This window comes from Cydia fagiglandana, chromosome 19, assembly GCF_963556715.1.
Source record: "Cydia fagiglandana chromosome 19, ilCydFagi1.1, whole genome shotgun sequence".
Taxonomy (NCBI): domain Eukaryota; kingdom Metazoa; phylum Arthropoda; class Insecta; order Lepidoptera; family Tortricidae; genus Cydia; species Cydia fagiglandana.
Window position 1 is genome coordinate 12,588,745 of NC_085950.1, and position 134,874 is coordinate 12,723,618.

Sequence of the window (134,874 nt, forward strand, 5' to 3'; positions counted from 1 at the left end):
TCAAATTGATATATATTTATTTTTAATCTACTGTAAGAATAAAATTACGAACGTTAAAATTAGATTTATGACAATTGGAATACACGGAAACTTTTGATGTTACTGTTCGTCGTAATAAATAAGTAGGTGTCAGCGTCATTTTAAAACTTAATCATTTCGTAAACGCTGTCGATATAACATAGGTAATAAATAGCTCCACTAACACAATAAGATAGCTGAGTAATGGCTGATATACGGGCGTTTGATGGTCATTAGCGTCGCGGCTTGTTAGCTGGTAATGATCGGAATATGGTAATGCGGCGCAATATATCGGTCGAGCTTAGTAGACTAATTTGTAGGTGCCTTGATTTATACTAATTCGGTTAACCCGAAGAAACGCAGAGACATAGACATTGGCAATTTAGCACTGAGTCGCGGTAAGGGCCCCCCCACATCTGGCGTCTTTCGAGCGTCGGCGTCTGTCGGCGTCGGTCCAGCGCTATGGAAAATGACGTCGCTGCGCAGTTGCGTCGACGCTGCGTCGACGTTGCGTCGACGTCGGCCATAGAATTGTAGACGCCGACGCTCGAAAGACGCCAGATGTGGGGGGACCCAAAAGCTCTGTTTTCCTAGGTAGCGGTGCCGTCATATAGCGACCGTCTCCATAAAAAATAATACGGCTGAATATAGATGTAGTAGTATTTTGTGTGGAGACGGCCGCTATATGACGGCACCGCTATCCTAGGAAATAGAAAATCAGAGCTTTAATGTAAAGTTTCCACGAAATTGTCTACCGTTGTCCCGTACAAATGCGAATTTTCCGAAGATTTGCAAGTAGGTATATAATTTTTTTGTCACAATGGTTGTAATCAATGTTCAGTGAAACTATCATCAACTTCAAACGTTGAAAAAATGTACCTCATATAGGTACGAAACCAAATGCGTTTCTACGGGACAGTTCATGGAATACCCCAAAGTGAAATCAGTTGTATATGCAGCGACTTTTGATGCCATTATTGTAGTCAAGGGATGTTGGGAAAACAAATCAAGGCCGGCACTATAACTATCAATTTTTAATAGGCTGTTGTATTACAAAAGACAATTTGTATATTATGGCTAAAACTGAGTAAGGACAAACCACACCTGGTGCGTCAGCGTCATGCAGGCGCGGCTCTTAACTGCACGCGCAAACACCGGTTGTAATATTTGGAATGATATGTCAACTGCCACATCACTTTTGTCACGTACTGGTAATATCATACGCATCAGAGGGCCTACTGCCAATATCGAAAATCGTTATCATCCTCACTATCTATATACTCAAGCGACAGAGAGGAATATAACGATTTTCGATGCGGTTATGCCTTCTGCTGTGCGGATTTCAACGCGATCGCACCCATTACGTTGCAATCATCATCGCCACAACACAACGGTACCGCGGCATCGTCTGGCAATCCGTCAGTGTCGGCTTTTGATGAATCGCGCCGCGGACCCAATACATCATATCTATATCACCCAATATAAAAGGACCAAAGCGTGGTCAAGCCAGAAAAAGGTAAACAATTTTGAGCTCTGTTTTATAGAATCTAACGACTATATTGTCACGCTTATCTTGTATAGTGTAAAGGTTGTTAATACATTTTGAAGGTGGGATAATGTGGCGAATTGTATCGCGATACATGAGCTTATTAGCGGATATGCGAATCAAATGACACGCGAAACATGCATAACACTGTATCAACACTAGCAACGCATAATGGAATAGGCGCGGCTGCCAAACAGGGTGCGTTATATCGACTTTTAAGTCGTTTATTTTATCAGATATCGCTCCATAAACCTATTTACCTGTATTACTATTGAAATAGTAGTTATTTTGACAGAAACAGCAATACGACGCAAATATGTCAGGTATTTTTCCAGAAATTCAGATTAAGGTTTGCTGATCGATTAAATACCTATTTTATTCTCTGAAATCTTGTTTACTTTATGAGCAAGTGTAATAAAAAAGGGTTTATCATAAGCCCGCCTTACCCCCTTATTCATAAACGCACTACAAACTTCAATTAGCTAATAATCGTTTGTCCTATCTGTCATTTTGACTTATGTTTTTGTAAGAAAGGGATAAAACATAATTTATCTAAATCAGGCCCGTAAAGTTTCTATGACCCTTAGGGGGTTAGTGTTTAGAGTGTCGCATTGAATAAAATAAACATGAGTGATCTGTTCGCACTCATATGAAGTCATATGCTACTGCGGGCTGTACGTTTGTTTGCCACCAACGTGGCGATAAAAAGTGATATACCTACAGAGATAGAGATAGTTTGCCTTCCCACGTCTATCCTAGATAAAGAAAGGGAGAGCAAAAAAGTCGACTGAGCAAGCAGGTGCATCCGATCTACGATTATTCGAACTTTTTGCACGTGCTTCGTTATTTTTAATCTGACTGGAGTCAGACTAACCCTAACGGCCTTAACCACTAACGTGGTTTTACGTTAACTTTAACGAAACGTCATAACGACTTTGACTACGCGGACGTACCACATTTGTAGTGGTTAAGAGCTAAAGAAATGCTATGAGAATTATAGCTAAAATGTTTTTTTTTTTACATGGAGACATCACAGATTGTGTATAGTTTTTGTCGCAAGTTTTAAAAGTTATCGTAGGTCGTATCGTATCGGCAACGTTTGCCTTTCTGTCACCCTAAAGCTCAATGCCAATCTCTGGCATAGTTGCTAAGTATACGATAACCTTAATTATAAGTTTGCAAGTACATAAGTAGTAACTAACTACACGTTATTATTTTCAAGTGGACTTACACCGCCAAATTACTGCGCCAAATTGACAGGCGCCAAATTCACGCCATACCCCGTGCGCCAAATTAAAACAACTCTAATGTAAAGAAAATGTATAGATTTGAATAAATCGGTAATTATGTAAAAGTTGAACCACACGGAAACTCTGTACGCGCCAAATTGTGCTAGATTAGTATGCGCCATATGCCGCGCCAAATTAAGGAGCACAATTTGGCGCAAAACCCAACAGGGTTACGTTTCCTAAGCAACAGCTTAGGAAACGTAGTGTTTTGCGCTCAAAGCGCGCTAATCCGATCGCATAAAGAATTGAAAATGTATAGATTTAAATAAAACGGTAGTTATGTAAAAGCTGAACCATGCGAAAACTCTGTACGCGCCAAATTGTGCTAGATTAGTATGCGCCATATGACGCGCCAAATTAAGTGAGCACAATTTGGCGCTAAACCCTGTTGCTTAGGAAATGGAGTGTTTTGAGCTCAAAGCGCGCTAATCCGATCGCATAAAGAATTGAAAATGTATAGATTTAAATAAAACAGTAGTTATGTAAAAGCTGAACTATACGAAAACTCTGTATGCGCCAAATTGTGCTAGATTAGTATGCGCCATATGCCGCGCCAAATTAAGGAGCACAATTTGGCGCAAAACCCTGTTGCTTAGGAAATATAGTGTTTTGCGCTCAAAGCGCGCTGATCTGATCGCATAAAGAATTGAAAATGTATAGATTTGAATAAAACGGTAGTTATGTAAAAGCTGAACCATACGAAAACTCTGTAAGCGCCAAATTGTGCTAGTGCGCAGGTTTCATCGATGTACAGCCCAAGTAAAAATAACTCTGTTTAGAGCGTACTGTACATCGCTGTATACCTGCAGCCTATGGACCAGATATATCCAGCGATCGCTAAATGCTCTGCGGGTCCAGTACAATGATGCGTTCAGGGTGCTGTTGCGGCTGCCGCGATACTGCAGCGCGTCCGGGATGTTTGCGGATGCGAGCGTGGACGGTTTCCACGCCACGCTCCGCAAGCGTTGCGCCGCGATGCTCGATAGGGTGCGCGACAGCCGCCACAGCCTCCTGGACGTCGTGGCTAACAGATGGGACAGTGGCCTTCTGAAGCACTGGTCCACTATGCACGTTAGCCTCAATAATAAATTTAATTTAATGTAATATATTTAGTTTAATGTAATATTTTTATTTGTATAAATTTTACGGGGTTGTAATTTATTGTAATTTAATTTAATTTTTATTGTAAATCTTGACAATGTTATAAGTTTTAATTTTTTATTTATTTTTTATTTTATTATTTTAAATCTAATGGAATTTAGTTACGATATGGATTCTATGGTCCGAAATAAATGAATTTTTTTTTTTATTAGTATGCGCCATATGCCGCGCCAAATTAAGTGAGCACAATTTGGCGCAAAACCTAAGGAAACGTAGTGCTCAAAGCGCGCTAATCCGATCGCATAAAGAATTGAAAATGTATAGATTTAAATAAAACAGTAGTTATGTAAAAGCTGAACTATACGAAAACTCTGTATGCGCCAAATTGTGCTAGATTAGTATGCGCCATATGCCGCGCCAAATTAAGGAGCACAATTTGGCGCAAAACCCTGTTGCTTAGGAAATATAGTGTTTTGCGCTCAAAGCGCGCTGATCTGATCGCATAAAGAATTGAAAATGTATAGATTTAAATAAAACGGTAGTTATGTAAAAGCTGAACCATACGAAAATTCTGTAAGCGCCAAATTGTGCTAGATTAGTATGCGCCATATGCCGTGCCAAATTAAAGAGTACAATTTTGCGCAAAACACTGTTGCTTAGGTAACGTGGTGTTTTGCGCTCAAAGCGCGCTAATCTGATCGCATAAAGAATTGAAAATGTATAGATTTAAATAAAACGGTAGTTATGTAAAAGCTGAACCATGCAAAAACTCTGTACGCGCCAAATTGTGCTAGATTAGTATGCGCCATATGCCGCGCCAAATTAAGTGAGAACAATTTGGCGCTAAACCCTGTTGCTTAGGAAACGTGGTGTTTTGCGCTCTAAGCGCGCTAATCCGATCGCATAAAGAATTGAAAATGTATAGATTTAAATAAAACGGTAGTTATGTAAAAGCTGAACCATACGAAAACTCTGTACGCGCCAAATTGTGCTAGATTAGTATGCACCATATGCCGCGCTAAATGAAGGAGCACAATTTGGCGCAAAACGCTGTTGCTGAGGAAACGTAGTCTTTTGCGCTCAAAGCGCGCTAACCCGATCGCATAAAGAATTGAAAATGTATAGATTTAAATAAAACGGTAGTTATGTCAAAGCTGAACCATACGAAAACTCTGTACGCGCCAAATTGTGCTAGATTAGTATGTGCCATATGCCGCGCCAAATTAATTAGGAGGACAATTTGGCGCAAAACCCTGTTGCTTAGGAAACGTAGTGTTTTGCGCTCAAAGCGCGGTAATCTGATCGCATAAAGAATTGAAAGTGTATAGATTTAAATAAAACGGTAGTTATGTAAAAGCTGAACCATGCGAAAACTCTGTACGCGCCAAATTGTGCTAGATTAGTATGCGCCATATGCCGCGCCAAATTAAGTGAGCACAATTTGGCGCTAAACCCTGTTGATTAGGAAACGTGGTGTTTTGCGCTCTAAGCGCGCTAATCCGATCGCATAAAGAATTGAAAATGTATAGATTTAAATAAAACGGTAGCTATGTAAAAGCTGAACCATACGAAAACTCTGTACGCGCCAAATTGTGCTAGATTAGTATGCGCCATATGCCGCGCCAAATTAAGGAGCACAATTTTGCGCAAAACACTGTTGCTTAGGTAACGTAGTGTTTTGCGCTCAAAGCGCGCTAATCCGATCGCATAAAGAATTGAAAATGTATAGATTTAAATAAAACGGTAGTTATGTAAAAGCTGAACCATACGAAAACTCTGTACGCGCCAAATTGTGCTAGATTAGTATGCACCATATGCCGCGCCAAATTAAGGAGCACTATTTGACGCAAAACCCTGTTGCTTAGGTAACGTAGTGTTTTGCGCTCAAAGCGCGCTAATCCGATCGCATAAAGAATTGAAAATGTATAGATTTAAATAAAACGGTAGTTATGTAAAAGCTGAACCATGCGAAAACTCTGTACGCGCCAAATTGTGCTAGATTAGTATGCACCATATGCCGCGCTAAATGAAGGAGCACAATTTGGCGCAAAACGCTGTTGCTGAGGAAACGTAGTCTTTTGCGCTCAAAGCGCGCTAACCCGATCGCATAAAGAATTGAAAATGTATAGATTTAAATAAAACGGTAGTTATGTCAAAGCTGAACCATACGAAAACTCTGTACGCGCCAAATTGTGCTAGATTAGTATGTGCCATATGCCGCGCCAAATTAATTAGGAGGACAATTTGGCGCAAAACCCTGTTGCTTAGGAAACGTAGTGTTTTGCGCTCAAAGCGCGGTAATCTGATCGCATAAAGAATTGAAAGTGTATAGATTTAAATAAAAGGGTAGTTATGTAAAAGCTGAACCATGCGAAAACTCTGTACGCGCCAAATTGTGCTAGATTAGTATGCGCCATATGCCGCGCCAAATTAAGTGAGCACAATTTGGCGCTAAACCCTGTTGCTTAGGAAACGTGGTGTTTTGCGCTCTAAGCGCGCTAATCCGATCGCATAAAGAATTGAAAATGTATAGATTTAAATAAAACGGTAGCTATGTAAAAGCTGAACCATACGAAAACTCTGTACGCGCCAAATTGTGCTAGATTAGTATGCGCCATATGCCGCGCCAAATTAAGGAGCACAATTTTGCGCAAAACACTGTTGCTTAGGTAACGTAGTGTTTTGCGCTCAAAGCGCGCTAATCCGATCGCATAAAGAATTGAAAATGTATAGATTTAAATAAAACGGTAGTTATGTAAAAGCTGAACCATACGAAAACTCTGTACGCGCCAAATTGTGCTAGATTAGTATGCACCATATGCCGCGCTAAATGAAGGAGCACAATTTGGCGCAAAACGCTGTTGCTGAGGAAACGTAGTCTTTTGCGCTCAAAGCGAGCTAACCCGATCGTATAAAGAATTGAAAATGTATAGATTTAAATAAAACGGTAGTTATGTCAAAGCTGAACCATACGAAAACTCTGTACGCGCCAAATTGTGCTAGATTAGTATGTGCCATATGCCGCGCCAAATTAATTAGGAGGACAATTTGGCGCAAAACCCTGTTGCTTAGGAAACGTAGTGTTTTGCGCTCAAAGCGCGGTAATCTGATCGCATAAAGAATTGAAAGTGTATAGATTTAAATAAAACGGTAGTTATGTAAAAGCTGAACCATGCGAAAACTCTGTACGCGCCAAATTGTGCTAGATTAGTATGCGCCATATGCCGCGCCAAATTAAGTGAGCACAATTTGGCGCTAAACCCTGTTGCTTAGGAAACGTGGTGTTTTGCGCTCTAAGCGCGCTAATCCGATCGCATAAAGAATTGAAAATGTATAGATTTAAATAAAACGGTAGCTATGTAAAAGCTGAACCATACGAAAACTCTGTACGCGCCAAATTGTGCTAGATTAGTATGCGCCATATGCCGCGCCAAATTAAGGAGCACAATTTTGCGCAAAACACTGTTGCTTAGGTAACGTAGTGTTTTGAGCTCAAAGCGCGCTAATCCGATCGCATAAAGAATTGAAAATGTATAGATTTAAATAAAACGGTAATTATGTAAAAGTTGAACCACACGAAAACTCTGTGCGCGCCAAATTGTGCTCAATTAGTATGCACCTTATGCCGCGCCAAATTAAGGAGCACAATTTGGCGCAAAACCCTGTTGCTTAGGAAACGTGGTGTTTTGCGCTCAAAGCGCGCTAATCTGATCGCATAAAGAATTGAAAATGTATAGATTTAAATAAAACGGTAATTATGTAAAAGTTGAACCACACGAAAACTCTGTACGCGCCAAATTGTGCTCAATTAGTATGCACCTTATGCCGCGCCAAATTAAGGAGCACAATTTGGTGCAAAACCCTGGTGCTTAGGAAACGTAGTGTTTTTCGCTCAAAGCGCGCTAATCTGATCGCATAAAGAATTGGAAATGTATAGATTTAAATAAAACGGTAATTATGTAAAAGTTGAACCACACAAAAACTCTGTACGCGCCAAATTGTGCTAGATTAGTATGCGCCATATGCCACGCCAAATTAAGGAGCACTATTTGGCGCAAAACCCTGTTGCTTAGGAAACGTGGTGTTTTGCGCTCAAAGCGCGCTAATCCGATCGCATAAAGAATTGAAAATGTATAGATTTAAATAAAACGGTAGTTATGTAAAAGCCGAACCATACGAAAACTCTGTACGCGCCAAATTGTGCTAGATTAGTATGCGCCATATGCCGCGCCAAATTAAGTGAGCACAATTTGGCGCAAAACCTAAGGAAACGTAGTGTTTTCCGCTCAAAGCGCGCTAATCCGATCGCATAAAGAATTGAAAATGTATAAATTTAAATAAAACGGTAGTTATGTAAAAGCCGAACCACACGAAAACTCTGTACGCGCCAAATTGTGCTAGATTAGTATGCGCCGTATGCCGCGCCAAATTAAGGAGCACTATTTGGCGCAAAACCCTGTTGCTTAGGAAACGTGGTGTTTTGCGCTCAAAGCGCGCTAATCCGATCGCATAAAGAATTGAAAACGTATAGATTTAAATAAAACGGTAGTTATGTAAAAGCTGAACCATACGAAAACTCTGTAAGCGCCAAATTGTGCTAGATTAGTATGCGCCATATGCCGTGCCAAATTAAGGAGCACTATTTGGCGCAAAACCCTGTTGCTTAGGAAACGTGGTGTTTAGCGCTCAAAGCGCGCTAATCTGATCATATAAAGAATTGAAAATGTATAGATTTAAATAAAACGGTAGTTATGTAAAAGCCGAACCACACGAAAACTCTGTACGCGCCAAATTGTGCTAGATTAGTATGCACCTTATGCCGCGCCAAATTAAGTGAGCACAATTTGGCGCTAAACCCTGTTGCTTAGGAAATGGAGTGTTTTGAGCTCAAAGCGCGCTAATCCGATCGCATAAAAAATTGAAAATGTATAGATTTAAATAAACCGGTAGTTATGTAAAAGCTGAACCATACGAAAACTCTGTACGCGCCAAATTGTGCTAGATTAGTATGAGCCATATGCCGCGCCAAATTAAGGAGCACTATTTGGCGCAAAACCCTGTTGCTTAGGAAACGTGGTGTTTTGCGCTCAAAGCGCGCTAATCCGATCGCATAAAGAATTGAAAACGTATAGATTTAAATAAAACGGTAGTTATGTAAAAGCTGAACCATACGAAAACTCTGTAAGCGCCAAATTGTGCTAGATTAGTATGCGCCATATGCCGTGCCAAATTAAGGAGCACTATTTGGCGCAAAACCCTGTTGCTTAGGAAACGTGGTGTTTAGCGCTCAAAGCGCGCTAATCTGATCATATAAAGAATTGAAAATGTATAGATTTAAATAAAACGGTAGTTATGTAAAAGCCGAACCACACGAAAACTCTGTACGCGCCAAATTGTGCTAGATTAGTATGCACCTTATGCCGCGCCAAATTAAGTGAGCACAATTTGGCGCTAAACCCTGTTGCTTAGGAATTGGAGTGTTTTGAGCTCAAAGCGCGCTAATCCGATCGCATAAAAAATTGAAAATGTATAGATTTAAATAAACCGGTAGTTATGTAAAAGCTGAACCATACGAAAACTCTGTACGCGCCAAATTGTGCTAGATTAGTATGAGCCATATGCCGCGCCAAATTAAGGAGCACAATTTGGCGCAAAACCCTGTTGCTTAGGAAACGTAGTGTTTTGCGCTCAAAGCGCGCTAATTCGATCGCATAAAGAATTGAAAATGTATAGATTTAAATAAAATGGTAGTTATGTAAAAGCCGAACCATACGAAAACTGTACGCGCCAAATTGTGCTAGATTAGTATGCGCCATATGCCGCGCCAAATTAAGGAGCACTATTTGGCGCAAAACCCTGTTGCTTAGGAAACGTGGTGTTTTGCGCTCAAAGCGCGCTAATCCGATCGCATAAAGAATTGAAAACGTATAGATTTAAATAAAACGGTAGTTATGTAAAAGCTGAACCATACGAAAACTCTGTAAGCGCCAAATTGTGCTAGATTAGTATGCGCCATATGCCGTGCCAAATTAAGGAGCACTATTTGGCGCAAAACCCTGTTGCTTAGGAAACGTGGTGTTTAGCGCTCAAAGCGCGCTAATCTGATCATATAAAGAATTGAAAATGTATAGATTTAAATAAAACGGTAGTTATGTAAAAGCCGAACCACACGAAAACTCTGTACGCGCCAAATTGTGCTAGATTAGTATGCACCTTATGCCGCGCCAAATTAAGTGAGCACAATTTGGCGCTAAACCCTGTTGCTTAGGAAATGGAGTGTTTTGAGCTCAAAGCGCGCTAATCCGATCGCATAAAAAATTGAAAATGTATAGATTTAAATAAACCGGTAGTTATGTAAAAGCTGAACCATACGAAAACTCTGTACGCGCCAAATTGTGCTAGATTAGTATGCGCCATATGCCGCGCCAAATTAAGGAGCACAATTTGGCGCAAAACCCTGTTGCTTAGGAAACGTAGTGTTTTGCGCTCAAAGCGCGCTAATTCGATCGCATAAAGAATTGAAAATGTATAGATTTAAATAAAATGGTAGTTATGTAAAAGCCGAACCATACGAAAACTGTACGCGCCAAATTGTGCTAGATTAGTATGCGCCATATGCCGCGCCAAATTAAGGAGCACAATTTGGCACAAAACCCTGTTGCTTAGGAAACGTAGTGTTTTGCGCTCAAAGCGCGCTAATCCGATCGCATAAAAAATGAAAATGTATAGATTTAAATAAAACGGTAGTTATGTAAAAGCTGAACCATGCGAAAACTCTGTACGCGCCAAATTGTGCTAGATTAGTATGCGCTATATGCCGCGCCAAATTGAGGAGCACAATTTGGCGCTAAACCCTGTTGCTTAGGAAACGTAGTGGTTTGCGCTCAAAGCGCGCTAATCCGATAGCAAAGAATGAAAACAAGTAATCATAGAATCATGTTTGATTACAATAGAGTGTAACGTAGGAAGTAAGAAAATAAGAAAAAGAAATGAAAAACAAAAAAGTATGCTTCAAAAATACTAGTAATAAGGAACAATAATGTTTTAAGTACATAACATGTTAATTGTCTTAGTTCATTAGATTGTGTAAGACGTGACATGAAAAAAAAGACAAAAAGTAAGTATACAAAAAGATAAAAGACAAAAAGAAATAAATATTGAACAATAAAATCAATAATAAAAAACAGAGGAGGGAGGAGAGAAAAAAACCACACGTTATGGCACAACGCCCTATATTTAATTAAATAACTAAAACTCGTGTCAAATATAATACATACCCTACTAGAGCAACACATCCTGACCACAGGTAAGCTTTATCTCTTACGCTATAAGTTTTAAAATGTGATAATTAAAGGTAATGTAAAGGGTTGTTCTCACCTGCCAAACACCTGGCTCGTTTTGGTGTTTAATCACCCTTTTATTAAAGGGGTTCTTACCTTCGTTATACATCATTGATAACACTAAATTGATTCATGGGGTAGTATAAAAGGGATAGGCCACGTGCGCCTGATAAAATGATGCCATATAAGTTTAATTTGATTTATTACTTTTTTTGCGAAGGGTATTTTACGGACTGTTTTGCATTTTAGCTGTATATTGTAAGGAAGTTAAACTACAGTTTGAGACATTACAATGGTAAGGATACAAATTTCATGTATAGTATTCCATAATTTCCAAAGTGATAAAACTTTTATAAAGGGAGCAGTATATTACGCCTCTGCTGGTTGTCTGAGCATGTATTAGTGAGCTATTCATATTTCTATGACCGCTAAAACAACAATCAATAAGAGTAATAACAAATTAAAAAATTCATCCTCCATCCTATAGTTCATTTTTTTAGCATTAGAAATAAGGTAAACAATCTTGATGTGTCTTTTAATTGAAAAACACATTTTAAAAATAAGTTACGGCAAATATGTAACAATTATGAATGTAATACGATCATTTATATTCTTCTGCTTTCATAAGTAATAGTTTTTGAATTTTAAAAAGCGTTTTTCAATTAAAAGACATGTCAAGATCGCTTACCTTCTTGCAAGTTCTTTCTAATGCTAAAAAAACGAACTATATGGCTTTATCAATACCATCAATACATATAACCTAGAGTTAAGACAAAGTCCATTTAAAATAAGCGGTTTTGACTTATTCAGTGTTAGTATTTTAGGTACCTACATCAAAAGGTACCTAAATCCTACATCATCATCTTTGAGAAAAACGCATTTAACCGATTTTCAAGACCGAAGTGATCACATAAGAGCTCCGCGAACAGTTTTGTGCGGAGTTAAAACAATATTATAAAAATGTGTGTGGAACCCTTGGGGCACAGAATAAATAATAGTACTAGGTACAGAAGACTCACTCCCTAACAAAACACGTCTGTTACGATCAGCACAGATATGGCCGCTAGGTGGCGACAGCGCCACGCGCGGCTTATGGCAAACCCCAAAATTGGGGCCGAACGGATGTACTTTTAGCTACCTATAGCAAAGCGACGAAATCGCGGAGTGAGCCACGCCTGCTTGGGGTACCATTTCGACTTGCACTTGGCCGGTTTTTAGGGTTCCGTACCCAAAAGGTAAAACGGGACCCTATTACTAAGACTTCGCTATCCGTCCGTCCGTCTGTCACCAGGCTGTATCTCACGAACGGTGATAGCTAGACAGTTGAAATATTCACAGATGATGTATTTCTCTTGCCGCTATAACAACAAATACTAAAAACAGAATAAAGTAAAGATTTAAAAGGGGCTCCCATACAACAAACGTGATTTTTGACCAAAATTAAGCAACGTCGGGCGTGGTCACTGGTCAGTACTTGGATGGGTAACCGTTTTTTTTGTTTGCATTTTTTTCCGTTTTTTTTTTCATTATGGTACGGAACCCTTCGTGCGCGAGTCCGACTCGCACTTGTCCGGTTTTTTAAACAGATGCAACGTTAACAAGCCCGACCGGGTCGGCATCCTGCGCCGCGGCCGCAACCGCATTGAAAAAGATTTATTCTAAATTATTCCAATTTGGATAATTGCTTGGGAAAGGTCAGGCATAATGACATTAATGGCAGAATTACGAATTAGCGATCGCTTCCGTTTCCTCGTCAATGTTAAATAGTTAAAATCAGTTAAAAAAGTTATAAAAAAGCAGTCAACTCTTATATGCAAACACTACACATGGTAAGTTTTCATTAGGGCTCCGCACTTCCGCATTGAACTATATTTTACCACAAAATGCGATTGATACGATGATCGGCAGGGCAGGTCAATTTAAATTAAAATCGGACAAGTGCGAGTCGGACTCGCGCACGAAGGGTTCCGTGCCATTACGCAAAAAAAACCGGGCAAGAGCGAGTCGGACTCGCGCACGAAGGGTCCCGTACCATAATACAAAAAAAACGGTCACCCATCCAAGTACCGACCCCGCCCGACGTTGCTTAACTTCGATCAAAAATCACGTTTGTTGTATGGGAGGCCCACTTAAATCTTTATTTTATTCTGTTTTTAGTATTTGTTGTTATAGCGGCAACAGAAATACATCATCTGTGAAAATTTCAACTGTCTAGCTATCACGGTTCATGAGATACAGCCTGGTGACAGACAGACGGACAGACGGACGGACGGACAGCGAAGTCTTAGTAATAGGGTCCCGTTTTACCCTTTGGGTACGGAACCCTAAAAAACACGCTTGATGTATGGGAGCTCCAGTCAAATATTTATTTTATTTTATTTTTAGTATTTGTTGTTATAGCGTCAACTGAAATACATCATCTGTGAAAATTTCAACTGTCTGGCTATCACAGTTCATGAGATACAGCCTAGTGATAGACAGACGGACAGCAGTCTTGGTAATGGGGTCCCGTTTTTACCCTTTAGGTACGGAACCCTTAAAAAGTTTATACCTACTTGAGAGAATTGGTAACATATAACAATGTGAGGTCATTGGATAAAGACAGGCTACAGTTGGTCAGTATCGTCAGCAAACTTATACGTTTATAGAAACATCATTATTCCGTGTTTAACCGATTCGGTGCGGATGGCACGACAGGCGTCTCATCAATGTTTTTAACGTGTGGCGTATGACACGACAGGCGTGCCATCATATTCTATGGCGTAAGGCACGTGGCACCAGTCATGAAAATTCTCGAAAATGGAAGTCGCAACAAACCGGTTAATTATGTTGTATTGAAAATGGATGCAGCCAGACATAGTTTTTTCCCTTCCCCTGCGGTAATTCGCTATGTGAAGGGAATAAGTACCTATTTATCATATTTCTTCAGAATTTACTCCAAACTAACACAATAGAAACCTTATGTATATGTATTGTATAAATAACCTGCGGCTAGACAAAGATTTCAACTTGACAACTGAACCTGTCGATTCACAAAAGGCCAAAGATCCAAAATTTGAATAAACAATTAAACAGAGACCTGTTTTTAAGCTTTGCTATATGCAAACTGTTCCTAGCTAAACATTATACTTGTTGACATTGTAAATTCTTCTGTTAACATGTATGAATTTTATGTCGCTGTATTTGAAACAAAATAGTTTTTACTCACCTCGGAACAGAGGTAGTATATGTTCTCTGCTGTATTCTTTACAGAATTATGTCCACTAATTGGTCTAAGTAGGTGAAGAGTCAGTCAGCATCTAGTAGGGTCTTAAAAAGAGACTAATATTATCCTTCAGTTTAAATTTTTTTTTTGAAAATCAATACAAGGCAAAGTAAATTAGTTTATGATACAGTCGCCATCAGATATATTGAAGCGGCCAAGGCGCTCACAAATATCTGAACACGCCTCTAATGTCAGGGCGTTAGAGTGCGTGTTCAGATATTGTGAACACATTGGCCGCTCCGATATATCTGATGGAGACTGTACCAGCTCCATGGGAGTAGCTCCCTCAGGTTAAGAACCAATGAGTTAGCACAACACAGAGGAGAGTGAATAAATAAATGACAAGAATATAACCTCCGAAAGTTCAATCCTCAATCCTCAATTATGCTGTCCCTATCTAATGTATGGCACTATCACTTTCGGCTATTTAGGGTTGTCAAAATTCAAGTAATTATCTTATCTGTGGTCGTGCACGCAAAAGGATGTCAAGTGGTGCCAAGCCTAATAATTGCTCGGAGCAATGCTGTGCCGAGCGGAGCCGAGTTTGGCCGATCTCAGGAGTTTTGCACCCCTGCTTCCAGTAAATATTTCCCTTACTACACTTAAGGTAGCATTCGGTTCTTGGCGACACACAACCACAACCACCACCGCAACTCATTATTTTGTACGGATTACTATGACACACTGATGGATGCAAGCTACCACATTGCGCGTCCTAATCCATACAAAACACATGGGTCACGGTCTCCAAGAACCTAATGCTACCTTTAAATGAGAAAGTAAAAACAAGAATATTAAATGCATTCAGTGAATAATTCAATAAAACAAAGGTTGGGAAAGGTATCTTAAGAAATTGGTAACACATGCCTTTTGCTTATTGCTGTTTTTACGCAGCAACATTTCATGAAGGCTGTGCATTTTTTTTTAATGAAGTTCATATTGAAGCAAAAATCAATGCATTTTATGGGCTTGACTGTAAAGTATTTCCTTGTCTTGAGGGTTCTTTATAAACCACTTTGACTGAAGTAATTTCAAGTCAAAAAAGTTTTAAAAATAGATTTCTTGTGCATATTCATATTCGTAATAATTCATATTACGTGCATTTTTGGGATAAATATAAAACTGTCGTATTATATGATGTGAACCATGTTGGGTGTGTGTGTGTACCATGTGAGATGGATAGCTAGGAAGAGAGAGAATATTATAAGATGTGAATTATAACAAAATATTTATTTCCTGTCATTTCTAAATATTAATATCTTGTGTGATCAGGATTTTATTATGGAATTCTAATGTACAAATCATACTTGGATCGAAAATGGGTACAATAAACAGATCAAAGATCAATGTTTAATACATAACATTTAAATTTATGATAACCTCCCACCTAACTCAGATAAACTGCGTATTCAGTAAATAGAATAGTTGTTTATGGATGAAAAAATTTCAGTAACGATATTACGAGCGTCAGAGTCGCGAGATCGGTCTTTAGCAGCCACATCGATTGAAACCACCCGGCCGGTACAGCCTTAAAAGCGGAACAACACCCTTTAGTAAGCCAGCAAACACCATATGAGGAGTTCGTGACGCTTGCAAAGAGTCATAATCACTTGTCAAACAAAGAACTAAAACATCTGTTCTTAGATAACTAAACTTTCGAGTTAAGTTTGAACAGAACATTCTAGGGTTACCAAGATTTATGCAAACCTAGCTTTCGGCTGGCGACTTATCAGCTGCTCGGCAGCCGGCAGCCCGGCGCCACCACGCCACTATAAACTTAAATCCTGATATAGTCAACTAGGTTACTGACGAAACAGTTCGACAAACATTAAAAAGATTTACAAAAGTAAGTATAAAGCTGTTGGTACTTACGTGGAACTCCCTGTATCATCCAATAATAAGCATAATATCAGCCCAAAAGGGCTGTCACTGCATAAATAATCACGAATCAACACAGAACATTATAAATGCCACAAATCCAACGCAATATTGCACACACGATTTAACAAATATAACTTATAAAAAATTGCACGAAAACATTAACTGAGCGTTAACACTATATTAGTAATATATTTATAACGCTAAAATCACATTTGTAGTGTATTATCACACTAGTTGAAAATATCACTAAACTACTTGTCCTTGCATTCACATAAATTGGCAGCCATCTTGCGTTCGTGCAAAATGGAATGGAAAATAAATGTTGCCAGTTTATAATATAATTCTCCCGATTTTTTAATTTTATGACATTTTTTTGGAAAGTTTTTAGAGTTAGACCAAGCTAAGTTGGCAGCGATTTTGATAGCACAGACTGTGCAAGCGTTATTTAAACGCCCTAATTTCATAAAAGTTTGACGTTTAAAATAACACTTGCACAGTCTGTGTTATCAAAATTGCTGCGTATGAGGCTCGGTCTAGTCCTCCATAGACAATTTAAACACAATATTAATATAGTTTGGCCCGGGATTGTTTCATTTCAAACTTTTCTATGTTTCAAACATAGACAGAGAGAGAATCATAATGTCTTTGTCTTACGAGCACCCAAAATAAAGGCCAACCTGTGCGAGCATGGTAGGGCGCCAGCAGTGGAGCGGTATGGACGAGGTGATCCAGAGCTTCCGTATGGAGCTACATATTTAAAATGCATTAACTGATCGTGCTCCAAATAAGAGTGTGCCTTATAAGGCTTATAAGATGTCTAATCCGAGGTGATCCAAATCCTCTACATTTTCTGACACCCATATTAGTCTGTAGAAATAATTACCCCCTCTCTACAGGGGTGATACAAAACTGTAGATATTTGAAAAAATAAAACTCCTGTTTTTAGAACTCAAAGGGCTCAGGGCGTAGGACCCCGACGAAGCCGGAGAAAACAACTCAACGATCCTCTGTGAGGAAAAATATTGGAGAATGGGAAAGAGGTCAATACATTGACATAGATATCTAGGGACTGGCTTTAGCCCCCATTCGCACGGCTGCTTTTTCAACGCGTGTTAAAACCGCGCGCGCGTTCTTGAATCTGCCCGCACTCTAAATTCGATTTAACGACCAAGGCTTACAGTCGAAAATACCAACAACGCTTGATAAAAAGCGTCACCGCTGTCATGTGAATACATACATGGTTATCCATTTGTGTCATTCAAACGTGCGTTGAAAAAGCTGCCGTGCGAATGGGGCCTTACGGGCAATTAAGGCATGACAGGGGCCAGTGGAGTGCAGCGGTGTGAAACCGCTACATCGCGATTGGTTGATGAATACCACATGAATACGCATCACGCGCGCGATTGGTTGACGAGTTCGCATTACGCGCGCTATTGGTTGCAACTAGTTGCGTTAGACTGCACGATTGGCTGAAATTCGTGAGTAACACCGCTGAACTAGTACCATTTTTAGTGCCCCATTATGTACCACTAGCCCGTCCTTCATAGAGGTACAATCAAAGAATATAATACTCACTAGGTACAATGCTACTTCTATGCCGTCCTTAAGATATTAAACGTCAATGGGTCGAACTGTATTGACCTCTGTAATGTGATGTCATGAGTAATAACGACTGTAGAGATAAAAACTGACAATAATACCACGTTAAAGTCTCATTGAGTTGGAGCCAAGGCCTGTTCACTTCCTAAGAAAGTTATGTCCCCAAACAATTGCGCATGTGTGCGCCTGAAGCTTCTATGTGTGCGTTGGCCACCGAGAAAAAGTTGCGAGTAATAAAAATAAAAACATTTTTCTACAGCAACATTGCTCCCAACTCTGATTTAAATTATCACGAATTTTATACATTATTAATCATAAAACGGGACTTAAAACGCTTAAAACTTAATTATACGCGATTCAGTTTTAAAATTGAATATTTGCTTCCAACTGTCTTTATCAATGTCCATAAAATATATGGAGGGTAGGTACGTCTACCCACCATAATAAAAAATATATTTGTATAAAAAATATATGTGACTGTCCAACTGCTGTGGTTAAAGTTCATAACGAAAATTTTATTTATTAAATCTTTAAAAATCTTTAAATAATAAATACAACGTAGCGGTACTACCACTTAAGACTGTAAGTCTGTACATGGATTACAGCAATGCACATAGAAAATGTGCTAAATGCGGAGCAACGGCTGTTGAAGCAGCCAGAGTGAAATTCACAGTTTTAGTGGGTTCAGAAGGAACCGAGTCATAACGCATCTGGAAAGCGTATTAATTAACCGTGAAGAAATGTATGAATACAAGTTAGAAATCTGTGTAAAATGCCGTGTGTAAAGTGTAGTGTATCTGTGTGTAAAGTGTAATAGGTAGGCATGCCTAATGTTATTTGTAGTACACTGGAAACTTTGTGAATGCGCTTTATTAATGTCAATTTTTTTATTAAGTTGTCAGGGTTTAATTTTCAGTGTATATTTCTATATGTAAAACATATTTTTAATAAATAAAATTATACAATGTTATAAACATAAATATGCCTTTTATTTAGATCAATTGATAATACCAAAAACAAGGGGTAATATTTGCATTTTTCATATATTTCGTGATATGAAGATAACAAATATGTTTATCAACAGAATTACTACCTACCAATACCCGCCAGGCTAAACCGGTTGTCAACTTTAGTTCTTGGTACACAACGCGGCGCTACTAGTATAAACGTATAAACGTTTGGGGACATTTTTTTGTATGGAGTTATCGTTCTTCTCCTAGTGAGTATTATATTCTTTGGTCGGAGCAGGCAGCTCGTCTGGCTTAATCCTCTCTAGAAATGCAGCTTGAATATTTACCCTAACATGAAGAAGTTTTGATGCGCCTGGCAATACTAATCAACGCCATAGACATTGTTTTCTACTTTTAAATGGACGATGGAAAACACTATAAGGTTAGCTGGAAGAGATCCCTTTTAGGGATAAGTTCGCCTTTGTACATAACATTTTTATTTTTGTTTTGTTTTTGTCCATTTTATGTAAACCTGTTTATGTGCAATAAAGTGACGTACATACATACATACATACTATACGGACACAATTTTTAAACTTTTGTCTCACTTTTTGCTTAATGAGAGAGTGGGACGCAATGACGTTGGACCAAGATATTGGACTGATGGAAATGGAATACCACCTTTAGTGACATATAGCCGGTGTAACAACTTTGTCAGTAGAAAAAGGCGTGAAATTCAAATTTTCTATGGGATTATTACTCTTCCTACAGTTTTTAAATTTGCCGCTTTTTTATACTGACTATAAATTGCTTTCTTCCCTGTTGTCCCTAGGACCAGGATCTGTCCCCGTCCCATGTATAGGGCTGTAGAAAGACTAGTCTATGGGTCTGTATGGCGCATGTATGGCGGCAGGGCGGCAGTCACGTGGGGCGAGGACAAATGGGAATACATTCGAATTGGAGTTGATCTCCACACCCACGACTATACCGTCATAGTTTACTATTAGGTATTAGTCATGTATTCAGTGTGGAAAGATAAGTCGGGCCCTGGAGGGAAACTACCTTAAATCCTTAAGCTGGCTCATTTTACTTAAAGGAGACATTCCTTTATTTTTAAAAAGAAACATAACTGCATTCAAAGATTTTTAATTTTTTCTTCAATTTTGCTTGTCTAAAAAAATCTTGAGTACTAAATATTAGATTTTATGGATGTTTTGTACGACAGACGAGTGTAAGACCTTATGTTTCTTGGAGAAATGTTATCATTAACATTAACTGTATCGACTAGTGTAATAAAATTGAGTGTTTATTTTTTCGAATTTTTAGTCGGTTCGAGTCCCGGGCGAGGCAAGCGAGTTTTAGAAAATCTTTGAATGCAGTTTTGTTTCTTTTTAAAAATAAAGGAATGTCTCCTTTAAGTAAAACGAGCCAGCTTAAGGATTTAAGGTAGTTTCCCTCCAGGGCCCGACTTATCTTTCCACACTGTATAGTATATCTAGTAGTAATACAATAATTTGTTATGTTTACAACTTACATGTTTGGTATACCTGTTGTAAGTTAGTCAATAAATAAATAAATGATGATAAAATTGATGAAAATTACTGCCTGAATCGAATAATCGTATACTTAACAGCATGAGGCTGAAATGTAGACCGTAGTCCTAAAATGATGAATGATTTACTTGATTCATATCGGCTAATTAGTTTTGATGTTACGGTAGTCCACGCGACACGAACATACATAGGATGACTGCTATATTGGCCTCTCCTAATGCCGGCTACACACGTAACTATGAATCGTAGCGATAAAATAGTGGCTTCGTGGTCTATGTATGGGTAATTTTTACGGGCACAGGTTAAATACCTAATATACTTGCTATTATTAAGATTAAACTCTGTTTTTCAGTTGGGTTGCACTTTTTAAGTGTTTAATTTCAATGTTAGTTAAAATCTGTAATAGGTAGGTAATGTAATGAAACCACATCATAGTTGTAACATAATTATTGTTTATTTTCATATCTTTTTATTTGTTAAATCTTACAGACCACGGGTCTTACGTTTTTAATTAACTTACATAATTAACTTTAAAGTGAGGAAAATTTTCAAGATCCAAAGTACAGTCCAATAAAGGCAAGAATTTATACAAAATGCAAAGGGTAGTTTTTTTTCCCTATACCAACAACACAAACATAGTCAAAATATAATCCCAGTCAGTGCAAAACAGAGAATAATAAAGTAATTATTGCTAACCAGTTATCACATAGTTAATTCTACAGAATTTTTGCCGATTTTCGAATATTTTTCCTTTTTTTTATCACCCTTCTAAAACGAAGGTATTACAAACTAAGGTTACATTGTTAGCTTAAGTACGTTTCCAAACTTTCCATATGGATTCCGAACATTCCAACTTAATCGTAGGTAAAAAAAATGCACTTGTAGACCATTAATTAGGTCTCGAACACCAGTCTTTACTAATTATCCAATCCCACTTTCTTCCACAAGGGACCACTTTAACCATTTTCAGGTAAAGGGTCTGTCACACTCGCTGACTAGACACACACGCAGGCACGCCAGGTATCGACAACCGTCACATTTTGAGCAAAATGTCGGTTATGCGATGCTCATTTGTCGATGAGCAGGGCGCTCCTCTGGTACTCGATAGGCAGGAAGATGTGCATGGTTTTTTCTATCTCGCCGCGGCACAGCGGGCATCGTTCGCATCTGTAACAATATGGAGGGGTTTTGTTAATTTTTGTTGGCATAAATAGTTGCCAAGAGGGCTGATATGGGTACCTACAAATGTTGCTAAATATCAGTGGCGGCGCGTCCATAAAAGCCGATTCCCACCGGCTTGCCTGTTTTTGGACATTTGAGCAGAGTTGTAAAGGAAATATTGACGACCGGTCTGGCCTAGTGGATAGTGACCCTGCCTGCGAAGCCGATGGTCCTGGGTTCGAATCCCAGTAAGGGCATTTATTTGTATGATGATACAGATATTTGTTCCTGAGTCATGGGTGTTTTCTATGTATTTAAGTATTTGTATATTATATATATCGTTGTCTGAGTACCCCACAACACAAGCCTTCTTGAGCTTACTGTGGACTTAGTCAATCTGTGTAAGAATGTCCTATAATATTTATTATTATTTATAAATATGTAGGCCAAATTAGCCCCGGCTTGCCTCTGAATATGTTTGACGCGCCGCCACTGCTAAATATCATGTGAAGTCGTCAAGTTGCGAGTAGGTATAGGTAACAAAAAATTTAACCCTACCTATGTCTAATATATCTGCTAATGTTATTTAATTAATACTTTTTTAAGATATTCAAACTTTTATTTTCCAAGCAAAAAATTTAGTTTTCGAGGCCAACTGATAGCGTTTTATCATACTATGAAATGTTATTTATGTTCATACTAGGAAATGTCATTTTAGTTTATCGAATAAAAAAATAGACTTTAGCAATAGCGGAGCGTCCGGAGATCTGGTTTCCACCCCAGGTTCCCATGAGCCGTGTCAAAAACCGGGATAGCGCGAAGAAGGTTAAAATGGACTTGTACATACCTGGGCGCGCACTCCTGGCAGCAGACCACGTGTCTGCAGGGCAGGAACAGGGTGTCCATAGCGCTGTCCATGCACACGCGGCACGCGAGGGTTGAGCCGCCGCTGCGGGAGCGGCCACGGGACTCCTGTGGGCAAGGAACGGGTTAATTTAGTGACAGTTATATAAGAGGTTGGGTATATCTCCAAATAATAACGTTCAATTTTCTGAGCAGTGATAAATGTAAACAGTACGGCGGCTACGGCGAAAACCGAAATTCACAAATTGCGGGGATCTTTCTCTTTTACTCTAACGAAGGCGTAATTAGAGTGACAGAGAAAAATCCCCGCAATTTGCGAACTTCGATTTTCGCGGTTATAGCCCTGGCTGATGACTAAATTTGAGTGTCAGTTGATTAGTTGAGGATCTAAGTATACAAGAACACATTTTTAAAACACTTATTTTTTAAGATGAACATGCAGGAGTTTCACTTCCCTCAGGGTTTTTTTACTAAGTAAAGTAAGTCGTCGTTTCGACTAAGTAGTCGTTTGGAGTCCAACCAAAATAGATGGCGTCACGTAAGTATCGTAGGCACTTTACGTTACAGTATCATACAATTATCAGTATAAAGACGTATAGGTATTTCTAGGCAAAGACTATCATCCGTGATGATTCTAACCTGACGTCGACCGGTCGTACGTTGTCTCTGCGCAACTGTTTTGTTCCAATCCTGCTTTTGTCGGCCTTCCTCGTAACTTTTTTTTAATGTAATAGTCAGCAAACGAGCCGCCCGGGAAGCGGTCATCGTCGCACATGGACATAAGCAACACCACAGGAACCACTTAAGCGTTGGCGACCCTTGAGAACCCTAAATACCCGCTTCTTGAAGAATCCCATGTCGTAGCGCAAAGGAATGCGTACAGTAGGGTAGTAGTCAGTATGTTACCTTGTTGTCTGTCCCAGATTCGCGCCTGCGCGCGCGCGGCTCGTGGTGCGCGGCGGCGTGCGCATGCGCGGCGCGGCGCGCGCCGTCGTGCACCTCGCGGCACGTGCGCCGGATGTCGAACACGTAGCGCCGGCCCAGCGTCGTCGAGTCGTTGAAGATCGACGCTATTGTGCCCTGCGACAATGGAATAATCATTTTAAGACTTGATATCACATAATTCACATCAAGAAAAACCCCACACATTGCTCCAAAGCCTCAAAATAAGGAGAGATATAGACATACCCATGAATAGATCGTGTGGACGCGGCTGAAATAAACGATCACGCACCTACGAGTAAATGCTATGTTGACAATTAGTCATATATGTTTATAACCTCTATTGATAGATGGTCTATGGTATTCCGATAACAAATTTTCGTAACATAACATAAGAAACAACAGGTTTGTGACTTTCCATTCAATTCTTCCTGTTATACTCTTAACAGTCTTAACCATCTATGAACCTTATGTATTTGTATTAAGGTAGAAATTGTAAGTAGATAGTGTAAATAATGATACAAACAGAATAATTTAGGGCGCCATTTAACGAGACATACAATCGCAAAACATCTAATGATTTTAATATTGTTTTACATATTACTACATCTACAAGAGTTAAAGACCATCTACAGTAATATCACATACTAATGTTTAACAGACGAGCTGAAACAAGGTCCATTATAAAACGAGGCCATAATACCTAAAAAATATCAGTGTTTCTTTAAAATACAGGGCAACCTGTCTTGCTGTTAATCCGAAAAGAAATAGCGCACAAAAAACAAGGGTCAAAAAATTCAATACCTACCTTTAGGTATGTATAGTTAATTTAATACAATGTATTTAACTTTTTCTTTAATTTATCACGAACAGAACAATCGTGAAAAGAAGGTGTGTCTTTTCGAATAACAATTGGGAGCAAAGTTCACTTGATTGGTTTTTAATATACGTATAATTAACATCATTATACGTTTCGGCTTGACATTTACCGTGTCCCTAATAAATTATGCGCACTAAATCCTTTTAAACTTCCAAAAATGTTATTTACGACTTATAGTTGATAAATTGAGTACTTATGTCAGTTATTAAACTTACAATTTATAGATACTTATTTATTTTTTGAGTTATAGTCGTGTCTCGATAGATGGCAGTAAATTTACAGTGACTACAACATTTACTATGACAGGACCCCTCTATACTATCTATTCTTTTTGCCTTTGGTCTATACTCTATTCTCTTTGTCACTAGGGACCCCATACTATTGTCACTGTGACAAAATACGAAATGGTACTGAAATTATATTCCTTGACCGTACTGTAACGATAATTTTCCACAATTAATTAGTAATTTATCATATCATATCGTATAATTTTATTTGCAGAGCGGTTCTAGAATGTACATATAATTATGTATACATACATATATACATGTATACTAAGCCGTTGTTGTGTCATACATACCATATTTGATCTAGATATATCGTAATGAATAGATAACATAAATATTGTGGTAACTGAGGACTAAAGATAGATATAGCGATCACGTGAATACAATTTGAGTAAACATTTTGAGCTGTGCTCATGCAAAATATACAGAACAAACTAGCAAGCAGATATGGACCATATTAACAACTGACATAGTGGTGTTTTTTGCCTGTTAATTTCACATTTCCATAGATGTCTCAACAGCGAGCTATCAGTTTCTGCAAGCGTGTAATTCTCGTATTGCGCATCGAAGTAACATCACGTTTCAAGTGACCTTACTCAATATTTTACTGTAAGTTACTCTTAATACCAATGAGTCGTAAACGCATGAATTATGGTTTCGTTCTTGGAAATTTATGTCTACTAATCCAATTCTAATCGTATCCGTGTTTTCAACGACTATCGGTTCTGTTTAAAGCTTCTCGGTATGGGGCGAAACAATTCGAGCAATGGCTATCGTTAATCGAAATAAGTTACTGAGGGTTTTTCTAAGTTAAGCTGTAACTTTGTAACTAGTTCTTCCCAGTGGCGGATTTCCCATAAGGCACAGTAGGCCCGGGCCTAGGGCGGCGAGATATTAGGGGCGGCAAATTGAGACAAAAAATTCGCCGATGATAACAAAAAATAACTCAAAATTAGGCCAGGCAACGAATTCTCAAAAAAAGGTAATATATCTTTTCGTTGCCTGATCTAAATGTATAGTCAATATGATGGGTGCTGATGCTGAGAAAGGGGCGGCTACAAGGCTTGGGGCCTAGGGCGGCAAAGACTGTAAATCCGCCACTGGTTCTTCCAAGTTTAGGTGGTAATATTGGAATCTAGAAACATCGCTGGCTTGTTCCGTGTCGTCTTTTGCGCTCCGTAAATAACTACAATAGATAAATACCAATTCCTAATGTCAGATTCATACTATTCTCTAATATCTCTGCCACTCAGTGGCTAGGTGACCGTAATGGCCACCCCACACCTGGCGTCTTTCGAGCGTCGGTGTCTACAATTCTATGGCCGCTGCTCGACGCAACGTCGACGCAACTGCGCAGCCACGTCATTTTCCATAGCGCTGAGTGGCGCTGACCAGACGCCGACGCTCGAGGGACGCTAGATGTGGGGTGGCCCTAATGGCCACACGGCAAAGCGTATCAGCCAATCGACACGGCCATCCTGATAGTCACGCGTCCTCATGCCTTCCCCAAACAAGACATTATATTCACCTTCAGATCTCTAAGGAACTTCACGCATACTAATCATCATCATTATCTCAGCCATAAGACGTCCACTGCTGAACATAGGCCTCCCCTTGGACCTCCATTCGTGCCGGTTGGAAGCGACCCGCATCCAGCGTCTTCCGGCGGCCTTAACAAGGTCGTCCGTCCATCTTGTGGGTCACCCACAAGATGGACGGGCATACTAATGCCTTCCCCAAATAAAACATTAGATAATCACCTTCAGATCCCTAATGAACTGCTCCGTGACGTCACTCCGAACGGTCTCGCAGCAGTAGAACGCGTGTCGCTCAGTGACCGCGCGGTACACCGCGCCCGCCTGCCCTGAGGTCGCCATCTTGACGTGAAGCGTGGCCTCGTGGCCCTCCCCTGTCACGTATGTCAGCTGGAAGTTCCGCCGCATAGGCTGCGCGCGGTGGATCGCTGTGTACGGGATGCTGAAAAGATGGGGGCTATGATTAGTTTTTGGGTTTCTAGCTTACCAGGACAAGGTTTGATTAGTTTAATCAAGAAGGTCATGCTTCGTCAGGTACCTCGGTATAATTATATTTAGCAATGAGAAATGCGTGCCTGAAATAGATAATATAATCGCAATCAGATAATGTTTTCAATATAACGCAAATTATTGTTAAAGGTTTTGACATTACTGAATTGTAAACGGATGTGACTATAATTATCATCATACCGGATGTAATTTTGTCCCAAATTTCAGGCCTAATGCAGCTATTGAAGATAGGTACTAAAAATTTACTTTTCACAATTGCAATAAAAGTAAAATCAAATTTAAAAGATCCAGTATCGAAAGTTTGTTCTGCTAAGCCTTGTTTGGCCTTGTGTGATATTTTGGCAAACATGTCTACATCTCTTTGTTCATTATATTTTGAGGGCCACTAGAAAGATCCTCTGTTCACTTTTTATCTTATCAAGAGCAGCTGTTTGCTTGACAACTCCACTATCGCAATAACATCACACAAAGGAAATCTGTATGTGAAGTTATTATATGTACGAGCAAATTGATTTGTTAAATTTGTTGACGCAACAAGAGACGTTCTATTTAACAATATATACTCGTACAAAAAACATATGATAAATTTATTTATTGCACTAGTGCAGTATTGGTGCGAAGTTGCACGTCTGTTACTAAGACATATGGTTCTGATTCAGCATTTTTTTAACCTAGTAAAAGTCTGAAAAACAATTTACGTCAACTTCGATATCCTTCATTAGCATTTAAAATATGGGATTGACGCAATTAAATAAGTGTCGTTACTTAGGTAGCTATAGTTATTATTATCATACCTGACTAGGATTTTCTACATACTTATCACATACCTATTATTCTCTCTTAGATAAAACAACAACTAGCATTATTAAACAGATATAGAGGTACATCCTACGGGTACTAACCGATATCCACACTCAACCTGATAACATACTTTCATAAAACAAAGATTAGGCTTATCTTAAGCTTAATTAATGTGGCTTTAGCGGGTTAACAATGTAATCTTAATCTTACCTTTGTTTTTCAACTCCAATCTCCTGTTCCCCGTTGCACGCGGGCCGGTAGACCACGATGCCGTGCGGACCCACGCCCACGCAAGTGCTAAGTCGGCAACCGCAGCCCGCGCCCGTCTGCCCTGTGGCCAGGCACCCCACCGTCCCACTCCCGTCTATCTCCTGGTCGTCGCGCGTCTTAGGCTCTTCGACTTGCTGCGCGTGATACAACAAGTGACTGTACAGGTTGTGAGCGTTGTTGAACTGCGTCACTGGCTTGCAGAAGAACAGCTCCTCTCCAAACGACTCCAGCTTCGATATCTCTTTTAGAAGCCTGTATTCCGCCTGTGACGCGCGCATGCCGGCTATCTCGCAATGGTAGTCGATGATCTTCTCTAAATGGTCGTCAGGCTTCTCGCCTTGAGGTCCGATTTTGTCGCATTCAGCGTAGATGTCAGTGGGGGGTACTTCGGCGTCGCAGTCGCCGGTCTCCGCCTGCGCTATGTAGGCTATGATTCTTCTGGCCACTTCTTGGTCGGCGACGACGAGCCTGCCTTCGGTGAGGTCGAGTTTGGCGTGGAGATAGAACTGGTGGCGGGTGGGTTCGTTGATCAAGAGGTGGGGAGGAACCCAGAATTTGACTCTGAGGTCCAGACGGCCGCCGGGGATGCGGTGCGGGTCGAGTGGGTTCCGTAGATTGAGCCAGCGACTGGGCCCCGAGGCGGGGCACACGCGCAGTCCGAAGTAGTCGGACTCGGCGCCAATCTCCAGCTTTTCGCATAACTGGAACAATTAAATCGAACGTTAGGATTAGGACTCTGCAATTGCTAGAGAATATTGTGTAAGTTTGTTTACTACCCAGACTGGGAGCCTTGATAGCTTTTGAATTTAATGTCTTACGAAATAGACGTTGTGCGAATGTATGCGAATTTGCTAAACGGAGTCGCGCCATCGTGGAGTGAAAGCAATCTGACAACTCAAACCTATTATTAGTCGACATTTTGCGTTTTCACGTCTATGGCTGACATGTTAAATTAGCACTTATAAATAGTTTCCAACTGCGAGTGTGTGTTATGTTTTACGAGCGTGATTAACAAACAACATGGCGCCTAAACGAACTGTTATTACAAAGGAAAGTTATCAGTACTGTGGCAGCTGCACCTGATATTTGTTATTCGATTGAGTAAATATCGACAGTCAAACACCTCATTTGAATGTGTCACTGTTCAAAATAAAACATGTTTCTTTATATTGTAACTGTTGACTTATTCAAGTTAAATCGACTTGATGCGCAGTTAATTCTAATTTTACGCAGCAGGAAATGTGTAGAGGCAATTAAGGTATGGTAACAACTACGTACTATGGGTAGGATGACAAATATTTACAACTACGGAACGCTGTTGTGGGGTAACTTAAGAGCTCATCTCAAGTATCAATGGGCACAGAACTCGCTCAAGGATAGACGTAAGATGAACATAGAATATTGAATTACATAGGTATCGGTATTATCTTTGCTTTATAAGCCTTGTGCAAGTAACCATTCAGAAGTTTCATTTATAAAGAACTCTAAAGCACTTAAAAAACATGTACCAACTGATAAAACCTCAATTCATAAGGTTTGACCTGTTTACTAAAACTGAGGGCATTCACCCTCGAATAATCTTGAAACCACTACACTTGTAGGTATTTACAATAAAACCATAGGCACCTATATACAATAATACACATTACGTTCGATTTTAACCTATACTTACTAGATCATTGGTTTAACAATTTAAATCTCTAAAATCATCATATTAATTAGGTCAAATTGATACTGGTATGTTAAAACCTTATGGACCCGGGTATGTCCTTAAACTACGTCCAGGACTCGGGTAAGTCCTTAAGAGTGCTATTACATTTCGGGGTTGAGCGAGTTTAGGTATTTTACGCGCTGCGGCAGGCCGTGCGAGCTCAGTATTCCGATCCCTTCTACCACACTCGCACTACAATGATGGATTAAACATTCTTGATCCTTCGCGAAGCATATTGAAATCAACCATAACAACACTAACTGGACTTAACTTATAAAGTCCTAAAACTGTTATTTGGTAAGTACGAAAATACTAAATGCAGTGCAAATGTACATAGGGGCTGTTCATAAATGACGTCATCTATTTTTGACCCCCCATCCCTCAAATCATCCAACAATCATGCTTCGGATGACTCTGTTTCCTCCTACGTCATGCTACCATCATCCGATGTCCAGACCCCCCTCCCCCCCCCTCCTCCCATTTGAAACGACGTAATTTATGAATAGCCCCATACTCGTACTTATGAACGTATATAACTCGAAAGAAATTATAGGTACTCGCTTATTTACAAGAAACAAGTTACAAGAAACTGAAGATACACAAGGTCTGATGATGGAGCTGGAAGGTGGCCACGGGTACCAGTCTATCATGTAACTAAACCACTTCGTGTTTGGGCTCGTTTGATTCATCTCAACAAGATCTTTAACATTGAAGATACACAGGGTCTGATGATGGAGCTGGAAGGTGGCCACGGGTACCAGTCTCTCATGTAACTAAACAATTTCGTGTTTGGGCTCGTTTGATTCGTCTCAACAAGATCTTTGACACAAGACAGTACTCAGAGTCTGATGATGGAGCTGGAAGTTGGCTACCGGTACCAATCAACCATGCAACTAAACCACTTCATGTTTAGGCTCGTTTGACTAGTCTCAACAAGATCTTTGACACTAGGTGATACTCAGAGTCTGATGATGGAGCTGGAAGGTGGTCACCGGTACCAATCAACCATGCAACTAAACCACTTCATGTTTAGGCTCGTTTGATTAGTCTCAACAAGATCTTTGACACTAGGTGATACTCAGAGTCTGATGATGGAGCTGGAAGGTGGTCACCGGTACCAATCAACCATGCAAATAAACGACTTCGTGTTTAGGCTCGTTTGATTCGTCTCAACAAGATCTTTGACACTAGGTGATAAACCAAACACGAAGCCCAAACACGAAGTGGTTCAGTTATGTGATAGACTGGTACCCGTCGCCACCTTCGAGCTCCATCATCAGACCCTGAGTAGTATCTTGTGTCAAAGATCTTGTTGCGACGAATCAAACGAGCCCAAACACGAAGTGGTTCAGTTACATGGTAGACTGGGACCCGTGGCCACAGTCCAGCTCCATCATCAGACCCTAAGTACTAACTTGTGTCCAAGGTCTTGTTGAGACGAATCAAACGAGCCCAAACATGAAGTGGTTCAGTTACATGATAGCAGTGTTGGCAAAAAATCAATTCGAATTGACGATTGACGATTGAGAATTGACCGATCAATTCGAATTGACGATTGACGAAACTAATTCTAAATCTACTGATTGAAGATTGACGATTACTAATCGTTAATTCGAATTGATCGGTCAATCCTCAATCGTCTTCTGTCCTCATGATACTGTTACATGATAGACTGGTACCCGTGGCCACCTTTCAGCTCCATAATCAAACCTTGTGTATCTTCAGTGTCAAAGATCTTGTTGAGACTAATCAAACGAGCCCAAACACGAAGTGGTTTAGTTGCATGGTTGTTTGGTACCGGTGACCACCTTCCGGCTCCATCATCAGACCCTGAGTACTATCTTGTGTCAAAGATCTTGTTGAGACGAATCAAACGAGCCTAAACACGAAGGGGTTTCGTTGCACGGTTGATTGGTACCGGTGACCACCTTCCGGCTCCATCATTAGACCCTGAGTACTATCTTGTTGAGACGAATAAAACGAGCCTAAACACGAAGAGGTTTAGTTGCATGGTTGATTGGTACCGGTGACCACCTTCCGGCTCCATCATCAGACCCTGAGTACTATCTTGTGTCAAAGATCTTGTTGAGACGAATTAAACGAGCCCAAACACGAAGTGGTTTAGTTGCATGGTTGTTTGGTACCGGTGACCACCTTCCGGCTCCATCATCAGACCCTGAGTACTATCTTGTGTCAAAGATCTTGTTGAGACGAATCAAACGAGCCTAAACACGAAGGGGTTTCGTTGCACGGTTGATTGGTACCGGTGACCACCTTCCGGCTCCATCATTAGACCCTGAGTACTATCTTGTTGAGACGAATAAAACGAGCCTAAACACGAAGAGGTTTAGTTGCATGGTTGATTGGTACCGGTGACCACCTTCCGGCTCCATCATCAGACCCTGAGTACTATCTTGTGTCAAAGATCTTGTTGAGACGAATTAAACGAGCCCAAACACGAAGTGGTTTAGTTGCATGGTTGATTGGTACCGGTGACCACCTTCCGGCTCCATCATCAGACCCTGAGTACTATCTTGTGTCAAAGATCTTGTTGAGACGAATCAAACGAGCCCAAACACGAAGTGGTTTAGTTGCATGGTTGATTGGTACCGGTGACCACCTTCCGGCTCCATCATCAGACCCTGAGTACTATCTTGTGTCAAAGATCTTGTTGAGACGAATAAAACGAGCCTAAACACGAAGTGGTTTAGTTGCATGGTTGATTGGTACTGGTGACCACCTTCCGGCTCCATCATCAGACCCTGAGTACTATCTTAAGTCAAAGATCTTGTTGAGCCGAATCAAACGAGCCCAAACACGAAATGGTTTAGTTGCATGGTTGATTAGTACCGGTGATCACCTTCCGGCTCCATCATCAGACCCTGAGAACTATGTTGTGTCAAAGATCTTGTTAAGACGAATAAAACGAGCCTAAACACGAAGTGGTTTAGTTGCATGGTTGATTGGTACCGTTGACCACCTTCCGGCTCCATCATCAGACCCTGAGTACTATCTTGTGTCAAAGATCTTGTTGAGACGAATCAAACGAGCCCAAACACGAAGTGGTTTAGTTGCATGGTTGACTGGTACTGGTGACCACGTTCCGGCTTCATCATCAGACCCTGAGTACTATCTTAAGTCAAAGATCTTGTTGAGCCGAATCAAACGTGCCCAAACACGAAGTGGTTTAGTTGCATGGTTGATTGGTACCGGTGACCACCTTCCGGCTCCATCATCAGACCCTGAGTACTATCTTGAGTCAAATAAATACATATAGAATGTCAGGTCGTTTCAAATATTTTTAATCTTGTCCGGTAGTTTATTAAACTGTACCATTATAAATTATAATACTATAAAAACAGTGCTAGGATCAAAGTCTCTCGTTGCGGTTTACACGCACACAGTATAGCGTTTTACACGGCGCCCGCCGCACACAATAGCTAGGGTTCTAAGTGACAAAAAAAGGTCGAACCTTTTTTTTCTTGATTAAAGCATGAAACTTGGCACAGTTGTTCCTTACATCAAAACAAGCCGATTTCGATCGGTAGCCCGCAGGAGCCTCCCCTCTGGGGCCCGAGAGGGGGGGGTCAAAGTACCGCTCCGCCCGGCTTCATTCTTAAAATTCTAACAGGCCCCGTTTAGCTAATAAGTCATATTTGGTATCAATTTCGGATAAATCAATAACGTAGAATTCATTTCTGGTATAAAAATTTAGCGATTTGTAGAAAAAAATAAAAAAAACTCTTAGTATCTAATTTTTCAAGTGTAATTTTTGTTTCTTATTTATTGTCAAAATTAAACTGCCTGGTTTTTCTACATTAAAAAAATATGATGATAAAGCCTATTTAATGCAGATTTTAAAAACATAACTTTTACATACCTTTATTTAGAGGAAATCGCATAAAAAAAACTTATATCGTCTCGCGCCGGTGAATATCTTTCTACTGACATCGGCATCGATATAGACAACATCCGAAGTACACACTCTGGAGACCGATTAAAAGTATTGTTTATTGTTGTAGATCCTATTATAGAGATAGAAAAGCGTACAAATATTATTTTATGTGTCGTTCAGTGAAAAAAGGGACCTTGGAACAAATTATCACAGAGCCTCGCGTTTGTATAGAAGCATACTCGTATTTAGTTAGTGCCAACCACTCCATGGACTCCATGGTCGCTGTTCTCAATATGGGATATTACTGCAATGTTCTGCCGCCAGAGTGCAGCACTACCGACTCTAGTAAATTCATAGACTAACTTATACATGTAGATGTAGATGTAGTGTAGGGACGCCCGGTCAGAAGCAGGCGGGCTGTCGATCGCTTGTCGCGTTCATTCAGCCCAGTTCCCTGGAGTTGGAGCTTCAGGTTACTGTCCCGGCGGCATTCCCACACTATTCTCCTCAAATCTTCTTGTTTTCCTGCAGAATAAAAGGACATCTTTGAGTTCGACGTCCTTTAGTTCGTTTTCTTTTAGTGTGTCTCTACCGCATGTATTATATCGCGGTGCCGCGTACATAGTACATTCTGCTAGTAAGTGTAAGCTAGTCTCCTCCTTACCACAATGTGGATAGGAGGCGTCTCTACTAATTTCCATTATCTTGAGGTGTCTGTTGAGAGTATTGTGACCTGTAATGATACCTGTCAATAGTCTCAGACTGCTCTTACCTAGTTTCAGAAGATACCTGGTTCTCCTGTGGTCTATACCTTTGATCATCATCTTCGACTGTCTGCATCCAGTCTCTTCTTCCCATTCTCTCTGTGCTTCCATCTCTTTTACCTTCTCTATGACTCCCTTCGTGACATCCGCTGACATAGGCAGAGCCGGTTCCGGACCTATGTATTCCGTCTCCGCCCTTATCCTCGCCAGCTCGTCAGCTTTCTCGTTTCCCGTTACTCCCTGGTGTCCTGGAACCCATGCCTCCGTGACACTTCTTTGCTTGCCTATCAAGTTGAGCTCCTCTCGATATTCTCTCACGAGAGAGGAGGTAACTGATATTTTCTTTAGTGCCTTTAGTGCTGCCTGGCTGTCTGTGTATATTACGACAGTACCCTCTTGTTTTACGCTCTTCTTGATTATGCTTGCGCAGCGCGTTATAGCACATACCTCGGCTTGGAACACGCTAGCATATCTACCCAGTGGTACTGATGCTCTCCCAGTTTGAGGATCACTATGCCCGCTCCTGCTAGTTTCATCGAGCTTCTTCTTGAGCCATCCGTGAAGCAGATGGTCGTCGGGTGTCCGACTTCCACCTTCCAGTTATCTTTGTCTCCTATGTGTATTCTATATTTCTTGTCAAATATCTCCTGCCTCTTTATAACGTCATTATTGGCCATCAACATTTCAAGTTTTGATAGTGCCTCTCTTTGTATCAGCGCGTGTCTCTTGCCTACGCAGCTTCCTCTCCATTCGTTGCATGCTTTCATTCTGTACCACTGTTCGGTGGCTCTTTTCTCTACCTCAATCCAGAGTGGCTTCAAGCCTAGCATTACCTCCATCCATTGCGTGTGTCGGGGTCATTCTCATAGCCCCCGTCATCATGAGGCACGCTAATCTCTGGACTTTGGTTAGGTCTTAGGTCTCTTTGGTTTTCTTTAATATGTGCTCTATACCACCATGTCACGGCTCCATATAGCACCCTGGGTAGTATTATCGCCTTGTAGATCCAGTGGATCATTCCTGGCTTCAGTCCCCAGTTCTTTCCTACTGCCCTTTTGCATTGGAACAGTGTTCTTATAGCTTTAGCCGTCTGCTCCTTGATGTGAGTTTTGTGCCTGAGTTTACTGTCTAAAGTAACGCCCAGATATTTCAACTCCTCCACCATGTCTAGTTCTATACCTTGTATCTTTATGGGTTTCATCTCCTTTATTCTTCTATTAGTGAATAGCACCAGCTTTGTTTTCGATGGATTGAGATCCAACCCTCTCTCTCTACACCATCTCAGTACCTGTCTGAGACCTCTTATCATTATATCTCTTATCGCAGTGACAACCATTCCTCTCTCTAACAGCACTCCATCATCAGAGTAAGCCTGCATGTACATGCCTCCTCTGTTGAGCTCTTTTACCATTGAGTTTAGAAGTGGGCACCACATCAGGGGGGACAGGCATCCCCCTTGTGGGAACCCTCTTCTTGGACTAATCGTCTTTGTTACTCCTCCCAGCTCCGCCGTAATGGATCTACCTCTTAGCATTTTCCCTATCCATTGCGCTATTGCCGGTCAGATGCCCTCACTCTTCAGACTTTCCTCTACGGCCTCGAAGGTTGCTGTGTCAAAAGCCCCCTCAACGCTCAGTCTGTCTTCTTGGGAATGGAAGCAAAAAGCAAATGACTGTTTCCAAACTGTTCTGACAACCCTACTGTGGCCAGAATATGATTGAAACTGACATATATACTTACAGTTTACTTCTTATTCATTGAGAACAGCGACCATGGAGTCCTTGGAGTGGTTGGCACTAATTAAATACGAGTATGCTTCTATACAAACGCGAGGCTCTGTGATAATTTTTTCCTAGGTCCCTTTTTTCACTGAACGACACATAATAATAATATATGTACGCTTTTCTATCTTTATAATAGGATCTACAACAATAAACAATACATTTAATCGGTCTCCAGAGTGTGTACTTCGGATGTTGTCTATAACGATGCCGATGTCGGTAAAAAGATATTCACCGGCGCGAGACGGTATAAGTTTTTTTATGCAATTTTCTTTTAATAAAGGTAAACAAAAGTTATGTTTATAAAATCTGCATTAAATAGGCTTTATTGTCATATTTTTTATATGTAGAAAAACCAGGCAGTTTAATTTTGACACCAAATAAAACATAAAAATTACACTTGAAAAATTAGATTATTTTTAATTTTTTTTAATTTTGTTCGACAAATTGCAATTTTTTAATAACAGAAATGAATTCTACGTTATTGATTTATCCGAAATTGATACCAAATATGACCTATTACCGAAACGGGGCCTGTTAGATTTTTTAGAATGAAGCCGGGCGGAGCGGTTCTTTGACCCCCCCTCCCTGGCCCCAGAGGGGGGGGGTCCTTCGGGCTACCGATCTAAATCGGCTTATTTTGATATAAGGAACTGCTGTGCCAAGTTTCATGCTTTAATCAAACAAAAAAAGGTTGTTGCACTTAACATCCTCACTACAATGATAAAAAACCTCGTCGTCGCCGTTGAAAATGTGCGGAGCCGACCGACACACGTCCTGCCTGTACAAGCTCTGCCGCGGCACTGAGCTGGCGAGCGCGCGTCATCGGTAATATAGAGTAGTTTTCAAAAAATTGCCAAAAAATTATAATAGAATTTCATAAACACTAATGTATACCAACAGTATAAGCAAACGTTGCAGATTGCTTGAGTATGAAAATGACTTCGATATTAAGTAGATTTTCGTAGAAATTGACACTTGTTTCGGAGAGAAAATTGAGTTCGTTTTACTTTGATTTTCTCTTTCTCAAAGGTATGTAGAAAAAATATCGTTTGATATGCCGAAAGTACAGGGTATTAGTAATACAAAATAGCCAGGTTTAGCAGAGTAAACTTCTCAACATTTCTAAATAAGAGCTTGCCGTTCAGTGCTTCACGGGGTTTTTCGGAAACGACCATCAGAAAAAAATTCATTACTGATTTAATAAGTCCTTTTTCTAATATTTACAACGATATTTAAAAAGATAAGAAGACGCTTTTACTGGAACAAGTACTCATTGTTTCTAATAATGAGCACAAAGTCCTGAATTTCGTCGACTAGTATCATCAATTTTGCATTATTTCGACTTTTCTTGTAAGAGCGCTCTTAAACCACGTCCAAGACCACCGGTGGACGGGCAGCAGCGTCCCTCAAATTCGGTGTACTCGACTGCGATCGCCAACCCGCCTGCCAAGCGTGGCGATTATGGCATTCACCCCCCAAAAAAGGGGGAGGCCTATGTTCAGCAGTGGACGTTTTATGGCTGAGATGATGATGATGATGATGATAAAATTCTTCTCCCAGCGTCATATTTTTCCACGGAGATAACTGGTCAACGAATTCTGGCCATTATCAAACGAAATATAATATGTAAACAATCCTTAGCATTGAACGGAATTGTAATCAATGTAACTGACATTTATGTCGACATCTCTACGTTCCGTTCATAGTCAGGGGCAAAAATTACGAAATCACATAATTCAGAGTACTCGATGACTAAAATTAAGAGCTAAAGCTAAATTTAACCTCGATTTGCAGATGCTTAAAGAGGTCAATGTGAATCGTAAAATCTTAAAATTGTAATTAGACGACCGTATTGTTTTTGAAAGGTTTGAAGATAGTAGTGGAGAAAATATGACCAAGTCAACAGTGTCAACACCAAAGACCTACATTCCATACAACTCAACTATAATTCTGCTAACTGTTTAATAATCATTAATAATCGCTGCAAGTAAAATATTTCCTTACCAAGCTATGTAATATAAGTGTCATGTTAGTAATGGAATATTTTATAAGAGAAAACCGAATTTTATTCCGTAGTTTAATGAGGTCTAAACTTAGCCTTGCTTTGCTTGTGACTTCAAGGAAAGCGTAGCGCTCAATAGACTAGAAATAATTCTTAGAAAAAATACGGAGAATAAAAAAAGTAGGTATAGTTTGACCAGGGACTGTCTCATTTCAACCATACATCTCTGTCTTACGCTAGCACCCCTCAAATCATTAACACCTCCTAGCGCCCAAAAGAAAGGGATGAGTATAATTTTTTTTGTGCTTATTTACTGACAAACTATACCATCTGAACTCAAACTGACCATACGTAAACCTTATAAAGACATAAAATAAAAACACCTACGGCTATAATATATAATAGTTAAGAGTGCAATAGTACTTAACAATTGCGGCCGTTACATACTAATAGCACGAAGCATTAAAAACGTTGCATTCCTTAAGTCACGTGGCCATAGCGTGTTTTTAACGAATTGTAATAACTAGACTTCTATTAGGACTTAGCATTGTAAACTAACACGATCTAGTGGCGTGGTGCTTTGTCGTGGTATTCTCAACTCTATGGCTACTGGTTTAAGGTTGGTATCTTGTTTGGATCACTATGTTTATGCATGTCCAAAGGTAAAGTGTGCAGGAGTGGTATAAGATTAGTAGTATGCACGCTGTTGTTACAATTATGACCTTGTAAAACGAGCAATGTAAATAATATTATGACTGTTTAATTAATATATTAACATAGAGCTACATTTCCATACAAGACATGTATACAATACATACAAGATACGTATTCATTATCACTAAACTAATTTATGTTTTACTAAGTAGTCTTTCTTAGTTCGTCCTAACTTTGGATTTAGATGTAACTTATTACTTAATTGTTAATTAAATTACGAAATATTAATATTGTTAGTACATAACTTGATTCTTCATTAGTATTTATAATAGTGATCTAATCGTTTAAGTAGGTATTGCGCAAAATTTAATCAAGTAGATTAAATCGTAGCTAAGGATAATGAGTCATTTTATGGAATAAATTGTAAAATATTAACCTTTTGACTTGGCGTCATAATTAATTCGGTTTTCAATAATGGCCGAAAAAACAACAAGGTGCCGAAGATGAATGTGATATCTACCTATCTATATGTTGAGAGTACCTAAGTATTACAATAAGATTCATAAGTAATGTAAAGAAATTCGCTCAAAACTAATCACGCAACGATTGCAAAATAAAAAGTACCTATAAAATGTTTGTTGTCTGTGGCAATTTCGACGCCATTATTAAAAAGTGAAAATCCGGCGGCCATTTTGTTTCATATTCGTAGGCTCGGCACGTGGTGCGGAGTATCCTCGCGTTCGTTGACCTGCTGAGGCTCGGGACTTGTTGCCAATTCCATCTCACGATCCAGTCCTTTTAATACAGGTACATACTCTTTATAAATATCAATATCAGGTTGCATATAAGGACTGTATCGTTTATTATAAATACAACTTTACTTTTTATTAAAAAATTACACATATAGTTTAATTAGTGCTTTAATAATAAGTAACATTTCGTCCTGGGAGATCACGTAAAGCATATGGTTTGGACAATATTTACCCAATCCTCCCGAGTAACTACAACGATTTCGGACAAATACTACAAGAAAATTTACGGTTTGCGAACAAGATAAGTATTACACAAAAAAAATCGTACTATGTAAACAGCAATTACATATGATTCGTAAAGCGAAACATCTGGGCATAGTCTAATCATTTCTTTTAGTTGGAAAAAAAGTTTTGGATCTGTGCTTGGTGGCCTTTTTGAAAATATGGCATGTTACTTACGACAACCCCGACTTTGGTATACAATATAACCATCATGGAGCGTTTCTATCGACCTGTTCTAGCCATGGTTCAACGCCATGAATGTCCGTTAGGCTTTGGATTTCGGTAGATTCTTTTAGCTGTTTCCGTCATTTCCCTGGCGTCAGAAATTGACGGGAATCCAAAATGTTGCATAAAAAGTCGTTTTCATGTAAAGATAAAATACACCACATTTATTCTGTGGATGTTCAATTGAGCAATCATGAAAAGGACACTTAGATGGCATATTTTGGCAGCATATTAACCTTTTGTTTCTTTAAATCGTACTAAGGAATCGGTTAAATAGTCTCAAATTAAGCTCGATAGGCTTGTCCGAATTACATTTGCTAGAAGGTATTAAAATCATCATAAAGTCCCTAAAATAAAATAAATGTAAAACATTCTTATATCAGATATGTCTTAAAAATACCCCCAGATTATACCTTAAGAACATAGTAATACAAAATAATACACACGTCAACAGTTAGACCAGGTTTTATCTGTATTTATAATAAACGATACAGTCCTTACTCCATTATATTTATGTAACTACAATTTAAATATTATTATCGCTATTCGGATTTGTTCTATACGAATTGTATAACTGAAGTAAACAACCTCATATAAATGTAGAACAAAACAGATAACCAGACATTGTTCGACGATGATGACTAAAACCATTTTCTTTACGAGTTTTACGACGTAATGACTCACTGATTCTCTTATAATAGCTTTCCCCATCGCATTATAACATCATGCTATAGTTACCTTGTCGCTATATTTATTGCCAACGAAGAGACTAAAAAAATAACAGAAAAAGTACTCGATGGCTAAAAGCAAAGCGTCCCAGATGTTTTCTCTCCGTCTCGCTCCTGCGCGTCGCTCTTTCTCCCACGCATCACGTCCTCGCCACGTGCTCGGGCGAGACCAGTCGACCAACAAATCGGGCTATCCACTGTTTTGTATTTGTATGCCACTCACATTGTAGCGTTCAAACAGTCTCTCTCTACAGAAGCGATGCAAAACATTGAGGCTGCCAAAAACACTCGCACATTTTCACAATTTCGTTGTGTTGTGGAGAAAAGAGACCATTGTTTATTGTATGAAAATTACAGAAAGTGGTCCCTTGCGTGACCCTCACGAATACAAAGCAGCTTGCGAAATATGCATTTGCTTTGCGTTCCACCTTGGTTTCATTTCGAATTCGATTCAATTTCAAAGGATCGAAGATGTCACAAAGCTTTTGATCAGTCACCTTTCAAAACGCGCCTAACAACTTCCTTTAGAAGTTTAGAACAAAGAGACTGCACGCCGTTATCTGGAGCCCCAGGTACTTGGGAAGGGTGAACGCACTTTGCGTTGGAGCCCTATTTTAGGACGGATGTGTCAACTTACGCTGAAATGAGAGGCACGTGCAGCTAAATGAACACAACCATTAATGCGTATCAAATGTATAAAACTAACAAGTTTAAAACTTTGAATTCCGTCTCTTGTGGTCTATGGTAGATGGAACAGGACGCCGAGAAAGAAATCCGTGACAAAATGCGGCCAGAAGCTTGTTGCAAACCAGTTATCTATATATATAAATGCAAGTGTCCTGACTGACTGACTGACTGATTCATCAACGCAGAGCCGAAACTACAAAAGCCAGAAAGTTGAAATTTGCACACCAGATTGCATTTATAAAGTGTACAAGAGATAAGAAGCGATTTTGAGAAATTCAACCCCTAAGGGGGTTAAAAAGGGGATGAAAGTTGTAGATGTAGATGTAGATGTAGTGTAGGGACGCCCGGCCGGAAGCAGGCGGGCTGTCGATCGCTTGTCGCGTTCATTCAGCCCGGTTCCCTGGAGTTGGAGCTGCAGGTTACTGTCCCGGCGGCATTCCCACACTATTCTCCTCAAATCTTCTTGTTTTCCTGCAGAACAGAAGGACATCTTTGAGTTCGACGTCCTTTAGTTCGCTTTCTTCTAGTGTGTCTCTACCGAATGTATTATATCGCGGTGCCGCGTACATAGTACATTCTGCTAGTAAGTGTAAGCTGGTCTCCTCCTTACCACAATGTGGACAGGAGGCGTCTCTACTAATTTCCATTATCTTAAGGTGTCTGTTGAGAGTATTGTGACCTGTAATGATACCTGTCAGTAGTCTCAGACTGCTCTTACCTAGTTTCAAAAGATACCTGGTTCTCCTGTGGTCTATACCTTTGATCATCATCTTCGACTGTCTGCATCCAGTCTCTTCTACCCATTCTCTCTGTGCTACCATCTCTTTTACCTTCTCTATGACTCCCTTCGTGACATCAGCTGACATAGGCAGAGCCGGTTCCGGACCTATGTATTCCGTCTCCGCCCCTATCCTCGCCAGCTCGTCTGCTTTCTCGTTTCCCGTTACTCCCTGGTGTCCTGGTACCCATGCCACCGTGACACTTCTTTGCTTGCCTATCAAGTTGAGCTCCTCTCGACATTCTCTCACGAGCGAGGAGGTAACTGATATTTTCTTTAGTGCCTTTAGTGCTGCCTGGCTGTCTGTATATATTACAACAGCTCCCTCTTGGTTCGCGCTCTTTTTGATTATGCTTGCGCAGCGTGTTATAGCACATACCTCGGCTTGGAACACGCTAGCATATCTACCCAGTGGTACTGATACCTTCTCTCCCAGTTTGGGGATCACTATGCCCGCTCCTGCTAGTTTCGTCGAGCTTCTTCTTGAGCCATCCGTGAAGCAGATGGTCGTCGGGTGTCCGACTTCCACCTTCCAGTTGTCTCTTTCTCCTATGTGTATTCTATATTTCTTGTCAAAAATCTCCTGCCTCTTTATAAGGTCATTATTAGCCATCAACATTTCAAGTTTTGATAGTGCCTCTCTTTGTATCAGCGCGTGTCTCTTGTCCACGCTGCTTCCTCTCCATTCCTTGCATGCTTTCATTCTATACCACTGTTCCGTGGCTCTTTTCTCGTGGGGATGAAAGTTAGTATGGGGTTAAAGTTTTCTTTTAAGCTAGGAATTTGAAACTTCGTAAAAAGATATATTATTAAAATACAAGAAAACTAATTTCAGCGTTTTTGAAAATTCATCCCCTGAGGTGGTGAAAAAGGGGTTGAAAGTTTGTATGGATATCAAAAAATTTTCCGAGTGGTGGACTTGAATCTTTGTATTTAGAGATATTATTAGAAGACAGAAAAAGTAATTTCAGCGTTTTGTAAAATTCATCCCCTAACAGGGTTAAAAAGGGGTTGAAAATTTTAATCCATTACAAATGCTGTACAGTTGTGGAACAAGTTGCCGGTTTCCCTTAGACAGTCACCGTCGGTAGCTTCACTCAAGAAAAATTTGCATAAGTTATGGCTCTCCAATGACTTGTGTTCTGGTTGAGTACTAAGTTTTTTTTTTTTATTAAATTGTGATAGTGTATATATATTTATATTTATGTGTGTATCTTTATTAATATGTATTATATATGTGTATAATATGTAGGTATATATTATTATATTATAGGCTATAGGTTTTAATTATTTACTTGCGTAATAATTGAACCTTAGTTTACTTTTTTGTACATAGTGTTCGTTTGTCTATCATGTTTGTTTTAATTTACTCTCAATTGCTCAAAGGTTGACTGGAAGAGATCCCTTATAGGGATAAGTTCGCCTTTGTACATTATATATATTTTTTGTTCCATTGTAATTTAACCTGTCTTATGTACAATAAAGTGTTTACATACATACATACAATGCTTTGAAACTTCTTAGAAAGGCATAATAGCCGATAAGAAAAAAAAGTGATTGCAACGTTTTTGGAAATTCAACCCCTAAGGGGGTTAAAAAGGGGATGAAAGTTCGTCTTCGGGTGCAAATTTTATTTTAAGCTAGGAACTTGAAACTTTGTAAAAACGTATCAAATTCAAAAATAAGAAAACTAATTTCAGCGTTTTAGAAAATTCATCCCCCAAGGTGGTGAAAAAGGGGTTGAAAGTTTGTATGGATATAAAAAAAAATTTCGATCGCGGGACTTGAATCTTTGTATTTGGGGATATTATTAGAAGACAATAAAAGTAATTTCAGCGTTTTGTAAATTTCATCCCCTAACAGGGTTAAAAAGGGGATGAAAGTTTGTATGGGGTTAAAGTTTTCTTTTGAGCAAGGAATTGGAAACTTTGTTAAAAGATATATTATTAAAATACAAGAAAACTAATTTCAGCGTTTTTGAAAATTCATCCCCTAAGTTGGTGAAAAAGGGGTTGAAAGTTTGTATGGATATCAAACATTTTTTCGAGTGTGGGACTTGAATCTTTGTATTTAGGGATATTATTAGAAGACAGGAAAAGTAATTTCAGCGTTTTGTAAATTTCATCCCCTAACATGGTTAAAAAGGGGTTGAAAGTTTGGATCCATTACAAATGGTTTTGAAACTTCTTAGAAAGGCATAATAGCCGATTACAAAAAAAAGTTATTGCAACGTTTTTGGAATTTCAACCCCTAAGGGGGTTAAAAAGGGGATGAAAGTTCGTCTGTGGGTGCAAATTTTATTTTAAGCAAGGAACTTGTAACTTTGTAAAAACGTTTTAAATTAAGATGCAAGAAAACTAATATCAGCGTTTTTGAAAATTCATCCCCTATGGTGGTGAAAACGGGGTTGAAAATTTGTATGGATATCATACATTTTTTCGAGCGCGGGATTTGAATCTTTGTATTTGGGGATATTATTAGATGACAATAAAAGTGATTTCAGCGATTTGTAATATTCATCCCCTAGCAGGGTTAAAATGAGGTTCAAAGTTTGAATCCATTACAAATGCTTTGAAACTTCTTAGAAAGACATATTAGCCGATTACAAAAAAAGTAATTGCAACGTTTTTGGAAATTCAAGCCCTAAGGGGGTTAAAAAGGGGATGAAAGTTCGTCTTGGGGTTTAATTTTATTTTAAGCTAGGAATAGGAACTTGAACTTTTTGCAAAAAAAAGGTATTAAATTAAAAAACATGAAAACTAATTCAAGCATTTTTTAAAATTATCCCCCAAGGTGGTGAGAAAGGGGTTGAAAGTTTGTATGGAGATCAGATATTTTGTGAGTGCCGAACTTGAATCTTTGTATAAGGGCATAGGTACCTATTATGAGAATACAAAAAAAGTAATTTCAGCAACCAACATCAAACTTAAAACTTCATACAACTTGCATATGAAAATTATAGGTACTAAAGATGTAAAATTTTGAAGATAAGATTCCACGCGGACGAAGTCGCGGGCAACAGCTAGTAGGTTATAGGACAATCAACTACGCATTACTAAGCAATGGGCAACTGAGCGTGGTTGCAAATAACCATGATGTTTCTTGGGTAATAACCAACCCATCTTTTATCTACCGTGACAGAACAGCTTTCTATTGTGACTGATCATATCCTCAAGAATTATACACGCGCAATAATAGATACAACAGCCATAAAATGTAAAGAAGACATTGGGTTTAAAATTTTAATGGGCTGTTTAAAAGTTAATATGAGGTCACTGTTTTTTAGATACAAAGAACAAAGGCTAGAGCTGCCAAGGATGTAACAAAGGCCGGAATACTTTGTGTTGCCAAGGATTTAACAATTCGATTTATTTTTAAATACACATCAATACCGCCAGCGCAAAAACTCGCCATGTTTACAAACGAATGCAAACAAGATAATATGCAATTCTTGTCTTTTTATCACCCACAAAGGCTCGCTTTTGACTGTCTTCACAACTTTTTATATTCCTACTTAGCCGTATTACATCATCAGCTATATTTGTGCCGTTGCTACCGCCGTGTCACGTGAAGGTGAAACCAAAGTGTCTGGATTATTTGAATTCGGACCAGCCCGACTAATTTGAAACGCTTAAAAAAGTCAAATCAATCATAATCTCTTGTGTAATTTAGCACGAGCAGACGTTCCAGATTGTTTAGCAAAAACAGTAGGTACTATTAATACTTCTGCAAGCCCATTTGTCAAGGTTTTTATAGTATGTTGGGTTACTACTGTTACTATTACTTTACTAATTGTGACTTCCGTATTAAGGATTAGTGATCACGCAAGCCAGTCGTGTTACTTTGAACGAACAAAGGTTGTATTTGCGTAGGATTAGACTGTTGCTATTTGCCATGTGATGTTATTCTCTTCTCGTTTGTTTGCGCGGCACATGAGAACATTTGCTTTTATGATAATCGCATAGGTCGAGTGGCGTCTTACATATGTACTCGTATACCTATTTACTGTAGCTTTGTAAATACCTGCCAAGTCGTAACGAAAATGGTGGTGCTAATTGTTAAATGTACAAGACCTAAGTCAATCTGAACAGTTAGTCGCAAGAATGTCACAAATTTCAATAATAACATCTATGATGTGTATATTTGCATATTTGGTACACCTTTGTTGTTTCACTTCAAACTTAACGTTAAGTTTATACTTTGTATCATTGCTTCTATACTAATAGTTATTGTAATTAAGTAGACACACGATTCTGGTCACGTAGTCCCTCGCGCAATCAATTCATCATTAGAATATTAAATTAAGTTCCTGTAAGTACTTCATCGATTAGTATCAGTATTAAACTCAATAGTACATCAAACTAACTCTTAAAATCTGGTAGATTTAGACGGGTTCGTATCATATCAAGCAAGAGGAATACGAGATGTAGAGGACTATACTAAACTCAGCTTTTTATCATAACATACGATGAACTCCTTTCTCAATAAGTCTTAATGAATGATACTGCATATGACTAATAGCGTTGCTTTCCATCTGAACAATCATCATCTTAAATTATCAGTATTAATTGTCTATATTAACAATCTAATTTGATAAACTGGCTATTTTAAACTGTTATCGAACTGTTATCCACAGGGGGCGGTTCAACCATGACACCAAAACACACAGGTGTACTGCGCAGTTCACACTATCAGTTGTTTTCATGCACTCGACAATCAAGGAAATTGTCACGAGAATTAGTTGTTATTGTAGCTGGGCCTATTTTGAACTTATCGCTTGTGATTATTCAAGAGCTTATGCCTAATCTGTTTTATTTATAGCGTTGTGGCGTATAATAAATAATTATTATTCTTAAACAAGAACAGCATGAACTGCTGAGTTCGTCTAGGGAAAATCGCCTGTATCCTTGATCATTTGACTAACCTAAAAAGAGTCTTACGTATCGACAAAAGTCGAAAATGCCACTCATTTCAATTCTGCCTCAATTAATTTTCCGCCAGCACAATCGCTTCAAAAAACCGAATATTGTCTGCTGCACTCGAATTTGTTCCAATGACACCAAATGACAGAATCGCAAAATCTCTTAGAACAATCTTGAAAACTGGAGTCTTGAATGTTACGGTTGTATTCGAGCAACTTTACATTTGAATAGCTGATAATGTCAACTTAAATGGCGTTATTGAGTCACTGTTGACACACGCTTAGAGCATGCAATGTCAGTCTCGGGAAAGGTTTCAAATTTCCCGGGATTGGGTCAGGACCAGTTCCGAGAATTCCCGGGAATTCGGGAAATTTCGGGAAAATTAATAAAGTTAACATTTTGATTGAAATTATTATAACCAAATGATTAGTTAATATTTCTATTAGTGTTTAAACTAAATCATTCTTAACGGTTGATATTTCGACTAAAATATACCTATCTATAATGTCAATATTCAAATTCAGACGTTTTCTAAGAATCAACTAACTAAGTAACTAATACGGCTCAGCAACCCAAAGAGGGTCTTGGCCTCCGAAACGAAAGCACGCCACTTTTCCCGATCCTGCGCCGTTTCCTGCCAATTATCGGCTTAAAGCTGACGCAGATCTGCTTCCACACTGTCTCCCCAGTGGTACTTGGGCCGACCTACCGGGGTTTACCAGTCGGTTTTCCCAGGTGCATACCTCTTGGTAGCCCGATCCTCTCCTATTCTTAATAGGTGACGAACCAGCGAAGTCTGTGGGATTTCGTTTCGCCGATGATATTGGGTCCAGCCACCAACTCCTCGATTTCGGGGTTCTCCCGTATCCTCCACGTGCCGTTGTCTCTTTTGATAGGTCCCAGGATCTTGCGAAAGATCTTTTTTTCCGCTACGAGGAGCTGACTTTCCTCTTTTTGTGTTAGTGTTCAGGCCTCGCACCCATACATAAGGATTGGTCGGATAACGGTCTTATATATCCTTAACTTAGTATTTCTGCTGAGAAGCCTGGACATCAACACTTTATGGAGGGCTGCGCTGCATCGCATGGCGTTTTAGATGCGAATATTGATCTCCTCCTATCCCCAACATGGAGACTTCCGCGCTGAACTCGTGTAATTTTGTAGCGCTTCATGTATTCAGTTTTTGACTGGTTAATCCTGTGACCTATCCTAGGGGCCTCTCTCTCCAAGACACTGGCTGCCTGTACTACTTCATCGCGGCTTTCCCCTAATAAAGCCAGGTCGTCCGCGTACCCTATCACTTTGTGCTTGCCGCTCAATTCCAGCCTTATGTCCAACGTTAACACTTTTCGGACAACATGTTCAAGGGCTAAGTTGAAGAGCATGGGTGATAAGGCATCTCCCTGCTTTAGACCGGTCATCACCTTGAATTCCTCGGTCAGCTCACCGCCTACCCTGACACGCATCCTACACTCTTTTGTTGCTGTACTACTAGTTTTCTAGGGATATTAAAATTTACAAGAATGGCATACGGAGCGTCCCTATCTATGCTGTCATAGGCCTTAGTGAAGTCCAAAAAAAAGAGTGAACGCTTTGGGCGTACTCCCACTTCTTCTTCATAATCTCTTTGAGCAAGGAAATCTGGTCCGTCGTGCTGCTGAGCATTACGTTGGACAAAACTTTCTACGCTGTAGTGAGTAAAGCGACTCCTCGATAGTTTGAGCATCTCTTTTTCGAGCCTTTTTTGTGGACTGGACAGATGACACTGACGGTAAATAACTGATCGCATCTAAACTCTGTCACTTAAACTGGATCTTAATCTGTTACAAATGTAACCAGTCGAAGAAAACGTACTCATATACCATTGCTCTGTTGAACAAAGTATTGTTTTAGGAAAAAGAATATATGTATATATATGTACAACATAATTTTGGCTTGTAGCCAATTCGCAATTAGACATAAATCGATATAACATAACATTTATAAATTTCCCGAAATTTCGATATTTTCCCGGGAATTTTGTCTCCAGTTCCGATACTGGCTGAAAGTGCCCGTTCCCGGGAATTCTCGAGAAAAATCAGTCTCGGGAATTCCCGGGAGCATGCCCTACACACGCTGCTGGAAATTATGGACTATTCACCAGAAATTTAACGATACGAGCCACACGAACTTTGGACTAAGAATGTTCTACGAAATTCTATCAAATAGCGAGCCTTAATAGGTTGTGCAAACATCATAATTTGTACCGTTTGCTTTAGGATTGACTCGTATTTTGGTTGTCAGGGATAAAAAATGTTCTAAATTAGAATACCTATAATTTGATATCATCCTGACGACAAAATGCAGCTCGTTTATGACAGACCACGTTGTCTTTTCTCGTAATAAAGTACCTACATTTTAGCTGAAGTTGGGAGCTCTGGCGATCATCCAAATTTAAATCGTGAATCGTGGGAGACATAGTTTTCTATTTTATCATCTGCGCTAGATGGTCTTTCATATTATGAGTGTATGCAGATAGTTTTATATTTTGGTTCGTAACATATAAACAACAACTGCGAAATTCTTCATTCATTAATTGTAAATAATGGTGTTAACCGTAAAAAGTTCTTTATCCACGCTGTAGCGTATTAAAGTTGTACAAATATGGCGAAAATAAACAGTTTAATTCATCGCTCGGCCTTCGCCATACTGGGCACGTAAAATATGCGCATACGCATATTAACATAACGTCGCCATCTTGATGTTTTGCTGGACTCGCGCAAATAACTTATTTGTCAAATGTTTATCAGATATTTTAGCTAGTAAGTTAAACACGGTTGCACCTTAGATTTTATATTTGATTTAGATTTATATTTTTTAGATTTTTTTTATCATTTCATGGGAGTGACTAGGTGCGGTCAGCCTTAATGACGTATGTATTAGATTTTGTCCACATAACAACAACAATTAGTAGGTAACTTGCGTATCTGTAGTAAGGTATAAAGTTAGTTCATTTAGTGTTAGGCTGAATACTTAGTTATGGGATCTCGGCAAAAAACAAGCATCTTCATCGAGTTTAGTTTAGGCTCAATTGGACATACAATCGGCAATAAAAGGGTACATAAAAATATTGCTGACGTTGCTGTATGTAATCATTCAATTACTTAAATTTATCATTTAAATCAGAGCAGGAAGTACCTTATTCCCAATTGGCCTGACCTTATTAACATTTCCGATCCGATGCGGATATTATTCATATTCTGCGAATGAAAAATGCAAAAACCTCCAATATTATGAAATTGGAGTCTTGGTTCTGCGCCAATATGAGAGTATTTTTAGAGCTGCATAGTGAAAATAGTTCTTCGTTTTTATAGAGGATTCCAGTGTAGGTCAGTTATTTAAGAAATGGCAAAAAGGTATAATTCATACGTTTGAATCAAATGCCAGATCCAAGTGAAAGGGCCTTTGAAGCTTTCCTTCGGAATATCTTGACTTTATTGTAAAGCAGAAAGCTTATGTAAATGAAGACTCAACTGGTCAACATAGCTAAGTCTACGCAACTTAATATCCCTTCAAATCTAGACTTTATATCAAAAGGTCTAAAGTTTATTTTAATCTAAGTTACTTCTGAAAAGACGCTGTTGACTGTTTTAAAGCCATTGACTTTTTGTTAGCTATTGACTCCCCAAAAGATTTTGGCAAGGACGTTCGAATACACATTGAAATAATCCTACGACTGGTCAGTGACACGATGACTACTCCATTTTGGAAGTATTCCAGGAATCACCACGAGGTGAGCGCGTGGCCATGACAACTCTTAAAAAATGATCCATTTTGGACTGTCTTTTTTTGGAGCTGTCAACATTATGAAATAGAGTAGGTTGAATATTAAATAACACGGCAACTTTATGACGTAGGTACGTATATAGGTCTATGACTTCTGTTAATCGATAGATACACTGGGAGTCTGGCATATTTCTCGTGATCCTCGATAAAATGCTAAAGCCAAGCAACAGCAATTATTAAGAAATAATCCTTCAAAAATTACTACCCAAAAAAAAAGAAATTCGTTCAAATATCAACCTTAACATCGAAGCAAGAAGATAAAAATCGCAGTATCAGTAAGTTTTCCTTCATGTTACAATGACCATAGCGTGTAAACGCACGCTCAAGGTGCGCGGGAGTTGCGTACGTGAGCAGCGCAGCGTATGCGTCTGTGACCCCTCTCTCCCTACTCCCTAGTCCCCAATATCTTTGTAAACATGGAATACTACTGGAATCATTGATCGTCTAGTAACCTTGCTCCAGATTTCGTAACTTCGATCTAATCTACCTATACATACTGATACAAAACAAAATATGTTTATGTTTAGATATATACATGTACATGTATATATATATGTATATTTTTAGGGATAAAAAGTTTTTTGGAAAAGGTGAATAGAATATTATTTCAATTGACTTTGTTTCCGAAACTACTTTTTTTATGGATAGGTTACAGTTACAGGGTCCATGTGAGTAGGTACCTATGTACTTATAATGAAGTCATTAATAATGATCAGGATAGAACATAAATAACATAATTCAAATTTCATCAATAATTATAAGTCTGATAATTTAGTATTTAAGATCTTATTCTTATCATACCTCGCTTGGATACAAGCTTACTTAGCACAAATTAAAATATCTTATCATTATCATTATCAACAAACATTAAAAGTGATAATAAGATCCGGTTCAGAGTATAATCCCCAATTTGATTAGGAGAAAATAACATGCTTAATTTCTTTGTGACGTCATAATACTTGACATGTTTGCGACAAAAGTGAGTACGTATAGTTAATATTATAAGTACACGTTTTATTTACAGGAAACAATAAAAAGATTATATTGTGACAACAAGGTGTAAAATCAATTTTTACAACTGCCGGGTATTCGACGTAAACTAAACAATGTCTTATTGTTTACAAAGTGTAAACACTTTTTAAGCTAATATTTTATGTGATAGGTAAATCATTAATGTATGTATGTAGTAGGTATTACTACATCATCATTAGCGCACGAGTAACGAACTATACTACCTAATGGAAATGAGCTCAAGATTCTTAGTAACTATACCTATAATGAGATCTTTGTATCAGTGTTGCCAACTTGGCATAAATGATGCCAGATCTGGCATATTTTTTAGCCTAATTTAGTCTAAGGCAAGTTTGCACTAACTTGGCTGCAACAATATGCGCCATCGCCTTATGTGGCTTTATATTTTCATATGAATTTTGACTTTTGTGGACGAATGGACGTCGACGGTCTATATAAAGTTGGTCAAGCAGATCTTGTCAGTAGAAAAAGGCGGCAAATTTGAAAAATGTATGTGTTTTAAGTTTTAAGTGTCAAATTTCAAGTAATATTTCAGCATTTTTTTAGCATATTTCATAAAGTTCTTTGGCATAATTTTGGCATAATCTAGACATTAGTCTAGCAATTTTTCAAAATCCCAGTTGGCAACACTGCTTTGTATACTGGACAGTTTTAATTGAGAAGTTGAGATGTAAACAAGTTATGGCTCCTCTACACGATAGGCCAGCGCTGGCCACTCCAAGGGACGCATTTATGCGTTAGAGGGAGCAAGTGATATTGCTATCTCATTCTACCGCATGGCTGCGTCCCTTGGAGTGGCCGGCGCTGGCCCATTGTGTAGAGGAGCCATTAGAAAATTATCGACAGTCAATTGAGAAATGAGAAAATATTCTGGACTAAAATGACTAATCGCCTCAAACTCCGAATTTGAAGGACTGTTGTGTGTGTATGTGTGTGTGTGTGTGTGTGTGTGTGTGTGTGTGTGTTTGACTGACTGTTGGATTGTGAACTGGAGTCGTCAACTCGTCACAGTTGTGCGCATGCAGTTGAAAATATCTTGACACAAATCCGTAAAGATGTTTGGATTTGTTCATATAAGGGAAGAAGAAGGCATGTGGAAGTATTATCAGTAGTATCAGTACCTACCGTTGCCATGTTGCCAGGGAGTTATCTTAATTGCTAAACTTATCGCTTTTTTACCACATCCATTTTACAAACAATATTAGGTATGTGTCACATTATCATTCTAGCGATGACCTGTATGGCCGGTCTTATCGTATGAAAACAACAATTTAACCAAATTTCAACCTAAAACCTATATCAATAACGTCTAAATTTCCTATAAGACACCTCTCATTCTTCCATATAAGAGTGAATGACGAAATCACAAAACCGAACGTATCCTGTAATTCTGAACTGTATACCGTAATCGAAGAACCTTATCGAAGTAAATTATCTACCGGTTACGTAAGATTGTGTACGCACGGGTCAAAGTGACAAGGTACCGTCTTGGGCTATCAGTGCCTGGTAACATTAATTACCGATAACTTGGTGTTACTCGTACGATTAATTGATGTAAGTTCATCGCGATATACTTACTATCACATTTAATATGTTTTATGCACTTATTATAGGCCTTATTGTAATAAACTTTAAAGGATTGATTTCAACACGATTTGGTGCAGTGATAGTATGCTTGTTCAGTTTATTCCGTGATTCAAATATGCATGTGGTCCCATAAATGGCGTTTTTCGTAAAAGCCCTTGATAATTGTGTCATTAAGTATCCGCGCGTCTTTTTAAAATTGCGTTTATTAAAAAGGAATAATAATTAACAATGTTATGAAGTTTTATAGTCAGACCGTAAAAAGTCTGCAGCGATTATGAAATTATGACGTATACATAACACTTACACTGCGTGGGCTATCAAATCCGCTGCAGACTTTGTTTGGTGCGACTATATTAGAAAGGGGGATTTTTACTATATTAACAATAGGACTATTATATTACTGACTTTTCTTCAAAGAAACTCCAGAAAATGCTTAGTTTATCTTTACATTGCTTCACGACGTTACTTGTATTTTATGCCCAAAAACGTCCAGAATTCATTTTGAACGCTTACAATGTAATCCAAAGGTTTTCGCAACACCTAACCATAATTTGCCGCGCTAAGTATAAACTGCATTGTAGACCTTATTCTCATAAGACAAGAGTACACAGTTAGCCGAGTTTTCAAATACATAGTTGCGCTCATAGAAGCCAGCAAAGGTAAGATAATGGTATGTGAGCCAAGGTCCTCGATCACGGAGTCTCCTCGTGCTAAAGTCGAGTAGACTGACTAATTTACACTTCCTTTTTTAAACACTAAAGGCCAAAATACGGAAGATAAGTATCTAAATTTGCCTGTTATTTTATTGAACATGCTATAAAAATGACCTAAGGTGCATTGGGGTAAGTGCGATAGGGTTTATTTTGAAAATGGCAAATATGTATCTAATAAACTAAGTAGTACCTAGTCCTACTGTAGTAACAGTAAGCAAGATGCGGTAAGAGTTGCAGTAGCGAAAGCTTCCGAAGTTCCACCAATGCACCTTACATAGTTACATACAACATTTAAGGTGTATTCGGGTAATTCCGAATGTCGTAAACTGTCGGATAATTGGATGATTTTCATCTGAATTTCGGAATTATCCGACATTCTGAATTACCCGAATACACCTTAATATACCATTCATCAACATTTTTGTGCTCAGAATCGGAACCGCCAAATCTCTTTCGCAATAAACCTCTTGTTCTAAATTTGCGGGATGAGTGCTAAATGCTCCAGATGCATCATTTAAACAGATGTAAAAACGGAACCCCTCTGTGAAGAATTGAGGCTATATAATTATAGCCACATGGTCAGCTTGAGAATTCTATATAAATCATTATGTTGTCACTAAGGTATTATTAGAGACACGGTAAAATAAAGTTTTCACCACACCAGCTCGGAAAGAATTACTTTGCACTTCAAAAACGAATAGCAAAGTTGCATTGTATCCACATGTGAGGCAAAGTAATCAAATGCAAATTTTGAGTTGTTTTCTCATGTTTGCTGGTAGAATTGACTTTTAAATGATGATTTTGGATTATAAATATTTAATAACATTCATTTGGATTTGATTTTGTTTGATATTTTACATTGAATATTTGCTTCGGGTTGGTGTGGTGAAATAAAGTTTTTATGTTTGAGGAAAAGATTCTCTAAGATCGTTTGAGGCATTGCAAAGAGATTGTTTCATTATACTCAAAATCGAAGTAGGTACAATAAGAACAACATGTTGCGGTGACAAATTGTTGTTACCTTTTCTGTTCGAAAATATAAAGTTGTAAAGAAAAAAATAATCATTCAAATGATCAAAACAAATTCATAATGGGTTGAGTAATGGCGTAACAAACACAATAACATACCGTCGAATTAATAACCTCCTGTTTTTGTATTTATGAAATCGGTTAAAAATCGGAAACTGTCAAAACGTCATGTTCATGTTATATTAACTGTCAAAGCATGACGTTTTTACAGATTCCGATGTTATTCGATGTTGCTTAAAATGTTCTACCTACATAGATTACTTCTTTTAAGTGGAGGACTATTAGGTTTGCTTTGATCGCTTTTACGAACGTATTTTTGCATATCCACATGCCTAGCGAAGGGATCACGTAACATGTGCATAAGTTTTTGTTTCGAATGAGTAATGTGAGAGAAAGTTCTGAGAAACCAGATGGATGGGTCCGTAAAGTCATTTAAGACCGAGAATCCTTATGCAACCAGAAAACTTGTGCAGGAATATCTGTTCCAGATTTTCGAATCCTTCGAGTGGAGATTTTGAGCTATCACTATCACGTTGCAAAGATAAAGATGTCTTTGCAACTAACTTTAATGATTTGACGTACTCAGATTTTGTGCAATAGATTACAATATGGCCTTTCAACCCAGAGGGGAAGCAAGACCTTTTAGCTGTAAGCTGTAATCATTACGAAACAACCTACAATTCGTCTAACTACTAACACAAAACAGTATCATTATCATTCCTGTACTCATAAAATCGTGGTTTACCTTTGTACCCACAGCGCGTCGGCATGCCAGGCAATCATAACGCCGAAGGATATTGTGACAAACAACGTCGGTACGGTTACAACAGAAGGCCGGGTGACGTGTGGCTCCAAAGTCCACCGGCCCAATTGGAAAGTTCAAATGCAAAGCAATTAACAATTCGTCTAGTTTTTGCGAACTAAATTGAATAGAAGCTTCGAGTGTGTTTCGGATACCTACTGCAAAAAACTAGTAACGATAGGATTACCTATCTAAAGATAAATCCTAAATCTAAAGATATTGGTACCTAGGTTAACCTACCAATATAGATTTAGTTTAGACTCACATAAATGCCAAGGCAAGGATCATTTACTGAATCAAGCCAATGTCCAACGACTTAGTCTAAAACTTGCTTGCATATTCCACAATTCTGTATTTTCTAGGTTGAGTCGTGTCCATCACGCAGTTTTGTGATTTTCGATGTCAATGCTATTTCGCAATACCGATTTGGGTCGATTGTGAAACTGCTAACAATTCGTTTGTTTTCTTTACCTATTCCAAGAATCTAGGGCAGTTTCAACGTGTAGGTACTAAATATACTGTAACCCTTGTCTAATAAAGTCGGTGAGACAGTCGAATTGAGTTAAATATACCGCTCGGGTTGGACTTTGGACTCTGCTAGGCGTGTTAGCATCGTGTAAGGTTAAATGCATTATTTAAGGCAATTCAAACTGTATTCATTCTACAATAGAGTTCTTTATTGCTTGCGGGCGCGGTTCGTACACTTCGCACTTTCGAAAAGTTGTACATTGTATTGTAGAACTAGAAACCCTTTTGGGGCACCAATGAAGAGAGTAAAATTAGATTCTTCCGTCTGTTTTATTCATTTATAACTTAAGTAGTAGGTTGGTACCTACTTATTGAACCACTTTGCTAGGAAGCAAACCTGTTGCGCAGGTAGCATAGATCATAGAATCTAGTGGCTATGTAGGGAATACCGGTCTGAATGAGCAGTCCAATTACTTTTAGCATTATGTAATGCGTCGTGCTTATAGTTTGCGTTAGCAGCTGAATGGACCTGCTTGCAGCAAAAATACTACTCCAAAATACCTAAGAACTTAAAAAAAGAGAGTTCTGGTATTAATTTACATACAAAACATGGACGGTTCTAAATGTTAATTGTCTTCCATATTTTTGGCACGTAGGCAGGTACTTAACAACCGTAAAAATTAAAACGCTCTCGACTTAAAATAAAGCGGCAGTTAAGCACACAAATTTAAACAAAAGAGTGAAAAAAGTTCGAACTTCAAATGTTTAGTTAAGATTAGAGAACCGTTTTCATTTCTTTCACGCAGCGGCCACGTGAACGCACAAGCCGTGTACTCCCTACGCCTACCGAGCGCAGGCGACTCGGAACGCTCAGCAGAACCAGCGTAAATGTGAGCTCGAGATCCGTTACAAATAGGATATCTCGCGTATACTGGGTCAATGGAGCGTTTGACTCGTTGAAATTCGACAGGCAATAAGAATTACACGGCCAGCTGGTGGACTTTGGACCCGACGCACAATCGCCGGTGAGAAGCAGTTACGAGAAATCAAAATGGCGTATGACTCAGATAAAAAATTACACAATTATAACCTTCTGGGTAATACCTTGGGTTATTTTCAGGCTATGGATGGTTGAGGAAGTTTGATATAGGGTTTCTGATGGACCAGGAAGTTTAAAGAACAGGCAGAACAGCACAGTTTGCAATTTTACTCGTGGTTTTCCTGTAGGTAAATGATACTTAGTACCAGGTAAGTAGGTATACTGTAATTGCTCTAAAGTTTAAGTAGGTACCTTGAGCTGGGATAACAGGAGTGCTACTTTTGTCATGTTGCTCGCATGTTTATGAGTTATAGGACTAACTTTTAAGATAAGTAGATACCTACATTACTCATTAGGTATTCCTAAGTATCCTGTCCTATGTAGGTATCTACTTACATTAAGTAAGTACATATTACCGTAAGTAAGTACTTGAACGAAATTGATAGATTACCAATTGCCTGGTGTAAATTCCAGCCTCGTATTGAAATCCGCTTTAAAAATAGGTAAGTACATTTACAATTCTACAATCAAGGAAGTCCGTTTTCTCATAAAACTTGAATTGATCAAGTAAGTAGGTAAATACCCGCCTAGTCATCGATCAAAGGACATGGTCAAAACGTTTATAGGTAGGTATTAAGATGCGCGACATGCAGTTAACGCCATGTACACTCAAGAGCAAGGAAATCTGGACAATTTCTTTGGATCAATATTGGAGAAATTTTTCTGCAGGGGCAGATGAGATTGCTACTTTTGCATAAACGAAAGCTGAATAACTAATATCTTTCTTAGAGTCAGACCAAGCTAACTTGCCCGCGATTTTGATAGCCGAGACGGTGCTAGTGTTAATTTATACGTCAAACTTGTTTGAAACTATGACGTTTACTTAGGGTTGCCAGATCGAAAGGCGCTATTATCGGGAAACAATATAAATTTTTCGGGATTTTGGGACTTAATTCGGGAAAAAAAATACATTCAAATTAAAGTAATTGTATTAAAAACAACGATATTTAACATTATTGGCCCTACGTCAACTCGCTCGCTTGACGACAGTTTGGGACTTGAAATTATTGTTTTATAACGTGAAGCTGTTTTTCGGGACAGTTTACACTTTGTCGGGAATCGGGAACACATGCTAAAAATCGGGAGAATCCCGCCAAATCCCGACCATCTGGCAACCCTACGTTTACTTAACACTTGCAGCGTCTCGGCTATCAAACCCGCTGCTAATTTAGCTTGGTCTGACTCTCCTTTTTTCCTAGATAGGTGTAAGGCAAAAATGTAGGTAAGTACCTATTCTTGACGTCGTCTGTCATTCCTGGTTATCTTTCAAGTTTCAACACTAATGGAAATGAAATGCTTGTGTTTTATAAGAATACTACAAGTAGGTCGGTGCAAAACCGAAATAGGTACCTATTTCCCTGAAAACCAACCTGAATTTTAAAGTGGCCTGTGAAATAATTTTGATTTGGCCACCGGCCAGCGAAATGAACCGTTTTGGCGCCGTAATCGGACTTCAAGGAATTTACTACCAAATATCTAGGTTGGACCAGTCAAAACAAAACAATCACGGTATTTCGGGACCTACGAGTAGAAACCAAGTCTGTCTTCAGGTTTGTCTTTTAGATATCAAGTTTTGAGGTTTCTACAGACATAATTAAGTATGAAGTAGGTATAATGTATTAATACTATAGGTATACTTTGTCGGAGGGTTCATTTCGAAAATGGCTAACCAGAAGCACTTAATTATGCTTACTGTTGATATAATAGAAAGTGTTAGTAGATTAGTAGAAATTAGCAATTTCCTAACCGGCATCCAATATTACTGAATGCACCTTAAACGTTAGTATGTACACTATACACAATAATTAGGTAGGTATTTACCTACAAGTTCTGGTTATAATTTGAATTGATGATTTATAGGATTCCAGTAAACAACTGGTTACAGATGTGAAATGAAACCACTTTATAACTAAATTAATAACGTGTCAAAAATTAGACACTAATGGTCTCATTAACAGACAGGTGTATACCATAGCCCATCCGTATGATGAAACGAAAAGCCCTAAAGTAAAAACTATTGGCATTCGATTGAAATTTTACCAACTATGTACCTATCAAATGTAAATGTTGAACGTAAAAAATGTAAAGTTTGGTACTTGCACGGCAAGAGAGCGTGATCGCAGCCGGGTCCAAAGTCCGCAAGGTAAGTCTGACGTCGACAACGTGTTTCTACAGCTAGCATTGTAATTTTAATAGAAGCACGGTCTTCATTATTAAAACCATTTGATAAAAATCCCCTTGAAACCGGTAATTTACTAATGTTGTAAACTTAAAAATAACATTGTGTGTAAGGATTTAACACAATTACCACAATTGCACAATTTTTTTTCTTTTTTTTTGAAGAATTATCGTTTGGTTAATTAAGGGTTAATTATGTAGGGCTGGCACATGTCCTTCGACCTCAAAACATCCGAAATTAAAAAAAAAACAGGCTCTGTGTTGTCAAATTTACAGCTAAAAATTAGCAAAACATTCAATGTTTTTTTGAAAAATAAGCATAAAATGCACTTACTCTTTCCAGGCACTGCTGCCCAATGGCGTTGGGTTCTGCCTTCACCTCCTGGATCACTCCGTTCGGTTGACTGATTAGCCACATTTTGGATAAAAACAAGAAATCCGTGAAAAATTAGAAAACAGAAGGCGACCGAATTAAAAACAATTAATATTATTTCACTGCTCCTTCAATGTTTATGTCACTCGCGTAAAGAATTTATTAATAAATGTCTTTCTTAATTCGCTCTGTGCAATGTTTATCGCGTATTCTTTGTGGAAGTAAAACTGTGAATACTTCCAAATGACGGCCATACTACGTTAAGTTTGCCTTCACAATGATAAAGAAAGAAGCGGTGACGTGACGCCTAGCGAGGGAGCGGTCTTGGACTTTGGCCAAACGAGCGTGCGTTTAAAACACTCATTACAAATCCATTGCTGCTTTGATTCGATAATGTAGTATTTGTATATGAATGATCCAATCATTGCAACACGAACTGTGCGATTACCACAACAAAACACAGCGTGTCAAATAGAGGAGAGTGGAATGGATTTACATTTGTGTTTCATTATTTGCGCTATGTAAGAGAGAGACAGCTACATAGAGGCCAACGGTTTCCCTACTTTACAATAAAGTACTAAGTTTTATAGGTTAATTTGAAGATCGCTAATAATAATGGTATGTTCATTGAGAAAATAAATAAACTATAATATCCACTATTCTTTACCATTATAAAATGCTGGAAATAAATACTTAATGCAATAGCCTCGTTTCTCCGTGGAATATGAAGTATTATTTACGCGCGTTAATTTGTATAGTGATAAGTGAGAATGTACCTTTTAATTATGACAATAGAGTTCATTATTGATCGCATTATTTGAATTTTTTGACAGTGGTGACCTTGAATGGTCTAGTCTATGGTTGCGCATACTTATAATAAAAGTAATTGAAACCTAAAATTAATGTATTTATTGTGAAGAGATAACCTCATATTTATCAAACTAACCAATTTCTAATTTATTTTTTTATTTCCTGCAAATAATTTAATTAACCCATGGTAATGCCATCTAGTACAAATTAAGCAAACAGTATCATGCTTAGTTCATTATACGCAAAAGAAACTATTTTAATAACATTTAATTTTGGCAAATATCGATACGACAATGAACATTTGCAAAACATGCTACAAGTTTACATTTTCAACATCATAATTTAAAGTAACTTATGAGCAATCATCGTTCAAAAAATTAAATGCAAGATAGAAACCGTTCCATTTCACGCATTCGTTACGAAGCACGAGCCGCTGACAGCGCCAATCGTGACAACATGGTGTAACTAAAGTAATCATATGACTTTCGTCACATCTCCGTTCTGCGCCTATTGATTCTCATCTTGGTCTTGATTCTAACTCGACATAGTTTTTGTGTATCGGCAGAAATGGCGAGTCAAACCCAGGGGATCCAGCAATTGTTGGCTGCTGAGAAGAGGGCGGCCGAGAAAGTCTCAGAGGCGAGAAAGCGTAAGTCAAATTACTCGTATTGTCTAATTTTACTACGTATTTGGGGTTGAGCTCTGCGTCTCCACCTTAGTATGCGTAGATACCTACCTATATCTACAGTCTTGTTACTAATTACTGGTGTTCCGTATGATAAATGTGCCTAATTGGTATCTTTACGAGGTTTTAGCGTATACGGGATCATTGTGTTAGATTTGATCACATGATTACGTTTAACATCAAGTCCATCAAGAATCTAGTAACATGACCCTGAGTAATAGTACTGCTAGATAACGATTTACTTGTCCCCAGAGTGCTCAATTAACTAAAATAGTCCAAAATACAATAGAATGTAATACCTTTTTGATCACTTTGACCCCTCTTGTTAGACATGGATCTGTAAATCCCATCTCAAGTCTCAACATCTTGATGTAAGAGTCATTATGCCATGAATACTGCTACTATTTGCTGAAGAACAATAATTAACTCATATCTTTAGCATTTTCTAGTCATGTAGGATATTTGTATGGATAGGTAATTATATCATTTCTACAACTGAGAAGTTTTTTTTTTTTTATTATGAATGGGCTTACTCATGGCCACAGACTAGCCGAGGAGTAGACGTGGCCTACGATGGATGATGATGGATGGATGGAGCGATGGATGGATTTATCTACAAAAAAGTGAAATGATAAATGCAGATTCTTATAATCGTATTTATAATCTAACTTTATTATCACTAATAATTTATAACATACATTGGAAGGTAGATAGTTTCATTTTAAAAATGTATCCCCTTATTCATAAACATTTACTAAAGTTGTCAAGCTGATAATAATCGTTTGTCCCCTTCCGACGTATCAGTATGATGGAAAGGGACAAATGATTATTATCGGCTTGTCAACTTTAGTAAATGTTTATGAATAAGGGGGTTAATCTTTATCCACTACAACTATAAATTTTATTTTACTGGGAAGAATTTAATGACTGAAAATCTTTCAGGGAGTAGGTAATAGTTTGAATTTTAAGCTTGTAACTTGTTAAAGAGACTTACTTTATGTACAATTCTGCAGATGTTTGTAAATCGACCCACTCTCCATTGAAATTTCTTAAAACAGATGACTTTTTACAAATAACAAGTTAAGGTGAATATAACCTTGCAATAAGTATACAATTAACTCGGTTACTCATTTCAGGAAATGAGTTCTTTGAACCAAATGAATGTTATGGGTACTGGTACCTACTGATTGATGTTTTGTAGATTTGACAAAGTTTGTAGGCCACGTCTACGCCTCGGCTAGTCTGTGGCCATGAGTAAGCCCATTCATAATTAAAAAAAAAAGTTTTCCATGTTATAGACAACAGATATTTTGGGAAATGCATTACGTTAATCTTATAGACTAGGAATCCTCTAGACAGAGCTTAGAGCAATTATTTCATGCAACTGATGCTGCCAAAAATACAGGGGTGCGGGGGACGAAGTGAGCGAGTCCCGTGCCGTGATTGGTCCATTCAAAGACACGGGCATCACGCAAAGACATTTTGATTCGAAAATGGAATAAAACTACCTTATATTTGTGGTAGAGGAGGTATCGCTACTATGATCAGTCTGTCTGGGGTTAATCTATTATTATTATATTATTTTTTATTATTATTTATAGTCTTTATTTCGGAGTCTACAGTAAACATTTCTTTTCCATTATATGTATTCTATCATTTGGGCCTTGGCCACTTTCTGTAGATCCGTTTGTCTCTCGACAAAGGCCTCCTCCAATCTATTCCATTCTTGTCGTTCCATTGCCACTCGATGCCACGTTACTCCAGCAACTTTTTTTATGTCATCATCCCATCTGCTCAGCGGTCTGCCTCTGTATCTTTGACTTTCTCTTGGGTACCATTGAGTGATTATTTTGCTCCATTTGTTTTTTCCTCTTATCATGTGTCCGGACCGGACATGTGGTTAATCTATATGGAGATTTATCAATATCACCATTGAGTTTGGAATCAATAATTTATTATGCCTCAAAGTACCAAGTTTTTGGGTTTTACCTCATTTGACCGTGACATTTCATATTTGTTTACAGGAAAAGCGAAACGCCTAAAGCAGGCCAAGGATGAGGCCCAGGATGAGGTGGAGAAGTACAGGCAGGAACGGGAGAGGCAGTTCAAAGAATTCGAGGCCAAGGTGAGGAACATTGCCTTATTGTATAACCTTTTATTTACTAAGGTGTATTCGGGTAATACCGAATGTCGGATAATTCCGAAATTCAGGTGAAAATCACCCTTTCCATCATAATAAAAGTCTCTTTTCGGAATTATCCGACAGTTTTCGACATTCGGAATTACCCGAGTAAACCTTACTACATGCCCTTGTTTATAATCAAACCTTGTAAGTAAATTTCGACCGGCTTTCTGGTGAAGTGATGAAGCTGACATATAGTAAATTTGTAACTTATAATTTTGAAGTGGTGCCAGTGCTGTCATGTTAATTTTATGATGGAAACCTAAGGTGGACAAAAGCATTTTCCCTTATTGTCTTTCAGCTCATGCAGTTGGTAATGAAAACTTTTGATAAAAACATACTGTCAAACATTGGAAACTGATGAAAGATCATTTTCTTATTAGATTTTCCTTTACTTCAATATGTCAATATATAAAAAAAATCTTATAAGATTTTCAATAAAGCTTGGTACTCAATATAGAATTAAGAATTAGACATTTTCTTTGCAGCTGTGACATTGAAAACATTGTATCAAAACTTAAACTAAGATGCATAGCCATTACATATGTCAGGTTTTTAATTAATTACAAGATAAAATAAAAACGATTTACCATTTTGTTTATTGTTTTAGCACATGGGTACCCGAGAGGGAGTGGCCGCCAAGATCGACGCCGAGACCCGAGTCAAGATCGACGAGATGAACAAGATGGTCAAGACCCAGCAGGATGCGGTCAGTACCCTTTAAATCTTTACATTTATTTTCTAAATCCAATTAAAAAGAATTTAAGACTATAGTGGCCTAGGCCCTACTAAGCTAAATAGCGGTATCTCAAAACGAAATGATCTTGAATAAACTTTTAAATGAAGAATTTAAGGTACATGTTTGGATTTACTTTTTATTTGAGGTGCCGCTAATTAAGTAGCGTAGCAGGGTCGCCACGTTGTCTATTTTCACCTGACGTTGATAATTCATTCATTTCATTATACATTGCTGGTCCAATAAGTAAACATTAACACCAGGTACCGTTGTTAACACGGTATCGTCTTGGGTCGTCCCATTCGTTTTTCGTCAAGTTCTTAAATTAGTCCTATTCTGCTTTCGTCACCCATTCTACATTCGTCACAATCGTCGGTGGCGGTCTATGTAGAACGCGTTACGAAAGCAGAATAGGATTTAAGAACTTGACGAAAAACTAATGGGACGACACAAGACGATACCTGACATTCCTGTAGGTTTTTCAAAACATTGACGCTAGTTTGTTTATTCACTATTACAGCAGTTCTCAAACTTTTTTGGTGACGGAACCCTTTCGGCAAGCGAAATATTTGACGGAACCCCAAATTAAAAATTTTCGTTTATCACTGTGGACCAGATATACCTATAGAAGAGCTGGTTCTTTTCTTATTATTACAAGTATATTTTCGCGGAACCCCAACAGAGGCTTTGTGGAACCCTAGGGTTCCGCGGAACACACTTTGAGAATGGCTGCACTAGTATTTCTGCTAGTTTGTTTACGAGGCTCCTGTGTAGAGGGCGTCACCGTTTTAAAAGCTTGGGTTGTTAATGTCGACTTTTGAGATATTGTTGAAGATGCCTACTGTCTGTACTGTCCGTCAATCAGCGAGTTGAAGCTATATGTCTACTACGAAAATAAGTACACCACAACGCCTAAACGCGTAACGTTTGCGCTTGCTTGAGTGCGAGGGCCCCCCCACATCTGGCGTCTTTCGAGCGTCGGCGTTTGTCGGCGTCGGTCCAGCGCTATGGAAAATGACGTCGCTGCGCAGTTACGTCGACGCTGCGTCGACGTTGCGTCGACGTCGGCCATAGAATTGTAGACGCCGACGAGATGTGGGGGGGCCCTTACAGTTCGTTTTTTTAGCATTAGAAAGAACTTGAAAGAAGGTAAGCGATCTTGACATGTCTTTTAATTGAAAAACGCTTTTTATAAATCAGTAACTATTATTTATGAAAGCAGAAGAATATAAATGATCGTATTAGACTAATTATTGTTACATATTTGCCGTAACTTATTTTTAAAATGTGTTTTTTCAATTATAAGACACATCAAGATTGTTTACCTTATTTCTAATGCTAAAAAAAACGAACTATAGTCTATGCCAAGTTTAGTTCAAGCGACTCTGTAGTCCTAATAAATAACCTAGGTTGAAATGTCTATGGATTAGATGTTCCTGTATTAGTTTATATATCTTTTACCACGACAGCAATCATACTGGGCACTATATTTTAAGCAAAGTCCAATTTTCAATGCTCCTGAAGTTCCGCATACTCATCATGAATGTTTCTATTTCCAGGTGATCAAAGATATCCTAAACCTGGTGTACGACATTAAGCCAGAGCTGCACGTCAACTACCGCGCTAAGTAATAGGCTAGCCGTTCTACGTTAAATTATCGCATAAATTATTATTACTACGCGAGCGCCTACCAGTTACCCGCCATTTTCCTAACAGCTGCCACAGATAGCCGCCATCTTAACTAATCTGACAGCTGTCACGTCAGCCGCCATCTTGAATATTAAAGCGTCAAAATGGCCGCCGCTGTATATACAACGCTTGGGTTTACGTATTTAATAATATTGAAGTTTAGTGTTTGGAATCAGCTCGATATCATTCCATGAAATATATACGGAGATCCGCTACGAACTTCCCATGTATGTTCAATGTTGTATGTTATTTAGAAATATATAATGTTAAATAAAATGGATTTTTGATTTTTGTGTAGTGGAATGGAAACTGGCCTGTACAGTATTAGAGCAAATATATTGATTTATGTTTTATTATTGTTTCATTGCATGTCGTTCATCCAGCCGTGCACGAGGTCGTCGCTGTAAAAGAAGAATATCACAATATTTGTAGGTACAGTCGCCATCAGATATATCGGAGCGGCCAAGGTGCTCTAAAATATCTGAACACGCACTCTAACGCCTTGACAATAGAGGCGCGTTCAGATATTTGTGAGCACCTCGGCAGCTCCGATATATCTGGCGACTGTACTAAAGTCAGATGTAGAGATAGCTGAGCAGGGTCAGGTGTTCAAATGATCTGCACACGCTCATTTTCTGTAACAATAATGGTGACATTAGGTCATTTTGTAAATTTGTATACCTTGCCCGCATAGCTACTTCTGCTGCTAAAGGTGGGATCAGACGGTTCATTTTCTAGTTTCATTATTCATCTTTCACTCAAAGTGACACGTCTGAACACAAAATGAACCAAAAATGAATTCATTAGTGAAAGAATCCAACAATGTTGGATATTTTCGAAATGGACGAAATGAACGTTCATTCGGATTTTGCATATTTTCTCGAATCCTGTGGGAATACTACCTACTATCTAGCTATACTGACTCTCATTGAAGTGTTTTCTTTCGCTATTAACGGACCTATTACTAATAATAGAAGTTCTACAAAATTACTTGCAAAATTTGTATCCGCAAATGATTGCAATACGATTTCGGATCTTCATCGGCTAGTTCTCTCAGCAATGTATTCGAGGCTCCAAATAAATTTCTTCTTGCGATCTAAGGTCGCAGCCACTACCGAAGACGCTTCTTTGCATCTTGTTTGTTAAAATCTTTATTAAATGATCACAAATTAAACTTATACCAAGACGCACAACTTCATTCGACGCCATAGTGAAAGAAGAAAAAAAAGAATAATCTTTCCAGCAGCCGTGTGTGAACGTGAAATGAAAGGAAAATGAAACATTCACTCGAGTGAACATTCATCCTAGTGAACCGTCTGATCTCACCTTAAAGGTACCTACTCTCAGTCGAATAATTTTATCTACACTGTTTCTAATAGGGTAATTCACCAGTAACTGGCCACCGGCCAATAACTGGCCACCCTAAACTAAAAATGAATTCTATTCACCTATAAACATGATTCATTTTAGTACCTTCCTATGGGGGTTTCAATAACTGGCCAGCCTTCAATTACTAGCCACCTAATAAAATGAATTCTGTTTATAGCTAAATAGAATTCATTTTAGTTTAGGGTGGCCAGTTACTGGCGAATTACCCTATCCACCTCTTTCCCCGAATGTTCGGAATGGCATCCAGCCAGTCGGCGGCGGCGCCCGTGCTCGCGAACACGGCGGGCTTGTCGGCCTCGTCGCAGCGCTTGGCCGAGAACGACAGGATGCCGATCAGCTCGCCGTCCATGATCGCGGGACCGCCGGCGTCGTGCTGAATTACCCTATCCACCTCTTTCCCCGAATGTTCGGAATGGCGTCCAGCCAGTCGGCGGCGGCGCCCGTGCTCGCGAACACGGCGGGCTTGTGCTTGTCGGCCTCGTCGCAGCGCTTGGCCGAGAATGACAGGATGCCGATTAGCTCGCCGTCCATGATCGCGGGACCGCCGACATCGTGCTGAATTACCCTATCACCTCTTTCCCCGAATGTTCGGAATGGTATCGAGCCAGTCGGCGGCGGCGCCCGTGCTCGCGAACACGGCGGGCTTGTCGGCCTCGTCGCAGCGCTTGGCCGAGAACGACAGGATGCCGATCAGCTCGCCGTCCATGATGGCTGGACCGCCGGCGTCATGCTGAAACAGACGTCAGGTATGGTTGTATTTCGTCGCTTTGCAACAGGTAGCTACAAGTAGGTACATTCGTTCCGCACCAATTTTGATGCCTAGCCATAAGCCGCGCGTGGCGCTGTCGCCATCTAGCGGCCATAACTGTCCTGGTCGTGAGAGACGCGTTTTGGTAGAGAGCGAGTCTTTTGTACCTAGTACTATTACTGTGATTTCTGTGGTATGGCCTCTGTTACTCAGTATTCGAGAGTCTTAATGCAAAGTATGTATATCGACGGGAGGGATAGGCTATCAAAATCGCTATAGACTTTTCTTGGCCTAACTCTAGCCATATCAACGTATCCTACGTTGATATGACGTAAGATCCTTAGTACCTATAGTCACAGTACAAGAACAGTAGTGAATCTTCATAGAAATGTGCCGCTGCCGGCTTGAATGTGTGCGTGCGCGCCGGACGCCGTGTACGCACGCGCTGCCACGCACACATTAGCATAGATACGGGGGAATACGGTGGCGGCAGTGTGGGCTGTACCGTGACGCGACTGTGATCGCGTGCATTCGAGTACGCTGCCCACCCGCTCGCATTTGTCTGCTCTCGGTAGGCCTCAGTACAGCTCGCCGCGGTCGTATTGTATTGTAGGAACAATTGCATCATAAGTCAGAAACGCACATGTGACACCCTTAATATAGGAACATCCATTGCCTACGAATACCGCTTAGCGTTACTTGTTAGTCTCCATAGGCTACAGTGGCTAAAATCGAGAAAAAAACTCTTTAAAATTTGAATTTAGCGCTACACAAGTACCAGGGTCTCATGAGTTACGAGAAGGTGTCGTTGACCAACCCGCCGTAGGGCGCGGGGCGCCGCGGCCGGGTCGAGTATCAGTATCAAGGTATAATAAAAGTGACAACCCTAAGCGCCAACGCAAGAGTAGGCAAATAACTTGCCGAGCGGCCATAAGCCCCCTCCAGACTATGCGCGTGAATCGCGGGCGAAGCCGCGAACGCGAGTGTGGAGTCTAGTTCGCTGATATGCGCAATCGACTCCAGACTCGCGTTGGCGGCTTCGCGCCGCGATTCGCGCACGAGTGTGGAGCGGGCTTTAGATTCACTACTGTTCTTAGTGTACTGTGCTATAGTACTCGAAGTTTTGTGTAATATTGTGTGATTGGTCTCATATGTTGTCTCACTCTCACATCACTAACATATTTACATAATTCACAAATGTTAGAGCTACAATTTAACCAACGATTGGACTCTACTGTAGAAGACATATGTAGTACTTGAGTTGGTAGACCCATATTAGGTATTCGCATCCACTCTGAAAATCCTATTAGTCCTAGGGTAATTTCCCTTACCTACTGTTTTGTTTCCTCATACTTACGTTACAAACATTCTTGATCTTGCTGATAAAGCCAGCGCAGAAGGTGCTAACCGAGACCAATTCCCTGTAAAACAGTGAATTTTAATTATTGGGGCATTGGTTTTTGCAAAGTGAGCCATAGTGTCACTATCATAAGGTACAAATCTGCTAAAAATTCGTTCCAATTCGCCAAGGCATTACGCTCAAGCATGTTGTAAAGTGAAAGCACTTGATTTGAAGTGGTTATAAGTTTTCAGGAAGGGCGTCACTTGTCGTCGCCTGTCGATGAAATAGTTAGTGGGTAAGTTGATATTCCCGTAGGCCTAACGTAGGGGAGCCTCGCCCTGCCCTCTTTGGCAATGCCCTTGGACACAGGTAAACGTAACATAGACAGTTAGGTATACATATGTACGCTGCTTACTTTCCGTAGACGTCGATACAATCTGCCTTATCGTAGATGGGAAGATCTACTTTCTGGAGCAGCACTGCCCCACCCTTGTCGCCCATTCCCTGAGAAAACGCGGTATATTCACCTAATTAAACCAAATCAATGGCAGTTAAATACGAATAATAGAGCATCTAAAGTGTCGCTTACGAAATGCTCTACCAGGGGATCCTTGCATTCTCATTACAATGTACCTACTTAGTACCTATTTCATAGTAGCGACACTCGTGGGAATGCTTTTACCATACCTAATTATTACAAAGGAAACTAGATATACTATTATGTCCTTTCGGAGAGTCAAAACTTTAAAATTTATCTTACCAGCACCGACCCCCATCCCAAGAACGTAATCGTCTTATCAATGGTCACATCCTTCCTCTTCGAATACTCGATCTTGGACACGTTCAGCGCAGAGAACGTGATATTCTTATGCAACCTGACGACAGCGTAGTTGAAGGCTAAAGTATCCGGCTTGTAGTTCGGATGGAAGAAGATCTCGTCGACCCGTAGGACCTCGCCGCCGGCCGTGGCGTTGCTGGAGCCGATGCGGACGGTCAGCATCTTGACGTACTCTCGGAAGAAGCGGTTGTTGTATTGGCTGGAATTACATTTTTTTTAAATATTATAGGACATTCTTACACAGATTGACTAAGTCCCACAGTAAGCTCAAGAAGGCTTGTGTTGTGGGTACTCAGACAACGATATATATAATATACAAATACTTAAATACATAGAAAACACCCATGACTCATCAGGAACAAATATCTGTATCATCATACAAATAAATGCCCTTACTGGGATTCGAACCCAGGACCATCGGCTTCGCAGGCAGGGTCACTACCAGACCAGACCGGTCGTCAAGTCAACATTGATGAGATTATAGTGCAAGACCTAAATTTAATGCGGGCAAGCTACATTTTGCGAGGCCTTATGGTGGCCGACTCATGTGTAGGTAAACAATTGGGGCGCGAGAGGCCGTTAGCGGTGGCCCACGTCGCCTATACCTAACCAAGGACCATAACCTAACGTAATGTCGCCCGATCATAGTATTAGATACCTACAGTGCATTGTCAATTTGGAAAACTACGACGAATGCATAGTACCTAGTACCATAACATAACCCACACTCTTAACTGACCTGACTGATGGACAGTTAAGTGTTGCTGTTTGTACCATGTTTAACTCCGCATGACTGATATATTGTGATTGTTGACACACTTTTTCCATTGTAGGTAATTTATACTTCGATTTCGAACATTCCAACCGCCAAAATATTGGTTTTATGGCTCCTCTACACGATGGGCCAGCGCCGGCCACTCCAAGGGACGCAGCCATGCGGTAGAATGAGATAGCAAGATCACTTGTTCCCTCTAACGCATAAATGCGTCCCTTGGATCGTGAGATTCGTGAGCTCAATTAATCGGTAGAGCAGTGTAAAACTTGGGCCAAGTTTTTACTCACAGTTGCAGACAATGCGCCGCCGTAAGCACGAGATCTGAGCTGATAATCGCTCCGCCACACCACAGCTGGTTGTTCATCAAAACAGCGGCCAGGTACGGGTATTCCTCTATCCTGGCCGTCTCATCCGAGTTGTAGATGCGTCGGTAGCGCGGGTGCAGCGGGGGGATTATGGGGGCTTCGGTTGTTGTTGTCGACGCCATTTCGGTCGTGCTTGTAGAGGTGGTTGATAACTCAAATATCGTCGTTCGAGTTGCTGATGGTGACTCTGTAGTTTTAAAGCAGTTGAGGCAACGTAAATTCAGCTGCCATAAAATCACAACAAGTGATTAAATAGCGTTCGTAAGAGGCATGAGTTATGTCACGGCGTTGTTGTTGACGGCGGGTGCGACCCTAGGCTGGGTCACAATAAATAAGTTTCATAGTTTTATTTGCAAAAAAATTGCTAGATTATAACCGTGTGACTCCGACACTCTGAACCTATAAAGCTGGATCCTCCCTTGCTCAGTGAGACGGCACCCTAATCAGGTGTGGCTCACTCCGCGATTTCGTCGCTTTGTTACAGGTAGCTAAAAGTACATCAGTTCCACCCAATTTTGGGGAAAGCCATAAGCCGCACGTGGCGCTGTCGCCACCTAGCGGACGTAACAGACGCGTTTTGTTAGGGAGTGAGTCTTCTGTACCTATAGTACTATTATTTATTCTGTGCCCTAATATAATAGCCTGAATAGCCACCTGCTTGTAAATGGTATGTATGTCGGCGGCCGATCGTAAGATCAGGCATATCGTGAAATTCCTAGGCATATCGTGAAACGTGAAAATCTTTGACTCATCTGAGTCGACGGAGCAGCGGGGCTCCTATTTCTGGACAGTTTGCCCTTCGGGCATATGAAGCAACCTAACGAACCTATCCTACCTATATATTGGTTTAATGTGACTATCGTCATAACATTACACAGGAACATTACGATCTGCCTAATCTTACGATCGGCCGCCGTCATGTATATACTCACGGCTCTCACTGGAGGGTTCCGATTCTTTCGTGTCGCTTCTTCTCGCCATCGCCTCAACGGGAACACCTACGTATTGCCATGCACGGCGCGACATCGTTTGGGCATCCACTAAAACATGATCACAATTAATGTGTCACAATATATGAACACGCACTCTAACGCCTTGACAATAAAGGCGTGCTCAGATATTTGTGAGCACCTTGGCCGCTCCGATATATCTGATGGCGACTCAACTAGGGCATGCTCCCGGGAATTCCCGAGACTGATTTTTCTCGAGAATTCCCGGGAACGGGCACTTTCAGCCAGTATCGGAACTGGAAACAAAATTCCCGGGAAAATATCGAAATTTCGGGAAATTTATAATTGATATGTTATATCGATTTATGTCTAATTGCGAATTGGCTACAAGCCGAAATTATGTTGTACATACATATATATAGAAAAAAATATATATATATGTATGTATATACATGTATATATATATTTTTTCTAAAACAATACTTTGTTCAACAGAGCAATGGTATATGAGTACGTTTTCTTCGACTGGTTACATTTGTAACCGATTAAGATCTTAAGTGAAGAAGAGTTTAAGTGACAGAGTTTAGATGCGATCAGTTATTTACCCTCATATTACCAGCAAATGAGAGCTAGAGGAACAGCCACACGAATGGAACGTTAGTGTCATCTGTCCAGTCCACAAAAAAGGCTTGAAAAAGAGATGCTCAAACTATCGAGGAATCGCTTTACTCAATACAGCGTACAAAGTTTTGTCCAACGTACTGCTCAAGAGGCTGGAACCATATTCTGAAAGAATCCTTGGGGATTACCAATGTGGTTTCCGCAGAAACCGCAGCACGACGGACCAGATTTTCTTGCTCAAAGAGATTATGAAGAAGAAGTGGGAGAGTACCTCCCTAGAAAACTAGTAGTACAGCAACAAAAGAGAGTAGGATGCGTGTCAGGGTAGGCGGTAAGCTGACCGAGGAATTCAAGGTGATGACCGGTCTAAAGCAGGAAGATACCTTATCACTCGTGCTCTTCAACTTAACCCTTGAAAATGTTGTCCGAAAAGTGTTAACGTTGGACATAAGGCTGGAATTGAGCGGCAAGCACAAAGTGATAGGGTACGTGGACGACCTGGCTTTATTAGGGGAAAGCCGCGATGAAGTAGTACAGGCAGCCAGTGTCTTGGAGCGAAAGGCCCCTAGGATAGGTCACAGGATTAACCGGTCAAAAACTGAATACACGAAGCTCTACAAAAATACACGAGTTCAGCGCGGAAGTCTCCATGTTGGGGGTAGGAGGAGATCAATATTCGCATCTAAAACGCCATGCGATGCAGCGCAGCCCTCCATAAAGTGTTGATGTCCAGGATTCTCAGCAGAAATACTAAGTTAAGGATATATAAGACCGTTATCCGACCAATCCTTATGTATGGGTGCGAGGCCTGAACACTAACACAAAAAGAGGAAAGTCAGCTCCTGGTAGCGGAAAGAAAGACCTTTCGTAAGATCCTGGGACCTATCAAAAGAGACAACGGCACGTGGAGGATACGGGAGAACGGCGAAATCGAGGAGTTGGTGGCCGGACCCAATATCATCGGCGAAACGAAATCCCACAGACTTCGCTGGTTCGGTCACCTGTTAAGATTGGGAGAGGATCGGGCTACCAAGTGGGCATACCTGGGAAGACCGACTGGTGGCCGCCCGGTAGGTCGGCCCAAGTACCACTGGGGAGACAGTGTGGAAGCAGATCTGTGTCAGCTTTAAGCCGATAATTGGCAGGAAACGGCGCAGGATCGGGAAAAGTGGCGTGCTTTCGTTTCGGAGGCCAAAACCCTTTTTGGGTTGCTGAGCCGTATTAGTTAGTTAGTTAGTTGAATCTTAGAAAACGTCTGAATTTGACTAATGACATCATAGATAGGTATATTTTAGTCGAAATAAAAACCGTTAAGTATGATTTAGTTTAAAAACTAATAGAAATATTAATTAATCATTTTGTTATAATCAATTCAATCAAAATGTTAACTTTTTTAATTTTCCCGAAATTTCCCGAATTCCCGGGATTTCTCGGAACTGTTCCTGACCCAATCCCGGGAAATTTGAAACCTTTCCCGAGACTGATATTGCATGCCCTAGACTCAACCATATCTACAACTCTGCAGCTGCTAAAATTATTGGTCGCCAACGTCACGCCAATCGGGCGCGGTGCAGAGGGCCTACCGCGAAACGTGTTGCCTCTCTGTCGCACTTGTAAATTTGTACGTAAGTGTGACAGGGGAGGCAACAAGTCGGTATTAATCGGGCGTAACAACTACTTTCCTAAATTATATTCAATCCACCCTCCAATCCAATTCTCCCTCAATTGCTCAAAGGTTAACTGGAAGAGATCCCTCAAAGGGATAAGTTCGCCTTTGTACTAATGACGAATGTTATTTTTCCTGTCCTGTTTTGATTTTTGTACAATAATAGTACATTACTACAGAGGCCGGGACGAAAGGGGTTGCCGGCCGAAGACATATAGACGGCCGAGCGAAGCGAGGCCGGATAGGTCTGAGCGCGGGCAACTCCATTTCCCGCCGAGGTATGTATAGTGCTTTTCTCAAACATGCAATGAAATAAAAAATCCACGAAACCCAAGTTTTATTTATAGAAAAAACTAAAAGTAAACTACACCCAAAATATAACCAACACGTACCTATATCATTATCACGCGTATGTTTTACACGAGTCGTGTATTTTTACTACCCGTATATTTTCATGTATCTTTGGTTTTTCGCCTTGTATCCGTCTGACTGTCGTTTTCGTCACATAAGTTTACATAGCCTTTCATGTTGATATCATGTTTCACATACATCGTTGCTTTATGCATGGAGTAAATAAGTATAATTTCCACAGTGTTGACGAATTTGTAGTTACATTCATTTAAAATATGCCACAAAACTGTTTCTAATAAACTGTAAGCCATTTTTCTTAGTTTCTCAAATAATAAAATTGCCATAAGCAACCTTATACATACTTCGTCTTTGACTTGGCGGCAGAGGCAGCAAGTTATTAAAAATCAATTCTGCTTACGCTGCCAATTCCAACACCTTCGATTACAATTAATTTCATTATTTCGTCGGAACTCATATTAAAGTAAAAAAATCAACAACGCACCATAAATCCAATAAAACAGAATGAAAATTTTTCAACTTTACCTCCATAACAAGTTAAAAAAAATAACTACGCGTGTTTGAGTAGACGTTTTTACCGCTAACGTTTAGATGAAATATTTTATATGTTTTTATTTGTGTACTTGTGTAGTTAAATTTATAATTTAAAATTATAAAATTTGGTTAATAATGTATTATTTATTAAGTTCATGTTGATTTTATACAAATAAAACTGCAAATTATAGCAAACATTGTTTTTTGTTTTTTTTATAGGCGTAGTGGCAGTGTCATTACGAACCATAAAGCCAATACTGCCTCTAGTTTTTTTTTAATGGATGAATGCCACGATGCTGTGTCACAAATATCTGTGAAATGAAAATTAAAAAAACCGGGCAAGTGCGAGTCGGACTCGCGCACGAAGGGTTCCGTACCATAATGCAAAAAAAAAAACAAAAAAAAGCAAAAAGAAAACGGTCACCCATCCAAGTACTGATACTGACCCCTCCCGAGGTTGCTTAACTTTGGTCAAAAATCACGTTTGTTGTATGGGAGCCCCATTTAAATCTGTAGCGCCAGCTAGCTCGGGGTTCGGATGAGGAGGCTATTTAAAAGTGAAAACGACACCGATACTGAATAAAAAGTGTATTCTGTTGAATAATTACACTCGTAATGTTCTTATGGGAAACTTATTAGAATTAAGCACTAAATACTGTAGTGATTTTACAAATTATCATTAGACATATATCAATCGTATCGCGTCGGTTGCCGGACTGCGCGGGAGCGGCGAGAACGTATCTGTATACGGTCGGTCACGCGCAGTGCGTCATGAATCGGAGCTGTGATTGGCTCATGCGGTGCAGCAGGTAAGTCGTCCAATCCGCGAGTTTCGTTCGGCTGGGCCGACGTTTGAGGTTGGTGCTTTATACACTCCCCCTCCAAGTTCCCAGAACGACCCGTTGGGGACTTGGTAACACTATCATCTCGCGCTAAGTTACGAGGGCGACCCCGTAGTCGCCGTGGTTGGACAGGCACCGAAGGAATACCTTGACCTGGTGTGAATGGTGTCAAATCAGAACTATGGTATTTACCTAGGTCGGTATTGGTTTGTACGTCAGCTATAACATAAGAAGTTGGACTAATTATTTTACTAATGCGATAGGGACCATCCCGTTTGGGCATGAATTTCTTTGTTAAACCTTTAGAAGCGTTACTAAGCAAATGAGTGTCTACCAGAACTAGGTCATTAACGCAAAACAAAGGTGACTGCCGTCGGTGCTGATCAGCGTCGCTTTTCTTCTGGTCCTGCTGGCGTACAGCTTTCTCCTTTATAACATCCCAGTTTTCGAGAAACTTCTTCAAGTAAGGAGTTATTTGCGGCAGAAAGTTTTCTGTTGACAGAATAGCCTTTAAATCACGTTGGGCATCAAAAGGAGTCCTCATCTCTCGAGCGAACATCATGTGAGCTGGACTGCATCCAGTGGTGGCACAAAGAGCACTATTCATCGAGAACCTGATCGCTGGCAGGAACTTGGGCCACGCACGATGATTGTTCTTCACTAAAATAGAGAGTTGAATCTTGAGGTCTCTATTCTTGCGTTCTGCAGGGTTGGCCTCAGGATGATAGAGTGGTATTAAATTCTGCTTGATTCCCAGCAAGAACATGGTCTGCTGCATCACAGCTGAGACAAACTGAACTCCGTTGTCAGAAATGACTCTTCTTGGGAATCCATACCGTAGGAAGTACTGCTCGATAAGGGCTGGAGCGCAGACTTCTGCTGTGGCGTCCTTGAGGGCTATCAGCTCCACCCAGCGTGTAGCCGTGTCCTCGATGAGCAGCACCCATTTCTCTCCATTATCTCCTTCAGGTAGAGGGCCAAAGAGGTCTATAGCTAACACCTCTCCTCTTTGATTAAGCACTGGGGTCTGTAGTAGTCCCATAGGCTTCTGGTTACTTATCTTGTAACGTTGGCATTCTTCACATAGTTTTAAATATTCCGTGATGTACTTGCGCATTCCTGTAAAGTAATACTTTTGACAGATGCGTGCGAGAGTCCTTTCCACGCCCTGATGACCAGCTGTTGGGGCGTCGTGGTACTCTTTTAGGACGGCCTCCTTCATAGAGTTAGGTACTACCAGCTGAGCTTCCTCCGACTCAGAGTTGGGATTGTAATAGTAGAGAATCCCTTGGGCCATTACATATCCTCTCTCTAGCCATCTGGTCGAGTTAATAGGATCAGAGTCTTCCAGGTCTTGAATAATCTTGGCGACTTCTGGATCTTCGAGCTGTGCAGTACGTAGTTCCGTCGGGTTAACTTGTGGAATATCAATAATAATAGAGCAGACTCCACATTCTTCTTTGGAGTTTTCATCGCAGACAGGTCGACTCAATGTGTCTGCTATGACATTGGCCTTTCCAGGTGTGTATTCATATTTGATGTCAAAACCTTGCAGTTTAAGTGCCCACCGGATAAGGCGACCACTTGGTGACTTGTGAGTCAACAGCCATTTCAACGGCTGATGATCCGTCTTCACTAAAACTGTATGACCATCAATATAGGGCCGGTACTTCTCAACCGCCCAGATCACAGCTAAACACTCCCTCTCAGTTGTGCTGTAACGGCGTTCTGCTGGAGTGAGCAGCCTGCTGGCATACTCAATGGGGCGCTCATCATGTCCTTCGCCTTGCATAAGACAAGCTCCAAGAGCATAGTTACTCGAGTCAGTCCGTAGAATAAATTGTTTGCTGTAATCCGCTTGCACCAGGATTGGAGCAGAAGTTAATCTGGTCTTGAGCTCCGTAAAAGCCTGTTGTTGCTCTTCTTGCCATTTCCATGGTTCATTTTTCTTTGTAAGCTTGGTAAGCGGCTGAGCTACCGCTGAGAAATTTGGAACAAATTTTTTGAACCAAGCGCAGGTTTGGAGAAATGTCCGGAGATGCTTGAGATTGGTTGGCTCCTTCATGGCTAATATTGCTTCAACTTTCCCATTATCTGGCTTAATACCGTCAGGGGTAATGAGGTGTCCAAGGTACTTGACCTCTTTGCAGGCAAAAACACATTTCTCTCGGTTTGCTCTTAAGCCAAACTGACGTAGTCGGTCGAACACAAGTTGCAGGTCTTGCAGGTGTTTCTCGAAACTGTCAGATATAACCAGGAGATCGTCCAGGTAAGCTAGAACTGTAGTATTTTGCAAGCTGGCACCGGATTTGAACTTATCCATCAACCGCTGGAAGGTTGCAGGTGCATTCTTCAAACCGAATGGCATTCGTACGAAACGGTAGGTACCGAATGGTGTGATCACTGAAGTCTTATCCCGATCAGCTGGATTCACACTGACTTGCCAGTATCCAGATCTCAGATCTATGGTACTTATGTAGCAATGTCTTCCGGTCGACTGCAGCAGCTCATCAATTAAGGGTAAGGGATAGTTATCTGTGTTTGTGACGCTATTCAGCTTTCTATAATCAGCACAGAATCTGACAGTATTATTCTTCTTAGGGACAAGAACTGCTGGTGAGGTCCATGCAGATTCACATTCCTCTATTATCCCTTCCCGGAGCATCTTCTCAATCTCCGCTTTCATTATTTCTTTCTTTGCAGGTGTGAGCCGGTATGGAGGTACAGATATAGGTGCATGGTCTCCTGTGTCTATATGATGTTCAACAATTGGAGTGGGCGCTCCCCCTAGACTGAAGACTGCACTATTCCTCTCTAACACTTCGGCTAATTTCATCTTTTCACCTTCGCTGAGCATTGATCCTTCTTCAGCATGAAGTATATTGCTTGCAGCAATTGACAATTGCGTTGGCATGTCAGATTCATACTGTATGGGATATTTCTCACCACCTGGGAAACACCAAGTATGGTTATCAAAGTCCAGGTCGAGCCTAGATGCTTTTAGAAAATCGATTCCCAGTAAAGTTTCATTTTCTTCAGCTTCAGGTAAGATCAGGAACTCTTGAGGTATCACTCTATCCTTCACTTTGACATCTAAGGTAATTTTGAGCACATTTCTAACTCGGGTTACACCATCGGCTAATGTCACTCTCATTTGCTTCTCGCAGAACTGTTGCTGTCTCTCAAGTAACAGTGAGTAGAGCTTTCGACTTGCCAAGCTTCTCTTTGCGCCTGTATCCACTAAGGCAATACCTTGCATGTCCAGGATTCCAATCCCTAAAATTGGCCGCTGATGCCTTTTTGTGTATTCCTCATTATGTCAAATAAATCCAACACGGGGTCCTCAGAGTCATTCTGGTCCATTAGGGCTCCAGGTGTAGGCTCCTTGGAGTCCTCATCATTCTGGTTTGTCCCTGAAAAGTCCACAGCTGAAAATAAAATTCCCTCACAAGGCGTGGTTGAGTTACTGGAATTATCTATACTGTGACCCGAAGATGACTTACTGTATTTAGTTACATTGTGACCATTCTTATTACTGTTATCAGCTGATCCTAAAACAGCTGTAGTCAACCTAGATTTGGCGTCATTGACCTGATCTGGCAGCACAGGGATGTTACTAATATTATTTGACACGGTGCAAAATGACATTTCCTTACTACGGGGACAATTTACTTGCTTATCACTGTTATCAATAATGGACTTTGCAAAAAGTGTGCACGATTGTTGAACGACTACAGGGTCATCCTGGGAGCTGTCGGCGGCGCGGGGCAACACCGGCTTTGCTACTAAACCGTCACCAAAGAAATTTGCAGGAAGTGCATGTCGAAAATCAGTGGGAGACAAAAAGATCTCGTCAAGCTTATCATTTTGAACCTTAGGTATAGAGTTAAGAGTACTACTCACCGGGGAGAGCTTCTTAGTCTGCTTACCAGTGTCCTTTAACCCTGGATTGGACGAATCCATGCTGCAGTTGACAGTACAGAAAGTAGCATTACATTTTTCGCAATTTGCGCGTATAACACCTACTTGACCACAACCATAACAACGTAAGACATTAACATCTGATGTGTTATTATTTTTATCGTTAGACGTACCACTAGAGTCTTTATTTAGTTTTCTACATTCTTCTTTTACGTGGCCGTAACGTTTACAATACCCGCACTTCTTACTATACGACTTAGATTTCGCGGCGGACGCGGACGCTGTATTGTTATCACTGTTATCATCTATACGACGCGGCGGAGGCGCGCGAGGCTCGCGGGACGGCGGCGCGGCGCTCGCGCTCGCGGTAGCGCGCGGCGGCTTTGACACGGCGACGGGACGACTCGGCGAGGCGTAGCTCACGTTCTTGGAAGCGGCGGCGGCCTTTGTATCGTTCGTACTCTCGTTCAACGATTCTTCGACGGCGCGCGCCTTTTGTAACAATATCTTAAACGTTGCGCACTCTTCCCTCTTAACACGTTTGCGTATACGTTTGTTTAACAGTCCGTACACCATATCCAATTGTACCTTCTCGGCCAACTCGCTACGCGGCAATTTTGCCAACAGGGCTCTACACTTTGCGACGAAAACATGAGTATTTTCTTCGCCTTGTGGCGCAGCAAATAAGTCGCGGTAAATGCGTGGCGGAGCTCGATTGTCGCCGTAGGTATGGCGCAAGCTATCAATGACTTTGGCCCATGAAGTTATCTCCGGTTTTATGCCCTGCCACCAATCTGCGGCTGAATGCGTTAGTAGTATTGATAACCCACGAATGGCGTTATCGTCCGAGATGTTGGCACAATCTTTGTAGGCCTCAATGGCGTCAATAAAACCTTCGATGGACTCTTCCGCATTTCCAGCGAATCGAGCTTTGCAGCGAGAGAAATTTCCTCCTTCTACAGGAAACGGTGTCGATGTAGTAGACGACGACGGGTGCCTAGAGGTTGTGATGACGCTTTCCAGCAGTTCCCTGAAGGCGTTGGTTTGCGACCGTTGCAACGAATCCACAAGCGTCGCGACGTCATCTCTCGTGAAAGAACCTTCTCGAGCGGGCTCGAGGTCATCTCGCGTCGGCGTCGACACACGTCGATTTCTCCTTGATTTAGGCGGCATTTTATTACTCTATATTGTTTATTTTAATGAATCACGGCACAAAAGTCCACTTTTTCACTATAGCCCCACGTTGGGCGCCATTTTGTAGCGCCAGTTAGCTCGGGGTTCGGATGAGGAGGCTATTTAAAAGTGAAAACGACACCGATACTGAATAAAAAGTGTATTCTGTTGAATAATTACACTCGTAATGTTCTTATGGGAAACTTATTAGAATTAAGCACTAAATACTGTAGTGATTTTACAAATTATCATTAGACATATATCAATCGTATCGCGTCGGTTGCCGGACTGCGCGGGAGCGGCGAGAACGTATCTGTATACGGTCGGTCACGCGCAGTGCGTCATGAATCGGAGCTGTGATTGGCTCATGCGGTGCAGCAGGTAAGTCGTCCAATCCGCGAGTTTCGTTCGGCCGGGCCGACGTTTGAGGTTGGTGCGTTATAAATCTTTATTTTGTTCTGTTTTTAGTATTTGTTGTTATAGCGGCAACAGAAATACATCATCTGTGAAAATTTCAACTGTCTAGCTATCACGGTTCGTGAGATACAGCCTGGTGACAGACGGACGGACGGACGGACGGACGGACGGACGGACGGACGGACGGACAGCGAAGTCTTAGTAATAGGGTCCCGTTTTACCCTTTGGGTACGGAACCCTAAAAAGAGGACTTTGCCGGCCTAGGCCTGCAAGATTTGTATGAAATTCCATTAAATACCTTTTGTCCTAGCCGCACCTGAAACGCCATACTTCGCAGCCTATTATAAGGAACATAACATCAATATTTCATTGCATGTTTGAGAAAAGTATTTTACTACTACTACTACTACAAGTCATCATCATCATCATCATCATCATCACTACAAGTAAAGTAGGTATAAATAGCCGGAGGCAGGCTATTTAGACCTCAGTAAAAACTAAGACATCACATAAGAATCATAATCAATATCTGGGACACCGTGCTTTGCTCGGAAAACATATAAAAACTCAAAAATGCGCGTTTTTACAGAGATAAGACCTAGCTAGATCGATTTATGGTCGATAAATCGATCTAGCTAGGTCTTATCCCAAAACGCCATATAGCAAATTTCATCGAAATCGTTAGAGCCGTTTCCGAGATCCCCAAAATATATATACATATAAAATAGATAGATTCGTACCGTTCATGAAATACCTAATCATTATTCAATTATGATAATTTGATGAATGAATTAGAACTTAATAAGTCTTGTCCGTTATTAAAATTGAAGGAAGGAAGTGCGAAATTGTTATTCACCTACAAATTGCGATCATCTACACTTGAGAGCAATTAAAATTTATGATTTATGAAAACTCAGTACATACAAAGCGCCCCGTTTTCATTGGAATAGAGTGTAACTATGGACACTAATACACGAATTTATAGAACTTCCTCTATTAGTTTTTTTGAAGTATTTTAATACTGATATTGTTTGGCTTTATTTCCTCCGACATATGAAAATGTTCACAGTTAAAGCCAGTATGTAGTATGTAATACCTGGAGCATTTACACTGACATAATACAGGGCGTCCCACGGCTATGCCACATGGAGGGAAAGTACCCTGAATATTGTAGATGGAACATTTTACTGAAAGAAGACATTATTTTAATATAAAAAACAATTTAAACTGCATTCATAGATTTTTAAATAATTACATGATTGAACCGGGAATCAAACCCGCTACATCAGAAAAAAAATCACCCTGTAGCTTTATCATACCGATCGAAAGGCTTCATCATAAGGATTATTTTTTGCTAAATAACATAGTGTCAGAAATAAAAGGAAGCCCATGAATTTTAACATTTTTAATTCCAAATTAATCAGTTTAATTTATTAATCCTCAAAATGAGTCTCAATCTGTTGAATACATAGCCGCACTCTTTTGATTATTTCGCTAAATTTCACATCAAATGTTAAAATTCATGGTCTTCCTTTTGTTTCTGACACTATGTTATTTAGCAAAAAATAATCCTTATGATGATGCCTTTCGATCGGTATGATAAAGCTACAGGATGATTTTTTTCTGATGTAGCGGGTTTGATTCCCGGTTCAACCATGTAATTATTTAAAAATCTATGAATGCAGTTTAAATTGTTTTTTAAATTAAAATAATGTCTTCTTTCAGTAAAATGTTCCATCTACAATATTGAGGGTACTTTTCCTCCATGTGGCATAGCCGTGGGACGCCCTGTATATACGTAGATTTATTGTTAACAAGATCTTCCTTGGATGTTTAATTGGAGAGACAGTAGACACTTAGACAGAGATGGTAATATGGATGGTGGTATGGCTTAGATAGAGATGGTATGGTTAATAGCTATCAAATCCGCTGCAGACTTTTCTTGGTTCGACTCTACACGCATAATTTTGTAAATTTGTAACGTACTGTCATCGTCGTCAATATTGTCTTCGTCATGGCCACCGAGCGCACGCGCCGCCAGCAAGAACATCAGCGCCATCTTGATTTGAACCGCCATTTTGTACCTTAAATTTAATGTTATCTTTGTACGTCTGTTTGAAATGATTTAATTACAGCAATGCTGAAGAAGATAAACATAAAACGACATAAGGTCACTGTCACGTTTGAAACCAGGATCTACCAGGGACTTGACAGACTTGACTGTTGACCTCCGAGCTTTGAGTAAAACTGGTGCATTCCCATTTGTCCTCGCCCATGTGAGGCGTGGACAGAGGGGAATGATTCATATCAATGCTCCCTATTCCCATCTATGCCAGGGACACATGGGAATATACCGTAAAACTTTATAAAATAAGTCAAGTTTTTTAGAAAATATGAAATGAGCATTGTGCTTAGTCTAATTTTCACATTGAAATCAGATTAATCCATTTAAAATCTACACTAACCTTCCTCACCACGCTTCAACTCCAATCTTGACTGTGCTCAATAAAACAAAGCAATAAAAACAAGATTATATTTGCCAATATATACAGTAACAGGCTCAAGAAAGCAATATCGTTTCAATATTGAGAGATGTCGTCACTTATCAGTGCCAGCCGTGACCGCCGAGGCCGAGTCCAAGCCCGGAGAGGCCGAGGCCGAGTCCAAGCCCGGAGAGGCCGAGGGGCGCAACGATAGGGGAGCGGATGATGGGAGCGCTGATGATGGGGGTTCTGATGATGGGCGCGGTTATGATGGGCGCGGTAATGATGGGCTTCACGACTGGGAGGGAGACGCCGTGGTTGATGACGCTTGAGCTGACAGACACGGCGCTGGGAAGCAGGACGGGACCTGTGGGAGTTATAGTACTTATAGTTAATGAAATCATTGACAGTACGATTTGATAAACACAACTTGGAGTAATTATTAACGGACGCGTTTTAAAGACTCATTTAAGGGTTATTTAGGGAGAATATGTCTGCGTTTGCGTCTAATGGGGTTGGTCGGTCGCAGTTTTTAGCAGATGGCGCCATCATAGCTTGCCCTGTCAATTCCTAGAATAGTGTTTTTTTGTTTTTTAATACCCTGGATGCCAGCTCTTTAAGCCAAATCTCGTAGAGAAAGGGACAAGCTATGATGGCGCCATCTATGAAAAGCTTTGACAGTTGCTAACCCCATTACCACTACTCTTTTCATACATTTTGTATGGGTCGTGGCAATTAGATCGCAACATATTTTTTGAGAATGACCCTTATAGTTCGTTTTTTTAGCATTAGAAAGAACTCCATAGAAGCAAGCGTGCAGTTTTTGTCAGGCTCTTTAATTGTTAATAATTATTGAATTATCTAATGTAGCATGGTCAATACATATAATTTACTTCAAATTATTACCGCTACAAGTGCCGGATTTGGAACAACAAGCTTACTTCTGCGAAGTTCTTTCTAATGCTAAAATAAACGGACTATAGGGTCTCCCCTGATATATCGACGCGCATTCGGCAAAAGCCGATAGGAAAAAGCTTTATGTCCACGCAATAAGAGCGAAAAAGTCGTCGTTCGGCTCGGCTCGCATCGGCTGGCGCCTGCCGACGCGTCGACGGCTTTTTCGCTCTTATTGCGTGGACATAAAGCTTTTTCCTATCGGCTTTTGCCGAATGCGCGTCGATATATCAGGGGAGACCCTTAAACGATGCGTTTTGTAAGAAATCGCATTTTCGATACAATGTACAATAATTACCAAGAGATGCAACAAATTATAAAATGCGTCAACTACAAGAGCCTTAAAATGCAAAATTATTTCTCTTGTGAGTTACCTACGGTTTGAGCTACTTCGTAGGTATTAAGTATGGCGATGCATATCAGTAAGGAAATTCATATAGTATGGCAATACATACCGAGGCCCCAGCCAAGGGATGGAGGCACGGGGACAGCCGTCGCCACTCCGAAGAGGGCCAGAACGATAGCGACCTGTCGAGTAAACAGAGTAAATCAGTCTAAACGCTCGCTGTAAGGGACTCGGAAATAGTGGTAGCACCCCTAGAGACTTTTGTTCAGGGCTCTGAATATACCTATAACATATCAAAATCTTAAGATAGTTAACTATCACACCACATGTTCCATACTTTAGGCCCGGGGTTTTGCGTCTGACAGGCTGATATCGTTTGGCGAACGGGTAATCAGTGGGCCCCTTTAGGTAACTTAGAAGGTACAGTTGTGGCCAGTAGCGCAAAACAGTTTAGCCACTAATTTGAAGACTGAAGTAGATTGCGTTGCACACTGCACAGTACTATTAGTTATTCTGTGACAGTACTATAAGTTCCGTGGTAAATGGATTACCGTAATAATTACATGCCTGATTTCCCGCTGAAATCCAAAATAGCAGTCTTATTTTTATGTTCTTTTGCTAATTAATTATATTAATAATCATTTAAGTAAACCTTAAAAAGGACCTGAAAATTTCTCACGGACACTATACGATTCTAAAACTCGTGTTTCACTTCGACTGGCTCACATTCACAACTCAAGGCCATGTGAAACCCATTTCAAACATTAGGGCCCACATTTGGATGATGTGCCAAGATTAACTTACCGCGCACTTCATGTTTGTGAGGTTGTGAACTGATAACAGAACTATGGATTCGTGGTGGGCAGACGTTATATACGCGCGGTCCAGGGTTCACGCTTCGCTACACTCGGCGTATCCTTTGAAAACTTATCAATTTATCGTGATGGACCGGGAGCTGTTACTGTATCTAGTAGTTTGCCAAACCCTGTCCGGGTTCATGGTTCATGGTTCACATATATATGTGGACCTTGTATACTTATAATGTTGTACATGATTGCAATGATAATGCCATGGCGAGTTAGCTTGGTCCCAGTCCCAGTCTAGGCAGTGGGGAGACACTCCTGGCTTCGGTCGAACTCGGTTCCGTTCGGCTCAGCATTGCTCCAAGCAATTATTAGGGTTGGCACCACTTGACTTCCTTTTGCGTGCACGACCACAGATAAGATAATCACTTGAATTTAGACAAATAGCCGAAAGGGATAGTGCCATATATTAGAAAGGGAATGTTTCGACCCTGAACTAGGGTTGCCAACTTTTTTTTGGTGGAATATAGTATTTCCCAGAATAACCCAAGTAGCACAGATTAGCTGTATAGCAGCCGCATAATGAAGTACGAATACGCTTGAAGCTGGAATAAAAAAGCTGCATAAGAGCTGTATAAGCCTCTTTTCAGCTTTTATAACTCTTAAATGGGCACAAATTATGCAGCCTTAAGTTCACATAGCTGTTTAAGAGCATTGTAGCAGCAATTTAATGGAATTATAAGGGGTAACAGGAGTTATAAGAGGTGTATATTGACTGGGTAAGAGACCACCAGTTACCCTTTATTCAGTTAATATGTCACATGTGCGCCCTAATACCGGGAAAGATTGACGTTGGGCTGAATAAAAGATAATTATTAACATACTTTTACACCTCTGCCTTAAAAAACATATTTATATTGAAGCAAAAACCACCATAAGTCATTTTGTTAAAGTGTTTAGTTAAATGTTAGTACATGATCTTTTATATATTAATGTGAGAAAGATGTTTGGGAATGCAAGTTTATTGACATTATATATATACATTATCTAAGAAAATTTCAATGCGCCACGAGAATAATCAGGATTTATCTAAATTAATGATATAAATAAGCTATTGTGTAAAAACTATTTTAGTGGTTTGGACGGAATTATGAGATAAAAAGTTAATAATACGTTATAGGAAGTGCTAAACTAGTGATTTAGGTTAAGAACTCATGCACAAAACGTTATTGTTGCCCTTAAAAGTTGGAAAAGTAATTTAAATTTTGTAGGTTATCTTTATAAATAATCGTGAGCCGCTCTGACGGTAGACCTAAATGAAATTATGCTCAATCGAAAGAGCTTGAAAAAATATCACTTTTGAATCGAGAACATGTATCCGCAAAATTCGTATTGTCGAGTATTTTGCATTTAAAAGTGAAAAAATTTCGACAAAGAATGCAAATGTTCAATTTGTTGATTGTCATTTGACAGCGTTTGTTGCGTTTATAAACTGCAAACATGCTTACAAGTTAGGTTGGTCGCTTTTTTTTTAAATAAAAAGCAAGACGAATATTAATGTTTATTTGATGACTCCGGTATGTATAATGGTTATTATTTGCATTAAACAACTGTACCGCTATTCGGAACCTAATAATAATATTGAGAGTGGCAACACTGTTGTCGGTCGTATTGTCCTTTTCTAGCATATACGTCCCTCTCTCTCCCACACTCCCACCACAGCAGTTTGCTTTTTGGCGGTTGTCGCAAAAACAAATTTCCAACTCATTGGCTTGCTGTTTTTCCATCTGGAAGGTCGTGAAGCTAAACTGCTGGTGAGTTTTTGAATTTGTACCCCAGTTTAGCTGACTATATTGAAAAACAGTTTCTAACGGCTTTTGCCGTTCGAAATAAATATTTAAATTTAGTGTCCGTTAAACTATCTAGCAAATAAAAACGATCCGGAATAGTAATGTGTAAGTTTTCAAAGGCTGCCTGCGCGCACCGTGGCTATGCTAATGAAAATACTAAAACACATAATGTTAGAAAACACATCGAGCTGGTAAAGCGTGCACTTGTCACCATTATAATTTAATTAATATTATACCTACATTAAGTATCTCTTCTGAGTCTTATTACTTATTACTTTAAATCTTTGTGTGTCTATAATAACGGTTGAAATTAGGTATAACACTTAAATGGTGATGTGTGGAGGCATACCCTTCAGTTTTCAAGTGATTTGTGTTTTCGAATACGAAAGGATCGGATAGTTTAATACGTGTTACGTAGAACCTACGTATTAAGGTAGAAGCTTATAGACGTGTAGGGTTTATCTGTCCAAGTATCTATCAGCAACTTGTCGGTTTATCCCGTTCCGGATTAAATATAATATTCCAAAATAATTTTTTTGGTAATATACTTGCTGATAAATAACGTGTACCCGCTTAGGAGTCGACGAAGCCCCGCTTAGCGGGGCTTCTATTTTCGCTCTGAGGGACACAAGGTAACGAACAAACCTACATCGCAAGCATTGCATTTATTTTTGTGGAAAGTGAGTACTTCGGCAGTACGTAAACTTAAGTCTGACTAGATAACGAGAGAGATTAGCATGTCTCTGCGCAAGAATGACATGGAAATCCTTAAGTATTTCACTCCTTATCTACCAATTTATATCTCTCCAACTAGATCTTTGATTAAAAAAAAAAAAAAAAAGATGGTTAAAATGTAGGTAGATAGGTATCTCTTTAAAAAAATAACAGGTACTAACAGCTTAAAAGAACTCTTGAATGTAGTTGCTATATGTGCTTGTATTATTTTGGATTTGAATAACTTGATTATTCATTCTATATGTAACTATAGGTACATACAAGACGGTCAATCTTTAAGCCTACCTACCTACCTACATAAATAGTACCTACACTTGTAAACGTTTTAAATAAAATCGGAAGCCTGTGACTTGAAAGGGCATTAACGATATGGGAATGTTTAGATTGATTCATTGACGAAGACGCATGGTTTGCTTCATAATTTCAAATTATATTCGCTAACTGTAGAGTTAAAGTTTAGTTATGGCAAATCTCGTCACCGTGAATGACACTTTCTAAAAGTGCCTATTAAAGTAAATCCTTTCCCCTTGTCGAGCGAAGAACTCGCAACTAAGGGAATATTACCCATAAACTTCATTTGAATGATATTCTTAAGCTATGTCTGTTATGGTTCCACCTGCGTAAGGTGTGCCTAAGAGAATCTTTTATTCAGGCCAAACTAACGTCAAGTTATTTGTGATGAAACCAATATACACAACATATTGGTTTCATCACACCTATTTAAGCCTGCGCAAGGCTGCCATGTTTCCACCTGCGTAAGGTGTGCCAAAGAATCTTTGATTCATTCACAAACTGATATCAAGTTATTGATGATGATATTACAACCTATATAAGCCTGCGCAAGGCATGTCAGAAATTAAATGATATGGTCATAACACAGGCGAGCGAGTAGGCCACAATCATAAAAATATAACAAAGATGAATATGTAAATACATCCTTTTGGACAAAGGACAAGTGAAAAGGGTTCTAACAAAATAATGTTCTGGGTAAAAATCAGTCGAAATAGGCTTCGTTATTCGAGGTTTTATTTTAGTTTACCAATCTATTTTAAGGGTCCCGGACACCCTATTGGCTAAACCCAAAATTGGACTAATTAACATCTCTAAAATTATAATATAATAGGTATAAAATAACCTAAGATTCCAGGCCTATCTCGACTCATTTTTATTTTAAAGATGAAAAAATCTTTTTAATACAGTTGCTCAAAAAGTGCTACTTTACGTAGCTGTTTAGCGTGCGGAAAGTTGGTTATCTCGAACTAGTGCTTTTTACTTTTCCAATTTTTTTAAATTTATACTTGTTCCAATTCACGACTACTTATTGATGAGTGTTAATATTAGTTTCCTTTAAACGTCGTAATCAGCATAAAAACCTACCGTTAATGTAAGAATACGAAAAATATTACATATTTCATATTTAATTACTTACCTCTTCATCATTATAACACGTTTAATTTTTAATATTCAATATTGAAAATTCCGTTCTTAATAAGTTGACTGAATGGAACGGAATAGCTGCCAAACGCCCATAGATATAATATACTTAAAGACGACGTCTAACCGAGCTGTCACTGTTACCACTTTTGTTTAGTGTACGATTAACAATGTTTTTCTTATTTTTTCGCAACTGTATTAAAAAACGTCGTTCGATACACGTGCGGAAATGTCATTCTTCACTCGTCCCGAGTCTTGCCACTCGCCTGCGGCTCGTGGCAAGATATCTCGGTACTCGTGAAGTAATGACATACCTTCCGCACTAGCATCGAAATGTACTATTGCACCCTAATATAAAATTGTGGTCTGGAGACGCTAAGCCTCATAACGTGGGTGGCATGGATAATACTAAGAGATTTAGTCACCTAAATTCGACCATAAGCCCAGGCAGAATATTGATATTTAGAATAAGGTGTGGTCAATCCTCCAAGGTCCAGATAATCTGTGGACTCTAATTAAATCAGGCTCACTTAAGCTCACGACACAACATAGCTTACGGTTCAATTCTGAAATAAGCTATGTTTAATATCACTCATGGTGTGAAAATAAAATTACAAGAGCACAAACAGCCTGCTCAAGGTGTACAAAGGGTTCCGTTTAGCGGCCCTATGAATATCTAAAAACCTTTGAAGTCTATGCCTGCTATGACAGACTCGAAATTAATATAAATTATATTTGCCTCGAGAGCACTAGTCTTTCAGTTAACATTTTTACGAGTACCTACCTATGTAGGTACACGACATAACCAAGGTTACCTATTTAATTATTATATCCCTGACTGGCATGGTATAGGAAAATTGTCATGTGCTGCACAAGCATGTTGGAAATAAAAATATACAAAACTGACCAAACTGGGCGTTTATGAATGCTTTATTTTACACCCTTATATCTGCCTTGTGAACCTTGAGGATTCGAATCACCTTGATCGTAAGTGCTCCTATGCACAGATTAAGTTTATTTTAAACTACCCATGCACTAATCTCAAGGGCACGTGCTTCTATGCACGGACCAAATATTGTTATCACTTAATTCACTTATCATTATTCGTCATAGTTTGATACTATACGTTTAACAAATGTACCCACCGTGGAATGTAATGTACCCAGTCATAAGGTTTTTAATAAACAGTGACTTAATGGTTTGCACGAACGATTCTAGTATAACTTCTGGGCGGTCACGTCTAGGGCATGACCCTCTAGTTCTCAATTTATACAAAATTATAGCATTGCGATACTGTTTGCTTTGCAGAATGTGAAACAGCAGCAAGCCTTGCGAAAAGGCGAAGCTATTTTGAAAGGCGAGTACTTTTCAAAAATACATTGTAATATATATAAATATGTTTTTGTCGTGGAACAAGTACACCCAAACAAATGCAGTCATTTATTATAATATGTTGGCAAAACTCTGCAAAAGAGTTATATAGTCTGTCTGTACAGTGTAACTTGAAGGCATCAATGCACATAAATCTCTTGAAACATGGTGGATCATTAATTTACACCCCGTCTGTGTCTTGCTCCTATTACCAAATCCACAAGTTAAGGACCTCAACCTATATATAGGTACCCTTCTTGCTCGAGACCTGTAAAAAATGTGCACAATAATTTCATGCAGTCAAGTGTCGGAAAACTAGGTCCACACACTTAGCGATATCGTGAATATATATCCAAGAACTCTGTATATTGCCTCTCAGGAGGCGGGATGTTATTAGACTAACCTATAGTAGGTAGTAGGCCAGAGATATACAGCCGTATTCATAAACAGTTAGAGCATTGATCATCAGTTGCTGATAACCGGATGTCACAAAACGTGATTCATAAACACTTTTTAGCGCTAAACAGTTGATCATCTCTTCATTAAATCCTCGGAAAGTTACGGAGCCGAGGACCCTTCTTTATCTGTTTATTATCTGCTATTTTACAAGATGGCGGTCACAAAACAGCTGATTTTGGCAAGAGTCACAATAGCAAGAGGAAATAGTACGTTTTGGTTAAAATCCCAAATGTGAATGAAAAACAACTTTAATATGTGCAATTACGTATTACATACCTGGATATAGTACGAAAATGGCGCGAAACCTAAATATCCCGCTTTTTATAAGTTGTTTATGTGATTTTGTGTATGGTGATTTTCGTTTAACCAAAATATCGAAGAAGGCAACAGAATTCTATGATCGCGTAGTCGGAAAAATGCATCATAAACGGAGCGAGTTCCTCCCTCACAGCTATTAGGCGTTTGGAGAAATAGGTAAACCCTCAGATTCACTTAAATCTATGCCGGCCTGCTTGATTGCGCGCCATACAATCGCATTTTCGAAACCGAGTTTGGCTTGGCAAGTAATATTAGAGCGTTCCCTGTTCCTAATTAAAAATATTTGGAGGAGTCACCATCGTCGGACACGGCGAGGACTTACTTATATTTGTGCGTAAACCCTATAGTTATTCATTCTTACCACTTGCCAAAAACGTTTTTAATTTAAGATCTTGGTGTTCGCATTTCGCAAACTTAAATTTAATTGCATTTCTTGCGCACATTATACCTACCTATATAATATTATAGACCCTGTAAGAGTACATCAATCTCGTTCATAGTTTGCAATTGAATAACTAACCATTATACCTAATGAGATTATAATATTTACCATAAGTTAACTTGTTTTATAGACATATTTAACCGACTGTGTTTAATAAAAAATATCACAGGTAAGTAGGCACTACTTAAAAGTATCAACTTATTTACAGGTAAAAGAAGTGTGCACTCTGTCAGTCTGGTAAAGTGATGAAAAATCTGAAGAAGTCACCGGTATATGCAGTCATTGCATAGGCAGTTTGCTCAATATTGGCTTTGAGCATAACAATTTGGCCTCCAGGTAAAAATATTGCAAGCTGAATTTTATAGAATGAAAGTTTCATTTATGTCAACTAATTATTCAGTATAGTCATCCAGGTTGGATTCTATACCTACCTGTTCTTGACACTAAGGTTTCCAGTGCTCCCAAAAATGCACTGTCGGCTATTTGTAACTCCGCTAGTTGCCTGTAGGCTGCAGTGCTTAATATCAGATGGGCAGCACTAAACTTGTCCTTGTCATTGTCTGGTATTAAAAAATACCTTTTAATTTTATTCTACATAAGAACCATTAATTATCAATATTATTTTTGAACTTCTTTGAACTAGGTACATAGCATGAACTTACCTATGAATATCTACTTTACTTTATATAAATTGTACACTTTCATCAGAACAATATTGCAAACACATGAATATCATAAATATGTGCAAAATAGGGTCCTACTTTCCTTTTTAGAACTCTCAAAATGATTTGCTATTATGGTATTTATATGAAAATTTATTTTCTAATAATAATCTGGTGCTTTATTTTATACATGGTATGGTGTGACATAATTTATTTTAAGTACAGGAAACATCCCTATTAGACTGCTAGATACATTTAAGATTTTATTGCATTGTAATTAGAAAAATGGAATTTTGAGTATTTCAATATGGGTACAGTCGCCTGCAATAATATGTTACTCTTCGAAGGCTGCAAAAATGTGCAATGCTCTTATGGGCCTTTGTTGTGTAACATATTATTGCAGGTGACTGTACATCATTAATAAAAATTGTACAAACCTTAACAAGTCAAAAAATATATTTAATTAGTAAAATAAAACACCAATTAAATTAGAACAATTTTATTACTTCAACATAAATCAAGCTAGGTTTTCATTTTGATATTTTTTTTCTTTTAGGTTTCTTGCTGATTTCCTGCTGGGACTTGCAGTGTACGGAGTCAGTTACACTTCTCTGACCAATATTCACAGCTGTTCACAGGCCACAGCTTTTCTTCCAAAGCCTGGAGTTATTCAACAATAACAGTGGCTAATGATGGTACTTTCAGGATCTGAAAAGATGCAATAATTTGAATAAAAGTATTTTTGTATTCAACAATTTTCTTTAATTTTTAGCTTATGATATAATGGATGTACTTAAGTTAGGGTCACATGATTCAATATAGTTATGGTAACTAAGTATCATTTTAAGCTATAGACAGAGATCAATATGACTTCATTCATTATTCATTACCTATTAGGTACTATAATATGATATCATTGTACATTGACCTTGCAAACTCTCTGGAATAGATGTCCAAACTGTCTGATGAGATATAGATTAGCCAACTTAATTATAACCAACTGTACGCAGAAAACATCTTATTTTTAATCAGCAGGTACACAGTATCTATACACACACCTGTACACTGGTATTTAAATACTGCCTAATTTGTGAACCATCCTTCCTCGTAGTAAGTAGGTTGGCTAGGTGATCGAGTATAATAACCATCGCATTGTTCCATGCATAAAATAAATACCATTACAAAATTATTGCTAATAAAAGACGATGACAAGAAGTAAACTCGCGACACAACGGCTTATTACAATAAAACATCACTTGTACATATAATTATCATTTGGTTCCATTGTATGGTTAAGAAATATAATACCTATAATAGGTAGGTACCTATGCATAATTTTAAACAAATACACCAAGCTCCACAAAGCACGGATAAATTTACCAAATTTATAAGTGTTATAACCTTTAAATAATGTCAAAGCCGTCAATGCAAGTGTCAATCTTAACATGTTCAGATACTACATTTTATGTTACGTACCTATATCTATAATATATTATAAATAGATGGTCATGCCCAAAATTTGAACTGTACCTAGAGTTATCATCAAAATCGCTGCAGACTTTTCTTGGTCTAACTCTAAACACTGCAGGTATGTAAGGTAAACAAGAAAGTATAGGACATTGTTCATACCTGATTTAGTGAGTCTGAATGGACTTCGTTTTGTTGACCCGTTGTGAATTTCTGCCGCAACCAGTATAAATTAGTGTGAACTCATGAACCATTATTCAATGGTTCTTCTTGCGGAGGCGAGTGGGGTCTGGTACGGTATCTGGCTTCGACTTCTTCTCTTCGCTAATTATGCACTTCTCGGTTAGTTTGAAAGAACCCCACTTCTTTCGACTCCATTCCACATAATATTGAAACTAAAAGCAATAAGATATAGGTATATCAACATTGCAGTGAACTCATATTATTACTTTGTTGCTGTATAAGATACTTGTCTGTAAACGTAGTTACTCACCAAGTTTTATAAAATTTCCGGCCATGCAGCAATCTTTAATTATTTTTGTGGCACAGAAGCTATTTTAATAAGAGATAATTCCGAAAATTAGTCAAAATAGTAAATCAACTTCTTCATGATATTACGATTGGCCGCTAGTGCTGCTGTCAAACTTTTTTTTTAATTTAATGTTCAGCCATATTTTAGTCTATGATGCGCCAAGATGCCAACATAACGCGTCTAATCTGCTTATTAGTTAAGAAGCCCCTAATAAACGTTTATAAATCATGGTTCTTATCAACGGCTTATTAAGCCTAAACAGCGGATTAGCTAATAAGCTGATCATTCCTCATTTAAGGATTTTTTATGAATACGGCTGATAGTATACAAAAGTACACTGGCCCAAATTAAGTAATATTATATTTCAGAATATAAAATAATTTACAATCTTGCTATTATTGGAATATAAACAAGTAACAATTATCCTTAGTTCATAAGGAGGATAAGTATACCTAAATATATAATAGATTCGACAAAGTGTTGATTCTAGCATTGGATAAAATAGCTCCCTCTTAAAGGGCCTCTGCGCTGTTGGCTTTGGGGCCACAGGCGCCCGGCAAATGGTAATAGGGAACCCCCTGGTTTCCCACAGCAAATAATGTAAAATCACGAAATAAGCACATAAATTTGTATTTCGGTTAAAAGCACCTATGCGATGAGCTAGGGTTTCGAATTAAGTATCTGATTCCTTATAATTTACACACTGAATAGAGAAAACTGAATATTCAGAATTAAGCAATGTCTATGAATAGTTTACAGAAAATTAGCCACTTTAGCGGTCAGAACCAATAAAGGCTTATGTCTACCAGTAGGCACCAGATAAAGTAAACCACTAAGAAACTACTCTTACTACATATATACAAATTTTTGAGTAAAATTAAGGTTATGATAGCTAAACATGAATTTAATTAGAATGACTCTGCAAATATTATTGATAAAGTTCTGTAGCAATTCTACACAAAAACACCACAAAGCGTCATAACTAGTGCCACAGCGCAGTGAACACATGAGTGTTGTGGCTTAAGCTCTCATAGTAACCTTCACACTTTTAAGCAAGGTTTATTTATGTACACTGACTTGCGTTCTCGTTAGTAAAGCGTTTAAAAGGGTTAAATGCATTTTATAGCTATAACTATAACCTATAACCAAGTATATGGCTTACAGTCATTAAATAAATTTAGTGATTCCCTATGACATTTCAATAAGTACCTAATTTTATTAACTCTGTTTGTGGTGATAGTGATATATAACGAATAATTAAAATATTCGTCTACTTAATCCCGAGGGATTCTGGAAATAAGAAATGTCCTGTCCTTGTTATATTCCTGCAACTGCTTACTTTACTATTATAGATAATTATTATCAAATTTGATAATAATTGCGACTTCTAATAATAAAAACTACTCTAGTACTTTATTATTTTTATCTTTTCATACTTGAATTACATTACTCCTTATAACAGATGTGTATGCTCCTTGAAGAGTAGACTGACTTATCACATCTTCTTCTACCTAGTTTTCACATACATTTAAGTAATTAAGTATAGCACCCTTGTGGTGACTCACTTATTCTTTTTGAACATTTATAAGTACATTAAGTACGTATATAAAATGTTAAGTTAGTATCATAATATAATGGAATATCAAATTGTATGCTTTACTAAATACCTCTCTCCTCACAGGTGTTAAAATAAAGGGTGTACTGCATAATTAATTAAACACTCATAATATAATAATATTACATATACATAGTTAATAAGTACATGTATAATCACATTGGCTTGGCGTCTTCCCACCACCAGGCGATAACAAACACGTCTCAATATTATTATTAGGTTCCGAATAGCGGTACAGTTGTTTAATGACAGCGTTTTACACAAAAATAAAACGCTAATTAAATAACTTACCCTATTCGGAACCTAAAGTTTTAATCCTGCCTGGTGTAAATATGTATAATTTTGAGACAATGAGTTGGAAATTTGTTTTTGCGACAACCGCCAAAAAGCAAACTGCTGTGGTGGGAGTGTGGGAGAGAGAGGGACGTATATGCTAGAAAAGGACAATACGACCGACAACAGTGTTGCCACTCTCAATATTATTATTAGGTTCCGAATAGGGTAAGTTATTTAATTAGCGTTTTATTTTTGTGTAAAACGCTGTCATTAAGTTTCGTTTCATATGGATATGTATACCGGTATAATTATTACTTTTTTTTTTTAAGCCAGAACGTGCGATAGTCTGTTACGGCTTTTAAGACGATTGCAACACTGCCTAGACGTCAAACCATTCGGCTTTGGGGTGTTTTGAATTACTAATTTATTCGAAAATACGTGATAAAAACCTGTTAAATAGTGTATTGTGTGTGTTAACAATAAAAAATAGTCACCGAACATAGTGCAAAGTGCAAACGCCATCGTAACGTAACGAGATTTGAACTTCAAAGCGTTCCATGGGAGTATTGTGTTTAGTATTCAAAAATTCGACCTATGCCGCCGTGGCCCGGTGGCAGAATGGCACAAGCACCTGCTGCGATAGCAGAGGACGCTGCTTTGATTCCAGCCTGGGGCACTGGAGGCCTTGGTCACTTTTTAGGGTTCCATACCCAAAGGGTAAAAACGGGACCCTATTAAATACTAAGACTCTGCTGTCCGTCTGTCTGTCACCAGGCTGTATCTCAAGATCTCATGAACCATGATAACTAGATTAACTAGACAGTTTAAATTTTCACAAATGATGTATTTCTGTTGCCGCTATAACAACAAATGCTAAAAACAAATTAAAGAAATATTTAAGCGGGGCCAATGCAATGCTAGGCTGGATATGACCGATGAAATGAGTAAATTTTTATTAATATGTTTTAATATGACATGTTGGTGGCAAACAAGCATACAAGGCTGTTAATGCCGATGGTAAGTGGGAGTTTAGACTAGACCTCTGCTTCTCCAAGGGACTCGCATTGCTGACCGGTTACAAATCTATTACACTCTTAAAACATTTAAGCGGGGCCACTGCAATGCTAGGCTGGATATGACCGATGAAATTAGTAAATTTTTATTAATATGTTTTAATATGACATGTTGGTGGCAAACAAGCATACAAGGCTGTTAATGCCGATGGTAAGTGGGAGTTTAGACTAGACCTCTGCTTCTCCAAGGGACTCACATTGCTGACCGAGTAAATTTTTATTAATATGTTTTAATATGACATGTTGGTGGCAAACAAGCATACAAGGCTGTTAATGCCGATGGTAAGTGGGAGTTTAGACTAGACCTCTGCTTCTCCAAGGGACTCACATTGCTGACCGGTTACAAATCTATTACACTCTTAAAATATTTAAGCGGGGCCAATGCAATGGTAGGCTGGATATGATTGATGAAATGAGTAAATTTTTATTAATATGTTTTTATATGACATGTTGGTGGCAAACAAGCATACAAGGCTGTTAATGCCGATGGTAAGTGGGAGTTTAGACAAGACCTCTGCTTCTCCAAGGGACTCACATTGCTGACCGAGTAAATTTTTATTAATATGTTTTAATATGACATGTTGGTGGCAAATAAGCATACAAGGCTGTTAATGCCGATGGTAAGTGGGAGTTTAGACTAGACCTCTGCTTCTCCAAGGGACTCACGTTGCTGACCGGTTACAAATCTATTACACTCTTAAAATATTTAAGCGGGGCCAATGCAATGCTAGGCTGGATATGACCCTATGAACCTATTAGCGAGTCCGACTCGCACTTGGCCGGTTTTTCTTAGTAGGTATATGACATTTATTTCAGATGTACTTCATTGTCCGTCTGTCTGTCTCATGAACCGTGATAGGCCTAGGCAGTTGAAATTTTCACAGATGATGTATTTCTGTTGCCGCTATAACAACAAATACTAAAAAGTATGGAACCCTTCGTGCGCGAGTCCGAACCGCACTTGGCCGGTTTTTCTTACAATAGTAGGTATATGACATTTAAGGCTCCGTCACACAGGCGCGTTTGGCGTGCGGCGCGTGAGCGGGGCGCGCCACTTTTTCATATAAAACGCTCAGGCCCGGCTCTGAAAACGCGCTGGTGTGACGGAACCTCTATTTCAGTTTACTCCACTGTCCGTCTGTCTGTCTGTCACCAGGCTGTATCTCATGAACCGTGATAGCTAGACAGTTGAAATTTTCACACATAATGTATTTCTGTTGCCGCTATAACAAGAAATACTTACTAAAAAGTGTTCTGTTCTTGGTGGGTGAATCCGACTCGCACTTATCCAGTTTTTTTTTTTTGTGAACGAATTGAATATTAACGGATAGGCATTCATATTAAAGAATGAAATCGCAGTCATAATTTCCATACTTTCACTTTAGTGCCATGAAGGGTAGGTACAAAAGGGTTCCCTCTTTTGAGATTGGAAAGTGGGCTAGGTTATAAATGCAGCCTTCACAGAACCGATCTGCGACCAGAAAAGTGGGTCAGGCTAGAACTGTGATCCTTAATTCCTTATAGAACCAAACTGCAACCAGAAGTGGGTTAGGTTAGGTTAGAACTGCGACCCTTACAGAACCGAACTGCTACCAGAAAAGCGGATTAGGTTTTTTAATTACATAATTATTTGTTTTTAGATATATCGGAATAGTAAATTTTTAGAGTTATAATTGTATGTTACGGATTTAAAGTTTTCTGAGATGAGATAGGTTACTTAATTCAAAATGAGTATTACCTATTATTATTATTTATTTTACCCGAGCGTGGCCGGGTTTTCATCTAGTATACAATAAAATGGCGGTCAATGTTAAAAAGCAACGTGAACCGTTAAAATTCTAATATGCAGCATACGACTGTTATATATCTGATTAAGATACTTAAGTGAACCACTATAAAGTCCAAGTCGTTCTTTCGATACACTAGTGAACCTCTAAACAGTTATAAGGTATCTTGTGAACGTTTAAATAGCCGCTATACACACAGTCTCAATGGTAGTATAATAGGCTGCTTACAGGCGCGGATCCAGCCCTCAAAAAAGGTTGTGGTCACAGCCCCTCCAAAATCGGCCAAGTGCGAGTCGAGGGTACCTGATGATTCCCCGACCAATAAATTCACAGACGGATCGCAAGCGATTTATTTCAGTCCATAGGTACACACTTAGCGCCACTTGCACCATCCCACTAACCCGGGGTTGACCCGTTAAACCGTTAACCCAGTATCAAATTGTACTGGTAACCATGGTAACTCTAGGTTTAACCGGTTAACCCCGAGTTAGTGTGATGATGCAAGTGATGGCTCTTAGATAGATAACTACGCTAAAAAACTCCTTCGGCTGTAAATTAAAAGCTGGCAATAAGCTGGAAATAATTGCCCCTGTTAGTAAATAATCTATATTCTTGCAAATATGTAATTAGGACTCTGTATTCAGCTGCGGTACGTACCCTAATGATTATCCGACCAATTTTTAGCAGATTGTCTATTCGTGTTGTAACGTTTCCCCAAAAATGGTTTCGTAGAGTCAATTATTCGTAGATGTAACTTTTGGTAGACTCGTGATTCACATACGAGTATCATTCAGTTCGCTTCTGTATAAATTAGCAGACCAAACATATTATTAGAAGAATTTCATTTGATAGAGTAATCTTTTCATCAAGCAACCTTCAGTCGAGTAACGTTTTATAACTTTTTTAAAGTTTTTGTCAAGTGGCACTCGATCACACTACATATAAGTATAAGTACATGTGGACGGTTTTACTTGTGGACACTGCCTGTATTTAAAGAACTACTAACGATCATGAACTTAAAAAAAATGCATTTTCTTATATTACTTACAGTTATTACTTATTAACCATATTTATAAATGTACTGAGATTTTTTGGCTCTGAAAAAAAAATGTTAATAACTTGTAATTGTATACTAATACTAGTAGTTCGCCCCGAACTGTGAACTCGCGGTTCGCCAAAAAGATCAATTGAATGCAGTGCTACTTAGTCCGAGATGGGCATTTCGTAATTGATTCCTGATTCCACGATTACTTGAAATTACTTTGTAATCTGATTACCGATTCCCAGATTACTTTGTAATTTAACAATACCGAATTACTAACAAGGAATGATTCGGTTAATAAATAAATTGTGTTATAATGTATGGGGAAGACAAACTAATTATAGCCAGCCTTTTATGAATGTAGTATGATACCTTAGGATATGGTGCTTTACGCACACTAGCGTCCCTTCCCCTCCCCCTGACGCAACCCCCCCTTTTTGCATGAAATATGTCCCGGTTAACAGTTTTTTACATTTTTTGAGAAAAGTATACATTTTAGGAAAAATTGTCAATGAAAGAAATAATCCTTAATAAATTCTTAATAAAAAAGGTCATATAACACTTTAAACTCTCGCGTTTTGTACACATATTTAATTACACAAACGGGTCTACCGCGATATAATTTCATTGTTTTTACCTTTTATTCCGACGTTTCAGCTAAGTTGAGTTGAGTCTTTTGACCTCAGAAATAAAATCTTTCGCATTTCTTGAGAACACCTTGTATAAGTGTTATAAAATGAATATAACCTTTTTTATTAATTGAATAAGGGATTATTTCTTTCATTGACACTTTTTTCCTAAAATCAAAAAATCATGAGGTCAAAAGAAGGAAAAGATGTAATGAGTTTAGGTCAATTTCGCTAAAAAAAAATTTTGATTGTCTTTTTTTTTTGAATGTATTTGTACATAAAAAGTAAATGCTATTGGTAAACTTGTCACTTAAAATGGAATTTTACTTTTTTTTTGTAAAACTTAGTTTTTGTAAAGTTTTACTTCAGTTACTTGTTACTTTTTGACATCTATCAATAAGGATATTTAGACTAAATCCCATAGTATCAACATCGCCATCAAAAAGGCGTTTCGCACTATGTAACAATATTTTTTGTTAATTGGTATTAACTCTGAAACTAGGCGAATTTCAAAAAAGTTTATAGGACATTTTTGTCTCTAAATATGATCAGGAATACGCTGTTAAAATTATTCGGTTTCCTCATGTTACACCGTGTATAATAAATGAGTTTCGAACCCTAGGTAAAAACTTAGGTTTTTCGAATTTTGACAAGCTAATACATGAATATGGTGCATCATATAAAAAAAAATGAACATGACCTTTTTATTAAGAATTTTTTAAGGATTATTTCTTTCATAGACACTTTTTTCCTAAAATGTATACTTTCCTCAAAAAATTAAAAAAACTGTGAACCGGGATATAGATCATGCAAAAAGGGGGGGTTGCGTCAGGGGGAGGGCAAGGGACGCTAGTGTGCGTAAAGCACCATACCCTAAGGTATCATACTACATTTTGACCGAATCAGTTCATCAAACGATAATTCTACGAAAAGTAAATCTGCGTATCGATCAACTGGCTACTCTGCGTACCTACTTATACCTAATGAAATTCTGGCAAAGCGTCTGCGATACAAAAATCGGCGTAATTCTACTCGGGGAATCAATAGGGCACCCTATTAGGGTTGTGGGCATGCCCACCGTGCCCACAACGGTGGATCCGCGCCTGGCTGCTTAGCGGTAAAGATGTTCAGCGCTAAGCCGTATTATGCGCCACATGTGTTCGATTATACGTCTATTGGTTTCATAACAGTTCACTCGTTCTCCCTTATAATAAGTCAGCAAAATAAAAGCTGCTTTAGCGGCAAACATCTTCAGTGATAAGCAGTATTATGCGCCACATGTGTTTCATTTATAGGTCTATTGGCTTCATATTAGTTCACTCGTGCTCCCTTAAAAGTCAGCGTAATAAAAGCTGCTTAGCGGTAAACATGTTCAGCGATAAGCTGTATTATGCGCCACGTATGTTCCATTATACGTCTATTGGCTTCATAATAGTTCATTCGTGCTTCCTTAAAAAGTCAGCGTAATAAAAGCTGCTTAGCGGTAAACACGTTCAGCGATAAGCTGTATTATGCGCCACAGGTGTTCCATTATGCGTCTATTGGCTTCATATTAGTTCACTCGTGGTCCCTTAAAAGTCAGCGTAATAAAAGCTGCTTAGCGGTAAACATGTTAAGCGAAAAGCTGTATAATGTGCCACATGTTTTCCATTATACGTCTATTAGCTTCATAATAGTTCACTTGTGCTCCCTTAATAAGTCAACGTAATAAAAGTCCACAATTACCTCCTTATACAGCACATGGCGTAATTTTATCCACTAAACAGACCTTATAACGGTTAAAGCATTTGATAACCCTTAAAGCTGTATAGGTTCGTAGCAAATATACCTTTATATCACTCTTTGCGTATTAATGGTAGTTTTCAGAGCCGTAATGCAGCTTTTAATCAGCCCTAAGCTATATAAATATCACTGAAATCTATTATACAGCTGTAGGACCACGAGTGTGCTGTTATAAGTGTCTTAATACGCACAGAGCGTTAGATAGAACTAAAAGTGAGTAGTTATAGAGCTATCTGTGCTACTTGGGAAGGCATCAAAAATAAAGTACATTAAAAAAAAATATAGTACTTTTAGATAAAATACTAAACATGAGTGTAATATACGTTTAATCGGAAATATAGTATTTTAGCGTACTATATATTTTTCCAAAAGTATACAGGGTGGAAAGGCACGACGATCCTTTCCGCAAAAGGGGGATTGTTTAGCCTAAGCTCTATATTTTCTCCATAGAAACTATGTTAATATGGGCAACCGTTTCTAAATTATAGCCTTTTAAACATCCGTGCAAAAAACTACTTTGTTCTAACCCTAACAGGTGACAGGGTCAATGAACTTTCTTGTAAACAATCAGTATACGACAGGAAATTATGCTAATTTGTTTGTTAGACCATTCTTAGGTCTGCTTACAACACGGTAAAAATCGTTGCAGGATTTTCGCTTTCTTAGTGGTTCCACTTGTTCAATACTTGAATGAAATAGTTATGTTATTCCTTAATATTAATAATACTAACCACAACATTGTTTACAACGACAGTTCAAATGGTGACATTGACAACCACTCAAAAGTACGCAATCGTCTTATAAATATCTCTGGTTTCCTTGACTGATAAAAAGGTTTTAGTTCCTTAACACAGTTCACAAAATGATTTTCGAATAATTGACTATCTAAACTAAAATTAAAAAATAGGTTGTGTTTGTTGCACCAAATGAACTTGCAAAAATGAAATACTAAGAATAAATCAAGAATAAATACTTCTTAAATACCTAACTAACAAACCTTCTTGCGTGGAAATAGACAAGACGTCTGATGTTTGAAATGAAATTGTCATTGAACTTTACTTATCTAATGTCATATTCTTCAAATAAAAATGCCGTTGTTAGATGCTCGTGGTTATTTAAATTTGTGGGGCTGTGTAAAAGATATGGTGTACCAAACGGAATGTGAAACTGCGGACGAAATGAGACATTAAACGCTAATTGCTGCTTTTGACAATCTGCGGAGGAAAAATGACTATCGCATGGGCAATGTGCGCGGGCTCGGGTGCGGGCTGCGGCGTACATTATAAGACACGGAGGTACATTTGAACACCGTATGTGAGGAGAAGATAGTGTTAAATATTGGCAATAAGTAACTATCTAAAAAGTAATAAAATTGTTTGTAATATTTTTGCATTCATTTGATTTATTTGTCATTTATGCGTCATTCATACATCAGTGCGAATCTGTCAACGATCGGAAAAAAGCGTAAAGTCCCGAGCTTTGCCGACGGAGATCCTTAATCTCGCCGTCATGTGCACATGCTATAGGGTTATCACCACAGTTAAAAAGTAGAAAATTTGGTATTTTTATTTTTTACTCAATTAACGATTCTTACCATTACCAATCTGCTCTGTATCACTTAAACGACCTAATACTTCCGGGAAGGATCGTCGTGCCTTTCCACCCTGTATAGTACAGAGAGCCAAAATATAGTACAATACTATATAATATAGTACGGTTGGCAACCCTACCCTGAACCGCTGTCAAACTTCGGGTTCGTAGGAAGTGTCATTTCTGTACGCTAATACCCACTATTATTTCTTCTGTGGTCTAGGTAAACTTAAAGCAGATATTTTTGCCCAGCTCCCGCGCCACTAAGCATTGATCGACATATGGCGGCGGGGAACACGCTTCAGCATTTTAGCGCATTAGCATTACTAATTTTTGGTACAATAGCAAATTGCATCCCGCTGTAATCCGCTTCCAATCTTACGTCAGATGTTGTCTTCAGTGAATGTTGCAACTGCATGCATTTAGAAAGTTTTATCGAAGCGAAGTTCTTAACCTTTTGGATGCCGATGACCGATCTATACGCACCGCAGGTTCGACGCCAAAGACTGATTAATCGGTCACAGACCACAGAGCAACATAGACCTACGTGCTTATGCATAAAGTTCAATTTCAGTTTTGACACTTCGGTGACGTGGCGTCCGCGTGACAGCTTTTGTGTATGACACGGCGTCGAGTAGCGTCATGAAAATTGGCAGCTGTATGTAGTTTTTAACCGACTTCCATTTCATAGAAGGAGGAGGTTTTGTATTCGGTTGTGGCTATTTTTTTTTTTTTCTATGTACGTTCACCGATTACTCCGACATCCGTAGTCCGATTTGAGTAATTCTTTTTTTGTTGGAAAGGAGCTACCTCCGAGTTGGTCCCATTTTAATTTGGTTCTGTTCTGATGATGGGATCCATGAGGAATTGAGGGAACTCCTCAATTTTTAAAGGCACATGCATGGTGATTTGGGTGTTTTCTTAAGCAACTCGAGCATTTTCTCCCAAAAACCACCACTTTGATGAAATAGACCTGATGATGATGATTGTTTTGATGATAATGATGATGATTTTTTAAATGTAGTATGTTCAGCGATTACTCCGGCACCTGTGATTCGATTTGAGTAATTCTTTTTTTGTTTGGAAGGAGTTGCCTCCAAGGTGTTTCCGTATTATTTTTGGTTCTGGTCTGATGATGGAATCCATGAGGAATTGAGGGAACTCCTCAGTTTTTAAAGGCACGTGTAAAGTGATTTCGGTGTTTTCTAAAGTAACTCGAGCATTTGCTTCCGAACACCGCCAATTTCATGTAGTGCAAGTGTAGCCTTACCACGAGTTTGACATTGACATATTCGCTAAGTTAGCGACGCTAACGTCTTCGTAACTTACTTTTTTTGCATCTCGCTCGCACTAATATGCCAGTACGAGCGAGATGCAAAGAAAGTAAGTTACACACACGCTTGCGAATAAATCAATGTCAAACTCTTGGTAAGCTGGTAAGGCTACTGGGGTTAGGGTTAGGAGTTTATAAGGGGTCGGGGATTAAGAGGTCGGGTAATGGTGGTTGAAGGGCTGCTGGTTCAGGGCCGAGGGGTACATGGATCAGGGGTTGATGCGCTGTGAGGTAGATTGACCGGGGGGGTTGAGGGATTGGGTCAGTGGCGGGGCGGAGGTTGGATTTAGTGTAGAGACAGGAATTATAATTTCCCAGACAGACTCGAGAAAATTCCTGATTACATATTTATTAAAGTAGGTACATGAATTTAGTGTTAATATTGTTTTTCATTCATGCGTCGCGCTCTTAACAATGCGTTAAAACTAAAAATGGAAAAATAAAAACTTTTTACAAAAAAAAGAAAACCGACTTCAAAAAGGATGAAATAAATTATTATCCTTTTTAAGTCTATGCGTTACCAACTGATATGTTTGAAGTCGGTGCCAAGCCAAGTAGTAACAATACCCGTCAAAAATAATCAGCTTTATGACTATAAATCCCATTAGAACTGTATTAATAACTATTATAAATGTGTAAGTAATTCTGTCTCCCTCTTTGTCGCCTTTTCATGGCTAAACAACTGAACCGCTTTAGGTGAAATTTGGCAACAATTCCTTGAATTGTTTTATATTTTGAAATGTAGTCCTCTGAATCAGGGACGGGAAATAGCTTCAGTCCCAATCCCACGCGTGCGTGCCGACAAACATGGTACGGACTGTGCCAAGAAGGTTTGATCGTGTGTTCTTAGGTATAGTCGACGACGTCAAAGATATGTTGACACTTTTGCACCTTACTCCTTTGTAATAAGACGAAAAGTGTAAACATATTTTGAACGTCGACTGTACCTACAGAAAGTACGTTCATTGTCGTCGTGTAAGGCAATCCAACGTAGGTACATCCTTATCGAATCGCACCAAAATCATGGTATGCTTCAAAAGTTGGCTTGGCACCGACTTCAAACATATCAGTTGGTAACGCATAGACTTAAAAAGGATAATAATTTATTTCATCCTTTTTGAAGTCGGTTTTCTTTTTTTTGTAAAAAGTTTTTGATGACAATACAATAATAATATGGTACTGTCGAACTGATTTGATGATGGAGCCGAAAGATATGAACTGGAACTTCATGATAGAACATCGTATCATAGCTGTGTTGGATTTGTTAGAAAAGTCTTGAAATGAACTTTGACCACGATTAGGTTTCAAGGTCTGATGATAAAGCCGGAAGATAGGCACTGGCATTCCATGATGGAATATCGTATCATACTCGTGTTTGCACTTGTGAGAACGGTCGCGTAATGGACTTTGAACACGATCAGGCATCAAGCGTGTTTTTCTAGTATTTTTTAAACTATTAATTTATTTCCTTTTAGGCTTGCACCGCGTTCCCGAAGCAGCTTTAAATATCCGTAGGGCGCCATATTCACAGTAAAAGTAATTAAATATGATTATTAAAATTATGTACCTATTATAATAATTAACTTAATTACTTTTCACTTTTACTAATTAAATTATTTGTTTATGGTTATGACATGACAACATGACACCATGACATGATGTGTCATTGATGATGTCAACGAGCTTTCCATAGAGATATATTTAGAGCTTTGTTTACTGTATGTCTAGTGGCGCCGCCTACACAGAGCTTTGCCTAATATTCCCTATACGTCGGAAAGGGACAAACGATTATTATCGGCTTGTCAACTTTAGTAAACGTTTATAAATAAGGTGGTATACTTATGTTTAAAATTTGAAACTAAGGAACTTTGACCTACAATAATTCTTAAACTAAAAGTTCAAATTGAATGTTTTTGAGAAGGAATATATCTTAATCATGTTAAGCCCTAGCACAGAATGAGTACCTATAGTACGTTTTTTTTAGCATTAGAAAGAACTCCGCAGAAGCAAGCGTGTAGTTTTTATCAGGCTCGTTAATTGTTAATAATTATTGAATTATCTAATATAGCATGGTCAATACATATAATTTACTTAAAATTGTTACCGCTAAAAGTGCCAGATTTAGAACCACAAGCGAACTTCTGCGAAGTTCTTTCTAATGCTAAAAAAAACGGACTATAATAGAACTCTAGTACTCTAGCTTTAGCCAGCACAAAATTACAGGCCGTCGAAAACGGCCTGAATCGCTTCGAGAAAAGGATGGTACGGCCGTGCCTCTTCGTTTTGCTCGACTTGGCGGGGGCACTGCCGTTCGGAGGAACGATATGACATTGATACATATAAAGGTGGTTTAAATCGAAACTTCAGCTATCTGGCTTTTTTATCACTTGAATATGCATGAGTGATCTATCACTTAACATAATTTCGACTCGTTTGCGGTAGACCCTCAGATTGTGAGTACCTAATTGTGGTACCTAGTGGCGCCCCCTACGCAGAGTTTAGCCTAATATTCCCTTATTGGTACCAAGTTGGTACAAACCTATTTCAACTCTACGTCACCGGCCGCGATAACTAATAAAGCGAAAACGTCAATTCAAATCGCTTTCTGACTTGTTATAATATTTTGTCAGTTGTCAAATTGACAACAATGGCTATGTTAAAATCCCGTTTTTCCCCGGCCATCCGATACGCCAGGACTGTAACCAATCGGTGCAGGATCGGGACGAGGGATGTAGTGGGGTATGGCCATAATGGGGGGTATAACTATAAAGATGACCCGCACCTCCCGTTCCCGGCGATTCGGTTTAAGGAGAACACTAGGGACATTGTGGTAAAACTCTTTTCGTTGTTTATTTAGAGGGATTTAGATCTGCCGAACTGATTGGACTAATTGGAGAAACGAAAGCCGCCAGACGACGATGGCTTGAGCACGCGGCTCCGTAGGATGGGTGACGATCGTGCAGTCTGGAGTACCCTGGTGTATAGTTCGTAGATTCGTAACTGAGCCCGGCGGCTAATCCTATTGTCTATTGTTAAGTAAAACCGCACGTGCTACTTACCTGCAAAAAAGGGTCATCCTTATTCTATTTGGCACCTGAGCGCAGGCTAGTCCATCGCTCAAAAAACCAGTGTAGTTGCGCTCTCCGATAACGCGCCTTTGTTACGCATCTCGATGACACATTTTAGACTGGTTCTGTAGCGTTCGACTCGCCGGCACTCAGTAACCGAAGTACGCAGGTTTTTATGCAGGTGGTGGTGGCACGTGGCACGAGCGGTTTTACTTAACAATAGACAATAGGATTAGCTCGGGCTCAGTTACGAACCTACGAACTATACCACATGGCCGATTGGACAGAAACGGTTTTGGACAGAGTAGCCTGGTTTTTGGTTTCGGGGGCCAAGATCCACTTCGGGGCGTCGTGTCACAGCAGTAACTAAGTAAGTACTTATTTACTGCTTACTGCTGGTAGAGTCTGTGCGGAAAGAGAAGAGTAGTCGTATGTATTGGGCCTCATACATTCCACGACTCATCTTTTTCCGCACTTAAGTACCTTAATCAAATATCAAGAACCAATAATCTCGGAAAATGACTGCGGCCTACGTGCAGATCTCTCTTGTCGCGGCGTTTGGGTTGCGTAGAGGGAGGCGTTGTTTGATATCCGTGTCGTCGACACTGACGCTCCTTCTTACCTCTCACGACCCGTCACATCTGTACTAAAATCAGCTGAAGACGAAAAGCAGAGAAAATATTCCACGGCCTGTGAAATGCGACATGCAACTTTCACACCACTTGTAACATCTGTTAACAGCGTCTATGCACCCCAAATGTCCTCCTTTATAAAACATATGGCAGAAACCATATCTCAACGTTGGAACCGTTCTCTAAGCACCATACTGGGCTGGCTGAGATGCAGGATCAGTATCGCCGTTATACGCGCCACCAGCATGTGCATCCGAGGCACACGCCACCGGTTTAAGTCCACCGCCAGGTGGCTTGGGTTCGACGACGGTGCCGCCCTTCCACACATCGACTGAAACTCCCTTTTCTACCCTACCTAAATATGTCTTAACCTAACCCTTTGCCTATGTATTACTTATGATTCTCGTAATAAATGCTTTAGTTATTAATAGGTAATATCAAGTGGAGGTGGGACTGATCCTAATAAAACCTCCTCGGCTACACTTTTAATGGTTGACCTAGGTTAAAAGATATAAGTATGAATCGATTGACACCTTATTATGGTGACCTTTTTTGTCGTCAGATTTTGATATAAATTATAAATTAATTTGGTGGACAGATAGTGCCCTATTCTGTAGGTACTTGGGTCAAACAGAAAACTGTGTTCGTGTCTTTTCTGTAGACATACACAGGAGAGAAAAATTTACAGTTCGCGCAAACACACTAGTTTTCTCTCCTGTGGGCAATAGTTAACAGCTTGTGGGCATGTAGGTAATGATTTTATCATAGTTCTCTAAAAGAAAGGAGTACCTTTTCACTTGTATAAGGGTTAAATAAGAAAATTAACCTTTATAGCCCTTAACTTTTGTGTATGTCTACAGAAAAGACGTGAACACAGTTTTCTGTTTGACCCACTTACAATATGAGCACAATATCATCGTAATAGGTCTTAAAAAACTTCTCAGTTAGGTACTGAATATTAGGTATTTTCGTAATTCAGCGGAAATACAACATACATTTTTATGGCTTAAATATTTAAGTATATTCCATCCAGAATGAGCTCTTAAAACTTATCAAATTTTATAAAAAATCTGACATAAAAACTACGCACAACAAAAGAAAAATCGGTTCATTCACCAAAATAAACTTAGTTTAAGTTATGCAAACCTGGAAAACGTTACCAATTACCCCAACCTTGTATATTACACAATAAACATGTAGTCATGTAGTGCGCCGACTTCTGGCAGAAGGCCGAAGGGCGTCGTGTTAAGGCCCCAGGCCGCGTAGCCAAGATGCCAATCGCTTACGCTCCGTAGCGATCGAAACGCAACTGTCACTGTGACACTAATATGGAAGAGTGATAGAGAGACATAATGCTTTTCGTTGTCGAAGCGATAGCGATTGTAACCTTGGCTAGGCGGGCTGTACACAATGGGCCATCGCCGGCCATTCCAAGGGACGCATTTATGCGTTAGAGGGAGCAAGTGATATTGCTATCTCATTCTACCGCATGGCTGCGTCCCTTGGAGTGGCCGGCGATGGCCCATTGTGTACTGGGGCCTTTACTGGGGTCCGGGTGCAAACTGCCGAATCCGTCACAAGACCAGACGATTCAACTGAGCCACGCCGTATTGTCGCCTAAATAGTGTTTAGAGTCAGTCCATGAAAAGTCTGCAGCGGATTTGATAGCCCACGCAGTGCACGTGTTATTTTAAACGTCAAACTTCTATGAAATCATGATGTATAAATGACACTTGCACTGCGTGAGCTATCAAATCCGCTGCAGTCTTTTCTTGGACCGACTCTAGTTTATATGTTAGTCTGTAAAGTATTTGTAATATGGGCAATGTTGCCTGATTTAAAATGTTAAATAAATCATCATCATCATCTCAGCCATAAGACGTCCACTGCTGAACATAGGCCTCCCCCTTTTTTGGGGGGTGAATGCCATAATCGCCACGCTTGGCAGGCGGGTTGGCGATCGCAGTCGAGTACTCCGAATTTGAGGGACGCTGCTGCCCGTCCACCGGTGGTCTTGGACGTGGTTTAAGGACATACCCGGGTCCTGGTCGCAGTTTAAGGACATACCCGGACCCGGGTCCCGGGTCCGGGTCGGGTTAAATAAATAAATAAAAATAAATGTAACACAAATTTCAGGCCCTCCGCCAAAAAGAGTGCGGCGACTGGAGGATGCTGTGCTGCGAAGAAAAGAAGGCGTTGTACCGCGCATCATTCTGCCAGACCTTCTCCGAGTTCCAGCACCCCACGCACCACTGGAAGATCGTCATCGGCGCGGGCATGTTCTTCCTGTCTTGGATGTGTTGGCATCAGATAATATATCGCCACTTCAGTAAGTCACCTAATATTATACCTATAACTTCTGGTATCGTCTTGGGTCGTCTCATTCGTTTTTCGTCAAGTTCTTAAATTAGTCCTATTCTGCTTTCGTCACTCATTCTACATTGAAAGCCACCGACGATTGTGACGAATGTAGACTGAGTGACGAAAGCAGAATAGGACTAATTTACGAACTTGACGAAAAACTAATGGGACGACCCAAGACGATACCTAATTTCTCTCTTTCTTTTTAGGTTATGGAATAGCATAGAAGGTATATATGATCCTATAGAAGTGCCTCCATAAGGGACAAAACATACGCAATGCGACACTATGATTGGTCCAATTTATTTGTTGCCCACTATAATCCATACTAACAGTGGGGAACAAACATAATGTGAGACTGTGACAACGATAAACAATAATACCGAGTTTTCGCTGCTACTCCTACTGAAAGATATATATAAGACTATATTCTGTTCGGTCACTTCCCCCACCTTTTATGCCAGAACCAGTTTATATATATTAGATTCATGGGGAATAGATACGAGTACGACAAAAGCTGGTAGCTACCTATACCCAGGGCCGGATTAAGCATGTCGGGGCCCCTAGGCAGTGCGAGGCTCAGGCCCCCCTACAGCCAATTCTGCGCACAGCATATTTAGTACAGAGAAATAAACTTGCGTTTTTAATTTCAATCTTCAGGCGTCGGCCGAGCCGATCCAAATCGAACGATGGCTTTGTCGCTCTTATTGAGTAGACATAAAGCTTTATTCTATCGGTTTTTGCCGATTCCGCGTCGCGTCAAGTGTGAAGAGGGCCCTTTAGGCCAATTCCCAGTGGAATACCAAAGATGTGAGCTTCAGCGTCACTTTCCTTCTACCTCTAATCACTAATGGCAAATTTTAAGCGAGGCTAAAGGCTAAGCTCAACGAGTTCCGCAAAGTTAATTTTTAATACAGTTGCTCAAAAAGTGCTACTTTACGTAGCTGTTTAGCGTGCGGAAAGTTGGTTATCTCGAACTAGTGCTTTTTACTTTTCCAATTTTTTTAAATTTATACTTGTTCCAATTCACGACTACTTATTGATGAGTGTTAATATTAGTTTTTAATACAGTTGCTCAAAAAGTGCTACTTTACGTAGCTGTTTAGCGTGCGGAAAGTTGGTTATCTCGAACTAGTGCTTTTTACTTTTCCAATTTTTTTAAATTTATACTTGTTCCAATTCACGACTACTTATTGATGAGTGTTAATATTAGTTTCCTTTAAACGTCGTAATCAGCATAAAAACCTACCGTTAATGTAAGAATACGAAAAATATTACATATTTCATATTTAATTACTTACCTCTTCATGATTATAACACGTTTATTTTTTAATATTCAATATTGAAAATTCCGTTCTTAATAAGTTGACTGAATGGAACGGAATAGCTGTCAAACGCCCATAGATATAATATACTTAAAGACGACGTCTAACCGAGCTGCCACTGTTACCACTTTTGTTTAGTGTACGATTAACAATGTTTTTCTTATTTTTTCGCAACTGTATTAAAAAACGTCGTTCGATACACGTGCGGAAATGTCATTCTTCACTCGTCCCGAGTCTTGCCACTCGCCTGCGGCTCGTGGCAAGATATCTCGGTACTCGTGAGGTAATGACATACCTTCCGCACTAGCATCGAAATGTACTATTCCTTTAAACGTCGTAATCAGCATAAAAACCTACCGTTAATGTAAGAAAACGAAAAATATTACATATTTCATATTTAATTACTTACCTCTTCATCATTATAACACGTTTATTTTTTAATATTCAATATTGAAAATTCCGTTCTTAATAAGTTGACTGAATGGAACGGAATAGCTGCCAAACGCCCATAGATATAATATACTTAAAGACGACGTCTAACCGAGCTGTCACTGTTACCACTTTTGTTTAGTGTACGATTAACAATGTTTTTCTTATTTTTTCGCAACTGTATTAAAAAACGTCGTTCGATACACGTGCGGAAATGTCATTCTTCACTCGTCCCGAGTCTTGCCATATATCTCGGTACTCGTGAAGTAATGACATACCTTCCGCACTAGCATCGAAATGTACTATTACTCAATAGTTAATATTTTGCGAGGCTGAATAGCGATTTTCCGACCATAAGACTAAACGCTGAGCCACATGATTAGTATCAACCTAATAATAAAGAATTTCCATATGTAACAATTACTTAAATTACTAGAGTTAGACCAAGATAAGCCTGCAACAATTTCGATAGCACTCGCAGTGCAAGTGTTATTTTAAACGTAAACCATTTTTCCTGAAAACCCCATTATTATATTACCTACAATTTTAGAACGGGTACGCAGAATACGCCCCGTATACTGTAACGCAGCGGTCGGCAACCTTTTAGCAGCCAAGGGCCACATAGCAGCTAACGAAGTGGACGCGGGCCGCACTTTGTTAGTATTTATGACTTTATCAGACATTGTCGTTTGTCAATATTACATACAAAATAACCAGCGAGGCTCGCGGGCCACGAGTATGAGGTTCGCGGGCCGCTGGTTGCCGACCGCTGCGTGTAACGTATTGCTTCAATTTTATTACAGTATTTCATTAATTTAAAGAATGGATCGAAAAAAAAAACAATAACAAAGCACACTAATTATTATAAGAATAAAAAAATTACCCATGAATTTTGACCCTATGGAACAAAATTTTATTTGGTTCGCGCTGAGCCGCCGGGGCCCTTTAGCCGCGGCGGGGCCCCCTAGCCACGGCGGGGCCCCCTAGCCGAGGCGGGGCCCCTAGGCAGTTGCCTACTTTGACTTAGGGTTAATCCGGCCCTGCCTATACCTAATAGAGTTGAATGGGGCGGACGTAGAGGTTAGGTGTATTTTGAATCAGGGATGTTGCGGATGCATATTTTTTGATATCCGCGGATGCGGATGTCAGGATTTGGTACTTAAAAAACGTCAAATAATATATTTTTAGCGTGTTTAGTATTTGAGCAAGAACATAGGGGCGTTTTATTTAATAAACAGTAACTTGGCCAACTTTTCGGGATCTAGACGATTTCGTTATATATATATCCCACCAAAAACATAAATGTAAAAAAGGAGAGCCAAGTTCAATACAAAAATTATGCTTGGCTGTGGGGCTCGCCGCAAAAAGAATGGAGATCTAAATGAGTGCCACTGCCAAGTTCTATGCAAAATCCAAATATGTATTTATAGGAACAAAATAACATTATAAACAAGTATTAAACTCTATTTCTTTGCTTTATTGGATACCTATAACAATTGCTGTTATTTAAAAAAATGTGAGATCTTAAAGTAGGTTAGATTTGACTTGGCCAGTTTTCATTATATCAATCATTTTATTTATATTGTAATTCTGATAAAACCTGGCCAAGCCAAATCTAACCTACTTTAAGATCTCACATTTTTTTAAATAACAGCAATTGTTATAGGTATCCAATAAAGCAAAGAAATAGAGTTTAATACTTGTTTATAATGTTATTTTGTTCCTATAAATACATATTTGGATTTTGCATAGAACTTGGCAGTGGCACTCATTTAGATCTCCATTCTTTTTGCGGCGAGCCCCACAGCCAAGCATAATTTTTGTATTGAACTTGGCTCTCCTTTTTTACATTTATGTTTTTGGTGGGATATCAATACTTTTTGTACAGAAAACTACTACTTTTTTCTTGTGTTTCCGCTGTATGGTTTTTACTTCTGTTCTTTGTATAATTATGTGGTGCCGCGCGCCGCCGACGACACACCGTTGGCCGGTTGTTTAGAGCGTATTACAAGTTTTTTGTATGGGGACACCACTTATTTTTTGACTAAACTTTATTTTAATATAGCAAATATAATAATACATATATTGGGGTAGTTTCAAATATCTGCTTGTAACGGTTCCAACGCTACAATAAAAAAATTTTTTTTTGTATGGGGACCCCCCCTATTTTTTAACTTTTTTTATTTTTAGATTTTTTCCTACGCTTACACACAATAACCGAGCTGGATTCCAAATTTCATCCTTCTAGGTCGTCTGGAAGTAGGTTAGGTTTAGGTACTTATATGTCAGTCCCAATAAAAAATGGTTTTTTTGTATGGGGACCCCCCCTATTTTTAAACTTTATTTTATTTTTAGATTTTTTCCAACGGTTACACACAATAACCGAGCTAGATTCCAAATTTCATCCTTCTAGGTCATCTGGAAGTAGGTTAGGTTTAGGTACTTATATGTCAGTCCCAATAAAAAGTGTTTTTTTTTTTATGGGGACCCCCCCTATGTTTTAACTTTATTTTATTTTTAGATTTTTTCCTACGGTTACACACAATAACCAAGCTGGATTCCAAATTTCATCCTTCTAGGTCATCTGGAAGTAGGTTAGGTTTAGGTACTATAAGTCATAAGTCAGTCTTAAAATTTACGACTTTTTGACCTTCATACCTTTATAACCGTTAGAGCTAGCTTCATGAAATTTGGGCTTCTAGATATCCTTATGGATATAATTAAACACACGTAGTTTTATGTGTTTACGTCAAAGATGTTTTGAGTTATAGAAGGGTCAAAAGTGGCACCAAGTGGTTCGTGTAATATTACACTCGGCGCTGGCTAGCCAGTTCCTTTGCTTGAACTTGGCTTGACACGCTGCCGCGTGTCTAGATATATATATACCTAATGACGAAATTACCTAGCACTTACGCCGCCGGCGCCGCCGCTAATACGTTCCTGTTACCGACTTGGTCGACATCCGCATCATGCGGATGCTCCGCATCGATTTTATGCGGGATACATGCGGATGTTGATAATAATGCGGATGTTCCGCGGATGCGGATGCGAATATTCGCAACATCCCTGTTTTGAATGAAACGGCACTTCAACTTACTTACTTATTAGGGTGTAGAAACACCCTAAAGTGGATTGGGGGCGTTACGATTTTTAGGTATTCAATTTCCTTAATTGTCTTAATTTCCTGTAAATTTAGCAGCGCATGTATGCAGGTTTCCTCAAGATGCTTTCCTTCGCTAGCTATTGATATTAAAAGATATTTCGTACTTAAGTTCACCATAATTATATATTTAGTTATATATTTTATTGTATATATTTAATGTTAGGTATATATATTGTTAATGGGATTATTTTACTTCGATATTTAAAAATTATGTGGACTGTATTCAAGCGAATTACGAGACGAGATACGAAACGATATACCGTGGAACTTAGGACAGGCTAGGTCAATTGGTAAAAGCACTCACCTTGCTGAGCTGTAGATGACGGTGCAGCTCTCGGTGGAGGCTGGCGCAGGCTTCTCAGACCTTCGGCTCGTCTAGACTTACCTCGAATCCGAGTTACCTGGACCAGCGTGGACACCGAAACGGAGCAGGAGCAGTGCTTCTTCAACTGATTAGCCTTCCACGATGAGTACACACAGTTTACAGACAAAATTGAATCTTTTAGATGAACCGAGACGATAATATTCGAAAATAATAATTAGCGCAGCGAGATGCGCCCGACATGTTACATTCGCGATACGAGAAGGGGAAGGGATATAGTTTTTTTTTTTTAAGTTTGAACGATAATGTTGCCAGGCGAAATTATTTTAAGACTACAATCCTTAACATTTTCCGCCCACCAAAATACAACGTATTTTCCACAAGTTTGTACTGTTATTGTCAACTGAGGATAAAATAGAATCGATATGGCTCAGGGTTTACTTTCCTATTACTATTTTTTTTTACTTTAATTTAAATCTACGATAAAATTAATACTTATGACTATAAGATAGTGAATTAACACTAGTTTTGCAAAGGTAAGGGACACAGTTTAACTATCGGACGTTTAAGTTCGCCTGATTCTGTCCGAACTGTGACAACACGACAAATCCCGTCACTTCCTGGATGGAGTTGTACCACCCGGCCAATTTTCCACTTCATGGGGCTACATTGCTCATTGACAATGAGCACGAGCGTCCCGACGACAATGTTTTTCTGACCATCGAACCATTTGTGGCGTTGCTGCAATGTGTGCAAATATTCGAGGTGCCACTTGCGCCAGAAATCTTGATGGATCTTTTGTAATAATTTCCATCTCTGAAGTGGACCTAATTTCGCATCTACCATGTTGCTTTCAGGCAATATGGTGAGCGGCTCCAAAGTAAGGAAATGTCCGGGGGTCAAAACTGACAGGTCGTTTGGGTCCGAGCTGACAGGGGACAAAGGCCGTGAGTTCAGCATCGCCTCAATTTGGGTCAAAATGGTATAGAATTCCTCAAATGTAAGGCGCTGAGAGCCCACGACGCGAGCGAGATGTGTCTTTACTGACTTTACACCAGCCTCGGCTAACCCCGAGAAATGTGGGCTGCCGGGCGGGTTAAAAACGAAATTTATTTGTTCTGCACGTGAAGCCTTGGCCATGAATTCTTGGAGCATATTGGATGCGCCAATAAAGTTTCTACCCTGATCCGAGATCAGCCTAGAGCACCGACCGCGGCGCGAAATGAAACGGCGCAGAGCTGCGAGATATGCCTCTGTGGTGAGCTCTGAGGCCAGCTCAAGATGTACTGCTTTGGTGGCAGTGCATACGAAAACGCAAATATACGATTTAAATGTGCGTAGACCACGGCCCCGGGCCAAACAAGTATCAAAGGGACCAGCGTAATCTACTGCCGCTGACGAAAATGGTTTAATTTGATTAATTCGAAACGATGGTAAGTTGCCCATTATTGGAGGAGATGCCACTTTAGGCCGAGCGCGAAAGCACTTCATACAAGATGAAATAACCGAGTTTATAGCCCTTCTTGCCCAGAACCCAGAATTCTTGGGCTAATAAATTTTGCAATGTTTGCAATCCAGGGTGCATAAACCGGTGATGGTAATCCTCAATGATCAACGTAGTCAACCTGTGATCACGAGGCAATAATAGTGGATGTTTCACATCGAACGACAGGTCTCCTTTAGAAAGGCGACCGCCCACCCTTAGCATTCCACGCTCATCCACAAACGGCGCCAATTTCCGCATGGGCTTCGATAGAGAGTGGGGTGACTTATCTGTCAACAAGCACCGCAATTCTGAAGCGAAAGCTCGCTCCTGGACATGTTTCACGAGAAAGTGAAGAACTTTCGTAATTTCTTCAGACGACAGGTTCGGATCTGTGATTTTCGACGATGATTTTTGCAAGTTATGCATGAACCGAAAACAATAAGCGAATATACGCAATATGCGTTGTAAAGACGAGAATCTACTCAAGATGTTGTCAATCAACGATATATTAGAGTCTGTGACCAAACTGTAGATTTTTTGCTCGTTCGAAGCAGCTTGATCTGAAAGGATCTCAGATTGTGGCCAAGATTCTTGAGGATTAGACAGCCAAGTAGGCCCCGCCCACCATAGCGTATTCTGGATTAAATCAGCAGGTAACAAACCGCGGGAGCCGCAATCCGCTGGATTATCCGAACCAGACACGTGGTGCCAATTTTCAGGGGGGACGTTCTCTTGTATGTGCGCAACCCTATTAGCCACAAAAGTTTTCCACTTTGATGGACACGAACGAATCCAAGTCAGCGCGACAGTAGAATCTGACCAAGCGTGGATATCATCAAAAGTGTGAAAATCTTTTAGAGCTTCTGCAAACGAGACAATCAAATCTGACAACAAGACAGCAGATAACAGCTCACATCTCGGGATAGAACATTTACGAAGTGGGGCCACTTTCGTTTTAGCGCAACAAAGACGCACGACAACGGATCCGTCATTTTGAACGACACGACAATAAATGACAGCACAGTAACCCTTCTCCGAGGCGTCACAGTACCCGTGGAGCTGTAACGATACGAAAGATACAACCATTCTACGGGGAATGGACAACGAGCTCATTTCCGCCAATTGCGATTTGAATTTACGCCATTCTTGAGCGATAGCGATAGGAACCTCGCTGTCCCAATCGACACCAGAAACCCATCGAAGTTGTATTAAATATTTTGCGAAAAATACGACAGGCGACAATAGACCCAGAGGATCAAAAATACGAGCGATGTCCGAGAGGATCGATCGCTTCGTACAACGACAATCATTCAAGGAGGTCTTGAATGTGAAAGTATCTTCCTTGGGAAGCCACGACAAACCGAGAATTTTTAACGATAAATCATGGACGTTTTCGAAATTGTGAAGTTGATCTGAGTACAGCTCTGAACCAGGCAAACTTCCTAGAAACTCAGGGCTGTTAGAGGTCCATTTGCGCAGATGAAGCTGAGCAGACGATAATATTTCCACCAACTGTTGTCGTAACACTAACGCATCCTCGACAGAGTCTGCACCTGACACAACGTCGTCGACATACGCATCCCTAGCCAACACTGCAGCACCTTGAGGAGCACAAGACGAAAACTCCTTTGCTAACTTCGATATGCACCAGAGCGCCTGATATGGAGCACAGGACACACCATAGGTCACTGTGAGCAAACGATAATCTTTCACGGGATCATCAGGTGACGGGCGCCACAAAATGCGCTGATAGTCGCAGTCCTGTAAATCGACAAGGAACTGCCGGTACATTTGTTTGATGTCACCGGTGAACACTACTGCATGCCATCGAAAACGAGCCAGCAAGTCAAATATGTTATTTTGCAATTTAGGGCCGGCAAGCAGTGTATCGTTCAAGGACTTCCCTGAAGAATCCTGGGCGCTAGCGTCAAAAACACAGCGAAGAGGAGTAGTGGAGGAGTCAGGGCGCAAAATTCCGTGGTGGGGGATGTAATAAAACTGACCTTCAGACGACAAGGGAGGATCAACTTCCACCATGTGACCACAACTAAGGTAGTCATCCATGAAATTGACATAAGCTGTCCGAAACTGAGGATTCAATTTGAATTTCCTCTCTAAATTTAAGAGACGCTTGAGAGCTATCTCACGAGAATTTGAAAACCTGGGTTTATCCTGAGGGTCGACATAAGTTAATGGTACGACCATCCTACCCTCGGGAGTGCGACAATATGAAGTTTCCATTTGGTTTTCACACGACATTTCTGATTTCGACAAAACGATATTTTTGGGAGGATCTACACTTTCCAGTTCCCAGAAGCGCTTGATATTATTGTCTAATGATAGACTCGACACGAGATAGCACCTCTGAGTATCACCTTCTGAACCTTTATGACAACGAGAACGAGAAGTGTTAACGTTTATAGGGCACTCACCCATTACCAACCAGCCGAAAACAGTGCGGACAGCTATGGGCTCATCTGCGTTGCCCTTGACAACGCCAGATTGTAGTGCAGCTGCGAAAAGGTTGACGTTAACCAACATGTCTATTGGTCCAGATTTGTGGAAAGACGGATCAGCAAGATCTAAATCCTTCAGATGCCTCCAAGAAGACACATTCAGTGGTTCTGGTGGCATATCATGGCAGATCTTGGGAAGCACGAACGCTTCAAACGAAAATTTGCATGAGGAGTCCCCATTCGAAGGAACTATCTCACAATCGACAATTCCAAAAGTGTCAGTCGATGACAGACCAACACCGTTCACCGTTGGTGAATTATTTCTAATTGGTATTCCAAGTTTTTGAGCGCACTTCAATGTTACAAAGTTACAAGCCGAAGCATTATCCATCAATATTCGAATTGGTACAAAATTATTAAATTTATTTTTTATCAGCACGATAGCTGTCGAGAACAAACTTGGTGCATTTGCATTATGCACAGCCAATGCCACTTGGGTCGGTGGAGCTGTTGGTTCCAACTCCTTATCCTTTTCGAAATGCAATAATGTGTGGTGTCTGCGCTTGCAGATGCCACAAGTCACCGATGATTTACAATTTTTAACCGAGTGTGATGGCCTACAACAAAGTATGCAAAGTCTCCTCTCCTTAACCTGAGCAAACCTTTCCAATGGCTGCAGTTCCAAAAATTTAGTACAGTTATCCAATTTGTGTCCCGGTGCGGAACACATAGCACAGTTGCTCACTGGCGGCACAAGGAAAGCAGGCTTAGCCTTATTCGACACTGGCTTACTATACATTGGTTTACTAGATAATGTTAACGACTTACCAACGCTGTTCTCTAATGCCTGGCTCCGCTTTTCAATAAACGAAATTAATTCCTCATAACTGGGAATTTCTGTGTTTGATTCAAGTTGCAACTCAAAAGCTTCCTTACTACTAACATCTAATTTTGACCAAAGTGCATGGAATAACATAAAGTTCCTGTCAGGCAATTGATACTTTGATAAAATTTCTAAGTTTTCCTTAAAGGTTCGACAAACTCTAACTAATTCCGATGCAGTCTTGGACTTCGCCGCCTCACAATTTAATATTTTTTCATAAAATATACTGGCAATCACCCTTTTTTTCTCAAAATGTAATTTTAGTGTGTTATAGGCCATTAAATAATTTTCATCACATAATGGGTAATTTTTAATTAAGTCGAAAGCATGGCCGGTAACACTCGACAACAAATAGTGCAGTTTTTCTACTGCCGGGATATTTTTACTGTGAATCAGCGAGTCAAAGATCTGGATGAACGACACCCAATTCTCAATTTTCGAATCGAAAGGAACTATATTAATTTTAGGTAATTTAACACTCGAACTTGAACCGCAACTGTCACTTTTATTTAACACTTCAGGTTTTATTTCTGCTAAACGTATTTTTATGGATTTTACCATTTGTTCGAACTGTGATGATATTTCTAATTCACTTGACCTATCACCAGCTGGAATCGCCGAAAGCAATTCAATTTGAAAGGCATGAAATTCACTTTCAAGTTTAATTACATCTTGTGAACAATAACCTTGCAGATCGGAACTCTTTATATACTCCATCCGCACGAACGCATAATCCCGACCTACACGGCTCTTGTCGAAACTTTCGGACGAATCCCCACCAAGTGTCATGTTTATTTTGTAAAAATATGTATATTGAATCACTAAAACAACAACAAAACTATTTGATTCGATAACACTGATATGATAGGTTATGTTATGATTTTCAATTGACACTTGTCAAAAATGACAGCTAAAAGTTGCGTTCAGAAACGTAATAAATTCGACACACAATTTTAGTCTATGAACTAAACGCTCGATAGTTTAACTAACGGAAAAACGCCCAAGCCAAGTGTTTCAATCTTACCCTCCAATGTTTTTATGATTTTACAATGAACAATTTATTGACAATAATTGATATTTAAAGCGAAAATAACCACGGTCACCTTACAAGTTATCCGGATCGTGGGACCAAAAAATGTTAATGGGATTATTTTACTTCGATATTTAAAAATTATGTGGACTGTATTCAAGCGAATTACGAGACGAGATACGAAACGATATACCGTGGAACTTAGGACAGGCTAGGTCAATTGGTAAAAGCACTCACCTTGCTGAGCTGTAGATGACGGTGCAGCTCTCGGTGGAGGCTGGCGCAGGCTTCTCAGACCTTCGGCTCGTCTAGACTTACCTCGAATCCGAGTTACCTGGACCAGCGTGGACACCGAAACGGAGCAGGAGCAGTGCTTCTTCAACTGATTAGCCTTCCACGATGAGTACACACAGTTTACAGACAAAATTGAATCTTTTAGATGAACCGAGACGATAATATTCGAAAATAATAATTAGCGCAGCGAGATGCGCCCGACATGTTACATTCGCGATACGAGAAGGGGAAGGGATATAGTTTTTTTTTTTTAAGTTTGAACGATAATGTTGCCAGGCGAAATTATTTTAAGACTACAATCCTTAACATATATATATATATATTTATATTATATGTATCGTGTATATTTTGATGTACTTGCGTATGTATGTTAAAATTCTTTTAAATTAGCGTTGCGTTCTTATATCAAATTTTGTTAGTAGTAGTAGCAGTTGCACCGCCCACAATCTCTCTGCTTTGCCTTAAGGTTGACTGGTAGAGAATGCTTTTGGCATTAAGTCCGCCTTTTGTACGATAAGTTTTTCTTTTGTGCAATAAAGTTTAAATAAATAAATAAATAAATAATTCGAATCGGCATCGTTATCGCAAAGTTATACGCTTGAACTGCCATTAGACTTCAATAATTTTGAATGAAAACTTTGTATTGCAGTCGCCGAGCCCAATTGGCCGGACTCCTATTCCCTGGAGTCGCGAATGGCGCAGCTTCGTCGCATGCTGGAGATACGCGCGCAGCCGATCGACGGCTTATCCTCTCTGTGGGATTACGACAACGACCGCTGGAAGGTAAAGCCCCGTAGACAACATGCCAATCGCTAACGCGAACGAAACGCAACTGTCACTTCACACTAATATGGAAGAGCGATCGTCATCTTGGCTAGCCCGCCAGTGCAGATTGATGTGTATCGTAAATCCGGCCAAGTGCGAGTTCCGTACCTTTACGCAAAAACGGCAAAAAAATGTTATAGCGGCAGCAAAAATACAGCATCTGTGAAAATTTCAACTGTCTAGCTATCACGGTTCATGAGATACAGCCTGGTAACAGACAGACGGAAGGACAGATGGACAGCGAAGTCTTCGTAATAGGGTCCCGTTTTTACTCTTTGGGTACGGAACCCTAAAAACCAATCTTCAGATCGAGAGACACTATTCTTCAGCAAACAGCTTTAATCGCATGCGCAAGATTCCATGCAGTCGATCAATGGACTGCATGTTTTCTTTGTGAGATTATAAGTATTATAACAACGACCGAAGGTAAGCGTGCCGCCTTGAAGCTAATTACGGTCGTATTAAGTTGAAAGAAGAAAGAAAAAGTTGAAGAAGAAAAGTTGAAGTTGGTTGAGTTGTTGAAGAAGAAGTTGGGTTGAGTTGTTGGGAAGAAGAAAAAAATCTTAGAGCGAGACCAACCAATAAGATGATCTTATTAAGATCTCTCTGCCGAGATCCTTACCTGACCTCAACCAGTGGAGAAACGCCTTTCGGGCAAACTCGGTTCCGTTCGGCTCAGCATTGCTCCGATTATTAGAGTTGGCACCACTTGCAGTACTTTTGCGTGCACGACCACAGATAAGATAATCATTTGAATTTTGACAACCCTAAATAGCCGAAAGGGATAGTGCCATACATTAGAAAGGGATAGCATGATTCGTTCGTGAATCGCTGTCAAACTTCGGCTTTGTATGAAGTGTCCTTTCTGTATGGTACCTAGTACTATTATATATATTCTGTGCCTCATCTTTAATTGAGGAAATACTTATATACTGTATGCAATATTATTTGCGTTATTTGACACATTGTGACTGACGTATATAGAGATGTAACTAACCCAAATCGATTGTCACAGCAAGCGATTACGATTGGATGGCACGTAGACTGAGGTATCGAATTGTGACGTATAATGAATTTTTATTTGAGATTTAAATAAAGCTACAATTATATGGTTTTCCCGCAAGGTAAATGCATTTAATACACCGACCGAGTAGGTCGCACCCATCGTCAAAATCTAAACTAACTGGGGATCTATTTTAAAGTTTATTTATGTTATTTCTGTGTCAAATTTGTTGTCTGTTAGGTGACGATAAATATATCCATATTTGCAGTTAATTATCCACCTTTTCCTTACTTATATTAAAAGAAAAATGAAAAATTCATATCGATTTACTTAGACGACTACCGATTCATAACGATGGTGACCGGCCAACCCTAAAATTAAAAAAAAAAGACGTAGAACGTAAACGTTTGCAGTGCAGTTGTTTTCCTTTGTGATTTCGATGTGGAATACATTTTACGTAGTATTGCTGTTGTGAGTGACAGACGTCAAATACCGCAAATAATGTTGTATACACTATAGTTCCTTTTTTTAACATTAGAAAGAACTTCGCAGAAGTAAGCTTGTGGTTCCAAATCCGGCACTTTTAGCGGTAATAATTTGAAGTAAATTATATGTTTTGACCATGCTACATTAGATAATTCAATAATTATTTAACAATTGAAGAGCCTGATAAAAACTGCACGCTTGCTTCTGTGGAGTTCTTTCTAATGCTAAAAAAAAGAACTATAGTAATTGTAGCGAACATCACTGTTTAGGAATACAAGTGCAATTTCTAGGTACCTGTAGATTTAATATGAATTATTTCTATTGTTTCAGAAATAAGAGTAATTGGAGTTCAGTATGCCCTGATTTTATTAGATTACCATGTTGAATATACGTTTCGGACCGATGTAAGAGTTTTTATTTATATAACAAGTAAAGTAAATAGTGCGCACTGCAAAATATAGGTACTACCATACAATAAGTAACTACATCAAAAGTATTGAAATTTAGCTGCATTTAATTCTGGAAAAGAAATTAAATTATATACCATTTTTAAGATCATCCTTGGTCAAAGTCTAAACAAGCTCCTGAGCTAGACGAGTTTTAGCTGCTAATACTTTAAATCCTCTTTCGTAAATGGGATCGTCCTTATGCAGTTCAATTCTCTCAGTAGTACCAGAATCCAACATTATAATTACTGCCATATTATCTTCTTCGACATTATCAATTTTGGATTTTGTTGGTTGCTCTAGTTCAATTTCGTCTCTAAAACCTTCGAAATCTTTTGGATTTTCGCGTAGCATATTAGAAGCTTTCGATCTTTTCTTATGACCTTTTTTGCATGAAATGTATTAAATAGCACAGATTTCTTCAGGGTTTGTTTTGATGTCATTAAGTGTATTGTCAAAGTGATTTTCACTTAGACTTGTTTCTGTTGCGGTATGCTCATTTGTAGACCCGTCGATGTCTTCGTAAATGCCTTGTGAGCCATATGCTATATTTGTTGTCATTGTAGCCATTGTTGTTGTATCAAACTGATCTTCTGGTGCATAATTCTCGGGTGTCGGATCCGTCTGTTCGTTTGACGGCACATCTCTCCAGTACTCGTCTGGTATTTTGGGGGTAATAGGTTTCGGAGTTTCAGATTGAGGTAAGTTTGCCACAAATTCTGGATTAGGGAACAAGCTTCTATCGCTGGGGAAATATCGCAAGAATGATTGCTTAATTACTATAGGGTTTTCGTTTTCGTCTAACGTTTCTATCGGCCCGTAAAGTACGTCATTGACGTTGTAGTGCTCTCGGTATACATCCTTCATAGCTTCGTCTATGTCTGGAATTTCATGGTTTTCAGTATAGTCCTTCAGTTCATTTGCCTGGGATGTGATTTCTAAATTCTGTAAATAATGGAATCTTTAGAAAGTGACACCGTATAATAAACATTAATCAATGAAGCAATCATTTGTACCAACGAGTAGGAAACGCGTTACGGAGTATCTACATGTAGGTATATATCGCGTAAGTGTAAACTACTTAACCAATACCAACTTCATAAAATTTTAATGTCTTTTATAACCGACAAAAAGACCGCGCTCAGTTCGGAGTATGGCAAGCTGTATCTCCAACCAATACCTTGACATCCTGTGTTGTGTTACCTGGGCAAGCTTCTGGAACACGCTTTCGATCCACTCGTCGTAAGGACTGAGGCGAGTGAAGACTGTGGGTGCTTCTGCGGCGCCGCAGTGTGGGGAGCCGAAGCTGATGACTCCGACCAATACGTTGTCCACTAATGCCGGTCCGCCGGCATCGTGCTGCCAATAACACAAGTAGAAACATCTGAACACATATTCCTCTTGAAAGTCAACTGACAATTACCCCTGCATGATCTTGGAATAGCCTTGTGGCATCTGCTTCTACTAAGGTTTTAGTCGCTGACTTTATAGGTAAGCCAAAAGCTATCGATGGACGGCAGACCGAAGAGTCATGTAGAATGGAGTCAGTTACGTGTTTTACTCGATGAGAATTAACAGGTCTTATTATGTATGAGTAAGTGCGTACATTCAGGATCCCATCCCTGTAATCTGATAACATTGACGCGATTGACGTGCGCTTGACTACGTCGAAAGGCCTTTGGACAAGTCTTGCAGGGAAGTATCAAGTTCAGGGGTGGCAGCTGGTTCGAGTCTCCAGGAGTGACGAAGTAAGAAGATAAGTGACTGTAATGTGACAGGTACTTACGTTGCATGCTCCCGCGCCTCGGTCGACGGACCCAGCGCAGAAGGCCTTATCAGTAACGAAATCTCTGAAACATCAATCACTATGTTACTTATTTGTCATTTGCAAATCTGTACCTAATCTTATCATTTGTTGAAGCAAGGTCAGCAAATCGTTCCACAAAAAACCTAGAAATTCGTGCGATGTAGTAAATATATATAGGTACGTGCTACTGTTAATATACCTAGTGTAACGTTCACACGTGCATTCTGTTTGCGGGATACTGCACGCATACTACACAAAACTGGATCCTGCAGATAACCTTATCCGCAAAAAAGGTATCGCCTTGGGTCGTCCCATTCGCTTTTCGTCAAGTTCTTAAATTATAGTCCTATTCTGCTTTCGTCACTTATTCTACATTCGTTACAATCGTCGGTGGCTTTTAATGTAGATACCGCAAAAAACTGGACGTAAAAGGAAAAGAGCTCTAAGAGTTTTGCAATGACTTACTTTGTGTAGATATACTGGCAGGCGTTAAAGTCGTAAAGTTCGACTTTGGCTTCCGAAAGCGGTCTGTCTTCTTCACGCAGGTCTGCTTCATCTGTCTATATCAATTATAGGTATTTGGCTTCAAAAACGAACAGTGTTTTTATGTTTTCATTGCTTTTAGTCATGTAACAAAATAACAGAGGAGTGTTTTTCAAAAGGGCTCATTTCTTTCTGAACAAACAAAAATAAGCAGTTTTGAAAAGACACTCCTCAACTATAGGGAGTGCGTTAACTGTAAAGAGCAGCAAAGTGCAGAAACAGCTTTAGTTACCAATTTAAACGAACGCCACAACATGATTCTAATCTAATCATTCCAGTGCGCGAAGAAGCGTGCGTGAACTGTAGCCATTGTAGGGGGTTAACTGCTACTATTGCTAACAAAACTGGAATTTATTCGGTAACTGTACGTCTATTATATATTTGTCTATGGTTCTAAATGCGAGTGGAGAGCTCACCTTTCTTCGACCCCAGCCCAGTATGACGACGTTTTTGACGCTGGGTTTCAGAGCGCTTTCTGCCGCCATGTCGTACTGGATGGCTGCCACGGGCTGTTGTCGGAACCGCAGGGCCTTTCACAGTCAACGGTACATATTATTGGGAGAAGGGGCTGCAAATTGAGTGTTTTAATCGTTCTATACCTACCTCACCTAACCCCATCACAATTTCTTATCTATATTTCAATCAAAATTACAATTACAAGGTTGCTTTCGATTCAAGCCGATAATTGGCAGAAAACGACGCAGGATCAGGAAAAGTGGCGTGCTCTCGTTTTAAGAGGCGAAGATCCTCTTGGATCGCTGAGCCATATCAATTAGTTAGGTTGCTTTAGATTGCGCGTCTATTAGTGCAACTCGTGTAAAGCTCCAGTGTAAAGATGTTCAGCAGTGATGGACGTCTTATGGCTGAGATGATGATGATGATGTGTAAAGCTCGCAAACTATAGCAATCATTGGTGCGCATGCTTTTACTTAGCCGGCAATTTAGTAAGTACATATTATTTAAAATCACATGCCATGCCAAGGCCAAGGGCTGTATAACTTAAACACACCATTTTTTGTAGAAAGTTGCGAAAAGTTTCCGGGATATTTTGAACTAGTTTCCCAGATTTGAACTTTACCAACTTTTTACAAACTTTTCATTTTCCACAACTGTAAATTCTCAGTTTTGTATCAAACCGGTTAAATTGTTGTAAAACAAGACAGACTCACTTTCTTCGTCCGTAGAAGCACTAAGTTGTTAGCCAGAGTTTTCCGGTCGAACTGAGGATGGAATATGAGCTCGTCTATGTTTATGAGGTAGCCCATTTTGCTGACGAAGTCGCTGGCCACTCGGATTTGGACGTGTGCATTTAAATCTGAAGGACTGAGGGATAGAAAAAGCTATATTAAAATACATAAGGCATGGACAAACTATGCCATGCTAAGATAATCATTATTTTTGTCACAACTCTTGCCTGAAGTGCCTATAGCTCACCGCATTAAGCCCCCTCTACAGTGGAGCGGGCTTTAGACAGGAGGCCGCGCTGAGCGCCAAGCTCTCGTGAATCAGCGAGCCAGCGCACACGAAGCGCCCCGCCACGCGTACGCTCGAAGCTTCGCTTCATCTTGGCTACGACTCGGTGCCTAAAGCGACCACAATGGCTTACCGCATGAGACAGGAGGCCGCGCTGAGCGCCAAACTCTCGTGAACCAGCGAGCCGGCGCACACGAAGCGCCCCGCCACGCGAACGCTCGAAGATTCGCTTCATCTTGGCTACGACTCTGTGCCTAAAGCGACCACATTGGCTTACCGCATGAGACAGGAGGCCGCGCTGAGCGCCAAGCTCTCGTGAACCAGCGAACCGGCGCACACGAAGCGCCCCGCCACGCGAACGTTCGAAGATTCACTTCATCTTGGCTACGACTCTGTGCCTAAAGCGACCACAATAGCTTACCGCATGAGACAGAAAGCCGCGCTGAGCGCCAAGCTCTCGTGAACCAGCGAACCGGCGCACACGAAGCGCCTCGCCACGCGAACGCTCGAAGCTTCGCTTCATCTTGGCTACGACTCTGAGCGGCTACCGCGAAAACCGAAATTAGCAAATTGCGGGGATCTTTCTCTTTTACTCCAATGAAGGCGTAATTAGAGTGACAGAGAAAAATCCCCGCAATTTGCGAACTTCGATTTTCGCGGTTATAGCCCTGATGTGCCTAAAGCGACCACAATGGCTTACCGCGTGAGACAGGAGGCCGCGCTGAGCGCTAAGCTCTCGTGAACCAGCGAGCCGGCGCACACGAAGCGCCCCGCCACGCGCACGCTCGAAGATTCGCTTCATTTTGGCTAAGATTCTGTGCCTGAAGACCACAGTGGCTTACCGCATGAGACAGGAGGCTGCGCTGAGCGCCAAGCTCTCGTGAACCAGCGAGCCGGCGCACACGAAGCGCCACGCGTACGCTCGAATCTTCGCTTCATCTTGGCTACGACTCTGTGCCTAAAGCGACCACAGTGGCTTACCGCATGAGACAGGAGGCTGCGCTGAGCGCCAAGCTCTCGTGAACCAGCGAGCCGGCGCACACGAAGCGCCACACGTACGCTCGAATCTTCGCTTCATCTTGCAGCATGGCTACGACTCTGTGCCTAAAGCGACCACAGTGGCTTACCGCATGAGACAGGAGGCTGCGCTGAGCGCCAAGCTCTCGTGAACCAGCGAGCCGGCGCACACGAAGCGCCACGCGTACGCTCGAAGCTTCGTTTCATCTTGGCTACGACGACTCTGTGCCTAAAGACCACAGTGGCTTACCGCATGAGACAGGAGGCCGCGCTGAGCGCCAAGCTCTCGTGAACCAGCGAGCCGGCGCACACGAAGCGCCCCGCCACGCGCACGCTCACTATGAACGGGTACCGCTTGATACCCGTGCTATTGCCCTCGAAGATACGCCGCGCTTCATCTTTGCTAACTTTCTTTGTGCCTAAAGAAAAACAAAACTACTAAAATATAGGTGCATACAATTTACTCAAAAATATGTTCTCAATTCACCGACATATAAGGGAGGACATATTTTTGAGTACGTAAGATTAGGGCACCCATATTTTTTTCACTTGATTGTACAAGAAGGGCCATAGATAGGGCGGTATTATGAGCTCCAGACCAGACCACTAATAGCCCTTTATTTTTGTGGGAGCAAGAGCATGTTTAAATGCCCGTCATATTTTCTCTCTCTCTCTGAGTTCTTCAATGATAAGTACCTACCTACTTATTATGTAAAGTGTAGGTACTTACTAGGTAACCTAAGAACAATTGCAGCAATTGTTTTGACATTTAGATTAAATCTTCTTGCTAAGTTAACAAAGTCCTGTCTTCCACTCAACGTGTTGTTATCATTCTGGTCATTTTCGTCTTTTATTACAATTTCATACCTTATCATCTCGTCAACAACTTCGTTAATGTTTGAAATGTAATAAGCATTTTTATGGCTAATATCCGTTTTACTTATATCGCGTATTTCTTTATATTTTTTATGGTTTTTATAAAGCGCGTCTTGTATAAGACTGTTTTTGAGTTTTGAGAAGTTTCTATTGATTTTCAAGGCAATGAACAAGTCGTCAAGTATGTCTAGTATTTTGTCATTAGTTTGATGAAACATAGCCGTTTCTGTGGACTCCGAAAATGCGGTTATGACCATTGTTTTCAAGAAAACGGCGAACAAAATTACCACTTTATATTTAGTCATGTTTTGAAAATGATAATTACAAACTGAAATTATTTCTGCAAGTATTGTCTAAGAGTCCCAATGAAATAAACAACTCCTACAAATTATTGTTATTTTACTACCTTGTCATAAATTTTACATCTATTTCAACATGAAATATAATATAATAATGCAACAGCAATTACCCACTTATCGATTTTGTTTTCTATTTGTTTAGGTAGAGTTAGATCTAGAAAAGTTCTATGAAATTATGACGCATAAATAACACTCGCCCTGCGTGGGCTATCAAAATCGCTGCAGACTTTTCTTGGTCTAACTCTAGGTATAAAACAATCAAATCAAAAGGTTCCTGGCCGATTGTTTGAAATCAGCATATGATTGTTTTACCTTTATACAGTCCCTTGTAATTAAATTAAGTAATCTAATACTTTTAAACGAGCAGTTCTTCTTTATTTATATAGGTATATATTTCGGGGATCTTGGAAACGGCTCTAACGATTTCGATGAAATTTGGTAGGTATACGGGGGCGATAAACCGATTTAGCCCCTGGCTAGGTCTTATCTCTGGAAAACGCGCATTTTTGAGTTTTTTATGTTTTCTGAGCAAAGCTTCCAGATATATCTAAAGTCACTTATAATCAGATTTCGTCAGATATTTTTCATCCTTCCATGTAATACTCGTAGATATTATTGCAGGTGACTGTACTCGGACTCTTGTCGAAAGAAAGAGAGCTCTTGAGAAAGACCTGCTGCAAGTACAATCATCCAATTTGATTCCTAGACCACTATAGAACCTTGTCGCTTTAACTACTAGATAGGTAAGTACATCGTCGCAGAAGATAAACAAATAATTAATTCATTATGACGCGGTTCTATAGTGGCCTATGAAAAAAATTGGTCGACTGTACCTACATATGTCGTAAAGGGCCTTTGTTTCTGCCTGTGACCTAAAAGTAAAAAATAGTAAGCACCTTTAGATTTTTAATTGCAATCACTTTTAAAATTGTTATGGCAATCTATAGTAAAGAAATAGCTTGCTAGACCCATAGAAGTAGCATCCTATAGAAGTGGTATACGCGTGCCTCCGTGAGGGACAAAACATACGCAAATGCGACACTGTGATTGGTCGAATTCATTTGTTGCCCACCATTCTCCATACTAATAAAAAGGTGGGGAACAAACAAAAAGTGAGACTGTGACAAGGACAAGCAATAATACCGCTTTCTCTGCTACTCCTACTGAAAGATACATAAGACTATCCCGTTCTGTCAGTTATCCCCACCACTCATGCCCAATCCAGTTTAATACTAGATTCATGGCTAGACCAAAAACTTTAGGTGTCGTGACATGTCGTAAGAAGAAATAAAATTGATTGCTAGCTTGTACAGTCAACAACAGAGCTATGAATACAGGCAAAGTGCCAAAAATATGTATACACGACCTTAATGTACAGGCAATAAAGTACTGTATATATATTTTTGACACTTTGCCTGTTGTTGACTGTACCTATCACGTTGGCGTATGTGTGACGTTTTTGGTTCAGACAAA

At 39.6% G+C, this 134,874-nt stretch overlaps 6 protein-coding genes and 2 long non-coding RNA genes across 8 annotated transcripts; 3 read left to right on the forward strand and 5 right to left on the reverse strand.

The window, feature by feature from the left end:
- Positions 1 to 20,974: 20,974 nt before the first annotated feature.
- LOC134673741 (E3 ubiquitin-protein ligase MYLIP) lies at positions 20,975 to 60,371 on the reverse strand. Its single transcript, XM_063531757.1, has 6 exons — positions 60,044 to 60,371; positions 27,733 to 28,493; positions 26,437 to 26,653; positions 23,474 to 23,647; positions 22,551 to 22,675; positions 20,975 to 21,709 (listed from the first exon to the last, which is right to left on the reverse strand). Exons 1-6 carry the CDS (start codon positions 60,125 to 60,127, stop codon positions 21,610 to 21,612), a joined length of 1,461 nt encoding a protein of 486 aa, XP_063387827.1. The 5' UTR covers positions 60,128 to 60,371; the 3' UTR covers positions 20,975 to 21,609.
- A 1,005-nt stretch (positions 60,372 to 61,376) lies between these two features.
- On the forward strand, positions 61,377 to 66,535 carry LOC134674056 (V-type proton ATPase subunit G). Its single transcript, XM_063532106.1, has 4 exons — positions 61,377 to 61,541; positions 63,602 to 63,702; positions 64,370 to 64,468; positions 66,055 to 66,535. The coding sequence occupies exons 1-4, from the start codon at positions 61,460 to 61,462 to the stop codon at positions 66,124 to 66,126; spliced, it is 354 nt and encodes a 117-aa protein (XP_063388176.1). The 5' UTR covers positions 61,377 to 61,459; the 3' UTR covers positions 66,127 to 66,535.
- On the reverse strand, positions 66,502 to 84,779 carry LOC134674055 (trypsin-7-like). The gene is made up of 9 exons (XM_063532105.1): positions 84,600 to 84,779; positions 84,121 to 84,218; positions 72,574 to 72,681; positions 71,564 to 71,828; positions 70,424 to 70,700; positions 70,079 to 70,167; positions 69,679 to 69,742; positions 67,789 to 67,946; positions 66,502 to 66,585 (listed from the first exon to the last, which is right to left on the reverse strand). The coding sequence occupies exons 2-9, from the start codon at positions 84,209 to 84,211 to the stop codon at positions 66,546 to 66,548; spliced, it is 1,092 nt and encodes a 363-aa protein (XP_063388175.1). The 5' UTR covers positions 84,212 to 84,218; positions 84,600 to 84,779; the 3' UTR covers positions 66,502 to 66,545.
- Positions 79,900 to 81,717, reverse strand: LOC134674143 (activity-regulated cytoskeleton associated protein 1-like). The gene is made up of 2 exons (XM_063532199.1): positions 80,718 to 81,717; positions 79,900 to 80,051 (listed from the first exon to the last, which is right to left on the reverse strand). Exons 1-2 carry the CDS (start codon positions 81,715 to 81,717, stop codon positions 79,900 to 79,902), a joined length of 1,152 nt encoding a protein of 383 aa, XP_063388269.1.
- Positions 84,780 to 92,561: 7,782 nt separating the features above from the next.
- LOC134673944 (uncharacterized) lies at positions 92,562 to 94,662 on the forward strand. The gene is made up of 3 exons (XR_010099533.1): positions 92,562 to 93,043; positions 93,538 to 93,665; positions 94,548 to 94,662. It is a non-coding gene; the product is annotated as an uncharacterized LOC134673944 (long non-coding RNA).
- On the reverse strand, positions 94,475 to 96,303 carry LOC134673943 (uncharacterized). The gene is made up of 3 exons (XR_010099532.1): positions 95,952 to 96,303; positions 95,621 to 95,853; positions 94,475 to 94,699 (listed from the first exon to the last, which is right to left on the reverse strand). It is a non-coding gene; the product is annotated as an uncharacterized LOC134673943 (long non-coding RNA).
- A 13,424-nt stretch (positions 96,304 to 109,727) lies between these two features.
- Positions 109,728 to 127,281, forward strand: LOC134673830 (cytochrome c oxidase subunit 4 isoform 1, mitochondrial-like). The gene is made up of 4 exons (XM_063531858.1): positions 109,728 to 109,947; positions 112,954 to 113,146; positions 125,216 to 125,349; positions 127,211 to 127,281. Exons 1-4 carry the CDS (start codon positions 109,765 to 109,767, stop codon positions 127,214 to 127,216), a joined length of 516 nt encoding a protein of 171 aa, XP_063387928.1. The 5' UTR covers positions 109,728 to 109,764; the 3' UTR covers positions 127,217 to 127,281.
- Positions 127,282 to 127,419: 138 nt separating this feature from the next.
- Positions 127,420 to 133,168, reverse strand: LOC134673958 (trypsin-like). The gene is made up of 8 exons (XM_063532001.1): positions 132,897 to 133,168; positions 132,417 to 132,585; positions 130,846 to 130,999; positions 130,093 to 130,206; positions 129,599 to 129,693; positions 129,113 to 129,176; positions 128,530 to 128,685; positions 127,420 to 128,271 (listed from the first exon to the last, which is right to left on the reverse strand). Exons 1-8 carry the CDS (start codon positions 133,039 to 133,041, stop codon positions 127,729 to 127,731), a joined length of 1,440 nt encoding a protein of 479 aa, XP_063388071.1. The 5' UTR covers positions 133,042 to 133,168; the 3' UTR covers positions 127,420 to 127,728.
- Positions 133,169 to 134,874: the final 1,706 nt, after the last annotated feature.

What these genes read in the sequence shown, in the direction of transcription:
- LOC134674143 (XM_063532199.1), bottom strand. Translation starts at nt 81,717, where the DNA reads ATGCCGCCTAAATCAAGGAGAAATCGACGTGTGTCGACGCCGACGCGA. An exon ending in ACTAAATAAAGACTCTAGTG is followed by an intron (nt 80,052 to 80,717) that starts GTACGTCTAACG and finishes TTTTATTTTCAG; the next exon opens with CTGTGGACTTTTCAGGGACA.
- LOC134674055 (XM_063532105.1), bottom strand. Translation starts at nt 84,211, where the DNA reads ATGGCGGTTCAAATCAAGATGGCGCTGATGTTCTTGCTGGCGGCGCGT. An exon ending in CAATATTGACGACGATGACA is followed by an intron (nt 72,682 to 84,120) that starts GTACGTTACAAA and finishes ATCATGTTTTAG; the next exon opens with TGGATGCCCAAACGATGTCG. An exon ending in TGTATCGACGTCTACGGAAA is followed by an intron (nt 69,743 to 70,078) that starts GTAAGCAGCGTA and finishes ACTGTTTTACAG; the next exon opens with GGAATTGGTCTCGGTTAGCA.
- LOC134673958 (XM_063532001.1), bottom strand. Translation starts at nt 133,041, where the DNA reads ATGATAAGGTATGAAATTGTAATAAAAGACGAAAATGACCAGAATGAT. An exon ending in TGCTTCTACGGACGAAGAAA is followed by an intron (nt 130,207 to 130,845) that starts GTGAGTCTGTCT and finishes TGACTGTGAAAG; the next exon opens with GCCCTGCGGTTCCGACAACA. An exon ending in TGCCAGTATATCTACACAAA is followed by an intron (nt 129,177 to 129,598) that starts GTAAGTCATTGC and finishes TTGATGTTTCAG; the next exon opens with AGATTTCGTTACTGATAAGG.
- LOC134674056 (XM_063532106.1), top strand. Translation starts at nt 61,460, where the DNA reads ATGGCGAGTCAAACCCAGGGGATCCAGCAATTGTTGGCTGCTGAGAAG. An exon ending in AGTCTCAGAGGCGAGAAAGC is followed by an intron (nt 61,542 to 63,601) that starts GTAAGTCAAATT and finishes ATTTGTTTACAG; the next exon opens with GAAAAGCGAAACGCCTAAAG. An exon ending in TCAAAGAATTCGAGGCCAAG is followed by an intron (nt 63,703 to 64,369) that starts GTGAGGAACATT and finishes TTATTGTTTTAG; the next exon opens with CACATGGGTACCCGAGAGGG.
- LOC134673830 (XM_063531858.1), top strand. Translation starts at nt 109,765, where the DNA reads ATGGCTATGTTAAAATCCCGTTTTTCCCCGGCCATCCGATACGCCAGG. An exon ending in AGAACACTAGGGACATTGTG is followed by an intron (nt 109,948 to 112,953) that starts GTAAAACTCTTT and finishes CACAAATTTCAG; the next exon opens with GCCCTCCGCCAAAAAGAGTG. An exon ending in GATAATATATCGCCACTTCA is followed by an intron (nt 113,147 to 125,215) that starts GTAAGTCACCTA and finishes TTTGTATTGCAG; the next exon opens with TCGCCGAGCCCAATTGGCCG.
- LOC134673741 (XM_063531757.1), bottom strand. Translation starts at nt 60,127, where the DNA reads ATGTGGCTAATCAGTCAACCGAACGGAGTGATCCAGGAGGTGAAGGCA. An exon ending in GGCAGCAGTGCCTGGAAAGA is followed by an intron (nt 28,494 to 60,043) that starts GTAAGTGCATTT and finishes TAATTGTTCCAG; the next exon opens with TTATGCGAAAAGCTGGAGAT. An exon ending in ATTGGAGTTGAAAAACAAAG is followed by an intron (nt 26,654 to 27,732) that starts GTAAGATTAAGA and finishes CCATCTTTTCAG; the next exon opens with CATCCCGTACACAGCGATCC.